Below are 144179 nucleotides of genomic sequence, written 5' to 3'. Positions count from 1 at the left end.
GTCTGTTGAAAAGATACCTTGGAGACTTTTGGCTTTACTTTGCATTCTTACAGAAAGAAATCATTCAGAAGAAAAAAAAGGAAAAGAAAAAAGAAACTTTACTGCCCTGCTGAGAGTTACTTTACCTATTTTTCCCCGGACCAGGCCTCCTGTTGGAAGAGCATTGCAATGGATACCTGGACTTCAATGTCATCACAAGCAGAAAATAGATTTTGATATTTCTTGTCAGAGCCCTGTTTTTTTTTTTCTTTTGCCACCTTCTGCTAATGCCACAATAGAAAGATCCCATGCTCAGAACCTTTGGACACAGAGAGGTCTGTGAAGGGCTTTCTCATTTAATTGAGGTCATTCTGCTAGGGAAAACATGGAATTGGCACCAGGTTAATATGGAAGTCCCAGCAGATTGAAATGATCCAGAGCTCAAATCCTTGAAGCTCCAGAGCTACCTTGGAGAGGCACAGGTCTGTGCAGCCCTGTAAAGTGTGATGTCACATACCTCTGTACCACCAGCCCCCCCTCCACAGGGAAAAGAGTAACTGCTTGATTTCCTACCTGAACTTACTGAGTAACTTCTCCACGAGCAACCATCATCTTCATGTTTTGCTTAATTTGCTATTTCATATAACCCTGGGACATCTGCCAGCTTTACCTCTCTCTCCCTTTCCTTCAGACACCTTTGGAAGGCCACCAACTTGGACCAAGAATTGTATAATGACTAATCTGAAAAGCAATGGGGAGCAGCAAATTTCCAGTTTCTTGCACCATATTATGGGACTGTCCTCAGGAGGAGCAATATTGTCCACAAGTTTTATACCTTTTTATCTGTAAGATCCTAATTGCTTTATTTTGGTGAGTATCATCATTAGTATGAGGATTGTAGGACCTCAGAATGCCAAGTTTTTAAGTGATTTGCTTAAAAAGAAGTCTGGAAAAGTCAGGGTTTTCCCCTTGGTCTAATAGTTGTGCTTCATGCACGTGCCTCCTACCTGCTGTTATTTAATACCCTAGAGAACAAGCCTGCCCCAAATCTGCTGATTTTGATGGAATTTTTCTCTATTAACATCACTGGGTACTGGATAAGACTCAGAGTGGGTGTGGAGACAGGACTGCTATGAAGCAGAAAAAGCAGAAAGTTAAAGAATTTGGGAATGCACTATTTTTGAATGAAATATGAAATGTAGGAAATATTAGTTAAGAAAGAGAGCAGAAAAGGAAAAAGAAAAGAAACATGAAGAAATGTCCTGAAGTTAATCAAATAATTACAAAATTACTGAATTCTGAGAAGTAAAAAAACTGATGAAGAGACATATATTCCTAATGTCCTAATTGCCTTAAATGATTTCATTAAGAAATATAGCTACAGACTATGAACTCTCCATGGTTGCTGGGAGGAGAGGCTGATTTTCCCCAGATGAATAGATGAACTGGGCTTGCCATCTGTCAGGTAAGAATGAGCATCAAAGCCCAGTCCAGTCATTATTTATAAATGTTTTGGGATGTTTTTGTATTAATTCTATGACCTTCCTACGGAAAATGGATTGAGTTTTGCAAAATATGTAGGTCTCTATTTTGCTGACTTTTATATGGAAAACTCAGACAGCTGCATCCCAATATTTGGCATCTCCATCTCTTTCCCTCATCTACACTTCAGTGGTTTGGCTCACATGGAAGCAAGTCAGCCAAGGATATGCTCAATGGAGCCCTGAGCTGGAGTTAGTTTTCATGCTGACTCTAAGAAAGGATTTCCCAACTGCACCCACAAGTAAAACAACTGATGAACTAGGTTAATTCCCCTCACTACCCTTCATTTTGTCCTCCCTTATTTTTAAGCTCCTTACTTTCCTCCTTTGCCTCCCTCTAGGCTCAAGTGTTTCATTCTTTTGTTTTCAAAAAGGCTTTTCTCTCCCTCAAGTGCAGAGATCTCCTTGTTAATGTGGGTGATCAGTTAAGTTCCACAGGTCGGGCTAATTCTGGATGTATTGGCTGAGGCACTCACACTGAAGCTGGGAACAGGATCAGTACTCACTTCACTGGGGGAAGCATTAAATCCAGGGACAGCTATAGAGGATTTCCATATCTAAAATTTTCCAGTTACTTTGAAACTTAAAATGAGGTTTGGATAACCAAAACATTCACAGTAAGATATAAAAATACTTTATCCATTCCATCCTCCCCCCCCAGATTACTTGAGTAGAAGTACTCTGAGAAAAATGTCAGCTTGGGTAAAGTTAAAATCTTAAAAGGACAAAGAACAAAATAGGTTGTGAAAAATTTTGCTTGAAAACCTTGCAACCTGCAGCTTAAAACCACTGGTCTTTAAAGCAGACTGTTCTGGGTTTTTGAAACCATATGGGAAAAAAATGGAAATTAATATTAAAAATAAAATATTTTTCCCAATCACTGCATATTACTGAAACAATGTTAATCATGGTTTTGCTGTTGGAATTGTTAAAAATTAGCAGCTGTTATAAAATGGGATACTTTGAAGCTAATTCAATTTTAAGTCATAGAATAATATCGTAGAATCACATAATGGTTTGGGTTGGAAGGGATCTTAAAAATCATCTATTTCCAATCCTACTACAACAGCTTCATCAAGGTCATGCTACTTGAAATGCAGGTTCTTTAATTTCACAGAAAAAATTTCTCTTGTATGAAATCAAGCATTGGCATTTTTAAAAGCCACCAAATATTCAAGCCATCACATGCTTTGTGTGAGAAAAAAGCATATTTTTGCTTGCAGAAAAAAACCCCAAACCACAATGATTTTGGGCTCTGCTCAATGCAGAATCAAAACTGAGCTGAGAGAATAAAACCAAGCCAATGATCAAAGTGCACAACATTATAATTTAAAAATCCCTTCAACAAAAGAACATTTATGGGAAATCATTTCTCTTGTTCCTGGGATTCCTAGGCAGCTGGGCAGCCAGGGCACTCTCCCCTCTGGGGCAATGGAAATGCTCAGGTGGATCTTGTTCTGGATCATTGTATATGTGTAAACAATTCCACACAGCATTGGTGACTTAACCCATTCTTCTAGATCTGGGGAGATGCAGGCAGGTGACCAATGTCTCTGCCCTCAAACCTAGCCCAGGTTTGCCACTCTGGGCCTCATATTCCATCATATTATAACAAAGACAAGCAAAATATGATGTGGGTTTTTTATATGACATTTAAATGCAGAGAAATTATCTAAAGTACAAGAGATATGAGTACACTTTGAAGTAGAATTGTGACACTTATCTCAATATAGGGAGGGCTTTGATTCAGTAAATCAACTGAACCTAACCCACAAACCTTGTATTGTTACATTGAGTGTGTGTTCTAGGACTAGAAATGTGTATTCTCCAGTGGCTTCTCTTTGTCTCCAAGGGCAAGTTTGTCTTGTTCAGTGATGAAACATGGCATGTTTACTAAACAAAAGGCATCTTTCCAGTAGAGTGAACTGTTGAAATCCAGACAGGTATTTCAGGTTTTGCCTGCACTGCTTTCTTCCCTGACAGTTTTGTCTCTTCTAATTGTTTCTTTGACATATTCAAAGCTTCCTTTCTAGGTACTGCAGACCAAGATGAACCAAGAAGGGCTCTAATTGGCAAAATCTGACAGTAAGAAAAATCTCCCTAAATTCATCAACAGGTGTTATAGCAGATTAACACTCCTGCTAGTGGGTTGCTCAATTAAACTGTGGATCTTTGAAGCCTGTGAACCTTGTCAACTTTTCACCCAGACCACAGTACAGAAATATCTGGATGAAATGGCATTGAGCTTACTCACTATGAAAATACACAGTTGAACACTGACATACCTTAACCTCTCAGGGAAGCTGTTTTCCATTCCTTCTGCTAGACAGGCTCCTTACTGATTGATGGCATGTTTCTCCATTCATATTTAACATGTTCATAAGTGCTTTGACACCTTGTTTCCAAAGATTTTAATAAAAAGAGTATGCAGAGAACCCATGAGATGAGCTTCTCCACCTTCCTTAATTATAAGTAATAATTGGAATGTTCCTGAAAAATCACTGGATCAAAGCAGCACAGAACTTGCCCTGCTGCTCAGCCTCAGCTGTCAGCTGCCCCCTGCTCCTCTGATCCATCTCTGCCACTGCTGCTCACAACACCATTTATTGTAACAGTGGCTGTGATATTGTGATCTCTTGTTCCATGGATGATGAAGATTTTTCTATTTCATAAAATAATGTATTTCCTTGTAATTATTATTATCAACTCAGATAGACCACCAAACAACCAAAATTTAGTTTTGATTCACATTTGCTAATCATACATTAAAAAGTTAATGTGTATATTTTTGTCTCAAGCATTAAGAGCATAAAAATAACTACACATTTTCCTTATAAATTGTTGCTCCATTAAGCCTTTTTACAAGTTATCCATTTAATTGCCAATACAATCCTTATTTACTAAAAAGACATTTTAGTTATTAATTTGCTTGTTACTTTTTAAATGTAAAATTTACATCATTGAGGCTACCAATTTTTAAACAACCTAGCATCTTTCCACTGATTTACTGGAATTAGTGCTATCTCTGCAGTAAATGTTTTAGAGTTTAGTTGACCACTTTTTACCAGTTTGGATGTTTTTAACAAAAATAATTGTCTTATAATGCTACCAGTTTCTTCTGTTCACAAGAAAGGTTTTGTAAGTTTAATTAGATTTTGCATTTTAAACTGTCGCTCTTACATATATGTTAAATGTCCTGAATTATGCTAACAGGAGATGTAATTAAATTACTCAAATGAAAACATTTTAATTCATAAAAATTGAATCAGAGTAGAAAAGCAGGAAAACATATTATGCAGGGAAGAAGGCGTGTTTTGTCAAAAAAAGGAAAAGAAAATAGATCATCTACTCAACAAAAAACTCAATTTGTTTATAAGAAGGTGATATTGCTGAGACAATGTTTGGATGAACAGTATTTGGATGATGAAGTAAACACATTTTTTAATCTTATGCTGTGAAACCCAGAGTGATGAACAGAACAGTTTAAAAATGCCTTGTCAAAAGTGTTTAGCATGATGAACTTCTGTTTCATCTTCCACTAATATGATGAAATAAGCTTCTTAATTTTATTGAAGTCAAAGATATCAGGATCAGAGATTGTATCTTTTTCTGTATCTGTATTGTGCCTACCACAGAGTATTCTAGGAAGCTACAATATTATCTATTACAAAACATATAATTATTAGTTAATAATTTTTATATATACACCATATCGTTGAATTACTTCTGTCAAGGACTAAGGTTTAAAATCAGCTTTATTGAACTTATTAAGATCCCTGCATTCACCTCCAGTTTCATCATTGCTGTTTCTGGAGATAAGGTTAGAATTCCATAGCAACTAATTAAAAAGTTGCATTATTAATATAGTAGATGTCTCTTTTTCTTCTTGTATTTCTCTAGCTTTTCTTTTCCTTTTTATTTTTCTGGTTTGTTCCTGACCTCCTTTCATTTCTTTTTCCAGTTTATAAATTTTTCCTCTCTTCTTGGCAAGTGGAACAAACTTGTGGCCTGGAGACTTTAAATCATACTCTGTAGCCATGGATTTCACATACCTACCCTCTGTCTGCACCGCATTTCAACTGAAAAACTACACTGAAGGAAATATTTCTGGAAATTTTTATGAACTAAAAGAACTTTACAGCCATTTCTAATTGCCTGGCACTGGTACTGAAGGATGAATGGGTGTCAGCAGGCAGGACACACCAACAAACCTCTGCCAGCCCTGTTAACACCTGTATGAGCCACTGCAGAGGTTCAGGAGCAGAGCAATCAGGCAAAAAGAAACAGATCAGAGCACAGCTCTGCTTTGCTTTACTATCCACCCTTTTTTTATATGACTGTGGAACAGAGGGAGGGAAAGCAGCCTGAAAGAAAATGCTTTCCCTTTCATTAAACAAACCATTGAATGGCCATTCCTTCCTTCCTTCCTTCCTTCCTTCCTTCCTTCCTTCCTTCCTTCCTTCCTTCCTTCCTTCCTTCCTTCCTTCCTTCCTTCCTTCCTTCCTTCCTTCCTTCCTTCCTTCCTTCCTTCCTTCCTTCCTTCCTTCCTTCCTTCCTTCCTTCCTTCCTTCCTTCCTTCCTTCCTTCCTTCCTTCCTTCCTTCCTTCCTTCCTTCCTTCCTTCCTTCCTTCCTTCCTTCCTTCCTTCCTTCCTTCCTTCCTTCCTTCCTTCCTTCCTTCCTTCCTTCCTTCCTTCCTTCCTTCCTTCCTTCCTTCCTTCCTTCCCAGCATGCTGGTGCTACACCACAGATCACCCACCAGTAGGAGCTGCAGTTGCTTCACATCATCCATTAGTGGATCTGGAGTTCCACATTTCTGTAAAAGAAATCTACATCCAGGTGATGGCTGCATCCCTATGGATTGAGTAATGAATTACTATTTCATTGTGACACTGCAGTGGTAAGAAAAGCAGTCCCTGACAATCTGATTTGATATATAGGGTATGATTTTCCATTTTTAGATTTTATGACCCCCATCTACACTTTAGAATTCCTAATTTCTTCCAACAAAACTGCCACAGGATGTCCAGTACAGTACTTGTCATGATCAAAGATCTTCAACCGAATCCTGCCTATTAGAGATGTACGAAGACATCAAATTACTGTCCTGCTAATATTTATTTGGAGATTTCCTCCTTTCTTTGGCTTTCATATTAGATTTCATGACAATCTAGGCACTAAACAGCCAGTCACCTGAAATTCACAGTGAGACCCTTGTTCTGCAGGTTTTGAAGCATTGTTCACACATCACCACAGAGGTTTTAGATATTTGTATTTTGCAGGACTAGTCAAGACACCTCCACAATGTGGCAGAAGGATACAATTATATTGCAAATGCCCATGAGTACAGATGTAAATGAATACTAATGCAGGGTGCTCCAGAAGCAGGAGGTAATATTAATGTCAGTAATGAAGTCATTTACTACACAATCAGGAATACTTTCAATCTACTTCCTCAGCTGTATGGACTCAGAAGATAATGGCTGATCACACTTCCTGAACATTACAAAGTTTATATCCACTAATAATCTAGAAAACTTAACATTCATATTTGCTTACTATTTGCTTTAATTTACATCTTTGTGCAAACTAACTCATTAAACAAATGGGATGATGCCTAAATTCAGAAGAATCTTACTGCATGTTCCTCTGCAGAAATGTTGAGGTTGTGTTGTTCCAAGTGAGATTGTCAGTCTGTTGGGATATCAGTTTCTTTCAAGGCTAGAAGAAGTAGTTTAATTTCACAGACCCAGCATTATGTACCAGATCAGGGGGCTATCACCTCTCCAGTCCTTTCACCTTGGTAAATTCCTCCAGTGCTCTCTCCAGCTTTGTCAGAAGCAGCAATTTGAGGTTAGAAACATTGCCCTGTTCTTGTCACACCACCTCTACAACTGAACTAATAAAAGAAGCAGCTGGGTTGTATTTTTTCCCTGGTAGCCACACCACCCTCTTTGCTCCCCAGCTGAACAAGCTGCAGTGCTGTATGGTACACAGTGTCAGCTTGAGCCCTGCCCAGAACAGCTGCTTCCCCTCCCAATGGGGCAGGACCACTTTTATTCCAGGACATCCTGCATCCCTCCTAAATCTCTTCTTTGAAAGAAGGCTAAAAACTCATCTCAAATTTTACCCACAGATTTCTCTACCTTCTTTTTGTTCCTGGTAACTTTCACAGAGCCAACAAGTGCCATGCTAACTTCAGTGAATAGCTCCACTGAGTTTATTTTCAACTTAGAAGTACATGCATCATATGTTAACAAGGAAAAAGAATGAGAGGGGGAAAATGTTAGTAGAATTCATATTCATGTTTCATTTCCACTTAAGAGAAAACAGAGGGAGTCTGCCCTGGAAGCCTTTTAGGACCAAAACAGAAACATGGGAAGAGGGCATGAACTGTGTTAAAGCACTCTCCATGAGCATGCCCCTGAATTTGATTTAGAAAAAACGGTATGCTGATCTAAATAGGCTTTTTCTCCTATAGGGAAATCAGTAAGAAAGCCTGGATAGAATTTAGAGAAACACAGGAAAAGGCCTAGAGATAATTGACAAGAAATATTGAAAGTATTAAATTATTTGAGCTTGGCTAAAGAATGACACAATTATATTTTCAGTTCACAAGCATTTTTAAACTTTATTTTTAAATGCTGTTTTCACGATGAGGTGAAGCTAATATGTGGACCACTCCTTTTAATACAGTATCTCCCTGGCAACCAGAGCAGCAAAAACAGAAAAGAGATTAAATGACCAATCATTCCTTCCATCTCTCATGTGTTCGATTTCTTTGCTGGATGGCTGATAAAGCGCTGGGACTCTGTGGCTCCTGTGGGTGAAACCCAGTGCAGTGTTTCCTTTGGCAGGACTCAGTGTGTGCAGTTAGATGTTATGCTGTGCTGCTATCACATGGCTGTCTGAAAGAGAAAAAACCTCTCTGGAGTGCCAGCAATAAAGGCTTGGCTATCACAGGGCCAACATTGCAGTATTTCCCTACAAGTATTTTTAAGCCCTAAGTTGCAAAAACATCAAGGAGATTTTGGGAAGATCAGACAACTGGTCCAGGAACTATGGAAGGGAACAGTTCCCTGGAAGGGCATCTAGCTTGCCAGCCCAAAATGAGTTACAGCAATACAGGAACTCAGAACAGATGATGGAGAATGTGCAAATGTGTTACTGACTGAGAAAAATGACAGATCCTCAAAATCATATATCTGAACTGAAATGTATAGTCTTCAAAATTATTCCAGCTAAAAGAAGGAACACCTTCTGCCAGGCATGTCCCTGATGCAACCCTCTTTGTGTGTACTCAGCATCCCTGCCCTTCTCAGTCTGAGACAGAGGGACTGTCAGACACTCTCCAGATCCCTCACAGTCTGCAGGGATCCCTCTGCCTCTGCAGGGAATGTGTTGATCTTGCACTTCTCTGTCTTTTCTGGCTACTCACTTGCTCTATGAGCAGAAGCTAGTTTTAACCTTAAAAACTGAAATTATAGGAATTACTTCTGAGACTGCCTTATACCCACAGTGCAAAGGAACAACAGAGACTATAAAAACTGCTCAATCTACGAGGGTCAGGTTTATTTGTATTTCATTTATTTCCCTCACCTCACATTCTCAGAAGTTTAGAGTTTCTAATTCAGAGCTCTCCTAGTTCAAAAGCCTCTGGAGCTGCTCATTCTCAGGACAAGTTCTTTCTTATTCAGTTATGACCAAAGAAAACATGACTAAAGCATGCTGGAAAATAAAATTAAAACTATAAAGCATGTTCTCAGTACTTATGGTCAGATTATTTAGCATTTGGCAGAGACCAATGAGGATATGGGAAACAGGCACAAAGAACAGCCCTAAATTTGGTAACAATAATTACTTGAAAATGTTTGGAACTCTCAATTAGCTGAATTAGGATCTCATCAGCCATATCCCTTTATGTCACACATGCTCTGAAAAATGGCTATTCTTTAGTGAAGGAAATCCCACTCAGCTGAACTAATTTTCTGATTGCAGAACACCCATTTTAGTACCATTAGGTTCTTCAGTCTGTCAGCATTTTTTCCTGCCTGTGCTCACACAGATAAGTCTTATTCTCAAAAGCAGTCCTTGAGGGAATCCTTTAACAGCTGTTTCATCCAGGAATGTTCCACATGTATCTCTTACTGAAGCTCTTGAAGGAGAAATTAGGTGACACATTCCTCAAGGACCTTGTTGGCCCTCTGAAATTGGTTTCACTCAGTGAATAAAGAAAGGAAAACTTCCCTGATTCTGTTTGTCCATTATGATCTCACCTGGTAAAATGGGCCCATCTTAGATCCTCAATAATGTTAATCTGGTAATTTCAGAACAAAACATACATTTTGGGTTAAGAATTTTTAAAATCTATATAAATAAACAAATATAGACTATTTCATTTCTTTTGTAAATAACTATTAATGACCTTTTCCTGGCACAAATGTCATCCCTTTGGTTTCCCACAGAGTAGAAATTGTCACTACAGAAAGGGGGTACCTGTTCCTGAATATAAACACCTACTGCCATGCTGAACAGGAGCAGGCCTTCATACCAAAACAGCACCTAGCCTCAGGTTCCTTGTATAAAAACACCATTTTGGAGGGCTGTACCATAGCCCTTAAGTGACTTCAAGCACTTTGTTCACTCATCCCACTATTACCCAAATAATAATGCTTTATGGCCATAAGGGGACAGAGAATTCCAGGGGCATAAAAATCAAAAGCTAGTTAGTGTGTGCAGAGTATCTGCTCTAAAGAAGGACAGCTCTAACCACTGGGGACATGAGCCATTCCTACCTACTGTTCACACTATTTGTGCTATCTCTAACAGGACAGATACCATGTTTTGGCTTCTTGTCTTTCTTCTAAAAATCGCAGCCTGCACAAAATCACAGCACCTGCCATCTTCTGACTAAAAAGGAGAAAATTTCTTGCCATGCACTAAAGCATTTTGACATTAGGAGCAATTCTAAATGAGCAAATAATCATAGCTTTTTAAAAACATCTATGTTTCCTCCTATATTCCCCAAAGTAACAAAGCCATGTGTAAGAACTTCACCTGCTGATTGTGCTGGAAGTACTCCCAGCAGGCTTTATAACTGAAATAGCCATGGAGGAAAGAAACTTTTTTGGTGGAACATGCATTTAAGAAGAAACTGGAACTTTTCTACTGAATTTCTTTTGAGCATGTAGAACTGACTGACTCAGTGATGCAACTCCCCATCCCCACATAAGTACTCTGGTATTTTCAAAATAATGTTTTGATTTTTAATGCAATGTTATTTCATTCCAAAATTTTCTTCAATTGTATGTAAGATATTTAAAAATAATGCTCTAGACTATTTTACTTTCAACATTTTCCCTCAGATTTCTTATTTGCTAAAGCTGTTCTTTCTTTTATGGATGACACAGAAGGCATATCTCAAAAATGTAAAATCCAAGTCACTGTCATTCGCACAATTCTTACTATTGCAAAACTCACAGTATCATAGCATAACTTCAGCAGAATTGTAGACCATGACACAAAATACTGGGGAAAAAAAAAAAAAAAACCTAGTAGAATTCTTCCATTGGCAAAAGGATAATACATATTTAATCTCATCTCAAAAGCACAACCATGACTAAGTCTGTTGGAATAATTCTGATAATGACATTAAAAATAATTAGAACTTAATCCTACTTTAAATAATGTCCGGGTTAGCAGAAGTAATCACCGAATAAACCAGCTGCTTTCCTGGAATATCTGTCTCAGGTGAAGCAGGATGTCTTTTGAAGAGGGAAGACGCTGGGTGCAGTGCATGCCCTATGGGGAAAATTCACCGGCCTGGTTTATTCAGTGAGGACATCCCCGCCCGTATGGGTCCCAGTGCCAGCAGGACCTTTGGTGTCCCTGTCACAGCACCCAAGACTGGATCACCAGGGCTCGGCTCTGCTGTCCTTCAGCACCAGCAGCGGCAGCGCAGCCCGGGGCCAACGGGGAGCGGGGATGGAGAGGGCTGAGCCTGACACCTTCCCAGGGAGGGCCGGGCCAGGAGGAGAACTTCCCCGCTTACCCCTGCCTTCTCCTGCAAATCCACACCCCCGGCCAGGAGGAGAACCTCCTGTGCTTACCCCTGCCTTCTCCTGCAAATCCACACCCCCGGCCAGGAGGAGAACTTCCCTGCTTATCCCTGCCTTCTCCTGCCAAATCCACACCCCCGGCCAGGAGGAGAACCTCCTGTCCTTATCCGTGCCTTCTCCTGCCAAATCCTCACCCCCAGCCAGGAGGAGAACCTCCTGTGCTTACCCCTGCCTTCTCCTGCCAAATCCACACCCGCACCAAGATGGGTGCTGTGGAATAAGCAACTTAGTCACACCCACACTGTGATAAAACTTGTTACTTGCTCAGTGACAAGGACATTTCCACATGTAGCTCATGTGCAATATTCATAACACCAACAGATGTTAGGAATTTGCAGCTGTCAGCTGCGGCTGGAAAGGGATTGCTAAAAATCAAAACCTGCAATATTTTCTAGAAAAATACTGCCATTTATGAGGTAGACTACCAGAGAGAGCATTATTTATGAAACAATGCAAGACAAGTGCTGAATTATCCACCTTATGTTTGTATCAGTAAAACATGGTAGGACAGAAGGAGAAAGAAAATAATATGATGTTTATGACAATTTTACTCTAAAAATAGCATTGCCTGCCATACACAAAGAATGGAAGATAATTTTGTGGAGCTACATGTTGTGAAGCAGTGAATTTCACAGGCAGCTGTCTTTAAAAAGAGGGATAGCACTATGAATGCTTGAAATTTTGTAATGCTTGATATATATCCTGACACCCATGGACAGTTATAGGATCAACCACCAGAAACCCTCTAATACTTGAACCAGTTTTATTTGTAACTCTGTTTCCAGTCTTTTAGATACAGCTTTTTCCAGCATTTTTTCCAGTGCAGAAAAACCTTTAAGTATATTCTTAATACTGGGATTCTGCTACTGGGCTCTGTTCCTGAATTTACACCTCTCAACAGTGTTCTCCAGCTGTGTTTCCCCACAGAGCAAAGAACAGAGTTTAATTTCTTTACATCTTAAGAGGGATTACTCTTTGCAACAGCTACAGCCAAGGTGGCAACCCAAATATTAACTTACTTAAGTGCAATTCTTTTAAAAAAGCAAATACAGAGAAACTAAAATATTTATTTGAACTTACTAATTTTGTATCATGAATAAATGCTATTCATTGCCAGCTGAGCCAGCATGAAAGCCCTCCACTGATCATTATTTTGCTCTATGAGAAGTAACAAAGGCTACTTTCATATGATAAGGACTGTATGGCACACTTTAAAAGTTATAAGACAAGTACAAACAAAAAGATTCACAGTTAGGAAAATAAACCAGCATCTGAGAACTGGTAGTTCAATGGACTCCAAATTATGCATGGAGGAAGTTAAATATCCAGGAAAATATATTTGGTCCTATTGTACTAAAATGTAGCATAATCTTGTTTTCATAACCGGTATTTCATAAACAAATAGAGTGTTCATAAACAAATACAGCTTTAATAAATCTATTAAACACATGTAAAAGAGGAGGGTTTTTTCCAAATTAAGTATGCTGGCACATATTTTTTTCATTTCTTTGACTTTTTCTGCAGTGGTGAAACCTTATGTGGTGAAACATTTTTTTAGGCACCAGAAGATATTCAAGAGTGGTATGAAGTGATTTCATTGAAAGCTAAGGACACTTTCAGTGACTGTAATGATTACAGGCACTGAAAACCTCTGCAGGTTCACAAACAGTGAAATGGGCAAAACCAAGTCTTGTATGTGCCCTCTGGCTTACAGGCTTGCTTCTGCAAAAGCTACAGAAACAGCCCTGCTTCTTTTCAGCAAATCTTCATGCCTGGCCAAGAGCACTGGTTATTCTGTTCACAAGCAAGGTGCTGTAAAAAGTGACTGCCTAAGTCAGAGATGAAGAAAAGAATCAAGGGGGGAAAAATGACACAAGGAAGGCAAAATGGCCTGTTAGGCAGTGGATGACTTAAATAACCTCAAACTCATACCCAAGCTGCTAATAATGTTTGAACAATCCAATTTTCCCCTTGGCTGGTCATGCTGTTTGTCCCTGAGAAAATGAAGGGCCAGTACACGTCCAGAGATTACGTGTTCCTGCACCAGAGAAGTCTGCTTTCCCCAGAATGCCAGGCTTTCCCAGAAACCCTGCTGTTGCCACTCAGCATCAAGAAAGCAATGGTCACTTTCATCCAAACCAAAACTTCTGTCTTGCCATTTCTGGTGTTGTGCTTTGCTTTGGTATAGAGCTACGGTGGCCTTGTAAATTCATGAGTAGCACTTGTGTCATGTCTTAAACTTAAAAGACATCTTGTTTTCACTAGTGTGTCGACAAGTTTTGTTTACTTTTCAAATATTTTCTCTTTAACAAGCCATAACAGAATCCAGTGTATATTATCTGTCTCCGACAACTAAGGATAAAGAATTTCTGTATCCTAGCAAGGCCCAAGAGGGCCTGCCTTAGGCAGAAGGCAATTCCCGATGAGTAAAACCCATTAACAGATTTAGTCTCCCTTACACTTGGCCTTAAATCTGTCCTGCACTTGCTAAACTAACAGCACAGAGCACTGGAGCTACTTCTACAAAGCATTCCTGAGGCCAGGCCTGTTGGCTCTGTATCCCCTGCGGTTGCATACACGGTGTAGGCACTGAATAGTCTGTGACCACTCACACACACCGAGCTGCACAGAGCAGGGAGGACTCCCTATGCAGCATCTGTTTCCCATCAGCTGATCCACCTGCGCCTCTCCAGTAAAGAGCAGTGCCCGCGACACAAAACTGGAGAGTTCAATGCCCACCAAGCTCAAAACACTTCAAGGCCGGGGCCAGGAGCAGAATAGCCCCGAGAGGCGTTTGGCTTTGGGGTGGCTGGTCCCCAGCGCCAAGCACTGCCCGGCCAGGCTGGCGGTGCCAGAGACCGCGGAGCAGCCGCGGAGCTGCGAGGCAGCACCGAGCCCGCGGCGTGCGGCCCGGGGATGGACACTGCGGGCACAGGGACGGGAAGGGGCCCGTAGGGACCGGCTGAGGGCGGCAGCCCCCCCGGGGGTAGCACTGGGCCAGCCCTACCCCCGGGCAGGGGCCGGCTCCGCTCCCCGCTCCGTGCACCGCCCCCGGCACAGGGGTCGCGCCCGGCGCCGGGCAGGGCAGGGCAGCGGCTCGGCGCCGCCGGGGCAGGTGGCGGAGGGAGCGGGGGGAGCGGAGGGCCCGGCCGGGCTCCAGCTCCCCGCCTCCGGCCCGCGGTGCCCGCCGTGCGGGGGTGGTGGCGGAGGGGGGTCCCCGACCGCCTCTATAAAAGCGGCTGCGATGGCTCTGCCGGCAGAGCCGAGCGGGCGGCGGGCAGGCGGCGGTCTGGACCATGGCGACGGGCGGCGGGCAGCACCTGCCCGTCCTGGTGCTGCCGCTGCTGCTGCTGCTGCTGCTGCTGCTGCTGCTGCTCCGGCCGTGCGAGGCAAGTGCGGGGCGCCCGGCGGGGCCCGCGGCCGGGGGGAACGGGCGGCCGGTCCGGCCCCGTGACCCGGCCCCCGGGGCCGCTGTGTCCCCGCAGGTGAGCGGCCGGGAGCCGGCGTGTCCCCGTCCGTGCGGGCGCTGCCCGGCCGAGCCGCCGCGCTGCGCCCCGGGCGTGCCCGCCGTGCTGGACGGCTGCTCGTGCTGCCTGGTGTGCGCCCGGCAGCGCGGCGAGCCGTGCTCCGCGCTGCTGCCCTGCGACGAGAGCAGCGGCCTCTACTGCGACCGCGGCCCCGAGGACGGCGCGGCCGCCGGCATCTGCATGGGTAGGTGGCGGCGGGGCCGGGACGTCCCCGTCTGTGGCCGGGACACCCTCCCCGGACGCCCGGCCCGCCGCGGGTGTCGCTGCCCCGCGGTTCTGTCCTCCCGGCCGCCCTCCGGCGAAGCGGCCGATCCTCAGCACCACCGGCGCTGCCCCGATGCTGCGGGAGGCGCCCGTGCGGCCGCCCAGGGGCTGGGAGGGCCGGGGACTGCCCCAGCGCCCTCTGCCTCTGCGAAATGCCTCCCCTTTTCCCACTAGTGCTGGAGGGGGACAACTGCGTGTTCGATGGGATGATTTATCGCAATGGGGAGACGTTCCAGCCCAGCTGCAAGTACCAGTGCACCTGCCGCGACGGCCAGATCGGCTGCCTGCCCCGCTGCAACCTGGACCTGCTGCTCCCCGGCCCCGACTGCCCCTTCCCCAGGAAAGTCGAAGTCCCTGGAGAGTGCTGTGAGAAGTGGGTCTGCGACCCTGATGATGAAGTGATTTTGGGAGGTTTTGCTATGGCTGGTGAGGAAACTAAAATTAGTTATTATAGTCATTGTGAGCAGGAGGTGATATCATTGTGAAAATATCCACAGGATTGCCAGATCTAAGGCACATTGCTTGTATGGTCGGGGTTTTTTCTGACATAGAGTGACCAGCATAGCAGTGGTTATGAATAAAGGCAGAGCTCATCAGGTAGTAGAAAGATTCAGAGGATGAATATGCATGGCAGTTTTAAAAGTTAATTAATGTAGTTGCCAATTTTTAAATTCCTGTTTATCTGGTACACATTAGTTCTGTGACCAGAAGAAAACAAGGACAAGGTCCTAATCCTCCAAACATTCCCATACCAAGGGAAAAAAACCCAACAAAATAAAGCTGCAGTCTTTCTAGTTGCTCTGCAAGAATATGTTACAACTTATTTTGTTACAATTTATCACATGTACACTATGACAGTTTAGTCTACAAGAGACTTTCTTCCCACTGAATTCTGCAGCTCTTACAAGTGGTCAGCATGGTAGCTACAATGCCAGTGAATTCCAGCCTGTCTGTGATAGAGTGCTCACAGCATTAAAAACATTACAGAGTACTTGTAGAGGCAGTGGTTATAAACATGGTGAATGGATTTGTAAGAAACCCCAACCCATTCCAAAGTGCAGAACTCAGGCTTTAAAAAAAGCTAGGTAAAATTTTCCCGTTTTTCAGCTTTTCCCTATTTTCATTTTTTTGTACTGAATTATGTCTCTATCCCCTTTTAATTATACTCTAAATTCAACATGGATTTTCATAACTTTCTTCTGAGAGTGGAGGGCACTGCATTCTCTTCCAGTCACTGCTCTTTGTGATCTTGGGCAGTTAGTTATGCCAAAACTCAGCTAATCCATTTTAAAAACAAGTGAGAAAAGATTGAGGAAGAAAAGCTGGAGTAGCTTTTCAGTGTGCTATGAAGTGTTAATTGTAAAGCACATAAGGTATAAACAAAAAGTTTGACACTTTTCTATTACCTTTCCTTTTCTTTGATTTGTCTGATGGTGACAGGCTAATCTGTAAGATGCCTACAGATGAATTGTCTGCATTCTTTCAGCAATGGCCATCCCTCTTGGGAGGCCACCTTTTTTGGATCTTTGCCATTCCAAAGGCAGGAAGGCTGCTGTAGAGGAGCTTAACAGCAAGAGCTGTGACTGACAGCTCGGTTGTATTGTCTCCTCCTGTTTGCTCCCGTGCTAAGCAGCCAACCAAACTATTCAGCAACACTTGCATAGTGCCAGGAGGGCAGGATGGTGGTCAGACGTGACCATGGCTTTAAGTGCCTGTGATAGCTCCTGGAAATGGCTTCCCTCCTGCCTCCTCACCATCACCCTGGCTGCAGGCTGTCAATAATTGACAAGATGGGGTGACTTTATGACTCTCAGGAGTAAAAGGACTTTCATTCCATGCTGTTTATTAGTTTAGATAAAAAATTCAGCCTCTCTCAAGTCATACCTAATATAAATCTTTTTATGACATAGTTTAGGACAGATTTGTGACGTATTTCCATTAGAAAGAACGAAGAATAAAAATATGTTAGGGTTCTAAACTGGTTTAAAAGTTGGCGGTAATTCTTCCAGCTGTGGATTTGAGTGAACAGAATCTAAATTCTTTGCTGATTACATTGATATGCATCTTTCTGGTTTGAGGCTTTTTTTAAGATGTAGGAAATTGCTACTTAGGATTCCTAAAAAGACAGCTTTTAAAATTTCGAAATCCTATTAAAAGCATGGATTTTGAACCTTGTTTTGTCTCACATGTTCCTTCCCAGATATGACAGAGCTCAATTAGATAGTGAGGTTTCATGTGAGTTTCTCTTGTAATAAAGCTCTGTGGGGTTTTGTCTCCAGCCTACAGGCAAGAGGCCACACTCGGGATTGTGTCAGATTCAAGTGCCAATTGTATTGAGCAGACAACAGAATGGAGTGCTTGTTCCACGAGCTGTGGAATGGGCTTTTCCACCCGTGTTACCAACAGGAATCAACAGTGTGAGATGGTGAAGCAGACACGGCTTTGCATGATAAGACCTTGTGAAAATGAAGAGTCATCTGATAAGGTAATCTGCAGAGAGTGAGGCAAGGCAGCTCATCAGCTCTAATTCCAAGGTTGCAATATTAGGGTCTACAATGGTCCAGATGCAGCTGTACATAAATACAGCTTTTAGCATGAGTGCAGCAAGCTGAGTGGGTTTGGTAAAGCATTAGACTCGCTGTGTTTGCTCAGTAGCTTTGTGCTGCACCTCCAGTGGGCCAAGGGAGGTGATTCTGCCCCTCTGCTCCACTCTGGTGACACTCCCCCAGTGCACTGTGTCCAGCTCTGGGGCCCTCAGGAAAGACATGGACTTACTGGAGTTAATCCAGAGGAGGGCCACCAAGGACTGGAGCACCTCCCCTGTGAGGTAAAGCTGAGAGAGTTGGAATTGTTTCATTTGGAGGAGAGGAGGCTTTGGGGAGACCCTACAGCCCCTTGCAGTACTTAAAGGGGACCTATGAGAAGGGTGGGAACAGACTTCTAGTAGGGCCTGTTGTGGTAGGACAAGGACTAAAACAGGTAGATTCAGACTAGATATAAGGGAGAAATTTTGTACCATGAGGGTGGTGAGACACTGTAACAGGTTGCCCAAGGAGGTGGTCAGTGCTGCATTCCCAAATATGTTCAAGGTCAGACTGGACAGTGCTCTCAACAACCTGATATAGTGGAAGATGCCCCTGCTCCTTGCAGGGGGGTTGGATGGGAAAACCTTTAAAGGTCCTTTTCAACCCAAACTGTTCTATGATTCTATGATAATTTAAGTCACCCCAAATGGGTCACATGTATTGCATGTGCAGCTTGACAGTTGACAGTCTAACTTCTCCCACAAATGCAACTGTACTACCTGTACCATGTGCATCAGAGTTGCTTCAGTGATACAGAATGGATATATCAGATTTCTAGTCTGTTGAGCATCTGGAACTGCACAGAAGTGTGTGAAGTGTCTGCTTGATAAATTAAACGTTATCTTAATCCTTATGATGGTTTTTTCCCCCAAAGCAGACCCAATACTGACATTTCTGATGTAAAAAAATTTGTAAATAAGAGAAAATACTTTCATACTTCTACACACTGTGCAAGTGTTTCTATCAGGGAGAATAACATGTACCTAGGTAAGAGCTCCATCAATTTATGTAATGTTCTGAGTGTTAGAAAGCATTTCTAAGGCCTTTGCTGTTTCTAAGGCCTTTGCTGAACAGTCTGCAGTTTTAAATACCATGTTTTGTAAACGAGATGAAACATGTGGGAGGAATTGAGGAGATTACAAGAATGATCAGAAGTCTAGAAAACATGCTCATTTAGGGAAAATCAGATAGAACTGGACTTCTTCTGAATGCAAGGGAAGAGAGAGATTTTTTTCTCATAATCATATTCAGATATTGCGGCCTGTTTTGAGTGCATGGAGGATATAACAAGAAATGGAGAGTTTAGACTGCATAAAATTAAGACATGAGTGAAAATGTACTAGGCAGTAAGAATAATGAACTCTTGGGGTTGTCTGGGGCAGATGTGGAATCTCTGTCATTGAAGACTTCCAAAGATAAGTTAGTGAATCATTTGTTAAAATATAATGTCTAGAGCTGGTTGTGCCTTGAGTCACAGAAATGGGTGATGACTTTTGCAGTTTATTTTGCCCCCTTTTTTCCCCCTGAACCTAGTCCTGTAACTTGCTCATTTGACTTGCTGATTCTCTGATGGAACTACACTAGCCTGAGAAGATTTTCAGTAAAGTTTTTTAATGAATGTAGACTGGGCTTTTCTCAGATGACAAGAGTGGATTTTAATTATTTGGTCCAGTATCATGCTGATGTCGAAGAACAGATCTTCCAGGTGTCACCTGTAGGTAACTACTGTATGGAGGGGCTTGACAGCTGGCCTGCAAGCAAAGCTGAGTTAATAGAAGAAATAACAATTGATGATTTTCGAGTGTATCTATAGCAAGGAAGAAGACAAGGTCATCAGCATAAAAACAGATTAGAAAAGATACATGAAAATTTTTGTAAGCTAGACTAGGTGCATAAGTAGATGTGTATATGTGTCTTTTTAAATTTCTGTTAAACATTTGCCACTAATTGTTTTGCGTCAATGAATATAATAAGTTATTGTGATGTAGTTAATGACCTAAAATCACACTTTTTAAAAATATATAAGCTAGAAAACACGCAGGAAAAAAAACTGTTTTCTTCTTAAACCCTAATCATGTGTGTACATCACGTCTGACCTAACAATGACACTACTGAAGCAGTTTCAGAGTCATCTTGCTGTGGAATGGATAAAGACAGCAAGTTTAAATTGTCAGAGTCGGCCTGTATCTCTGCACATCAGTTGTTAAATGCTGTCTGTCCTATGCAATGATATATCTGCTGTCTCCATCTTTCTCCCAGAAAGGGAAGAGGTGTGTCCGGACGAAGAAGGCCGCGAGAGCCCTTCGCTACGAGTACCGGAACTGCTCGAGCGTGCAGACGTACCGGCCGCGCTTCTGCGGGCTCTGCGGCGACGGGCGCTGCTGCACCCCGCACAGCACCAAAACCATCCACGTCCACTTCCGCTGCCCCCAGGGCACCCTCCTCAAAAAGCCAGTGATGCTCATCAACACCTGCGTCTGTCACAGCAACTGTCCTCAGGGTAACATGGTCTTCTTCCAGCCGTCGGACCCCACGTCTGGTGAAGCAAAATTATGAAAAGCATGAATTAGATAGCACAGAAAGTATAAGCAGTTTATACGAGACTTGACCCACAATCAGGTGAATGTAACAATTGCATATATGAAACTTCTAAAATATTTTTCAGAGTGGTCTTTCAAACTAGGTGCTTTTTTTCCTCCCCCTCATAGTTTATTAAATATCTCATTTTCCATTTGCCCCATCCAAATGTCTTTTATTCACTTGAAGGAAATTTTGTACCTTGGACAGAGCCCTCTTTTTATCTTGATGGTGGCATAAAGATTACAAAGCCAACAGCTAGACTTTCCCCTTGAGTTAAGGGGATCATGCAAGTTTCAGTGGGTGTAAGACTGGGCTTCTTGAGAGCAAATGTATTCCTTGAGGAATACATGATACGGCATCACATAAGCTTCCAGGCTCTTAACTTTACTTTCCATACTGCATATAAACACTCCAGCAGTGTTCTTTTTTCTTTTTAATGAAACTCTGTTTTTTGATGACAGTAAAAATCTTACTGATGGAAGTGTTACATTCTTGTGGCTTATAAAGTTCCTTCTGTCAATACCTCTGGCTCTGAGGATTAAGATTGCACATAGCCCTGGAAATGACATAGGGTAAGATCTCTTATCCTGAAGCACAGCAGGTTGATAGCTGACAGCAGTTACATTTTTCTTTGGTAACTTCACTAGCAGTCTAATCCAAAACCAACTGAAGTCAGTGATGGATAAGAATTTGAGTCTAGTCCATGTGTGTCTGTAGATATAACTATCTGGATGCAAAAGTAATAATATATCTGTAAATTCCTCTAAAATACTAACTGTATCATTTGGTGCTTCATTTCTTAGAAAGGTGTATATGTAAATAGAAACTGTACATACTGTAATATAACTTTACTAAGTAAATAAACTTTATGTGATTCAAAATATTTTTTCCTAAAGTTGTCTTTCTTAAACTACCAGCCTTTAACAGCTAAAAGGAATGGGAAGAAAAAAGGGTCTGCAGACTCCTAAAAACAAAAGATGATTTCTTGTGTTCATGTACCTCATTCTAATCACTGCCTTAAAAGTCATGCAGCGCCTTGCTACAGGGAAGGATGAATCATTTGTGGGGTACATATTAGAAAGGAGGTTTTTTTCAGACTAAGTTAGCCTGGGAGATAGGATGATGTAACTAAGGTTTGTGTGTCCTGAAATATAGTGGTGGTGGTGAGGAATAATTACACGATTCAGAGTTCACATTTGGGTCTGAACGACCAACAAAGTATTTCATTGGGTGATGCAGCACTTCAGCCTCACAAAATCAGCCTGTGACCATGTTTGTGTTAGGTACTCTATGGCAATACCCTCAAGAAGTAAGAGCCTGAGGGTGGCAGTCTCATTCATGTTAAATCATGTATGTAGCAGGATTGTGCCAATAGGTCATAAGTACAATTGTGGAGACATTCACAATTTGACTGTGAGACCCGGTTTAGCCCAGTATGTGTCTGTCAGTGACAGCAGAGTTGTACTTATGCCTCAACTGTTCTATAAGCATGGGGTAGGAAACAACTCTGTCTTGAGAAAAAAAGGCAGAAAGCCAATTCTTAACGTATTTTGGCCTAGTGTTCTACTCCTCTAAAGGAGCTACCAAACTCTGGTTTGGTAATTCCTGAGACACAGGGTGGAATTCAGTTGAAAGTTACTCATTTTAGCCAGTGAAGCCTAAAGTAAAGATAACTATGGGCAAGCATCAACAGCTGGTAGGTTTTTAGTAACTTTTAAGTTATCCTTGAAATTAGGAGGCCCTGGTGCTGATTTAGTTAAGCTTTAGATACATCAGGTCCTCACATGGGGTCTTTGATATCTTTCTCCACTAACTGCACCAATGATTAATTTCTCTGTAGTCATTGCTATTGTTATCAACACATTCCTGCCTGCCTTATGCATTCCAAGCAGCTGGAACAAGACTGTGTTTGTGCATACATACAACACTCCCTGCCTTTGCACAATTTGATTCCTAATCATAGAATCATGGAATAGTTTGGGTTGGAGGGGACCTTTAAGGATCAGCTGGTCCAAACCCTCTCAAAGTGAGCAGGGACATCTTCCAGTGCTTCAGGTTGCTCAGAGTCCTGTAAACTGACACTGAATGTTTCCAGGGATGGGGATCTCCACTTCCCTGGGCAACCTGTTCCAGTGTCTCACTACCCCCATTAAACAAAATTTCTTCATTGTATCTAGTTTGAATCTATCTCTTTTAGCTTAAAACTCCTCTCTCTCAGCCTTTCCTCAGAGGAGAGGTACTCCATCCTTCTGACCAGTTTTGTGGCTCTCCTCTGGACCTGGTCCAAAAGGTCCATATCTTCTAATGTAACACCTTCTGTGCTAGGAATGCCAGGACCTAGACAGGACATGGCCAGAACTCCTCAAAGCAGCTGAGAAGTGATTAAGGAGTAGATCAGAATCCAGGAGAGATGGAAAAAGGGGTTTTTTAAAACCACTTTCACTCCACATCTCCTCCCGCTTCCCCCCTCCACCCCAAAAATCAGGCTGGTTTGTACAATGCTTCTCTAATATAATGCAAACTATCAAGTATTTCTCAGGGTCATCTTGCAAATTACAGGCACCTTGGTTTGCAAGAGATGCATCAACTACTGAGAAATGCAGCAATAATGTCTGGACAAATTTAAACAATTTTTGGATTGAAATAAAATTGTTCACTCACTTCATTTTGACAGTTCCTCTATTCCATCCACACCCAAGTTATTTATACTTGAGCATCAACTCATCACTGCTGCATTGCTTCTCTTCTATCCTTCTGTTTTCTGTTAATGTTATCCAGATTTTTATGTCATTCCTTAAGTTTTACTTTTACTGGATCATACAAACAAAGCCCAGGCACCGGGCAGAAGCAGTTCAATAAGCAGCTTCCACTTTGCAGGCAAGTTAAAAAGCTCATCTGGGATATGAACCCACCACCCTTTGTACATTAAGGTCTAAGGTCATCCACTACTCTTAAGTTTGTGGGTTTTTCCCACTACAAAGACAAGAGTTTTATTTCTGATATTTTTGAAGAGACATAAATGCAGCTTCCTGCTGGGACTCCTCTTGTGGATGGTCCATCCCTTCCTTTGGAAAGGGAACGTGTGCACTATGGTGTATGAGTTCAAGAGCAACTTGAGCAACTCCTTTTGCCTATACTGTTTTCCCAGCACTTTAAACTGCAGTCTGTACTTCAGTAAACCAGTGCCAAAATGCCCCCAGAACCTCTCTTTAACCTTTCTATGTCTTTAACCCATTTTGTGAAAAGGCAATTGCATTGTTATGAGCATTGCAACCTCGACAAAAGAGAAGTGCTATGGTGTTCAAATCCTTTTTAGACATCTTTATGAACACCAGAACAACAGCAATTATCTTTTGGAAGGAACCACAAATGTTTCCTGGACAAAAGGAGCCAAAGATCTGATCCAGTTTTAGTCTCTTTTAGACCATATACAAATACAATACCAATTCAGTGGCTATTTTACCCTAGCTTAATTGATACAGCTTTTCATCTGCTCTCAGTTTGGTTATACATATTTAGATTTGTTTTACTTTAATATGGACAGTTACTACCTCAATCTCTGGGCTAATTTCAGCCTGTTCCTGAAGAAGCCTTTAACACTGAGTTGATTAAGACACAACAGTGGTGTGTCAAACCTGTGAAATTGATATAAGGAAACTCCAATGATAAAAGCCTGAACATTTCTGGTGTAGAACTGTGATTTTCCTAAAGAAGGAAAGTTAAATTACTCAGATTGAGAAAAATTAAAGTAGTTTATTCTCATATCTCCAAGGATTCATATCTGAGCATTTCAGGGAACATCACTCAGAGTTGCAAGGATGGGCCCATACAGCAATGCGTACTGAGTATGTGTTGATGAAACAAGCACAAAATATCTGGTCAGCTTGTTCATCCCAAGTCCTCTGAACAAATGTGTCTTTCCTTTGCTACTGCCAGTGAAGGACTGCCCAAAAATAAGTCACTTCACAGTTTTTGCTGGTAGGCTAAGTACAGCTTCAATAACAAATGTGGATGATACCCAGTGTTACACCCACAGCACATGTACCCTGAGATGTTTATAGCCACTTCCAGGACTCTCTCATCTCCAGGACTTCATCAAAGCAGCATTCTTCTTGCATTTAATCGGCTTTGAATTTCTCTAGTGCAGCAGTAAAGACATTGAAAATATATATTTTTTTTTGCCTTCATGGACTATGTAAGGAGACCAGCTGACAGCCTGCTCGCTGATGCCTGGCATTGGAGTGAAAACCTCAAAATGAGTAGAATTCTACAACTGCTTTCACTAAGATCATGACCTTTCTGTTTTCCAGTATAGCTCCAGGAGCAGGAAAATGCATAATAAAATCTTTAGGAAAATAGAATATTGCTATTTTTTTTTTCTTTCCAGTCCAAGCTATGCTTTTCCTTCACCCTATTTTTAATAATTTCTCAGTGGATGGGGATGGGAAGGTGGATGAAAAATATTTATTTATTGTTTCTAGTCCTACTATTTACATACTATGACAAATGTGAACTTCATGAAATAACATCTCTCGTCTGAGAACTTGCTGCACTGGAATTTATTTTACTTTTTTTTTTAATAATAAAATAATTATTTTGTACCAAAGCTTTCTGTATTGACTCTTGTTCGAAGAAATCATTCTAGTTATATCCACCATGCTAGATTTTGTAATATGAACTGTCTATTGAAGGCACGAAATTTAATGTGACTTGAGGGAAAATTGTGCTCTGATTTTCCCTTTATCAATCCCAGTTTGTGCATTACACCTGTTCTATGACCAGAGATACTACAATGATGTCAGTCAAGAGACTTACCATGCAACTGCAACAGGAAGAGTTCAGTTGCAAATATCTAGTAAATATTTTTAATATTATTTTAAATCCCTGATGTTAACATTTTTATTTCTTTAAATGTGTAAAGTTAGAGCTAGGTCTGTTTCTTTATCATTAGACATGTTTTTAAAATCTCATGTTCTCCATGAACTGTGGAGGGAGCCCAGCAGATTGCCTGCCAGTGACCTTGCTAGAGACCACAAAATTCCTCTCACACTGAGCCTCTCCACTCAGAGAAACAGTACTGAGTAGCCATTGCTGGTCAATTGACTTGTAGGTTAGCAAATAGGCAAAGAAACCCCTATTGGTCAATGATTGTAGGTTAGCAAATAGGCAAAGAAACCCCTATTTATATCCCAAGATGTAGATTTATTCTGCCTTGGACATGCAAATGATCACACTAAAGTAATGAAGAAAAGTACCCCAGTGACCTAAAACTCCTCCATGTCCATGGATATTAGTTTGGTTGCTGTTATTCTCTGTGTCAGAATAAAGTATTTCCCCCAAAGTACTGCATTTCAGTTCATACAGGGACACCTGGATCTCTGGTTTCATGTTGTTTCTCCTCTTCTGTAGCCTCTCATGCTGTCACCATGTGCTGAGACTGTTTTCCACCTTCTTCCATGTTTTTTCTTTGCTTTCCTTATCCCACTCCTTATTTTTCACTTCACTGTGCCCTCAAGTGGTAAATGAAGCATGCACATGCACATCCCATTGCCAGAGGCCTTCCCTGTGTTCCCACCCACCCATCCTGCCTTCTCTCTTTCTCCATGAGACTTGAGCCTTCAGGACACACTGTGTCCATTGCAGCCCATTTGCTTGGAGCTAATTAGAGCTTAAGCATGTAAATATTTTTTTTTTCTGCTGGTAAAATATAAAGGATATTTAGAAGGATATAATAAATTATTTTCTAAAGAGAATAAAGTGTGTTAACTGAGGGAGATTTGCTCTCCTGTGCCTCTGGGTCTGGCTCAGTTAAGACCCAGACTCAGCACTTCATGTTGTTTGATTCACAGAAATTCAGAAAGAATCCATCCATTAGGCCAAACAGAGGCTGGAGGCTACACATACCCAGGACAGAAGAGTAATAATGTTAGACCCTGTGGGAGGTTAGACCTTATTTGGGTAGTTTTGGCATTTTTCCTTCTCTGTTTTTAATTAAAGAATTGCACTTTAATATAAAGTTGGGAGTTTGTGCCAAGTGGGAAGCCCAGAAATCTTTACATTGATTGAGACAGAATTAAGTTCTTTGAATTGCCTTTGTATACAAGTAAAATCATTAAAATGCTTGGAAAGTTGGACCCTCACTACCTTGCAAACACTGTATTTTCAGCCTGTAACATGTTGTGCTGCCTACCTCAGCAATAAAATGCACCTCTTTTGGGAAAAGGATCCGAATTTTAATACAATGAAAGTATTCTGCATAAAGTATTTAGCTTTCTGCAGCTTATGTTCCTTCTCTGTGGGCTGTGAGTTTGCAATTGTACATGAAACTCTGTCATTGTCATAACAGGACCGTGCTAAGGGCTGCCTTGGTCATTGCTGCATTGCTTAGAGGAAAGGTCCAAGAGCCCATCACCTGGGGCCAGGATTACAAGCAGTATTTCACTTCAGATTTTCAATGAAAGATGTGTTTCAGCGGCCTGGCTCAGTTCTCCTGCAAACCCTGGAGAAGGGGGACACCTTGTGGCTGCGGCTCTTTTGGATTTATCAAGGACAACCCTCGGGTGTGTGGCTGAAAGCTGGGAGGCATCCCCAAGGATGAGGCCAGCTGGTGTTGCTGATGAAAACTGCCACTGGTTAGGGAGTCAACAACAGCGGGGGAGGCCAGAAGCCCAATTTTTAAATGTATCTAAATTTTTATTAGCATTATGGTGGAGCCCAGCCTCCTCCAGGATCTTCTCTGCTTGAGTAGATTTGAAAGTTTCTTGTCCCAGGCTTTCCAGTGAAGTGAGAAAGACACAAAGGATGAAGGGAGGCCCTTTTCTCTAGTCAGCACACAAGGCACTAAAAGCTCAGACTGTATGAGCAGCTTCCTCTCCACCACACACAATTTGTGGTAAGCCCAGGAAATGAGCCAAAATTTCTCTTAAGTCACCCTCTACAACCTGAACCACAAAGGCTCTCCTCCTGCTCCTCCTCCTGCTCCTCTCAGCTTCACCCTTTCAAGTCCACTCCCTTCAGAGGAAATGGAGCAAAATGCTTTTCAGAGAATGGGAGGGGTCTCAGGCCCCACGAAAGAGAGGCTTTTAGAGAATAGAAGGACAATGAGCCCAGGGAAGTGATGGTCTCAGGAATGATGATTATTTGCTCACAGAGAAGAATTTGCTCTCTGTGTATGATGCAGATGTACTTAGGAGAGTCCTGCTTCACCTGATTACAAACCACCTTGGTTTGGGTTATGGAATGCCTGGTGGAACATGGCTTTGCATCTCATCCTTCACCTGCACTAACCATTATTCAGTGTCACTGCCAAATCTTTCCTCTTTCAAGCTGTAGTGAACATTTTATTTTCCATATCAGAGTGAAAAAAAGCACAAAGGGATCAGTGTTTGCAGCTCATGCAGAATGACAGTATTCTAACTCCATCAAGAGACAAGGAAGACCAGGAGCCCCAGGGCTTGGCAGTGAGTCCATGCCCTGCCTCCCAGGCCCTTGGAACAGAAAAAGAAAAAGAAAAAGAAAAAGAAAAAGAAAAAGAAAAAGAAAAAGAAAAAGAAAAAGAAAAAGAAAAAGAAAAAGAAAAAGAAAAAGAAAAAGAAAAAGAAAAAGAAAAAGAAAAAGAAAAAGAAAAAGAAAAAGAAAAAGAAAAAGGTTTCTGCTGCAACCTTCAGGCCTGTCAGAAGTGGAAAGGTGGAAAGGGAGAGGGAAGGGGCAGAAATTGTTTTGAGAAGCAGGAAAAGCCTCAAGGCAGCTGTGCAGCTGTTACACAAAGTTCTTTGAGGTTACCTGTGTTCTTCTATTTAAGCTTATTTGTGCTTTTTGTTCATGGAAAGAACTAGTATGTTCTTGCTTTAATTCACATTTGATCAGCATTTTAAATCCTCTCCCCAACTAAAAAAGAAAAAAACATCTCTTGAAATGCAAGTGCTGAACTTTACCCAGCTTTTCGCCATTTCCATGAAAAGAGGTTTTCTAGAGGTTTTCCAGATTTACCACGAGGGGGAGGCAGCTGAAAAATTATGAGTCATCTGTTCTTAGAACTCATTTTTTAATGAAAAAAACTGGGACATCCACAAAAAGAGTGCAAGCAAATCTGTTTTCAACCTTAAGGAAAATATTAACTTTTTAATGTCTATTATCAATTCATATACTTCTAAGTAAAGTGGGGTTTTAAAATCTTATTAACTGCAGTTAAGATAAAATTCAGCATTTCCCAGAGGAATGATATGTGCAAATGGAAATGATGCTTTTGCTTTTATATAGAAAGTGAAAGAATAGAAATTACTTCTCCAGAACTTAAATGATCCCACAAACACATGCTGCATAATTTATATGAAGTGGATACAAAAATCTTTCTAAATTTCACATCTTACACTTCACATTGAATTACACAATTCATACTTGTGCTGAAAAAGAAGCTGTTTTCTCTTTCTAATAGAATATTCTACACACTCCAAATCCTTTCCTCAAACTAATTAATTCCTGTGTGTTTTAAACAGGGTTTTTAAGGACATATCTATCAAAAGCTAAGAACATGAAAAGTCTTAAAGTGATAACTAAGGTCATCAAAAAGCCTTCCACTGCACACAGCATGATCAGACAAGGCAGAGAAGAAAGCCAGATGAGGCACAGAAAGGTCAGGTCTCCAGCAGATCAGTGGCAGACCTGAAATACAAGGGACTAGTGATGTGTCTCTTGGATGACTTTTCTTGTTGAAGTGATGAAAATAAAAGGAGGTTTCTCCCTCAGTTTCTCTGATGACTGTACTTCAACAGCCATGAAGAATTTGATGTCCAAGGTCAACATGAGCCAAGAGCTATGAAAAGCAGCTGGGGAACCCTTTGGGAACACTAATTATGAGCCTGTGAGAAATGGGTCTTTTCCCCTGTGTGAGTCATGAATCTATCAAAGATTGGTATTCAATAGCAAGCCTTCAGAATAGGCCACCTTTGAAAGCTATAATGAATAACCTCGAAAGAAGCCCTTATAAAATCTTAAACATGCACAAGATACTAGCCAAGGGCTTAATAAAATACACAAGCCCCACATGCAAAAAAACAGGCAAAACAAACAGAAAGCTATGGCAACTCCAAACATAACAAGATGGACCTCATAAGGGGGAATTAACAGCAAATCTCTCAATAACTTGCCTTTTGTGGCCAGAGGTCTGCTATCTCCCCAGGGTACAGAGCACAGAGAAACCAAATTAAACTGTGGTTATCTGATGTCTCTAGTGAGATTCACTTCGTCGCACGTCAGAGCTCAGTGGGTTGCTGAAGTCCAGGACTGGGAGTCAGAAAGTCTGTGTTTGGTTCCCAGCTCTGCCACAGGCTTGCTGTGTAGCACTGCTCTACTTAGCCTTTGTTTGCCTCAGTTTCCATGGCAGAAAGAGCCAAGGATTGCAACAGGGCTGCTGCACAGAGCAATGCTGCAAAGCCCAGAGCAGGGCTGCTCACATACCACCATGTCAAGGGGGGTAACCACTGTCAAAATGCTAGTTTCTAGATGTTCAGCATCACATATTTTTGAGTTGCTAGGATTCCTGGCAAGGAAGGATGTCTTTCAGCCCAGCCTCTCTCTATGGACAGTGGATTAAGTGATTGCTAGAAGATGTGGCATTTCTTAATTGCAGAAGGTTAGTGTGCCCAGATGTGGTGAGGGGAGACCACACAGCAGTGCCATGTCCCAGGAGCCCGAGGCCACATTGCACAGCACAGCACTAACAGGGCTGGAGAGGGGCTGTGGTCCCTCAGAACCCTGCTGAGCTGCTGCCCTCTGCTTTTCCAGATATTAGTGACCATGAGTTGCTCAAGATGTAGCTGTAGGAGCACTCTGCTGAACCACAGAGAACTGGGACCATATCATCTGGCAGTGATGATAGAGACCAACTGTGCAACCTTTGTAAAATGCCAGCACTGAAAAGGTGTCCTCATCCCCACGGTCACAGGACACCATCTGCAGCAGAGCCAACCCCAGACTATGCACATTTTTGGCCTCCTGTGATCCCTGCAGTTTACACATGGTGTCTTATGGCCTGGGGCAAACTCAATTTCATAGAAAACAAACCTTGGAAGAAATTCTGAGATCCTGGTGCAGATCTCTAGTGCTACTTGCAAGGTCTCATCCCATCATGCACAGTCATCTCCCATGTTACCATGAAACAACCCTTCTGCATCCTGGGTTCTGATGGAGGTGTACCTGACCACAGAGAGGGAAATTTGCAGGAAGCCTGTGGGAAAAGAGAGCTGTAGCCAAAGGCAATGGGAATGCACTTGGCATTTGGGAACATGGGATAACAGTGAGCTAGATCCTGGCACAACACTGGGATTTAGCCCAATGCACATTCACTACACAGGGAAGAAAGTCAACAGAGCCTCTCCAATGCCAGGAGATAGGCAACCAGCCTGCAAAAATGACTGCCATGAAAGGAAATATCTGAATTAAAAACTAAATCCATTTAAAAGAGAAAATTTAACATTTTTGCAAATTCAATCCTTCCCAGCCTAGAAATGTCACCAATAAAGCTGTCTGTGTGAGGTGTGATTCAAACATATTCCCTTATCAGACTCACTGTTTATCTGCTTAAGAGTTGAATCATTATCATCATAAAAAGGTTTGTGTTTGGTTTTAAAGATCATCTGGCTCTAACAACCTTCCATTAGAAGGTGTCTTGATATCATGAATTATGAATTATATTATTAACCTCGTTGTTCCAATCCCCACAGAAGAAAGTAACCAGGACATCACATGTCACCTGGGATCTGTGGTCAAAGCAAGTGCTGTGTAACCCAAGAGCCCACCTCTGAAGAGGATGGGTGCACTGGGTACAGCAGTTGGAGGAGGCTCCATGATGGCAAACAAAAATGACAGGGCCAAGGCAATGGGAGCTGATTTCCCCTTGCAGACAGACAGGGAACTAAAATGTATGAGCCAAACAATCTATGCTTAGTCTGAAATAAGATGAAATCAGCCAGGCAGGAGTGGAATGGCTCTAGTGGAGATTTGCTTCTTCTCTTCAGACCACATATGGAAAAGTCAGTGGGTGCTACAGCTTGGAGCATCACAGGAACACCAACCTCTAGGCATTTCTCTCTGCCAGATCCACAGTTTGCACCTCCAATGTCTTGATTTCCTACTAACCCTTGGAGGAAAGGCTAAAAGAAGCCAGTGAGTAACTAACTCATTTACAAAGTTCTTTTCATTATCCTCAACACAACATCCTTGAACACAGACCTTACCTGGTTCAAAGCACTTCTAGTTTATACAGCTTTGAGACTTGTGTCCTCTCATGGGAGTATAAATTAGGGCTTGAATTTGTCCCTTTGGGAAAAAAAAATGAATGAGTGAAGTAACTTCAGGCAGTTCACTTGCATTTAAATAGCCAAAATTACTTTCAATGATTAATAATCATTAAAATAGGCAGTGGTTATGTGGACTGCAATCCACCAACTTGTGTCACAGGAACTGCTTTCTTTTTATTTGTAACATCAGCCATGTATTAGCTTCTATGATCCCTCAGACCCTCTTTTTACTCTCTTGTTTTGGACATGAGCTCTCATAGAAGCTGCCTGGAGCCTTTGCTTTCACAAAGTCATTTTTAGCTGTTTCTATATTTCAGATAAAAATGTCATTTACACTTCACTTCTAGGAAAAGAACCAAGTATCAGAGTACAATAAGACAAGATAATACAATAAGACAATAGAAATACAATAATACAAGATTAGGAGACCGGGAAGCCAGAAGTGATAGAAATTTATTAGTAAGTTATCTGTGTCATGACACAGCAGAAAAGATCCCAAATATCATGGAAATCTTCATAAATTGTTCTGTATGCATAATGGAGCTCTGCACAGGGGACAATTCTCATAAATGACTTTGGCAGCTGACATACAGGCAGTAAGGACCAGTCCTCCAGCCTCCAGGCTTTTCTCTGTTTTCTGTCATTTGCAGGTCTCTGTTCCACTGTTTGAAGGTTTTGAAGTTGTTTCAAATTTGCATCCAGAAAATCATTACAGGATAATTGTATCAAGATGTGTTTTAATGGACTTTATTTTTCCAGGCAGTCCTTCTATCCACCTCCTAAGTCCCAGAATTGTACTGAATACACAAATAGGAATCAGGATTGTGAAATCACCTCCACTGTGATGCAGCCCAGGCCAAGGCTCAAAAGACTGTGTTGTTCAGTCTGACCTACATCAGAAGGAAATGTAAAACCTGATTCCTGATGCCCTCACTGTACTGTGGCAGTGAGCCAATCTGAGCACAATCCTGTCGCTGCCTCTTACAATCCCTCTGCAGAGTGGTACAGCTTTTGATCTGCTTCCTGTAGGTCTTGAGAGCTCTGAATAAAAGTCAATTTTACAAAAAAAAAAAAAAAAAAGACTGAAAATCTCACTATTTTAATTGTGATAAAGACAATAGCATGAAAAAATCTGTGTTCTCTTAAATTATACCTGTAATACATAGCCAAAAAAAGTTGCACAGCATCTCACAGGCTGCAATGACATTGCCACCAGAAGAAAATTGCCCCTAACAAGACCATGTTGCAGACACTTCTGAAGTTTGAACAATTTTGGCTCTGAGTTATTCTGTTTCAGTTCTGAATTTTACTGTTTCAGGTAGAGAGTCAAGAAGTATCAGGTGGCACACACAAAACAGGTGTTTACCTAAAACAGAAATTGTAAGGCTTAGAGCAAATGGTTTCTGACTAAGAGAAAGGTAAAAATCTCAGCATAAACTTTTTCCAGGTGTTTATAAAATACTTATATCACCACTTGGAAAGCAACCTGATTGCATGTGCTTAGCAGGATGGTGCTTGCACTTATAGCTCTGGTGCATTATAGATCGTGATGAAATATAATAAAAATAGATCCAGTGTGGAATTAGCCTCCACACAAACACCCAGCTCTCTTGTAACTGGAATAGCACTCCTGCCTAGCAAACAGCAGCTGAGACTGTCCAGTGTCCCAGAGGTTGGAAGTTGCAAAGCCATTCAGATTCAGCAAGAAAACCACTGTGTTTGGGTCAACCAAAGAGCATTCTGTTTTGGGGCAAATTAAAATAAGGTCTTGGCTTGCATGGGGAGTCCATACAAAGTGTGTTCATACAGCCTTGCTTTACTGTCCCTAAATGCTAGGACATGCCACTGTTTTTCTTGCAGGAAGTGCAGATGCTCAGTGAGCCTGGCCCTGGCTTGCATAGCACAGGGGGAGCCTCAGACACACCAGTCCTGATCAGCCCACAGGGAGAGCAAAGCAGAACCAAGGGAGACTTGGGTTGCCTGGGCACTGGAGGAGCAGAAACAGGCTGAAACTTTATGGTCTGTGATGCAAAGCTATGCATCTTGGGGGTCAAGGGTATATGACAGAAACATGATATTGTGATTTGAGAACACCAGAAGAGGAAAATGACTGTCATATATTGCAGCTACAGTGAGTCAGCCAGGCATACACGTGGAATACAGAAGGATAAACATCTCTGTGGGTACAAAATAAAACTGATATTCCAGGTTTTAATCAGTACTGGTAAAGGATTTTTGTTTGGAGGAACATGATTTTATATGCATTTTTTCTTACAAATCCATTTTCATTAAGGATGATTTTACAGCTAGAGGAGCTAAGAAGGAAACAGGCAACAGGAATGCCTGCCTTACAAGACAATATGAGAAGCATCTGTCTTAGCCTGGAGCAAACACTCATGGAGAAAAAGCTATGATTACTCTCTATAAACACAAAGAGGTAGAAAAACTCATTCAAGAGCATGTGGGCACAGGCTGGCAATGAAGTTTAGGCTGAAAGTTTACAAAAGAGTTCCTAATGGAGAAAGCAGTATATTCCAGTAGGAAGGGGAAAAGCGCCAAACCAAACTTGTTTCTAGGACAGTGCTTGTTAAAGACCTCTGAACCTTCTGTTTTACTGCAGTGCCAAGTTGCACAGCATTTAAATTGAATTTAAAGTTGGGTTACTTTACAGACCTAGGCATTGGAGTGTCCTGGCTGTGCACAGTCTTATCAAAGGAAGCAGCTGGAGACTTCACTGATACCCAAAATTAACTGGGATGCCAAAACTGGGATTTGCACCTCCTAAACTATTTCAGAGGCGCCAGTTTTGGTGTGGGACCACCAGACAGCCCATTCTGACACCTCTACACACACAGTAACAATTCTGCTTTCCTTCAGGGGACAAGGGTTGGGGTGCTGCTCTCTCATGTGTTTTATCTTAGCAACAAAAACATTTGTCTGGGGAGCACAATATCAGCACCTGTTGGGAACTCACCCTGTTCCATGTTCAGTGGGGAATAAGTAAAGCAAGAGGAGGTCAGAAGTCTCTGGACAGATGGAACCATCCCTGCTGCTCCTGCTCCTGTCCCTGCTCTGTCATGTTACCAGGCATTGGATGAAATATGAGGACAGCTCTAAAGTAAAGAGGAGAGTCCTGGCCACTTCCTTGCCAGCTAGATGCCCTCTGCCCTGAACTGAAAGAACACTGTTTGTGTTCTTCCTCTCCTGCAAGGAATGCTGCAGTTTGCCTGCAGTTTTCCCAAGAACAATGCAGTTTTCACAGTCCAGAGCAGTCTAGAGCTGGTCCCTAAAAAGCTGCAGTTGAGGGAGCCATGGTTTTGAATGACAGAATGACAGATGTTGTAATCATGAAGGTATGGGAAGAGAGCCAGCCCTATACCCTGCATCTGCCCAACTCCCACTTAACCGAACAAAATATGAAAAATATCCCTCTTCTTTTCCTCCCAAAATGCTACAGGGTTTTGGACAAAAACTTCTGATATGTTAATACAGTAGTGCATATGAAATGATGAGCTAAATAAATCATAAACTGGGAAGACAAGACCACGAAGAAACATTTGTAATACTTCAAAATACTCTTATTTTTAAAACTGACAAGCATAGCAGGCAACACAGCCCCCAACACATGAAAGGAAGAGACATGCTGTAGCATTTAACTTCAAACAACATAACACAAATGGACTGTTGATCTTCATAATTGTTTAAGCCAGTGTTTTCCAACTTTCAGAGTAATGGGACCACCATTAATGCTTAGACCCTTTTGTGGACCACCATGTACCCTGCATCATCAAACTTTTAATTGAAAACACAACTGAAAGCTGTTCAGCTTGGTTCTGCAGCCCATCTGTGGACCACTTACCATAAGATTGTGGACCACCAGTGGTCTGCAAACCACAATTTTGTAATTATCAGTCCAACTGACTCAAGACCAGGCATGTGCCAGAAAAAGCAATGGAGGGGTACTAATGTCATTACAAAGATACTATGCATAAGTAACCATATGGATGCAGAACTCTTTATACCACCCGCAGCTTTCCATGTGGGAACACTCTTCCAGTTCCTGATTGTCTTCTTGCTAATGTCTCCCATACAGTGTATTTTTTGCAGGATATCCTGGGATTTGTTTATATGTATGAGCTTTGTGCCACAGCCAGTAGCTACAATTAAGGCATAATTATAAGTGGTAGGGAAGGGAGGAGAACTTGGCTACCAGTAAATTTCACAATCAATGGTTCTGCTGCTACTCATAAAAAAAGTTTAATTGCTCCCTTTCTTGTTTGCTTCATTATTTAACTAGTTATGGGCCAGGCTGGTTTTTTAAAGTCTCTGAATCTTGTGAGTCTGTATTTAAAGTCCTGGTTCTTGTCCTCACTGACAGGAGGTGGAGCAGTGCAAACCAGAGATCTCTAGCCACAAATGACTACTCTGAGTCTTGCCCAAATACAGTTTTCTTATATGTTTTGGGCATCCTTGAACTCTTGGTTTATGTTTCCAGGTTCATCCAAACTCTAATTACACACTGAATAGCAGATACTTGTTTAACCTGCTGTAATACATGTACACGCACGTCCTCACATACACAGAGGGTTTATCTGCAGGACACAGTGAGGTGCTGTGCAGAAATGCCTTAACTATCTATAGATGACCTTGCTGAGGGCTACAAAGCACTGCACAGAGCTATGCTCAGAAGCCCAGTGCACCTTAAAAGCCAACATTTTCGTTCAAGGTGTAGGTGGATACCACAAGGTAGAGAAGCCCAAGTTGTCTCTAAACAAGTTTACTCAGTTAGTACAAATAGTGTAGCCATGATCCCATGAAGCAGTGTAGGCATATTGTAAGGGACATATTCTTTAGTACTAACACACTTCAGGTTTCCATGGTGCCCTTGCAAAGGAAAATTCTCATTCTGTCCTTACTCTCTAGTGGACAGGTAAATAAATGCCAGGAAAGTCCTCAAGGCGGCAACAGGCTTAGAACATGTAAAGATCAAAGAGGCAAGAAAGCAGGATTCTAGCTGCCAGAAGGAGTAAGTGGGCCACTTTGGGACTTCTTGACCATCCCTAAGGTGAACCCTTGCAAATGCATTTAGAAGTTCAGAAGAAATTGCATGTGAAATTAATCTTTGGCACTTTCCAATTTGGAAAGGCCCTTTGGACAGCATTTGTAGCTGATTGGGAAGCAAACAGCATGTTATTGTTTGGATACAGAAAGGTTGGGTCAGTTGCTCTAAATTGCACAGAAAATCAGTGGCAGGGCCAAAAACCAAGGCAAGGAGTGATGATTACATGTTCTGTTCCCTTGACCCTACGCCTCCATCCCAGTGCTGCAAAAGGCAGCTCACTTAGGCAAATGCAGAGAGGGAGGGAGCAAGGAAGAGTAAGATTAAAAACTCTGGAAAAGAGATTGCAGAGAGGAAGATGTTGCATACCACCCCTAAAAAACTGACACATGGAACAGCAGCAGCACTCCCAGGCCAAGCCTGTGGAGACAAATGTATCTCTTGTGCAACATTAGTGAAGGGAAAAGACTAAGTTATTTCAAGAATGGATTTGAGCCAATAAACCAATGCAAATTTGCTGTATTGTAGCATAATTTTTTCTTATTCTTATCTTTGACCTTTTATTGGGAAAAAAAATAGAGCTGAGCGAAGCTGTACTCTGGTAAGAAAAATATACCAGTAGCACATGGCTTCATGAAATAGAAGAGCCATGGATGTGTTTTATTCAAGGAAGATCATGTAGATATTCTTGGTTTACACAAACACTAAGCTAATGCTAATGCTTGCCCATGGCGCTCCCCACAATGTGCTGTTCCAACACTGCCCAGTCTCTGTGAGAAATGAATGGGAAATCTGATTAAAGAGCCCTAAGTCTGTTGTTATAGAGCTCGACACAGCACAAAGCACCACGACTCCATCAGAAGGGTGCAAGAGAGATTTACTATAGCCACATGTTGCTTTTATACTTTTTCAAGATATTTACATTCACTCAACATACACATTCACTGCCCATTGGTTGTAAGAGAGAAACAAAGTTCTCCGTGGGTGACCAAGGAGCCACATCGTTCTGTGAGCCAGCTAGAGTCCTTATCTCTAGATAAGGATCTCTATCTCTAGAGTCCGTATCTCTTAACTTTATCTCCTTCATCACGTCTCCATGGTGACAACCTTGGTGTCTTCCTCAGGAGAGGTGGGGTTTTCCTTTATCTTCAGGAGGCCTTTGCTGGCTCACAAGAACAGCACAAAATGTCTTTCCTACATAAGGCCCTCCAGGGGAAAAGACAAAAAAACTCTCTTCTTTTGCTTCCAGTGCTTCAAAGCACACGTGAGCCCAGTGATGCCAGAGGCACTCACAGCCCCCTCCCATGCTCAGGGCCAGCCTGCAGGAAGCTGCGGGGCAGACACTGAGCTCCCTTACACACATGGCATGCACAGGAGTGTGTTCCTCAATGGGCACAGGAGTGTGTTCCTCACTGCTCGCCTCAATGGGCACAGGAGTGTGTTCCTCACTGCACACCTCCCCTGGCACAGGAGTGTGTTCCTCACTGCTCACCCCCACAGGCACAGGAGTGTGTTCCTCAATGGGCACAGGAGTGTGTTCCTCAATGGGCACAGGAGTGTGTTCCTCACTGCACACCTCAATGGGCACAGGAGTGTGTTCCTCACTGCTCACCTCCCCTGGCACAGGAGTGTGTTCCTCACTGCACACCTCAATGGGCACAGGAGTGTGTTCCTCACTGCTCACAGCAGCTCCCACAGCTGGGCTGGCACATCAGGAGGCAATGGCTCCGTGTCCTTCTGCAGCCTTGAAGCTCTCTGAGAGGAAGGAGCCAGCTTTTATGTTCTTGACAGGGCTGTGTGTGTGCACAAGCATTTATATGTTTTTAAAAAAATCTTTTTCACAGATTGGTTTTGGAATCTGGGAGCTTATGTGTCTGAAATACCATGAAGTCTGTTTCGCTCATGATACCTCAGGTCCTGCTTGGAGGAAGTACAGAAAGAAGACCGGACCTAACCTAATTTTATTTCATCTTGGAAGCTCTTGAGAAATTCAGAAAAACCAAAAATAGAGAAAGAAAAGAGAAAAACATGGAAGCAAAGAAATCCAGCTTTATTTGGGTTGCCCCTAAACACATTTGTCAACTGCACTGTTTACTGATGATATTTCCTCAGGTATCTTAGGACTCACTGAGCTACATAAATCAGTCTCTAGGACCCTAAGTGGCTCATATTTAGTTCAACTCTATCTCCTTGCATTCTTCTCCTTATTTACTCTTCCCAACCTCCTTCCATCTCTGACTATGCCCATCATGACCCCCCATATAAGCAGACTTACAAACTAGTTTTTGTGCTGTTTCAGGGCAGGTTTTGGGTGCATGTTTCTTTCTTCCAACTTGTCCCAGCAGCTGATTTGGTGTTTGGTGGGATCTCCCCACACTTTCTCCCCCACAAACAGTTCCTCTGAGGCCTGCCACAAATTTTTATAATAGAAGCAATGGAATGAACTCCCAAGCTCCATTTAGTTTTCACTCACCAGAGACCTTAAAGGGAATTCTTGTTTTAAAGTGCTTCTGAGGGACTTACTGTCCACATCAATGTAGGCAGGATCTTCAGGTAGATCTCCTGTCCCTGACTCTGGGAGGTTAAAACACTTTGCTGAGGTATTACCATGCTTACACCGAGCTCCTCCTGTGTCTTAAACTGCATAAATAACCTTGAACCCCAAGAGGTGCTGCAGCTGAAGGACCACCCCAGGGGGCCAACATCTCTGGGGCTGAGCCCACCAAACAAAGCTGTGGGCAGCAGCCCCAGGGCACTGGATCCACCCCATCCCTCTTGCTTGTCCTCCCCTCCAGTGTGAGGCAGTCCAAGGCAGCAGGGAGGACCTTGACCCAGCATTCCACGTCTTTCCCAGAAATAGCAATGGTGGCCTGCCTCTCCATGCCAGGAGAAAAGTTCAGCAGCATTGATACTGCCAAGGTGGCTTGGTCAGCAGTTGGGGACTCAAGAGCCACAATTCAACCCCTGCAGCTGCTGTGGTTAAACCATCTTCTTACTTACACAGGAAAATGTGCTTGAAATCGTGGGTTTCATTGGCTCAGTTCACCCTGCCTGAAACCAGAGCAAATGGGCAAAAGAAATTCATAGTTCAGAGCCAATTTTGCCTACCTGCACCAGCCCTATCAGGATGTGGGGACACCTGGGGACTGGGAACCAAGGGTTTTTCCTGAAACAGAGAGAGTCATAACCAAGACTGATTTTTTTCACAGTTTGTTGTGGTTCATTTTAGTTGTTTAGTTGGGGTTTTTTTACCCCACTTTCTAAGAAGCTATGCCACTTATATCAGTGTTTAGCAAGCACTGAAGGTTTCTCTATCATATGCACAAATGATTTTGCTAAATTTGTCATGGGGAGCTGCATTCAGAAATTTGGAATCAAGAACAAACTTCAAGAGAGATCAGCTTGCAACTCTAACAACAATTGCCCTTGCTGTGCAATGATGTTTAAACCATACAAAATAATATTTGGAAATGTAGGATACATAGTTTCAGCAGCTGTGCTTTTGAAGATATTGTAGACTTTGTACTGCAAGATGAGTGAAAATTACTTTCATCATACTGTGTGGAAAAAATAGACAAACCTCAGGGATTACTGATAAAGTGTAAATAAACCAAAGTGAGCATTCTGGGGAAGGAGTAAACAGCAGCAGTGCTTGAGATCCAAAATTGTGACCCAGGTAACAATACTGATCAATGCCTTCCCAGAGAGGGAAAATTAGAGAGTGTAGAACTAGAGACACCATACAGTAGAGCCTTAAGCCAAACAGAAGGAAACATCCTGATAAGGTTGTAAAGGGGCTTTTTGCCCACCCTGTGCCATGCCTCCTTTCATTGTGCAAGGCTGTTAGAAACTTTCATTAGTAACTCTTCTGGAATAAAATTTTTCTCCCATGAAACATGCAGATTTTATGGCTCAAATTAAGATTAATTAATTAAAATCCTGGATGCTTGACAGTGAAATATGACTGAGGAAAGAAGTCTGAAAGCACACAAGAAACAATCAAGTCCCTTGGCAAAAAGAAAAAGCAAATAGATACTTTGTAGCTGGATAAATGTTATGCTGTGCTAGCTTTCAGGAATATCACAGGCATAAGCTCACAACAGACCCAGGAGAGCAAATTTAAATTCTCTTCTAACTCAGAGGCAACCACATGGAGCTCTAGATTGGGGTTTCTTCTTTAAAAACATGTCAATTTATTTTACTGAAGCACTCACTACATCTGGAACCCAAGACACGTAGACACCACTACTAAGCTGTGGAATGCTTATTGCTTCCTGTCACTGTAGGAATCCTGTAGGATTTCCATAGGATTCCTGCAGAGGGTACCAACATCATCAGGAGTACAGGAGACGTTCCAGGCTGGTCTGCTCATACCATGAGAGCTGTTGGATGTGCCTGGAGAGAGGCACAGAGGAATAGCAGACCTCCTCAAATGGAAGAGTGAACTGAATGTGGGTCTTTTTGACATCTACAGCTATCTCCACCCCCAGTTCACAGGGACAGGCTCCCATACTGACCCCTTTCCTGCCTCCTGCTGGGTCTGTCCTTCCAGACCACACATCCTGTGGTTCTTCTTTGTGATCAAGAGGAAGAAAATCAAAATCAAACCAGGTTAATGCATTAAAGCACCGTGATAATAATCACCTTGGTGAGTCTCAAGGCAGGTCCTGCTCTCCTGCACCAAAAGGCTGAGAAAAGCTGGAGCTCTCTTTTGAAAAGCAACAAGTCACAGTTTCACAGTTTTTCCTCTACTTTGTCCACAATTAGGCAAGGAGAAACACTGAATTTGTGATGCTTGTATCCCAGTCATCTGCTCTGTTTATGTTGGATATTAAGTTCTACACTTTTAAGACTGGTTCTGAGAGCAAAGGGAGGAGAAGAAGCTCAGAGTTTGTTTGTTTTCAGAAACTTCACTTGCTCCCCTGCATCGTCCTCCCAAACTGTGTTGTCTGCAGCACTGACAGACAGCAGGAGAAAGCTCTCCTTTCCTTTTTAGTCAGTTTTTTTTAATCTAGCTGAGGCAGAGCAGTTCCCCAGACTGTAGCTTTTCTTCTTCTTGGAGCTGATTGGCCTTGCTCTGGACTGAAAACACAAAAACCACTGGGAGCTCACACCTGTGGCCCACCGAGGCCCAGGCCATGGCATTTCCAGCACAGGAGGGATTGGTAAGAGACTGAGTGAGCTGAGCTACACCCCATGAAAAGGAATTTCTGAGTTTGCCATCTCTTCCAAACAGCAAGAGCTTCTATTGTTTAATATTATTCTCTTTTTAATACTTGTGAATACTTTGCTTGTTAAATAAACAGTTTGTTTGCACTTTTCTGCAAGAAAATCTTTTCCCTAACCAGTAGGGGGAGGAGCCTCTTGAATCTGCTTTCTAGAGGGACCACTTTGGAAGTTTGTTCCCAAATTTGCCATAAACCATGACAAATATTAATTTGGCTTTCAACATAGATCTTCCACTCTTCTCTCAGTACTCTTTACTAGTAATGGAAAAAAGGCAGGCCACTCAATTATGGTAGGGAGCATCAAGGAACACCTTCAGCTTGAGAAGCAAGGAAGGGAATCCCCCCAGACAAGAAGGAAAATACAACATGGAGGAGTAGAGAGCACCCAGCTCCTACAGGAACAGACATGGAACAACACCTGCAGAAACTCTTACATAAAAATACAGACCCCGCTGGAGGCAGTACCAGCACTGGGGTTGTCCTGACAGATACAAAGGAAGGAATTGGAGAAGCTGGTTTGCTTTAATTGCATGCAGACAGGATGAAATCCACACCAGCAAGTCTATGTACTTAGTGCTTTCAAGAAGTCAAATTACACAAAGCTGAAAACAATTATGTGCCAAATTATTGCAGGGAAAGAATTTAAACAGGAAAAATGTGAGTGATAATTGGGAACTATTTAAACACAATTTACTAAGTGCCCCAAAAGGAACATTCTCACATTGCACAAAAGAGGTCAAATGGAGTTAAAAACAAAAGCAAAGCAAAACAAAACAAAAGCACAAGCTGGCTTTGAGAGGAAATTAAATCAGCTTTTATGAAAAACTCCACAAACAATCCCCCTTCACAATTCACCCAGCAACAAAATATTAAACAAACAAACCCCACATATATCATCATTAATGAGGAAGGAACTGCTGATAACAACTGTGTATCAGATACCAGCAAAGGCAGATGAAATGAAACAATGGAATACAAAAGGAGGGGGAGGGAGGGGATTGGCCATTGAAATGATAGCAGGGAGGATAATTTTTTTCCTAAGCATATCAGAAGAAAAAGGCCTCCCAAGAGTTGTAATTATTCACTGTCAGATGGTAAAAAATGGACGAATCATAGTTCTAGGAAGTTTTGGTTTTGATAAAGGTCATAATATTTTCACTGTGTTCTTAAATTTCTATAAGGACATTTTGATTTAGAACTGGAGAATGGGGGGAAAGTAATGTAACAATAGAAATTCAATTTGTTGTACATTAAACATGTTTAGAAATGCTGACCCAAAGGAACACTGCAGTGCCTCTGAGGCAGGCAGCAGGGCCCAGGGGACAGTGCAGGTCAGGGAAGGCCTAAACTGGACCTTTCCTGGCTGCATGCACAGCCCTGTCCAAAGCACAGACCCCAAGTCAGACACAGAGTGCTCCCAGGGTCTCAGAGCACGCATGTGGGGAGGAAAGGGCCACATTGCCAGCTGTGCAAGGTGGTGGAGATGCTCTGTAGGAGATCCCTGTCCCATGTCACAGATTTGCCAGCCTCTATGCACCATACACACAGCAGCACAGACTTAGTTATAAAGCACCTCTGGGCACCTCAGGAGCCCAAAAATCAACACTAGTATGACCTAAGCAAGGCCATATGTGTTGAGCAATGAACACAGGCCTCTGGACTGCAAGCCAGTGCCTGGGTAGCAGTGGATCAGGCAGAGATGGACAGCATACATGGGGCCAGCATGAAGTGCCTTTCACCCTTCATGTCTATCTCCCCAACTTGGCAGGACCTGGGACACCCTTGGGTTTTGCAGGCTTTCTGCCAGTTCATTTTGCCTCTAGTGCAGCCTGATACCCCACCCTTGACAGACCATTGCCAACAGTGCTGCTGCCCTACAAGAGACATCTTTAAAATGACTCCTATGGTAACTTGATCAATGACATTTATGATGATTTCCAAGAAGTCAGGCCATGAGAGCAGAGGTTTCAATTGCTGGGACAGATGCTATGAGCTTGGCTCACAGCTGGTTGAATGTGAATATGTTACATCCATTTGAAAGGATTTGGCTGAACAACTGGGAGAAATGCACCAGTCAGCCTGGTCCTGGCAAACACCTCTGCTGTGCTGTGGATCAGGCAGAGCCATTTGTGGGGAGGGCAGAGGGCAGGTGACATTTTCCCTGAAAATCCTGAGAAAGGGAAAAACCTGTAGGCAGGTATGTGGTGAGCAAAGGGAACATCCTCCTCTGGCAGAGCAGGAGCCCTTCAACAGAGCAGAAGGTGGAGCATGCAGCCAGGTGCTTCCTCCAGGTGCCAAGAGCAGACTGGCAAGGCTGGATGCACCTGGAGAAGCTGGTACAGCATGGCAGGACTAAGCCTAGGCTTGAAGGAAAGGACCTATCCATAAGGACACAATGAGCAGGAGTGAGATTTGTTTACAGACTTTTTAAATTTAATCTGAAATTTCCTTGAAACTTTCATGTCATGATTTATCTTCCAGTAAAGCCTGGCCATGGAGTTCACAAGCTCCTCTGGCATCTGGATGCACTTATTTTCAGAAAAAAGCACAGATCTTCCAAGAGCACTCTATATAATCCACTCTTCTGACAACAGCCAACATCACCTCAAGACAAAGCTCAAAGCCAGACCAAGGCCTTTTCGCCCATTGCTGCAATTCAACCCTCTCCAGGTAAGTTTTTTTTTTGCATTGAATATTACTCATAGATAAAGAAACGAAGAAATTCCATCTGTGAGAAGCCTTAAAATAGTATTTTCCTGGCACATCCTCCTCAGGATCAAAAAACCCCCCAAAAATTAACCACCAAAGGACATTAAGATAGGTGCTGGCTAGAAAAGGAAGAAATGCAACCATAGAAGCATTTCTGCAGAACAGGGTTTTGCTGCCTGTTTCTGCCACACTTAAAGGACAGCCCACAGAGGAAATAGTGGGAAATGACCATTGTGTTTGACACACTGACTTTAAAGGTCTTTTCCAACCTAAATAATTCATTGACTGTATGACCCCACAAAGCTGAGGCTGTATCTGGCTGAGGCCCTTTCCCTGGCCCTTCACTGCCTTCAGCCAATAGCGGCCTGGAACTGTGGATTTCGTACAGGCTGCGTGCAAGGTCCTTTTTACCTTTTGTCTACAAGATGGGTTTCCCAAATTTTGGTAGAGCATCTGTAGAGACAATTGGCAAACATGTACCCAACTCCTCCCTGCCTTTCTGCCCCTCTGGCCCAGGGGCTGCTCCTGCTGCTGCCACCCTTGGAAGGCAGTCGGGCAAACGTCTCAGAGGGGTGTGCAAGCCCTGCAAACACGAGGGTCTGAGTATATAGACCTATTTTTATAAATTTCTACACAGAAATGGAGACTGGAGAGCAAGCTCACTGAGCTTTTATTTGCAGCCACTGTGTTGCTGAAGGAGTCATGCTTCTGGTGGGCTCCACAGCAGGGGCTTCCCTGGCCTCTTGGGATTTTCTTCCTCTTAGGACTGGTCTCTTGTGAGCTCTCTCATCTCAGCCTTGTGGTCTGCTAAGGTGGCTGCAACAACATTTCCCAGAGAAAGACAAAGATATGTGGGAGTAAAATAGTTGGGCACCTCTTTGGAAACTGTTCAGACACACTTCCAGGTTTAAATTCTATCTAGGCCTACAGTTACTTCTCACTCTGAGAATTATTTCAAGGAACAGTACTTATGAAAACTTAGTACTTTAAGATATACCTTGCATTGCTTAATAAAATTTTAGCTGTAAGATTTTTCTACTAAAAATTTTAGAAAAAAATACGGATTTTAATGTCCTCAATTAATTTTCTAAGGTGAGAAACAAAAGGGACTTGATTTGAGCCTCTGCATTAAGAAAAAAAATCCCATGAGCTGTTGCTTGATTTTTCATATTGTGAGGTCATCTTGTTTTCCCAACACATTCTGTTTACTGGTACTCTTGAACACAACAGGACAAAAATAGGCTGAGCTGTACATGCAAAACAGATTAACAGGTATATGAAAGATGTCAGCTTAATATTTATATCTTTGGCCTAGATGCTACTTAACATTTTACAACTTTAATACCTCTTATATATGTATTTTAACTTTTACATCATTGAAAAGAGAGATTTTAATTCAACATTTAAAGATTATTTAAGAACTGTTTTAAGTGTTAAGTGCTTAAAAATCTTCCAAGGTTCAACATGTAAAGTTTCATTTTTACTAAGAAATCAGTTGAGATGAAGGTACCACTTAAAATACAGGGTAAAACCATATTTTGTAAAGCACTTGCCAGTAAAGTGTGTGGGTTTAGAAGAGATAAAGACGTTCTTTAACAAGCTTTGAAATTTGTGAGTTAAACCAGTGCCAGCAAAAACACTACAGGACAGTCAATGTCCCATATAAAGAGAAGAATTAAAATGCCAAAATCTATTTTGCCCCTTTTTGACTCTCCCTCTTATTTTGCAGAAACATTTTTTTCAAACTCTGGGACCTCAGACCAAAGCAGTTTATCTAACCAAAATAAAAGTCCATTTTTATATTATTCAATAATTTGTAATACCAAGGATTCCATCAAGAGACAAAGATTGCTTACTTTGTTTGTTTCTTACTGAAAGCCTACTACCTGGTAGATCCTGAACTACTGAGTTCACTGAACATTAGTCCCTACTACTTTGCAGGCACTCCTAGAGATCCATCTTTGTTTTCTCATTTCCTTTTATATGCTGTTTTGGATAATCATGTATTGCAGGTGAGCATACTTAAAGAACAAAATAAACAAACAAGAAACCCCTAAACTCATGCATTTTGAAATAAGTTAATGGAGCAAAGAATTACTATTCCAGCAAGCAGAAGTTACACAGAAATGCAATGAGCAAGTACCTTTATACGTATAATTCATAGATGACAGACATAATACTTAAGTACAAAGATCAAGGTTATTTTCAACTATACATTACCATTCCTGGAAAATCAATCTACATTATTTTTAGCACAGGTTAGGAACTAGAGTAATGATTAAGTGATTTGCCAAGGACATGGTTAGACAGACTTGGAAAATGGGAAGCAGTGATTTCTTTCCGAAGGGAACATGTAGTTTATAGTCACAGCCGGTGTCGCTGTGCAGAAGAGTTCAGTCTTATAATCCATGGTGTAAGAGATCAAACAGATTTTAATACAAAGCCTCCAATTACCAGAGTAACAGGAATTATCTTAGACTTCAGTCAGGTCTGGGACCTACTTTGAGGCTGTGGTAGGACACAGCAGGCAGCCCAAAAGATACAAAAGGAGTCACAGTTTATAAATACTTTTTCCTACACCCCAGTACATTTCTCCCCCAAAGGAAAACCCAATGTTGGAAAATACTTTGCACATTTTAACACATGATCAAGTGCCCTCAAAAATCAAAGGGATTTAAGTAAAGAGATGTGAGCTAAACACATATTTAAGTATGGATAACACACACACACAAATTTGATATGACTGATTGAACCTACATTCCAATTACTGGAACATGTTGAAAGCCAAGGCTGTTGGTACAACATATCCATTGTGCAATACCCCAGTATTTTGCCAAGGAGTAGTTCTGTGAAGGGTTACATGTCTATAAAAAAGATTTAGGAAAGAGCAGAGATTATGAGAAGGGCTTTCTCCTTTTCTAGCATCCAGCTTTATCTAGAAAAACACTTTTTAATTTCACTATAATTAGAGCTCCTTAAGGTCATGTTTCCTCTATTTTCAGCTGAGAAATTTGTCCAGGCAGCTTCCATACTACAGACTGGTTCTCTGCTGCCCCTCAGCTCTGTCTTTCAGAGGCTCTGGGGGCAGCTCAGGTCCCAGCAGGTGGCAGATGTGCCGTGCTCATCCCCTGACCTGGCATGTCCCGGGTGGTTCGGCTGTTCAGAGTCACCGGGCAGTCCCACTGCACCCATCTTCTCAAACGCCAGGCTAATTCCAGGAGACTTTCCTGGAAATTGGAAGTATCAGATGAATAGCATTACTGGTTCTTCTTTATTCAGCCAGCCTTGGAGGCTTTAGAGTTTGACTAACTGGCCAGGCCAGAAAGAACAAACTGTTATTTAATATGATTCCATCTGTTTTGCTGTCACAGTCAGAGATCATCTATCCTTGCAAAAAAATTATACTGTGACATTAAATACTCATCTTTCCTAGAAAGGTCTGGAGCACTGAAATTCCTTTTGGTTTGAAAGGAACTTCTTGGGACTGTTTTACACTTATAAATGTACTAATTTGTACAGCTTGGGTAACCAGGACAATGCCAAGTTTAAACCACAAGTAGGACCCAGTGTAAAACTAATCTTTTCCCCTCAATACATTTGTTCATAAATGGCTTGACAATGTTCTACCTAGACAGGAAGGACAAAAAAAAATAAGTCACAGTGGAAAGTCATGATCTAGAGATGATTCAGCATAAGACCAGGATGAAAGGCAGGAAGAGATTAAGCACCTTTCAGAGGGAAATACCACATTTTACATTGCAAATAGAGGGCATCAAAGAAAACACAGATGAATCAGATAATAGCAGGAGCTTTTTCATTCAAATGTTAAAAACATTTTGAAGACGATATCCTGCATTCACTGACACTTGCAGTGAAGTGCTGCAAAAATGGCTTCTGTTCTTTCAACCTTGAAAATATACCCACTGAAAAAGCAAAAAAAAAAAATGAACAGAAAAAATGGCATTGACCAAAATGGGCTTGTGAGGATTCAGTGAGAGGCTCTTCAGCTGGAAGCGAGGTGTGAAGTAGCAAAGAAAATGTTTGATGCAGAAACAAAAGTTCCAAGAAGGAGGCCTTTGGGAAAGGGGAACAAACTGCCAGTGAAGTGGTTAAACCAGCTCTTGGCTCAAAGTGAAGTGAGAACTGGGGACATTTGCAAAGGCAAGAATAAGATCATCTAACAAAGATTTTCCCTTAATAGTGTCTCATGTGATGGAAGACGCAGAAACTGCATTTCTATCAAGCCCACATCTCCTCAAGGCTGGTGGTTGTTTCCTTTCACAGAAGTGGCACATATAGGACTTACAAAAACTTAGAGATGTCAATATATACACCCACCATTTGCATCTTCTGCTTTCTCCCGACCAGCAGGTCGATTGATGCATCTGTGCAAGTCCCCTCCAAAAGAGAACACTGGGCAGAACATCACTTCTATTTATTGCACCAGTTGGGCCCAGATTTTTACCCAATGATTATATGAGTTGAAATAAGTCTATGGAGACAAAGGTTGTTGAAGGTAGGAGATCAAACAAATTACACAATCACATCATTGGGTCAGAAATATGTGTCATTCCTGAGAAGAGTGTATTTTTCACACACAGAGCATTGCCAGCAGTTGCATTAAACAAATATCTGGATTTAAGGAGCTGCTGAAATGCTTTGCTGAATAGAGCTGTGCAGTGTCAGGAGATTACTTTCAGGCCTACAAGCAAGTAAGGAATTTTATTGGAGTCCAGAGAAACAGTCAGCACCATTAAAAATCGAGTCATGTTGTTAATTGAGCAATTAGGTATTTAGGCCACTGCCTTAAAATTATTATTTCAACACATGCAAAGTCCTCTTGCTTTGGACTGAAGCTCTCTTAAGCAAGAGTTAGAATCACAGAATCATAGAATCCTTTAATAGACTCAGCTGCCTCATAGCAGCACAGGGCAAGCCTGCACCAATATGGGTGACTGAATTCCTTTGAAGCATTACTAAAGGTAATCTAAAACAATCAGGCTTCTTTGTGACTTAAACAGATAAAGTCTGTGAAGGATCACCTCAACTAATTCCATCTGTCTCAAATGAAAATATCTTTAGTCCTCACTAGATCATCTCAGTCACTCTATCACTAATTGCCGCTCTTTTTTGTTTTCTAACCAGGCATATTCTGTGTTACTTCCTAACCCATTTCCAAGTAAATGAGCCACAGGAGTAGAACTCTAGCTTTTTAACCCTTTAGTGAAATAAACTGCTCCTCCTCCTCCTGGAATGGGTTAGAGGGAAGCCATTCTGCAGGCACTGAGGAAACAATAACCCTTGCCAGGAGAGGAGACAATGCCTTCTTCAGCCAGCTCAGTGCAGCTGAGAGCCTGTGTCCAAAGCCCAGGAATGTCACAGGATCTGCCTCTGCCACACCAAGAAATTGAACCTTGGGCTGGAGATGGTGGCTTGTTAAACCACTCTAGGACTGTATCCTTAGGCAAAAACTAACACTAAATTATGTGGAGATGGACTCAGTAGCTGCTGAAGAATTATTATCTTTGTGCACACTTTATTTGCTAGTGTACATTTAATTATGAGAGTGGAAAATACAGTCCTCTCTATGGCATCCATATTATGAAACTAGAATTAAGCAAGACATAAATGTAGGCATTTGCTCACATAAATGTAAATCTGTAAGATAAATACAAATATTAATTGAGCCTCTTTTTCAGGAATCACTTGCAACAGCTTCTTTTCTTATTCAGAAGAAAAGTGCTTGCAGGTTAAAGAAAAAAACCAAAACAACCCAAAAATCAAAAAAAAACCCCAACCAACTAAAAAAAATATTTTGGAAAGGAGTGGGTGGATTATTTAAATACCAGTGAGGAAGGCGAGCTTGTTAGGATAAGAATGATGTTGACACAAAAGGGATAAGAAGGATAAGAAGATATAATCTGACCATGAACACATTAAGACTTGCCATTTTTTATCATTACAGTTCTGGATTTAGCTTTCACTTAGAGCAGAGAGGTCAACAGCTTAACCCCAACTGCTTATTGCAGCTCTTACTGGAGGTTTCCTAGACCTTCTGTGATCTCAAAAACTCACTACACTTTTGAGTGAAATTCACAAATGCAACCTCTAAGACTATGGAGTTTAGGATAGTTATTTTTCTGTCAGGTAATGCTTATGATAAAAACAAAGCTCAAAAAGCCCCATCCCTTGGGTGAATTACATAGTGCATACTTGATGCTGAAATTTTGGGTGGGATTTTCCATGAACATCTGTATCTTCAAATGTTGTAACAGTAGTGCAGCCTAGAAACTTCAAATCCTTTTGAAGCCCCTGTGGTATGTGCTGTGTTATCTTACAAATGACAAGCCTTGAAGTATTTACCCTCATGAATATCCAACTGCCTTTACAAATTCCTGGCCAGAGAGGGAAGAGCTGAGGCTCTCAGCCCTTCTCTGTCAGTCACTCTGGGTAGCAAATCCAGCATCTCCAGTGGACCACGCTGGGATCTTCAATGCAGCCCAGGAGCAGCCACGGTGAATGGTGTGAGATAGCACAGCTGGGGTGCTCCCCTTTAGTTACACAGCAGGAAAGAAACACTCAGCGTTTGCCTCACTACAGACAAAAGCAAAGGGGCCATTTCTCCTCCTACCCTTCCTCATTTTTACCTCACTCTTTCCTACTCCCTCATAAACCTGCTCAAGATTGCTGACACCTTTTCTTCTCATGCACAATGAAATGCTGTTGAAAAAGAAGCAATTTCCCACATGGAAACAGAATTTTCCTGAGGGGCTCTACAAAGGCCAAAAAATGAAGGAAATGTAAAACCTTTTCTACAACTTCAGCTCAACGTTAAAAATGAGCGCACCAAAGCCCTCAGAATCACATACTTCTCCAGCAAGGAAGACAGTAAACTTGAAATTTGTGTTGATGACATTATTTAATGCACAGTTGGAGGGTTCTGAGACAGACTGATGATGAGAGCCTGATTAGATCAAACCAGAAATGGAGAAGTCCACAAAGGACAGCAAACAGGGAGAAGGAATATGGAGGGAAGAAAGATGAAGTAATGGGCAGATTGTCAGGCAATACCTCAACCTTGGAAAAGAGATGTGGACAGCATGAGATAATGGCCAAGGGGAGTGAGATGGAATGAGATTGACCCACGCAAAAGCTCAAGAAACTATCTAAACTTTTTTCTTCCTTAACTGATTGAAGCTTTCTTAATGAATATTCCAAAGATAAAGTTTAAAATGGAATTGACTGCATCAGATTTTGGGTTACAACTGGAAGAATAGCTCATGATTTTGACCACAGGAGGGCTCCAAGGTTTCATGAATGCATATGGAAGCCTTTTGAGAAAGGCTAGAACTAGATGTGGCACAGAAAGTGAAAGCCATGGAGGTGCACTCTTAGTTCCATGTGGAGGTCTACAAGCCCAGCTGAGCATGCTGCATATAACGTGTTTGTTTTTTTTTTTTTTAACAAAGGAGAGAAACAAAAAGAACAATTTTTCTGCAAACTTCTTTTTTCTCTACTGCTTTAAGAGGATCATCATAAAGATGTCAGTTGTTAGATCCTCAAACATCAGTGTTTATTCTGGTGTTACCAGTAAGGAGAATCTTAGAATTATTTTTTTTTCCCCCAGACAAAAATGTTTGGGGATTCAATGTTTATCACATGGGAAAAGACTGATTACATCTGCCCCAGCTCTGCAGCCACACAGGTTAGATACAGCCCAGGAGAAGGTATCACATCATCTGTGACCTGCTTCCTACTGTCTTTGTCTCTAGACTCTGCAGAGGTATGCACTAAGTGTACTACAATCCTGAGTACAGCAAGGGGCCTGTGGCCATGGGGAACCAGGGACAACTGTTCATGTGGCACTACAATGGAGGAGGAAGAGGAGGATGTAGTTACTGTCAGTCAACTCAGAAGACCGTGACTATGCACCCAAAACACATCCCAAAAGCCAACTAGAAACATGGAAAAGACTACAAGTACAAATGACAACGTGCATCCAGCAGAGAGCAGGTGAAACCACAGCCATCAGCCATGTCCTAGAGATGTGTTGGGTGAAAACAGGCCAATGAACAGAGGTGATCTGTCACAGTCAATAGAACCTGAACTCTGGCTCATCTGGATTGGGTCTGAACTTTCTAGCCCCAGAAATGAAACACTGACATTAGGAACAGCTAATTTTCTCTGTTGTTAGCAATAGTCTAGCTGGTCATGGCCTGTGAGGAGAAGTTCTGGTTGATTCATCAGAGCTTTGGCATTCTACCCTCAGGGACATTAAATGCCTTCAGACAAAGACACCTACCTGGGTAAAGGCCACCAGATTAAATACTCTGAAGAGGGTTTTTATCTGAAAACCTGGCCCTGGGTTTTAACTGCATTGGAAAAGAAAATGGGAATATACCAGGATCTTCCACATCCTCTTCAGATTAAGTGTGTAAAACTTGACAGAGCTAAAAGCTGGTAGGCTAACACTAAAGATATTTGCAGATGATTAACAGATCAAAGCTAAAATAAAACAGGGAGGTCAGCAGAAAAAAAATTGCTGTGTAAGGAGATAAGAGAAGTTTCCCATTTCAGGAGACAGAAGAGGTTGAACAGGTTGAAGGTCCAGGAGATGCTGTCAGAAGGGGATTGGGGCTGGAGATTTATTTGGGGGGTGTGCAAAGTTCCTGTTCTCTCTTATCCAGCCTCTTCTGATATATCAGTCCTCCCTGTAGAAAAGAAGAAATAATTCCCTATTTGCTGCACTCAGCCAGGAAAAAATACATTGATGAAAATATCCCCTGAAAAGGATTTAATCCTTTTCTGTTGAGGGTTTATGATGTCAAATAATCCCACCTCTTTTCTAGTAAATTCCAGTTTTAGGGTCAATCAGTTACAGCTGTGCTAATCCACAGTTACTAACTTCTTTGCCTGCTGGTGTCTCCATGGTGAAACCTGCAGATGAAGCCTGGGTGACCTCCCTCTGCCTTTCCCTCCTGTGTTTAGAAAACAACAGATAAGGTAATGCAGTAAGGTAAGGCTCCACAACAACTGTGCACATACCAGGGATGCTGTAAGCAAGGCAGGGATTTTCCTTTGGGAGGGCAGATCTGGATAAATTACGTCCCAAACTTTTGATTTGTAAAGGGAAAGAAACTGGTGGGTTTTTTTACTGCAGCTGACTGTTAAAGCAATGCTGCTTTTTATGTCAACATACATTTTAGTAAATGTTAGTTTGTACTCTGTAGTGACAGGCTGTTTGCAGTAACCTTGGGAATACTGCTCTTATCTTGTATTTACACAACAAGTGCAAAGAAACGAGATTAGGTATTTTTCCACAATGTTTAAAAAACCTTTTTTCTCCTCTCTTGAACAAGGGCTGAACTTTAAACATTTCAAACACATTTCCTTCATTTGGAAGATGTACAGTTAACGTGGTATTAATCATTTACTGGCAGGTCTATCCTGGTCAGGCTATACTTATATTTTCATGACTGTACCACGTCTCTTAGGTCAAGTGCAACAGTGGTCTGAGACTGCAGTAAGGGAAATTGAAACTAGTCAAAAACTGATCTCGACTAGGACCATATACAGGATAGACAGACAGGTACTGTGGCATCTCTCTGGGATACAGAAGGACTCTGGTAAGGAACCAGGCCTCCAAAAGCATTTTGATGCATAGGATTGATAGAAAACCAATTCAGCGTTATTTATTGCCCTCAAAGAAAGGGAGTTTTCCTTCTCTTGCCCTGTATTCAAATTTTATTTCAACCACATGATTCTGAAGCTTTTGCTTTACAAAACATACCTTGTGCTCTCCTGTCAGTGATAGCACTACCAAAAATTATTTCAAAATGTCACATACTAAGCCCTGTAGAGGAGTGCTGTGACCAGCTTTACAGGCCATACTATATGCATGCTCTTAAACAGACTATCCAACCTCTCCATGCCACAGTTTCATCCATGCCTGTGGTAACAACAGCCTCCCAGATGTGTTTTGAAGTTTCATTTGTCTCTCTGTGCCAAACCAGCAGAAAAAAACCCGGCTGCCCTAAGTGCCAAACTCATTGGAAGAGCACCGTACTGGAGCAGAGAGGAAGCGGCAGCTCTGCAACACCTACACCCTCTCCTGCTCTGGGAAAGCCCAGCTGTATCACTCTCTCACAAGGCAGAACAAGTGAATTTGCCCCTCTGTTGGTAGGGCCTTGCAGGCTTTCTAAAAAATAATATATTAAGGGGGAATTTTCTCGATTGCACTGCAAGCAGTATCTCCTCTGTCTCCTGCAGAAAGGAGCCAAGGTAATCTGCACAGAAGTGTAATACAAATTTAAAGGTAGTTAAAGATGTTTGATGTGGATGTGAGACTGAAGGGAGGGATTGCTGGAACATCAGTTCCTGCTGGTAGAAATTTTTTTCCTTCAGTCAGGTCCTGCACTCTGTCCTCACTCTCCAAGACGGACACTGCCCGAGTTCCTGTTCTCTCCTGCAACTAGCAACACCTTCAGAGGGAACCTCCTTCAGCTTTCCAGAAAAGGTTTTTGCTTCCTGGCTGTGTGCAGGAATTAGAGAGCTATTTCACCTCTTGTACCTTACAGAGTGATGGATAGGAGGAAACCAAATGCAAGGGAAACAGGGACTTCATAAACCTGCCATGTGTGTGTATTTTATTTGGTGATGTCTCAGAATCTTCACACGTTCAGCTGACCAACTGTTTGCATACAAAGCACTGAGAAGCAAGGGATCATGGCAGGGCTGCTATGGAGCAGCCTCCAGGGACACAGCAAGATTGGCCTAATTACACATGGTTATTACTCACACTAAATCCATGTGAATTCTGGAAAATCCTTCACAAGGTGGCACAGACCTGACAATTAAATATTTTCATTTTCTTGCTCATCTAGAGATGAAATTGATTTATAACACAATGCAAATTGATGTGCTGTTAGCAAACCAGAACCAACATTCAAAAAAGTGCAGAAACTGTTGAATATTGTACCTAAATCCATAAAAGAGGCTAAAGGCTGGACATGGAGAAGAGGGAAACAGCAAGTAGAAAGTCTCTAATCAAGCTGTTAGCTGACCAGGACAGAACATAATCAGAAGTCATTATGTACTCTGGTACTGTCAGAACAGGATGGGGACTTTTGCTATAATTTCTCCATCATGACCATTCTGTTGGTCAGGTTACTTGACCTGCTTTCAGTACTCATCTGTTAAGGATATGTGACTGTGAAAAAAGGGGTTAAAAAAAGTAACAGTTTCCTGTAGCAGGGTTATTCTAGTTGCACAACTACATCTGAAGGATTTTTCCCAGAGCAAAAGAACTTTGCCAGGTGTGCAGGACACCACAGCTTTTGTCATTGTGGCAGTTGCTCAACTGAACTGCCTCTAACCCATTGAACATGCCTCAAATTTACATCACCAAGTGCAAACAATTATTACCCAAATCCTCAAAAATAGTGTTTGCTCCACAGAAAAATTCAGTGCTTGTTCTCCTCAATGGACCTCTTGCTGAAGCCAGAGAAATATCAAGAAAAGGCAATATGTAACAGAAACAAGAGGTATTTAATCCTTTCAAAATGGTCTGACAGGATTGGAAGGCAGAAGGGTTCCTTCCCTCTGCCCTAAGCTAACATTCACCCTGAAGACTACTGGAGGCAAATTACAAGTTTCCTTTAAAATACCTGTTGTTCCTGCAGAGCTCATGTTGCTCAGAGGGATTTACAGGGCCTTAGCTTTGCATTAGAGCTTTTGTGTTGATAAGGCATCTTTCAATGGGAAAAGTACTTCATGCCATGTGCAGAAGTCACCACAAATATTTCTCAGCAGAGTTATTTCTGCTAATGCAGTAAAATAAAACAGCAATACCATGCAGGAAAGTGGAATCAAAGGCTGAAGAGAAGTAGGTAGGACAGAAGTAAATTACTAGTATTTATGGTCACAGTAACAAAGTCAAAAAAATTGTTTCCCTATACACTAATCACCACTGTTTAGTGAAACCAAGAGTTAAATTGTCTCTCCCAACCATTTTCAATCACTAATGACATTTCAGAAGCAAACTTCTTTGAACACAATATTATTTTTCAGAGCTCAAATGTTCCTTTGGTATAAATTTCATGTTATTTTGGGAGAAAATAAAAGAATTACAGAATTTGTTCAATTTGATTAAAAACCCTAACAAACAGAGCAACAAATTAATGTCAAAGCAAAACAGCAAAACAGTAATGGTCTTTAGTTTAGTTTATGAACCACCACATTAAATCATCACTAAAGTTCATGTTGAAGGAATTAGGTCTTAAGAGAAAGTTCTTTTAAATCCAATGGAAATACCCTTTGTAGTACATGTAAGAACATTAGGTTTATCATGGCAAGAAGCCCTGCTGAAAGCTTACAGGAAAATATTTCTGTGCTACCAGACAACCACAAGAGACAATTTTTAAGTTGCAAGAATAGGATGTTTCCCATAGCTTTGTGCAGTTATTAGAATTTCCATCCTAATATTTTGGAGTTATTATAAGGTATTCAAGCTTTGTGCTTTACTAAATTAAACAGAATTAGGCAGACAGAATAATAAATTTTTGTCTGGTCACAAGAGCTTTATTATCTATGTTAACATGATTAATTCCAGTTTACTACTTTCTCTTAGATGGATATACTACAGGGATGCAAGTTGATGTTCTGCTAGAATAATTTTACTTAGGAGACCCTGGCTACTCATCTGTGTACATGGCTGAGATGCTTTCCAGCCCTTCCCTCTTCCCTTCAGCAGTTGCAATCCTCAAGGAGAAAATAGACACAACTTTTATAGAGATAGGGAAATGTGTAAGCCCAAATAAAGGCTTTACAATAGTGTCATTAGTGGGTTCAGCCTCAAAGGCATTCAAAATAATAATTCCTCTTTTCCATCATCTAGGTACACTAACACTTATGCTCCATAACATGTCTTCCTTAAAAAAATCCTTTCCACAGTTCTGGAGCAGGGCCAAGTGGCATCAGGCATGGGGTATCCCTGTTAGCTCATGACAGCAAGCATCCTCCCATCCCAGCTCTCACCCTATGGCAAAACCTAACCAGTAATGACTGCTCTGGGTGTCTATTTTTTGGTCTCATTGCTGAGTGTGAGGGCAGGGCATCTGGGCCCCTGGCAGTCCTCTTACCAGCAAACCTAAGCTCTTGAGAAGGGCTCTACCCAGTAAGAGATCTGTCAGCACTCAGCTATCCACAAGCCCCTCTGAACATCCCTATGAAAGGAAATCAAAACACATTAAAAAAACTGAATGTGTGGTTTATTATATTTAAGATGCTATTTGTCTATAGTGTTTAAATATCTCTGTCACACAGTTATCAGTAAATGAGTGTAATTTTACATGTTCAGTATTTTGATACACAGTACAGGACTACAAGTGTGGTAAAGGAGCATGAGAAATTAATATTTCCTTGATGCACGCATCAAACCTTGCAGCACCACTTAAAAGCTCAGAGTAAGGACTCAAAATGCAGTATTACAAGCACTACTAAATCAACCAAGAGACATACCTATATTAAACATTAGAGAAACAAAACAAATGACACAAAGGTTTAATGTTTAAGATTTGATACAGGATTAAAATACTAATATTTTTAATGTCCTGGCTTCAAATTAATAAATATAAAAACAATATAAAAATATACACCAGTTGATAAAAGGATGCACTGAGTAAGGTTAGAAAGCTAAATTTCACTTTCAAACGTATGCAGGTATGTCTTTAGGGAGAGGATTTCTGTGTAGGAGCGACTGGTCTTTCGGAAGAAGTCCAAGCTAGTGAGCTGCTCGATGTCACGGACACGCGCAGTGTGCATCTTAAGAAGATCTTCAACCCACTTTGACTCATCCTCTGAGCTCTGGGGGGAAAACATATATATATATTTTTATCACAAGTCTTGTCAAAAATCATCTCCAAAAGCAAATGCAACTTGTCTACATATTTGTTCCAGATTTGAAGAAGGATCTCTGTGCTTTATTCAAGAGTGAATAAGGTAAATGAATTCCAAGAAAATAAATTTGACACTTAAGATGTAAGATGAATCCTGCAGTTTTATTTCAGTACCCATTTTATGATGGGGTTGACACAATGACCATAATCATCCAGAAAAAGCTAGCCTCAAGCTGCAAGTGTTTCAGAACAGCTATAGGTTTTTGGAAGATCCACTGATCACTCCATATTTTTCTATCTCACAGAAAGAACTCCATATTAATCGCTTTTGATTTACCAAAGGCCAAACTCTAGGCTGTTTGGCTTTGAATTCTACACCTACACATTATTCTCAATTGACCATCACATCATCTAACACAGTAATATTTTAATATTTCCATTTTAGTTTTTAGGGGACCTTTACAATTCATTACACAGTTGGGACAATGGTTTATGTAGGTACCTAAAAACTCTTGTGATTGGAACATGCATATTATTCACTGATAGATAAAAGATTTAACCAAGCATTTCCTGATACAAAGAAAAAAAAATAATCAGGAAGGTTATGCTGCCAGAGTGTTTGGGGTCAGGTTGTGTTCTCTTAGGAGATAGCTGCTACCTCATGCCTTGTGCCAGCACCAGCACATGTTGGAGTCATCCACAAACTAAGGTAACTCATAAACACATCAGAAAATCAGCCCTGCAAAACATTGCTGTTTGTGTGCCTTAACCAGCCCAGCAGCATGTGCCACGAGCATTGCACCCAGGCCTAGGGACAGCACAACGGGGCCCAGACATGGGAAAAGGACAAAGCAAACAGGACTTTTCCCCCTTTGGCCCCTCTGGCTGGTACCTGTACACTGCTGCTAGGGAAGTGGGTTATATCTCAGGTATTTAGACTTCATGTGTGTGGCTGTTCCTGGAAATGAACCCTTTCCTGACTGCCTCAGTCAGCAATGTCCTCCTACCAAATGATCCTCTCATGGATCAAGACTAAACTCCAGCAATGCCAGGACCTATCCAGTGCAGTAGCTGAGCCACAGACTAGGAAGTGGGTCACCCAACAAGAGGCAGGAGGGTGAGGTGATCGTTTGCACAGAGAGGACACGAAGTCCCAGACAGATCACAGCTGGCTGCTCTAAAGCAAACGTCCATGACCCAGTCAACACCTGTTTGGTTCAAAGCTCTCAGCCCCAAGACAGCTTTCCTGTCCTACCACTAACAACCTGAGGACCAAAATCAGGTCTGGAACAAGAAAAGAGAGATGCAAATTAAGAGGGAAGAGGAGGGAGTGTGTCCTGCTAACTCCCCTTAGCCTGCAGTGCCGTGCTCCAGGGATGCTCCTGGCAGCACGTGGCCGCAGGAAGCCCCTGCTCAGCCTTCAGCCACAACCAGGGGTCTGCAAACAGGCCTCAGCAGGGCTGCCAGTGCAAAGGCAGCCACTGTGACATTTTTGCTTTCTTCAAGCCTTTCTTCTGAGCAGGAAATCTGTAGAGCTCAAAAAGAAGTTATGAGCGAGCTACAAACCTCACTTTTCTTGAATACAAGCAGTTTGCAAAAGATCTGCAACATGCATAAATCACAGGATGGGGAGGCCTGTTTAACCTAGTCCAGCAAGACAGCATTTGCATGACTCCAGAAAATCAATCAACTGATCTATGTTTTATTTTTTCCAGTCCACAACTGGCCCATGAAGCCTCAGGCCCAGCAGCAAGGATTTTAAATAGTGATCAACTAATACAATATTACCATGTAACAATGAATGAAGTGTATACATTTAAAATGACAGTTTTCTCCAGCTTTAGTGCTTAGTTCCACCTCAAAAATAAGGAAAATTTTAGAAGGAAAAAGTAACAATTGAAAACATGGAGATAAATAGGAAGAGGTGATCAATTAGGAGGCTAGCACAAAACCCAGTGTAAAAAATACCAGATATTCTGCAGAAGAATCTCTCTGGATATCAATTGGAAAGCTGAACATGATGCATATAGACAGGTGGGTGAGGAACTGACTTAAGAAAAGAAATTTAAATGTTTTGCTGAAAGAGAAAACAGTGGCCTGGAGGAATTTTCTAGTAGTCTCTAGGGTTCCTTCAGCTTTGGTCTTAGAAAGGATTTTTTGTAATGTTTTCACACTCGCTTCTTGTGCCAAGGTCATTAGTTGCTAGCAAAACCCCCAACAGTTGAGAACTCCTGTCAGTGCAGAGGAAGGTGGAATAGCACAGTGGAGGATGCAGATGCAGGAGCTCCCAGGACAGAATGAAATTGGGTTATCCAAATTGACAGGCAGAAGAGAAGGACCTGAGCTGTGCACGGGTGTGAACCACCATTATAACACAGCTATGGAAAAAGCAAATTATAGGCAGTATCAGAGGAGTTGTGTCCAGTGGAAAGAAAAACATTTCCATTTTGAGATCTAAGCTGCAGTACTTAATCTCATTCTTGATCCAGGTGAAAAAAAGATTGGACTGGATAAGATGCATTGGAAGTCTATTCTATCAACAGTCTCATCCTCTCTTAAAAGAGCAAAAAAGATCCTGGGTCATCCATGAATAGAGAGAAGTTATTTGCCTTGAGAATCATCATAAATCATCTCAAGGGTAAAACCCAGAGAAGGCTATTTAAGACGCAGAAAAATGTTGACACAAGAATAAATGGGCATAACCTCACCATGAATAAACACACTTTAGAAAAGGAACAAATTCAGATGAGAAGAGTGGTGGTGTTCTTCAACAGCTGTGTGAAGAGAATGTGTGTACAGCTAGAGCAGAGCAGAGGGAAAGCTAATATTTCTTCAAATCTTGAAAGAAAACAGTGGAGAGGTTAAGGCAAAATTCCTACATTATCCCATGCATTTCATCCATGAAGTATGGTGAGGTTTTATGCAATCACTTCTTTGAATAAATAAGTGTGCAAAAGTAAGGCTGAATCCAATCAATGATGAATTTCAGTGGCAAAAATTTGCCTAACTGTATTTTCATTCAAGAGCAACATTTAAATATTTTGGAGTCGTTCTTTGCTATATAAAAGGCATGGACCAATATCTGCTAATGACCTTGCAGAAGCACTGAATATTCTTTCAAACTGTAAATACATACACCATATGCATTAACAAGTAGCATGATCTACAGAGAAAAGAAGCCTGGTTTGAAATGTAAGAAATCAAGGATTAAAAGAGACCATTATTGTAAAGAGCTCATTAAAAATATTTCAGCAGTTTAAGAGAGCTATGACACACAATATAAGGAGGAAAAAATAAGTTACTTTGTCATAAAATTACATATTGGCAGAGTTAAAGGGCAGAGATAATAACTATCTAAATAATAACTAATAACTACCAAAATAGTAATTTCCAGATCACTAACTGGATCTTGATTCAGAGAAAAGCAGTCCAGGGAAAAGCCACAATGCAATATATGTAGGACTTCCAGAGACTTCTGGTGAAAGACATCTCTGCCCAAAACAGTTGAGATCCAAATAGGGCCAGACCTGCTCAAGAGAGAGGGATACTGCTCCAAAAGCATGGGCCCTGAAAGCAAGCAATGTTTGATGAATGAAAAAGAAACAGTGTTCAAGGTGAATTGTGCTCCGAGTTGGAATGACTATTTCTGCTTGTAGCTGGAATAGGAGTCTTAGCTTTTCTTGCCAGTACAAAATTTATAACATTAATGCATTCATTCAGGAAACGGTTGTTTGATGAGTGAGAAAGAAACAGTGTTCCAGGTGAATTGTGTACAGAGTTGAAATGACTATTTCTGCCTGTAGCTGGAATAGGAGTCTTAACTTTTTTGCCAATACAAAATTCATAACATTAATGCGTTCATTCAGGAAACAGTCTCCTGGCAGCCCATAGTGAAGTGTCTGTGTGCAGGAATCCACCCAGCTGTGTAATGGGAGAACAAGTTCAGGCGGAAGGACAAGGCTAAATACAGCTGCCTGGGAGCTCTGCTGTCCTCACGGGGTGCCAGAGCCCACGGGGGACCCAACACCCTCCTGCCACTCAATCAGATGCCAAGTGTGCACTTTCTGCAGTGCTGGCCAGACCAAAGCCTTCATTAAGATTCTTACAGTAAAGGATCTTGCATCCTAATGGAAGATAGAAAAGAAACCAGGAGGGTATTTAGCCATCTCTGTAATAAGAAGCCAAACTTTTCTCTTGAATCAAGGTGTTCTGGAAGCAGCAAGAATTGGCACTCTACCCTTGGCAGGTTACAGCATATACTTTTAACACTGTCTGGGTTGGATGTAATCATGCTGACTGATGCACCCAGACTTCTATAGCAGACAGATTGCACTGTATCTGCAAATGGAAACTGACCTCCATAAAAACATCAGGCTGGGTGCCAGCACAGTATGTTTATGCATACAGCCTCCCCCGAGTCTGCTCTGACAAAATATAGAATCCTATAGGCAAAAAACAATACTGCCAAATTTCTGTATGTCAGTTCTTCCAGACAATTTTAGGTGCAGTAATAGTTCCTTACTTCTGCTGCTATCATGGAGGAGTGCTTTTGTCTAATGAGCTAATGACACTTCAACAGAGGCACAACTGTTCTCTCATCCAAGACATTAGTGAACACTTGCTTCTAATAGTAATGGGCTTTCACATGTCTCAGGGACACATTTACCACAGGGCTGCAGCAGTGCAGCTGAACTTACATTGCAGCTCTCGTCGTTGTCAGGCCGATGGGGAAGGATGTATGAGAGAACAGAGAGTGGTCCATCACACTTGTCAGCTGGCTGAGTGAAATCTAAGCAGCTGGTTATGATGGCATAGTAATGCGTTGGAACAGGGATTGCACTGCCTTCCACAAACCTGGAGAAATAAAGCAAATATTTATCCACAAAGGATGAACTTGTTTGGAAGAAGGTTACACAAACAACATGGTCTTTCCTCTCCTACGTGTGAGGACACTCATACATTGTTGAAATGTGTTTGATTCCTGAACACTATTGAAATGTGTTTGATTCCTGAACACTGTTTGATTCCTGAACACTATTTGATTCCATAACACTATTGAAGGTGAGCATCCAATTAGCTCACACTGTGCTACTGACATACCTCATGCGGTGCTGAAAGGCTTCTTCAGTTCAGAGACACAGAGAGAATGCATTGCTGAATTAACAAAGACTTGAGTATGTACCTCAATAGCACAGCTCTTAAGTGCTCCTTAAGTAAGGAGAATTTTAGAGACAATAGATTATGTGGAACCAAATTGAACTTCGTCTGGAGGATGAAAACAATTTCAAAGTCAAGGTGAATAGTTAAGTGCTGAATTGTCATTTGCTTGTTTTAACCACTGTCCTACCTACATGGGCATTCAGTCCCAATAACTTTAGAAAGAGCTAGAAAATTATGTCTCCTCACAAAAAATTAAATAATGTGCAGTTAATTAATTGTTTAAGATAAAGCCATCATTAAGAGAAGCAACGGCAAAGCAATTCAAAGACAAACACTTACTGTTTTATTTTGTCCGGTGTGTCATGTAAACCATCATAGTCATAGTCAAAGATTGGTCCACTTATAACATTGACTCCATTTCGTTCAGTGGCATATCTCTTCACCAAAACCCTTTGGAAATAGTTCCATACCTCTGTGGGGAAAAAAAACCAACCAAAACCAACCAATCAACCAAAATAAATTAAAAAACCCCAAAACCCAAAACAAACAGAAAAAACCCAACCAAACAAAAACCCCACAACACACCAACATTTGGATAAGTCAAAATATGGCAAGATTATAAAGTTTTTTCTTCCTCAAGATAAAAATCTAGAGGATATTATTCACATGACAGTAGGGGAAATGAAAGACTAAGCATTACACAGTTACTGCAGCTTCATTCAGTTTTGTCAATAAAGTCTATTCAGAATTTGTTCTCTGTTATTTTTTCCCCCAACCAGTGATGAAGGAAATACATGCTACCACTCCCAGGACAGCATTGCCATAAGCCTTGCACAGAGATTCTGCTGCTCCTTCACCAAGCTGTAGAAACAGCTATTCACAGGTTTTTGATGTCTCTTTAAACTCTGCCTTTGCCTTTGTTATCTGCTTACAGGGAACACTGCTGGGGTGGTTTGTTTAGGGTGTTTTTATTAATCTTAAAAAGGATACAGTACCGTAATTAAAAGCTAAAACCAAACATTTTAAAAGCAAGAGAAATACAAATTCATTCAGTAAAATATTCCTTTGATACAAAATGTTTAACTTTTAAACTAGGTGCCATCAAGGGTGACCAAAGTCATGTCCTTGCAGCAACATTTGGGAAGAGCATGATACACTTTCTCCCTCCATGTCCTCCTCAAAAAGTTAAGATTCTTGCAGAGATGGGAAACACACTGGAACCTCCAATGATATAATTCTTTTCTTCTTTTCCTTTTTATTTTAACAAACAGAAGAGTGGGTAAACAAAACTTCTCAGACTTGCAAGAGTTTAACTCTTGTCTTGCCAGCTCAGACCATTAAGTCCATGGTCCCCTGGAGCTGGTGGCAATGACAGCCTTAGAAAGCCCCCTTGAACACCTTGTTCTAACACTGCTCAGTGCCACATGCAGTCCCAGCTGGGGCTGATGCCCAAGGCCCCACCTGTAGTTGTCTAACAAGAACCTCAGTCTAATCACTTGGCAATATCACTCCTGCAGCTGCTCACTCCTCCTTTGCATGTGCTTTATCAAGAAAAACAGTCCAAAAATGAAAGACTCTCCCTTGTCCAAATGCCTCGAGTTTTGTATCTAAATAAGATGGCAGCTCCACTTCCCACTGCAACCACATACAGAGCAATGCCAGGGCAATGAGGGGGCAGCCCAGGGTATCATTTTTGGAGCTCCAGCAAAGCAGGAACTGCTTAAGCCAGTCTCATTATGGAAAAAGTGGACACAGAATTATTGCCAGTGGGAATGGGATGGGACAGTGAATTATAAACACAAAGCAGAGGAGGTGGCCTCTGCAGGCAGCACTACCACCATAGCCAGCACAGCATAGCACTGCCACCTCCTATTTGACCTGTCATGGAAAAAGATCCATATAATGAGCTTATACTTGGCTCTCAGCACTGCAACCTGTACACATGGAGTGGTTTGTAATTTCCCAGCAATGACATTAGTACCAGAATTTTTCTGTAAGGAATCTGTGACCCACATGTGAGGAAGAAGGCCACTAGATAAAATGAGCTGCTAGAGGTGGGCTGTTCTCCTGTGATTAGCATTTCAGCCAAATACTTAGATTAACATTAACATTAAGAGCATTTTTATGAAGTGATTCAGGAGTGGGAAATCCCCAATAATTTTTCACTCTTTAATCAGTCAAGTGCTTTTGCTCAGATTTCCAGCAAACATCACCACTTGGTCCTACACAGAGGTTTTTCAGTTAAAAACACTATTTTCTGGTTAAAAAGGAGAAGTCTCCATAGGCTTTGATGTTTATCCAAACCTCTCTTGCCTAAAATCTGAATTGGAAATCTCACAACAGGCTCTTGAGATTCTTCCAACGCTTGTCAATCCCTGCCAAGCCAAAAATGCCACCAGAATAGCCTGATGGTTTTCCTACCTCTTGGCAAGACTAGAGAGAAAAGGGATGTGCAGACAAAAGAAATGTTAGTAATATAACCCTGCAGCACTGAAAGTCTCAGACAGGTTTAAATCATCCCTTATTTTCCATAAATTGGTTTTCTCTTCTTTTTTTTTTTTTTTAATAGGTAATAAATATGTTCAGTCTCCCTCCAAGGGTATGGATAGAAAAATGAAATGTAATCACTTGTCCCTGAACTACAAAATACCAAGGGCACACTCCCAGGCTTGTGCACACTCTCAGGCTCCAGTTGTTGCCTAAGTATGTTCTGCACTAGCTTGGGCTACAGACAAGAAAATCTGAATTGTCTTACAGGAAGTGAATTACTGTGGCACAAAGCACAGCTGCAGACCTACAGCATGGCTGTGCCCTTACTTTAACCCAGCACCAAGGAAAATAAACCTTTCTTAAAACTTAAGTCTTTCTTGTGGTATTTTGCCTGCCCATATCAAGCACTATACAGGTGTCCACAGGTACTAGCTGCTGGCTACAGGTAACTGAATTTAATGTACTAAACTTGTCCTATCAATTCATTCCATAATCCAACACAAAGTTAGAAAAAAAAGCTTGCTGGTAAAGAGAAGTATAGTCATGGAAAGAGCACTTACTTTTGAAGGCAGGATACATTGGAATGATATTTGTTATTAGAAAAGCGTCGTATTTTGCTTCTGCAGAGGAACTTAATTCTGAAAACAGGGAAACAGAAAAATATTAATAAGATGAAAGATAAGGATTTCAGAGAATATAGAAATCTTTTGAAAATGGCTTCAGATATTAACCAAAGGAAATACCATAATCTAAACAGCAATCTGAGTGTTATATTCAGAAGTGCACACTACATACACAAAATTTGTCTTTAATGTGACAGCTGAACATGGAAAGGAAGAATTTTATCTTTACTTCAACTGTCAATCAGTTCAAAATATTTTCATATAGCTTATCTATTTTTGCTATCTTAAAATGCAGAGAGCTCTGCAGCCTTTTATAAAAGACACCAAGAATTTCTTGGGAGAGGAGTGTGGGATTATCTTCTAGTTCTGAGCAAGCCTCTGCACCTGTAATTCCATTTCAGAAATCAAGCATAAAATATCGCAGCCACTGAGCGAGGAAGACAGAGCAATGAAGTTCAAAACTGTGAGACAGTTGTGCCCCTTCAACATTTACTAATCCCAGAAGATCATGGATCCAATACTGAAGCAAAGCAAGCACATCAGGAGAATTGAGGATGCTTGTTTTACAGAGGTTTTCTACTATCACTGTTTCTGTAGGATAGTAGAAACTTTTACAGTATGCAAGAGACTAATTCAGATTTATAAATTAAAAATATGTTTATCTTACTGGTATCAAAATTAGTCTGTTTATATCTGGTGGGGTTTGCCAGAAGTTATGTTCACACCAAAGGTTTTCCCTACAAAACAAGAAAACTACAAAATCCCTAGGTACTAAAAATCTATGTAAACTTACGAGGAGGAAAAAGGAATCCATAGGAGAGCTGTTTGTCACCTCTGTAGGCGGCGCAGCTCTGGCTGTTTCCTGGAGAAATGCGGAGGTCAGGCCTCACACAGCTGGCCAGGTGCTCTGGGACACCTGACACCTCTGCCTGCATTGAGGAACATGGACACAACAAAAAATGTACTTTCAGCTTTTATAGATAAAAGGAAACTAGGTCATACTGTTGACAGACTACACAGAAGGCCTTGCGTGCAGTAAAATAAAGCGCTTGGCTGTACCACCCAATCCTGCTCCTGCATTGCTGCACAGCCCCTTCTTCAGGGAGCAGAAATCCCCACGGGAGAAAATTCAAATGAAGTCACTCATAAAAAAACAAACCCCTGTTGAACAAAACTTAAAAATAAAACAGGAGAAGAAATACACAACCCTTCCCCTTAAAACTGTTCTCTCATTAAGGAAATAAAAGAATTTGGGCATGGTTTACAATGGTACTTTGATGTAATTTCTGGTAGGAAGATTTCCCATCAGAAAAATTTCCTGGGGAAGGGAAATTTTAGGACTTCAAGAACAAAGATACCAAAGAAATTTTTTCCAAGATTTTTAAAGCACATTTTAAGAGTAGAGAGAACACTAACCTGTTTGGAAATAGTGTAGGATGTCCACAGAGGCATCAGGAATGTCTCACTGTAGCCACTTTCAAAGTCGTGGTGATGCAAGATATTGTATTTTGTGCGGTACAGTACAGCAGGGCGTCCATATAAAAGATGCTTCTCTAAAAATCAAAAGAAATTACGTTTATGTTTATTACTGAAAATCTTAAGGATTAAAAAAAAAAAGGGGGGTGGCTTTCCATCAGATGTTGAATTTTTCAGTGATCATTAATGGGATACTGACCCCAAGTAACTACTAAGGAAATCTTTTGACAGAGAGAGAACAAGAAGTCTTAAGCTGTTCTGGTGAACCCCACTCCAGGTTCACAAACACCCTTAGGGATTAAAAGTCCCTTCTACACTTCAAAGCTTGTTTGTGTCACAGGGTGGAGAGAGGAAGTTTTTTCCTAAAACTGGAGACTCTTTAACGATCTTTGTGCCCACCTGTCAGTCACACATGAGGTGATAAGGACTTTCTTTTCATCACTTAAAATCAGTCCCAGCCTATCAGTCCTGCCACTCTTCAGTGGACTTTCTCTCCTTCCTATGTTTGGTTTTTATTTTTTTTTTTGGTCTCAAAAGTGGGGCAAAAGTGGTCACTCACTCAAAGAGTAGTTTTTTCCCACTTGGCTGATACAGATTTGTTCTGAAGACTGATGTGCTGGTTTTTGTCCATAATATCAAAGAAACAAACTAAAAAAAACCCTTTTTCTAACTTTGGCTACAAAAAGACACCTCCAGCTCTGTAAAAACAGCCCTTCTTTCTTGGTAATATGTTATGGTTAAATGTCCTTAGATAACTCTGACAAGCTTGCTTACAAAAAGAAAAAAAAATTGAAAGGGATAGAAGAAAAATAAATTTCCTGGATAATCTTGCATTGTCCTGCACAGTCCATTGAATTTGATAACCTTTTGGCAAACACACTTGGCATGCTTTTGGAAATGAAAACATAGAAACAAGGAAAGTGGCCTAACACAGTTCCCAGATAGGCATTTAACCTGAAAGAAAAGGGCATGTTTTATTAGTGCTTGAGTAGAAACAGAAGATGTTTTTATAGGGCACAAGGAAAAAAATAGGAAATGCCTAGTCTAAGGACAAAGATGGTAAACTTGCTTTATTCAAGAGAAGCTGAAGTCATCTTTTTCTTCTGCCTGTGAATATCAACATGGCACACCACGATGTAAAGTGCACCATGAAGGAAAGCAAATCTTGCATGAAGCAGAACTGCTTGTTTAAATAAGGACACATCATGCCGTTTAACAGAGAATTGACAAATGAGCAAATGCAACTGGTTTAAATGCTTATATCTTAAAATAGACCAAAAATACTATTTTTATATTACTGCAGCGAAGAAGGATGAAAACCAGAAACAAAAATAAAGATGTTGAGATTCGAATTACAACAGTGAGGGTGTTTTTTCCAGATGCCATAAATTGCCACAGTGAGGAGTAGCTCTTCATTAATTGGGAAAAACAGTATAACAAGACGAAAGCAGCAGAAAGGCAATTTAACTCACAAAGAAAAAGACTATGGTCACCTTTTGAAACTAAAGGAAGGCTGCATTGCCCTTTTACAACAGAGAAATTGAAAATACCTTCATAAGGGAATTAAAACAAATCTCCTTATCATCCTAACAATGTCATTTGAGGGACCTTGTCGCAGACATCTTTTATGAAAAATCCTTTCTTAGGATTTTTCTTTGTGAGAAGCTGCAGTTTCAGCAACTAAAGTAAACAATGGTTATCTGCTGCTGTAGAATGCAACAGGTAGACCTGTGATTGGTTTCTTGTGAGTGTTTAGATTTACTGACTACTCATGGCAGAGCTAGCTCTTGCTCTGTCTGAGACAATGATCTTTGTTATTCATTCTTGTCTATTCTTAGCTTAGCTAGCTGCTGAAGAAACCTTTTCCTTTCTATTACTTTTAGTATAGTCTTAATGTAACATATATCATAAAATAATAAATCAAGCCTTCTGATCATAGAGTCAACATTCTCGTCTCTTCTTCATCCTGAAAACCCTTGTAACCACAGTCACAGGACCTCAAAAAATCTATGCCTAAACTGAAGCTTCAGAATTTGCTAATTTGGACAATTGTTATGGTAAGGGAAATGCTGTGAATTGTTATGCTGTACTCGACCACCACTGTGGGAAGGAAAACTCAGCTTTGGGGAGCCTTTCAGTCAGTAGAGTTGCTCAGAAAAGCAGGTCCCATCCTCTTTCCTCTGCTCCTCTTGCCCCACTTAAACCTGGACCACAGCCCTGATGCAGCTGAGAGGGCAGCCACACAGAAGTCAGTGCTGGCACAGAGCAGGAACTAGTGGCCAGGAGAGCTGGGAATGCTTTCTCCTGGGAGTAACATTGACTTGAACACTGAAGAGAACAGAATTGCACTGAGCAGCCTGAACTAGCAGAGCACTTCTTTCACTGTGTAACCTGCACCCTAAGAGCCAAGCAATAAGACTCACTCAGGGATAGTCAAAGCAGCTGTAGCATCCTTTCTAGGTGAAACCTAAGCCTGGATAACTATGGTAAAACCCAGCCCACAAACACAGTCTGGTTTCTTCCCCATTTACAGCCTGTAGTTGAACAGAGTACTGCCTCATGCACCCTCTCCTTTCCTCTTGTCTCTGCCTTCACATATGGGTGTAAAACTTCTCGAGGTGATGGAATGGAAACTTGCATTGCTTTGAACAATACTTCAGCCCTGGTTCAGCAAAAGCTACTGTGTACCTTCTCAAGTGAGCAGCACTTCACCTTGCCCACGAATCTCACTTGTGTCTGTGGGCTACCTTGGCAAGTACTTGAAAAGACAGTTTACTACACATTAGCTAAACCACATCAGGAGGTGCTCTGGTATTAATGATGCAAAGTAATTTACAAAAGAAAATTAAATCAGCTTTCATTAACTGAGGCACCAGGCTCTTACCTTCTGTTCCCTTGATATGAAAGCGCTTGTTGAGCTCATCCAGCTTGTTCTTCTCAAGAACAGAAAAAAAGGAATGAGATTAGGACCACTGGAGCACTCCAACATCTTGTTTTACTAGCATCTAACAAAACAAAACTAGTGCTATAAGACAGTGAGGGTTTTCCTGTCTCTGCTTTTACAAAAACCAGTAATTTTTCCAAGGGGGCATAAAGACTTCACAGGGGGACCTGGGAAATTCTTACAGATCAAACCCTCTCAAAATAAATAAAGTGGCTACAACTTTACCAAAACTACTACTAATAGTGGAGGCTTCCACAGATCCTACACACCTACCTTATCATCACATGTACATCCTATATCGAAATCTGATGCAGAAGGTATAGCCACAGGATACAGTGGTTTAGCAACTTCATCTGGCACAGTTGGTTTATAAACATTGGCTCTCAGCAGGTGATTTAAACTTCCGTGGGTGCCATTATTGGGAGCAGGCTTTAATCCAAGCAGATCTATGAAAATACCAAGGAAAAATGAATGGTGGTTACACTACAAACATATATTCAAGCAGCAACTCTATTGAGCCAACACGTTTCTTAGTAATACTGTTTACATTCCACAGCATGTTAGTGAAAGCTTTAAATGTAATAAAAACACTGATTTTTTTTGTCTAAATCATAAAATTGTAAATGTCGCACTAATAGTATCTTTGGCTTTATGACAAAATGTTAATTTGCATCAAGACACTGGAAAAGTTTAAACTGTAAAAAGTTATTATATACTATTTTATTATAACTACTCCTTCAGCTTCCAGTGCAAGCCTACAGTCTCCATGTGCTGACCTTGTTCTAAACATTGCAACACAGTGATTTCTAAATAAGGGCTAACTACCCCTTAGGTAGTTAAACTTTTCATGTTTGGGGAAAAAAGGTGAATTACATCTTTGAAACATTTTAAAGTTTCATTGTGAATTACACCTTGAAAGTTTCACTGTTCTAGAAAATCAATACTAAAGAAAAGACCCTAATGAACATCTGTCTACATCATCAGATTCTTCTTCACAGCTTCAGTACAAATTCAGGAAACATAATCATACAAGGAAATGCCATAGAAAACTAAGTGATCAACCTGAACTGCTGCATGAGACCTGCAGATGCAGAAGCAGTCTCTAAACAGAAATCTCCTTCCTAGACAGCTGAGATGTGGATACCACACATTGTAGAGGTGTCCATTTGATCTCTGACAAGCTGCAAACATCAAAACTATAGTAACCCCCTTTATTGACCAGCTAGCTCCAGAGCAAACTGAGACCCCTGAGAAGGGCCTTCAGCCCTCCTGGCAAGTGCTTGGGAAAGGGGGACTAGGAAAAAAAAACACTGAGAAGAAGTCAGGGAATGAGCCCATGGGTGCCTAAATGAAACCCTATTAAAATAAGTTGCTGCTTTTGCAATTTCTCAAGCAGGCAGCTTACCACACATGACGTTGTAAAGTTCTATGTTTTCAAAAGGAGGCACTTTGGTCTTGTACTTGAAGGTAGGGCCATAACCTATAAAGACAGTCTTAAAAAAAAGAAAAAAAATAATATGAAAGAAGAGCATTAAAATTTAGGGGGTTTTCACTGAATATTTACATTTCAGAGACCTTCAATGACTCTCCCAGACATTGCTCATACCTGCATGCTGTTTATCTTGTTGTCATAGCCGTGGTCTCCATGAAAGAAACATTTTCCTGTTGGTTTCTTGTAAACATCCATGGCTTTCCTAAATTGAAAAAGTATTAGAAATTTTCTTCAAAGGTGGCTGACGTGACAATATTCTTCTGGGCAGGTAGGATAAGGTTACAGGGCAATGCATTGTAATATCTTTCATGAGCAGCAGTAGTAGGGACTTGTAGGCTTATACAGCATCCCCAGGGTTTCTCCCTCTACTCTCCCTCTAAGAAACAACTCTTATTATTGATAAAACATCAGTATCTATTATTTTCTCATATTTCCTCATATCACATAATCTCCTGCAGCCTGGAGGTGCTGGACCTCCAGTCCAACAGAGGCTGCTCAGAAAGCACTTCTGTGATGTTACAATGCTGCAAATGTCATACAATGATATAAAGTGCTTTCACCTGTTTGCCTTCAGCCCAATAAACAAAAATGGGTAGCAGAAAAAAGAAAGATCTTCAGGAAGACAAATAGCTGGGATAATAAGTCCTATACCACAGGAATGCTAATTATCAGCTTGTTATTGAGATGGGGTTTTTTACAAAATATGTGGGAAAATAAGTATTGTGTCACAGGAATTATAATCACCAGCTTATTCCAGAGTACTTCTATACAGTTTTATAGGGCCACGTGCAGATAATACATGCAGAGGACCACATTATCCTACAAATTAATTTCTTCATCTGCAATAAAATAATGCTCAGTAAAAGTTTGATTTCGGCCTTATAAATTACTAGAGTTGCAGCAATTAGGGCTGTAACTACCACTTTCCTGTAACTACCAATTATAGTTACACTAATGAATGAATTACTGGAAATTAATAAATAAGCCAAAGAAAGACTGATGTAATTAATAAGAAATTACTAAATGTAAATCAACCTGGGCAGTTGATCCCATCCATTCCATTAAGCTTTTATAGACCTAAAATTCAGAGTGTGATTCTTTGAAATATACACAACCCCAACCACGGGGCAGCCTGCCAGCAGCCAGTGGAGTTATACAAGAAAGCAAACGGGGTTTCTCATTCACTGCTTCGGCAGAGTGATCCTTGCATAATTCATGGAAAGATAAGCACAGATGTCAAAAGGCACTTATAACACACTTTGTGTTTGCCGGGCAGCTATATGGGCAAAGAATCCTACCAATAATCTAAAGCTCATAACAGTCTACCATGAGCCAAAAGCTGTGTCATCTTCCAAGAAGCACTGAGTCAGATTCATGCAAAAAGTGCCCACCATTCTCATACTGTAACACACAACACGTGGCAAAGCATATTCAAATAGAAAGCTGTGCACCACCCATAAACAAAGGCTACTCCTCTCCTGTTCACTCTATATGTGTATGTGCCAACTGGTTTTTCCTCATTCAATTTTTAGCTAACTAATAAACATTGCCCATATTCTATAACCAAAAATTCAGAGTCATGTGGCTAAGGGCAACCCAAACCAGAGTTTTTGCCTGAGCTAAACCATCCTGTCTTTCTGTGGATTTCTTTTTAAATGCAATACACTGCCAGCACAGCACATTGATGGCCACCCTGTGACATCCTTCCACATGTTCTCAGACATTCACCCACTCTGCCAATATCTCCATTTTCTTTCCATTCACCTACTGCATCCACTCAAACTCTTGTCCCCTAACATTCCTTCACCACATAAGCCTACCCCTTCCTCCCATATTCCCTGCTCCCCTGTTGGACTAAGCTTGCACCTCATTAGAAAAATTTATCAGCTTCCACATTTGAGCTAATCAGTCAAAGCCACCAAGCTGCTTGAGCAAATCAGTCTGGGTTTCTACTTTTTATCCATCAACTGCTTTTCCCACACTTAAAAATATTTTGTGTTCCCAAAACTCCTCTTTCTCACAGGGTAGAGGAGCAGGATGTTATCAGACAGGGCAATCCTAAGTGTCCTATTTCCTCAGAAGAAGACTGGAACTCAGGATGGCAGTAAATGCAAGGGTTTACCTTGCCACATGCCATTTGCGATCCACCAGTAAATGGACATCCTCAATTCTTCGGTTGTTAGCATAGTGCAAGCGTTTAGGCAGGTGCTGTTTCAGGTAAGGCTTGAAGTGCTGGTCAGGCTTTCTACACTGAAAAATAAATGGTTACAAATAGCACGCTGTCAGTTAGCTTAAGATGCACACAAAAGCTTTGACTACAGAAATCAAGCTGTTAAGGTCATCACTGATGGTGTCTGGAAAACAAAGGGTACACCTAGAGTATTTAGTCCAGTCATTTCTGTGCAGTATTTACATGCAGCCAAGGCCCAGGAGCCATTCGAATATATATTTGGAAAGTTTCATTCTCGTGACAGTCTTTATGAAACTATCAAACAAAATATTACACATACTTAATTCACAGATGAATAATTTTATTAGAACTGGACCAAAGTTTAAGTTCCAGCGGAAACCTGAATGCTCAAAAATACACCTCATCTGCAGATATATTTAAAGCCATCTGGTTACAAAACTTGGGGGATTCTGTTTTTTTGGTTTTTTAATTTTAAACATTTTCAATTTTTCTTCCATTAATGGCAAGATTAGAATTGAAGGCTATCAAAAGCACTTTTTCACCATCTTCAAAGTGCTAGTAAAATGTTTACCCTAAAAGATTACTTTCCAATTCTGAAGCAATGAATAAATAGACTCAATTCAGGCAGTAAAGACAGTCCAGGAGATTCTGTCTCTGTACTGCCCAGAAAGGTTATAAAAGCTACTAGAGCAGCAAACAGCGGAAAACATGACTAACATTAATCTGTGCTCATGAAGGGCAGCATTTAACATTCTTTATTTTTAATAATGGTTGGTTGATTTTTCTGTCAAAGAGTGAGAAAAAAACCTGAATAATACCACAAATCAAGAAGTGAACAGTGAAGTACAGATAGATAACTCTCAGTCCTAAATACTTACTGTAAGGTTGGCAACAATCATTTTAGGATCATCTGCAAACAAAGGTAAAAAAAATAATAGAAAATATTAAAAATTTCCGAAAGAAAACACAAGGTTTACGTAAGCATACTTCCTAATATTTCCCTGACCTTTACTAAAAGTGCTTTCTATTTATCATAGAATCACAGAATGATTTGGGTTGAAAAAGACCTTTAAGATCAAGTCCATCACTGCCAAGTCTATCACTAAACCATGTTGACAAGTGCTCCATCTTTTAAACACCTCCAGGGATGGTGACTCCACCACTTCCCTGGGTGGCCTATTCCAGTGCTTGACCATCTTTTTCATAAAGAAACTTTTCCTAATACCCAATCTGAACTTCTCCTGGTGCAAGGACTTTTCCTCTTGTCCTGTCTTTTGTTACCTGGGGGAAGAGACCGACCCCCATCTGGCTACAGCCTCCTTTCAGGGAGCTGTAGAGAGTGACAGGGTCTTCCCTGAGCCTCCTTTTCTTGAGGAGACAAACACCCCCAGCTCCCTCACCTGTTCCTCTCAGACTTGTGCTCCAGACCCTTCCCCAGCTCTGTTGCCCTTCTCTGGACAAACCCCACCCCCTCAATGTCCTTTTTTGAGTGAGGGGCCCAACATGAACCCAAGATTTGAGGTGCGGCCTCACCAGTGACAAATACAGACAATTACAGGACCAGGACAGTCACTGTCCTGGTCCTGCTGGCCACACTGTTTCTGATCCAGGCCAGGATGCCATTGGCCTTCTTGGCCACCTGGGCACACACTGGCTCATGTTCAGTCACTGCTGACCAGCACCCCCAGGTCCTTTCCCAAGGGCAGCTCTCCAGCCACTGTTCCCCAGCCTGCAGAGCTGCATGGGGTTGTTGTGACCCAAGTGCAGGACCCAGCACTTGGCCTTGTTGAACCTCACACCACTGGCCTTGGCCGCTGATCCAGCCTGTCCAGATCCCTCTGCAGAGCTCTCCTACCCTCCAGTAGATCAACACTCATGCCCAGCTTGGTGTTGTCTGCTAACTGATTCAGGGTGTCCTTGATCCTCTCATTCAGAACAATAAAGTTACTAAACACAACTGGGCCTGATACAGAGCCCAGGAACACTGGGCTCAGCCATCTAGAGAGTTTTTACCCACTGAAGGGTGCACCAGTCCAAGCCACAGTTTCTCCAAGAGAATGATGTAGGAGACAATATCAAAGACTCTACAAAACTCTAGATAAACATTATCCACAGAAGCAGGTCACCTTGCCATAGGGGACCATGTTGGTCAAGCAGGACCTGACTTTCCTAAACCCATGCTGGATGGGCCTGATTCCCTGGCTGTCCTGCATGTGATGTGTGATGGCTTGCTGACATGTACTTGCTTAGGTAGTGTTCTCACTGTTTTATAATCTGGGCCTTAGATAATACTCATTTTGTTTTCTGCAAACACATACTTTCAAAACTTTTGTCTGTTTTAATTTACTTTAGAATAAAACATTATCCCCAAACACAATGACTTTCCTTCAAAAAATTTTGAAAGCATACTTGAATGCAACAGTGCAGTCTGTTAGAAGGAGTAAGATAAATATATAGCATTTTTTGATCACTTTTAACATTTGACCAGTTTCACAGGCTACTGCTGAGAAAGTGAAAAGAAACAGTAAAATATTCTGGATTTGATTTTGAGCTATTAAAGGGACATGCAAGAGGTAGAAAGCCCAAACCCAGTAACAGTCCATACTAACTGTGCTCTTCTGGGGGTTGGGGGAAACATTTTCCAGTTATGAGAGGAAAAATAGGCTAAAACAACATTTTGGGAAGTGAAAATCTCTTGTTCAAATACTATCATTTTGGTTGCTTAAGGCATGATCTTGCTGAGCTTGAAATGGGCTCTATTGCATCTCAAAACACAAACTGCATGTTTTTGCATTGCAAAGGTGTGTTTGCAGTATTGAGACAGTATTATGGAACAATAAAGAATAAAGAATTTGGTAATTTGCCATTTAAGGAGGTAAACCCCAGTTCTAAAGGTAGGAAACATGCTTCTTTGTTCTACATTCAAACATTCAAACTGCTGATTTATAAGCAATTGCAAATATTCAAACTAGGAAGCTACACACAGAGGCCAAAAGAGGAAAATGTTATTGTGGGAAAACCAGTGGTATGACTCAGAGGTCACACAGACAAGCTGATCTTTTTGAAACATATTGCCATTCATTCTCTAAGGAAAACTTATTTTTCTCAGCAATTTGGAAAGACAAGGATTGAAAGATCTTTAAAAAAAAAAAGACTTCTCAGAACTGAAATTTGTTCTCAGTAGACTGTGTAGTGTAGGAATTCAGTCTCATGCTAGTCTACAAAATTTGAATAACATGTGCACTATTTTCAACAAATCTTTACACACTCATCATATATTCCTTGAGCATAAATACCCAAATACTGATTTGTATATGCATTTATTTTGCTATAAACTTATTTTTACCTGGCAAAAAATTTATAGTAAAAAAAGGAAAAAACAGTATTATGGATGTTTTACCACATTCTTAAGATTTTTGCTATTATTCTGGAAGTATTTAATCTTCAAAGATGGATCTTTCTATGAAATTTGTCCTCACCCAGAGCATATTTGAAGTGTTGTGAGGGAAAATTTGGCTATCCCAGATGTCAGATCTTCCCCTCTATCAAAAGTTGTCACTCTTGGAAACATATGGTGCAAAAACCACAGGTACTTATGGGTTATTTATGAGTTACACAGTTTGCATGGTAGCTAGGTAGCATGGTAAACTGCTGGCAAAGCCAGGTTTGCCCTTGTACGCTGAACCAGAGTAGTCAGGGTGCTGGCACAAAGCCCTGTCCCTCCTTGCCTGGAGGCAAAAGGAGGGCAGCTGGTCTGAAATGCTTGAAATTACAGAGTTAGTTTCACCAGAGAACTCCTGCCTGAGCCCTGAGCCTATTGTCAAAGATAAGTTAATCTCAAACACTAAGTCAGGGTAAACTTCTAAAAGCATGGTTCAAAATAACAACAAGTTTTACTGACAACATTGGCCCTGGATGCATGTGCTAATCTTCCTTATATCCTTCAACATCTCCAGTCTGTTGCTGTTTAGAAACCCACATGATCCTCATCTATGCCAAAAGTATGATAAAACTACTGAATTCAAAATTAACAAGTCATTTATTTCCTATTAACTCATAAAATGTACCAGATGCTTTTCTTTTTTTACATCCAAGCTGTGCAGTGCTGAGATCACCCAAATACAGCTTTAGTTGGAGGAAAACAGGAGGAGAAAAGTGCATGAATAAACTCACAATGACACGTAAGCTGGCATGTGAAACTGGCTTGGAGCTCCCATTCCTCCATGATATAAAAGAGTGGTGTTTAACCCAAAACTTTCAAGCACTCCCCAGAACAGTTCTACCACTGTGGGGTCTGTGAAGTACAAAATGGAAAGGGAGCGAGCAGCTGTCTTCAGTGGGATTCCCTCTGAACTTCCTGCCAACATCCCTGCAAATTTATACTCTGTGGACAGCATCATTTCAAGGAAGGAATAGAGTCTAGTTCTCAGGATGTAAAAGGGACAATTAAACTAACTTACACTTTAGGTTATTGCTAGACCTAGGGCGAATTCGCCCTAAAGATCCAGGCAGCAAAATTATATCATCCACATTAGTCAGATAGTTGCTTAAAAATTCAGTTCTTTCACAAGTTGTGTCTTCCATCCCTGCAGAAAGGAAATGCAAAATTAATCCACCCTGAAAATAAACACATTTTCCAGAACAGCAAAAAGAGGAGACCCCAAACACCCTATGTATTATTTCCTTCTGGACGACTAAACTTGTTCTTTACAGCCATCTAATTGCAACATAATACACTGGTGGGACTCCAACTAGAAGTGCCTATGCAAGAGAAATACCAGCCTAGGCATTGTAGGAGCAGTTACCACATACAACATGTGTGCACTGACTCAACTCCAAACTAAACTCATGGAAAAATCAAAGTCTGTTTCTAGTTTAATGTTCTGCTTTGGGGATTATTTCTTTTTAAACAAATTATTTTAAGAGGAATAGCATACAAAAGGTATTGTCTGTTGGTGGTCTGTTCTAAGGCAGCCGCAGATAAACAATTTTCTCTTGCAGATATTTGTGGTGGGGAGGAATGTACTGCCAGCCACAGGAGGTTCTCAGCACAGAACTGCCACCCCTGGAAATCCTTCCTGACCCTTATCCTCCTCTACCCACATCCAGAAACGAGGCATATGCCATTTTATTGTTGATGTAGCAGTTCATGTGAGACTGTCAGGAATAAAGACCTAAAAAGAAGAGACCTTTGGTGGCATCACTAAAAAAGTTATGCAAACCCAGGTTTTCCTTTAATAAAACTTTCTTTATCTTTGCTAATATTTACTATTTCATATATTGCAAAGTCTATTCTAATGTTTGAAGGAATAAGACCAACCAAATAGCATCTGTGCTTTTACGTGATGACATCTGACCATGAAATATCTTTTTACCTTCTTCCTCCATTATTTTGATTACTTTTCAATCTAAGTGGGGCACAGTCTTATATTCTACAGATATAAGAAAGATATTCCAATCTTTCTTCTAATAGGATAATTTGACCTACTAATTGCCATGGAAGTACCCCAATCTAAAGTCCTATTCTTATAATGTACAGGAGAACAAGGCTACTAAATTTTTTATTCCATAAAAACTGACAAGAAGATTACTCTAGGCAAATTATAACCCTCCAATACATGCATGAGGAGCTACACTTGGATGTGATATCAGAAACACCAAGATTTGAAAAGCTCTGAGTAAAGAAGTAAATACCCAGATCACTGTTATGAAAGACAAGTGTCTCTCAATGACAATTAACAGGTGAGCTGAGTGGCCCATCCACACCAACTGGCTTTTTTGGGTAGAGTTAACCTACCAGAAAACAATATCAGTGCAAAAATATCTTAAATGGAACTTTGATTTAGGTTACCTATTATATTTACAGCTACATTGCTTAAGCATTTATCTTCTCATAAATATTATGGTTTAAAATTTACCATGATCACCAACAAATATGACATTGACACATCGATGTAGTTTCAACTGTTTCAGTCCATCCATTAGTTGTCCTACTGTCTTGTCAATGTCTCTCAGGGGATTCACCATCATCTGTATAAATATTCAGATGGAAAAAAAATTAATTCTGTCATTGTAATGTTTCTACTTCTACAAATGGGGCTCCTTTGGCAAAACTCTGATGGGAAAATCATCCAGGTCAAGAGGCAAAGCCTTGGCTGAGCTGTTACTCCTACTATTATTTTACCATTTCCTTTTGTATATCCACACTATGATTTCATTGTGAGAAAGCCTTGCTGAGATGCTGACAAGACAGCAAAGGGTCTTTATGGCTGATCCTAGGCCTCCCATGAACATGTGTACAGTTGGTAAAACAATGTGCAGATAGCAGAAAAACACATGTGACTTTGGGGTTCAGTTTGTTTCTTGTAGATAGAAAGCAGTGCTTTTAAAAGAAAACAGTATTTCATGTGAATAGTTTAGTCAAAAAATAAGCATGAAATGAAGCTTTAGACTTGGGATTCACATGCCAAGGCACTTAATGAAGTTCACTTCAAAGGACATCTGACACCAGGATGACAAGATGCATGTCACTTGAGTAGCACATGGGGCTCAGAGTGAGTGTTCTTCATCTTCAAAGCCAAGAGTTTCCAACAGCTCAAATGACAGTCCTGGCAAAATTGTCAGCAGGCCCCAGAGGACAGAAACTGAACTGTGATTTCTTCATTAACAGTTTCTTTTTTATATTAAAAAAAAAAAGAAAGAAACAAAACAAACAAAAAAACCAACCCAAAGCCCCCCAAAAAACTGAAAAAAGCAAGACACAGGACTATGTTTTCAGCCTTAAGAAAATGAAAAATTTTTTACCACATGACACAGAGAGAGGAAAAGTAAGATTTTAGGCAGAAGACTCATTTTGTTTTGATTTTGAGAATAAAACATTTGTTGTCACTATATGGCAACTTCTTCCTCACTTGTCTGTTTGATTTGGCTGGTTCAAGTATCCACAATAAAAAATCCTTCCAATGACAAAGAGAATGATAAATTCTGGATGAGAAAAAAAAAATAGATTTCAGCAGAATTTTCTAAAATAAACACCATGTTAGTGTGACCCAGAAAGAGATGGTTCAGAATTCTCCCTCTGCCTGAATCATTAAGGGAGAGATGCTAAATGAGTCTGCTAGGTTACGAGACAGGAAACATCAACTCCCATGTGGCACTATAAATACAGAGAAGAGACTTACAGGAGAAGGAATCACAGTGGGGAGCAGGAGGAACAATTTCTGCAACATATGGAAGTGGTTCAGACAAGGGGTGAAATTTTGAAATATTTTAATTCAGGAAAGCCTAAGTAGTCATTAAAGTTAAAACTTTGAAACCTTCAAGTTCAGAAAAAAAGAAAATTTTCTGTTTCAGCATTCTTTCACTCTCCAATACAAGGAGTTTCTTCTACAAATGGAAATTCCATTTTTGTGAAAGTCTATTTATATTGTGTCAATCATATAAGGAAATACAACTTTTACTCAGAATCCAAAATGTACTCAAGAAAGCTGGAAATCCAGATAGATTTCCCAGTAATGTTTTCTTTTGTCAGCGAGCTTGAGTCTTCTTTTCAAAATTAATAATGATGATAAACAGCAACAATAATTCAAAGATTTCAAGTGATAATTCTGTTTAGCTACCCTCTTCAGCAATCTGAACTCCTCTTACAGCTCCTCCCAGATGTAGATTTCAAAGATTTACTGGCTAACAAAGCTGTTGCATAAATCTTTCTTCACCTATTATCAAGACTGTGGAAGACTGTACAGAACCATTTTATCTTTAAAGATACATGGATTTCTAGGATGGTGCTACAGCAAAGAGTTTTGTAGCATTGTGAAAGTGCTGGGTGTGGTACCTGAAACATAAAAAATCCAGCTGGATTCTCTCACAAGTTTTCCCATAGAGAAAGTCTGATCAGAAGGAAAAAAGAAAGAAAGAAAGAATCTTACTTTTATTTTTTTAAAATAATTGATAGGATCCATTCTGTATGGCATTTCATTGCTGTCAAACAGCACCAAAAGATTAACTTGCAGATATGATGGCCACTACTACATAATAGTAGGGAGTTTTTTTCTGAAATAATGGTGTCAAATTTTCACAGCTGACTTTTAAGAAAAAGTTCTTAAGAAAAAGGGGTAAGTTTGGATGACCTTTTCATTCAGAGAAAGAAAGGCAAAAAAAGAGCAACACATGTTCACGTCACTAGGAATATTATTTCTACTCTATTTCATGTCAGAAGGGTATCACTTGGAATGGCAAATTAGTGAGTAATAGCAACATCATCCATAGTAGTTATTAGTTCTCCTCTCAAACAAACCTTAAAATTTTAAAAGTTCTCTGGAAAATTCCTGGGGTTCTATGTGATTTTTTTTTTTGCATGTCCCTGTCTGCCATGTTTTTACACTTAAATAATGTGTCTCAAAATAACTCTTTAAAGTTGAATTGTGCAACAAGTCGAAAAGCATTCCCACAAAAAATCTCTTGAGAAGAATGTTTATAGCCTCTTGTAGGATACTGTGGAGTGTAAAGGCTTTTGTTTCTAGCTTAAAGGAGAAATATGTAGATTGTTAGTGCCAGGTGGATAAAGACAGTACACTAAGGAATACTCTTTTCATCCACTTGCACTTTTTCCTAATAAAGCAATTTCTATTTGATGTTTTCCTTGTGAAAACAGACTTACACACCACCTCTTGCAAATACACCATTCAGAAATCCTGCAAGAAAAATTCCTTACCCTCCGAAGTCACAAAATGACTTTAAAATGTGTATTTTTAAAACAAATGTTCTTTTCCTTTCAGCTTTTATTAGTCATATTTTCAGGATATTTCCACAACCATGATGTTGTGGAAACATAACTAGACACAAAACCTCAAATAATCACCACGCTCCCATGAGCTGGGAGTTAGGGAGGCTACAACATATTGCAGAACTCGTAATAGTTCAGAAAGTTTAGCAGCAGTACTAGTGTCTTCCCAGATTTTTCTGACATTGCCTCCAGCTGATGGCTGGGTTTTAAAAAATAGAGATTATAAAGATAACTTTCCCTAATGCAAACAGTCTGAAACAAGAAAAACTCAGCTCCCAGAAGGCTTGGTCTGGTTTGGCTGCTCTCCTTTGGGTCCTTCAGTGAAATTATAAAAGTTTTGGCTGCAAAATCCCAACCTGAAGCATGGAGAAAACTCCCAAATTGAAAAAAATAAAGACAGCTTAGTGCCTAAAAAGAGGCACTTCCATCATAAATTTTTGGAACTTACTTTCTTCCGACGAGTTTCCGTAGAATATTGATCCACTCTATGTACTTTTCTTCTTTTCTTTGGAGCTGCAACTGGTCTTTCCTGTCTCCTCTTAGGAGGAAGCTTTCTCTTAGGTCTCTTAGGCGGAGTAAGAGGGGAGCCATAACTACTCTCCTGTACTGGCAGGGAGAGATGTCTGGACTCAGAAAAAAAGCCTGTCTCAACTCACATCAGATAGTAAAGCTACCTGTGCCAGATAATCCTGAAGCATAAATGCTATGGCCTTATCAAATGTTTAGGCTTTTGGACAATTTATGATCTACCTCTTTTTAAGGAGGAATTCACCAAATTGTACTGAAAGCAGAACAGCGGTTACAAGAGCAGACAGCATAAAAGCAAATTAAATTGATGTTTCTAAAGATAGGTGGGGCTTCTGTGTTTGAAAAGACATAGGGGGTATTAGTTATCAAATATTAATCCATTACTGAGATTTAAGTTAATTTCAATTACAGCAAAATTCACTGCACAAAACTTAACGAGTGTCCAGGGTTGAGTACTGATGGAAATACAACATTTCACTTGAACAACAGTTCAAGTGTGAGTATTAGAGGCTGTCCAGTCTCAATGACTTCTGCAAGGTTTCCCACACCAATATTTTGGCTGAATTAGTGAAATCAAGTACTCTTCATCCATAGCACTAGCAGGTACCACTACTGTGTGCCACACCCTGCACCTGACTGAAATCACCAGAACCCCATTTGCCACTATTTGGGGTCTGCAGATCAGAGCTATGCAGGTGAGACTCAATTAACATGGAGCTTCAAATTAGCTGGGTGGGGCAGATTACTTGCAGTGTATGAGAAATCTGTGCTGCTACCTCCCTTATTACCAGCTTTATGTGCATTTTGAGAATTTAATTTCCTAGCTGTTTCAGAGTGGCATCTGATTGGGTAATGGTTTCCTAAATGCACAGTTACCTAGGACAGACTTATGGGAGGAAAAATAAAAAACATAGAAGGAAAAAACTAAGACCTAGCTAGAATAAACTACTCTCCCATTAATCAACTTGCTTGTAATCTAAACTGTCCCACTCTTGCTGACACAACTCGCAGGCTCTTGGCACTGCTCGAGATGGTGTGAGAAGAGCTGACAGGTGACACCTACAAGGAGATAAACCACAATCTGCAATGGAGCATGCTGAGTGGGCTGGGGAGAGTTGGAGATTTATGATGCTATTTAAGTTCTATGTACTTAGGCAGCTTCTCCCAGTTGTTGGGTTACAGAGCTCCATAAACAGGGAAGGGGAAGAAGGGGATGTTACCATCTGCCATGCTGTTTCAGTGCTTCCAACGCAAGCAGCTGGAAAGGAGATTCTAGTCCAGTCTCATTCGTCTTTCTCCAGAAAGGCATTTTAATAAAGCAGCACCAGAGTTTTCTGTTTCTAAAACACTTCAAGCTTTGTGCAGTCCTGATGAGAGGAGCGGCAGGGAAAGAAAGGACTCTCATTTCACTGTCTCTGAATTGGCTCAGAGAGAGCTCCACAATGCCAGAAACACGCGAGCGCGGGAGACCGCGGTCTCAACACTGAGGTGACTGTCTCAAGACAGCATGTTAGAGGAGCAGCAGAAATGGCTTAGCACTGCCAGATTTTGATGTATTTCAGAGCTCTTATGGTAGTATATTTCCAGAATATTTTGTGTAAAAAAAAAAATTAGCTAGGAAAAAAATAAAAAAAGCCAAGTTCTTATTAACCAGCCAATTCTTAGTCTTGCTTGAGAAGAGTCAGAACAGAGTTATGGAGGAGGGAACTGAATCCCTCCCCGCTTACAGAAGGAAACTGTAACATCACAAGGGTAACCAGCCAGCCAAAGCTTTGCTTCTTGACCTGGATGGACCAACCTACCAGAGTTCAACTGCAGAAGCACAGAGGGAAAGAAAAAAAAAAGGCAGAAGTAAATCAAAAGCAAGCATATTATTTTATAACTCCCACAACTGCTCCTGAAAATGTAATAGAACCCACGGAAATACCCCCTAAATTATTTTTAAAGAAAAAAACCCGTAAAATGCTCCCACCCCAAAGCAAAAAAACCAAACCAAAACAAAAAAAAAACCCCACCAAACCCCACAACCCAGACAACCAACCCATTTACGCTGAAATTCATGTTAGTGGATATGCAAAGTTACACTTGTGGAGACTGGTTATAATATCAATTCCATTTATATAAAAAACACTGGCTATTCACCAATAAATTTTAAGTGTATCTAAGTCCCTTTGCTTCTTGCTTTAAGACACTCTGCACATAGGCTGCTGTGCATGTGCTGGGAAGATCTAAGAGCCATCTGGATGCCATTAAACCTCTAAGATTTAAATTTATTTAAAATAAATTTGAAACATTATTTGGTATAATAAGCTCAAATAAAAATTCCCTTCATTCTAATAAAGATTTGGTGGTTTTCAAGGTAAATAACTAAATAACTATTCCTCAAACTACTAATTGCAGTAAGAAAAATCAGCATGAAATATTCAAAAGAAGAATTAAGAAGCCCATTGTAAATATAACACAGAGTTGTTACAAGCTTGTTTTCAAACTTTATTGTTTGGTTGATCTGCCTTTGCATGAAGAAAAAAAATGGTCAGTAATGCTCCAAATGTCTAACTGCTGCCAGTCATGTACAAGAAAAAAACGATTTCACAGGGAAGTCATGCTCTTGGTATCAAGGAATTAGCTAGAGGGGATCCTTTTGAGGACTTTCTTCCAGATGATGTAAATTTCATAGCTTCTAAATACTGAAACCAGTGTTAAGAGAAACAATATAAAATGCTTCCTCTAGCTCTTCTATCCCAAAACCAGGCCCCTAGCAAAGCTCAGCATCTGTGTACTTACACAGCTGTATTCATTTACTCAAGTTTCCATTCACAAAGTTTGGTCCACTGTTTGAACTGCAAACCCATACATGCTCTTCTGCTAACTCATCTGTTCTGAATTTGCTAAAAATCAATTTCATGGTCTTCTTGTGTTTAATACAAATGACATGAAACTATCTATTTGCAAAACTTTCATAAGCTATTAATTCACACTTATTAAGAGCTGAAGCTTTGCCTTGCAATTAGAGATCAACCTTCAGATAACGATCCACGAGAGCCCCCCTACAGGAAGAGCCTTTGGCGGCTTTTTGCTTTTATAATGACTTTTCTATGATGAACACTTTGCTACACTTCACTTTTTAGACTCTTATAATTAACCTGAAACTAGATTGCCACATTGGACGCTAAGCAGATTTGTTAAACACCACCAACTGTAAGAACATTTACAATGCCATCATCTTAATATTCCCCTTTTAAGTCCATGGAAAAAGCTCCATCACTCTGTTCGAAGTGGCTGTATCCAGATAAATAAAATTAGTTTTCAATCATAAGGCACATATAGTAATTGCAACATTTCACTAAGAGGAACTATAAAGCATTATTAAGAACTACATCATTAAATCAGAGAGTTCTCATTACCAGTACCTTGCCTGACTGAATCAAACACAACTCCTGAGCCAAAGGACAACATGGACACATATCCATGTCTGTCAATTTAGAAAGTGTTGGTAGATCTTAACCCCTGCTTATCCAGAAAAAGGACTGCTTCTGTCTATCCAACATGGTGCTCCAGTGCTGATTTGGAATAATTCCTCACACCCACTGCTTTAGGACCATGGCTCAAACTGCTCCAACAGGGCTGCTACTCACAGCAACTTCATAACCTCTGCAAACTGTTTAAACAGCCCAAATAACTCAACTATACTACAAAATATTAATGCTGCTTCTCTTTGCTCTCTTCTACTGTCAAGAACAGCCAGCAGATGTTGCCAAACAAATAAGAAACTACTGCTGGGTACCTGGCTGCTCAAGGAGATTGGCATTGCCTTCCAGAGGGTAGGCATCTGATACACTCCTCACTTTTTGAAGATGGCACACATTTGTTTACCCTTTGAAAATCTTATATATAAACTCCTGCAGTCTTGTGTTGGGTATCTGCAGGCATGCATTTGCACTGAAACCAGGGGACTTTTGCAAGATGTCAGACATCATTGGAAGTGCCAGATCCCAGCCACTCAAAGCAGGATATTTGGGTAGAGCATTTACTTTCCCTCCCTACATATCCCAGACAAGTACATTATCTCTAAGTCCTTGTCACCTGAACAGTGTTGTCAGGGGAAACAATGCCCATCAGTCCCAGCCAGCTACACAAAGTCAAAGAAGAGGTTAAACTACTGCAGAATGTTGCACGTAATTTTTCATTAAAATGCCTTATGGTGGTTTAAAAGTTTTTCCAAACTCAACAGTATGGTCCTGAGGGAACATTATTGGAAAAGCTTTCTGAACCCCTGTGGGGCCTATATGAAACTGGAACTAGCAGCTTTTTATATTTCCTGACAGACTGGAATTATTACTTTGGCTAGTGCTGGCTGTCAGCTTTAAAGAAAGCTTTTTTCTTCTCTACATTTTATCTCAATATTTTCTGTATTATATTTTAATTACTTTTCAGAAGGATAAACTGTTAGAGGAAAGTTAAATTATGTTGTTGCACACAAATATACTCCTGTCTTCACCAAATAAATCTTTCCATTTGCAATATTATATCACATCAAGAAATATCCTCCTGAAAGGCAGAGGCAGTTCTTCTCCCAGAAGTGAATTTAAATGATAAATCCTTTAGAAGACAACTTTGTTTTCTCTGGCAGAGGGGAAGCATACTGCAGAAACAGGTGAAAACAAACTCACTAAAAATGTTACTCCTGAGCAGCATCAATATTTTGGGGAGGGGAAAAAAAAGTATTAGAGACACCTTCTTTTTCTGTAGAAAAAAAAATCTGTGCTAACCTCTGAGTTGAAAGGACCATATCTGTGGCCAGCAGCATCTGGTTGCTCAGAGTAGAAGGCATAAACATAAGGCCTGAAAGAAAGAAAGGTCTTGTTCAGGTTAGCTTTCCTTTGACAACACCACAAAAACACAGGCTAGCCAGGTCAAGTCAAACCGAGTCAGCTTTCCAATGAGATTTAGCTCTATGGAAAAGGAACTGTTTCTCAGTCACAGAATCCTACAATTATTTAGCAGTTTTCTGTTTCCATGGCATGATTAGTTGTTTTGCAAGAACACATGCAAGGAGGCACATGGGGTACCATCTGAGGACACATGCTCATTCTAAATCTTGGAGGAGAAATCCCAACAGCAGCTTGCCTAAGCCTTGCAGCAGCATGTGGGAACTTGTGCAGTAAAACCCACTCATAATTAAAATCTTAACATTTTCCTAGAGCTTGGTGTCCAGTTCTACAACTGCCATTGCCTGTAAGGTTTTAAAACCATATTAGGCTCAGTAGGATAAGAACAATGCAAGTTAATCCATGTAATTGCATGCTTCTTGATAAGAAATAAATTCATATCATACATTTATTTGGAAGAATCAAACTGCTGATGGTTAAAAGCTGATATGAAAAAACCCCAAAAAACCCAAACCAACAAACAAAAAACCCCCAAATCCCAAAGAACTCACACTAAGCACAAAAGCCAAACAAATCCTTAAATCAGTGATGGCTTGTAACAGACAAACATAAATTTCAGAATTAAATTTTTGCTTGCTCTTCCAGTTACTTATAAAGAGAAGGCAAACTAGCAGTTATCCAACAGCAGATAACAAGTGACTTACCTTTCATTGTCTGGAAGGGTTAACCACTGAAGTATTGTTAATATTCTGCGCTCATGGGGGATGACACTGGACCACAAAATACAAAGATATACCTTGTTATCATAGAATACAAAAAGCATCAACAAAATGCTTGCTATGAACTGAATTTAATATTAATATAATGTATCATAACGGCATAATTTGCTTCTTTGTTGCTTAATACTGATTCTTAATTTGCAAGCAGAATCACATCAGATCTCCTGAATGTTTGCATACTCCAAAAGAAAGATGAATAAAAGTCTTCAAATGTAGTCAGAACTCAAAGCAGTAAATCTACCTCTTCAAGCAGGAGTGAATAAAAGATCCACTCTGGTGGCTTTAACCCAGATGAACCTTTATGTATGCTGCCATTGGATAGCTGGCATGGGTAAAATCTACTATATTGCTCACATCAGTACAGGTTTAAAAAACCACCCTGCTCTGGTAGTACTCCTTTTTCCTGTTTACAGACACTGGAAAAATTTCATTGCCTTAACAGTAGCCACTGAGGGCTAGGCTGGTGTGAATCAGAACAGAGCCATCTGAATCACCAGGCCAGCAGCACGGGGACTTGGACCCTGACAGCTCCTCACTCTGCAGAACAGACCCATCTCACTTTACTGTTTGTACAGTGCTTGCCATTCTCACTTGGCTGCTGAGGCCAAGTTCATGCTATGAGAATGACTAACCCTAGAAACTGTTAAAGTTCCAAATATCTCATCTTAGGAAAGCTCTGCAGGTCAGTGACCACATAGTCATTTTAATAGAATGGCACAGTCAGTCCAGAATCCCTTAGCTCAGGAGCAGAATCCCAAGGCAGGAATCAGACACCACCATCAGTCACCATAATGAACTGAATTCAGCACTATTTGGAAACCTCTGGCAAGAGAAATAGAGATGGCAGCAGCCATTTGCAAATGCCTTCATTTTTAATGCCGTGTAGACAAACAGTAGTCCTCAGTCTCCAACTGCATGGAGAACTTCGGGTTGTAAAAAACCATAAAAATAAGAATTTATTCTAAAATTTGCAAATAAGGCAAAAATCTTAAACTGAATAATGATTTTGGATACTGTCCAACTTTTATGTTCTTATTACTTGTGCAGTATGAAAAAAAGAAAATCCATTAGTTCAATTAACTCATTTCTGACTAAAATGTTTTGAAAATTCTGTTTTCCTGAAAAAGTCTGCCTGAAAATTCTCCCAAAAATATTCTGTGCACCGAATGAAATAATACAGCTTTAAGACATATATATTTCAATCATACATAAATTGGCTGCCTCACTCCCTTCCTAGTACCATTCATACCTATCCTTAGCCACCTTTTTTACATTTTGTATCCCAAAGCATGCATTGGCCAGGGTGCTTATGTAGACTATTTAGCTATAGTTTAGTTTGTAGAGCACCAGAGTGGAACTCTGTCAGATTTCATCTTGCAAGCCTAAACCTATCATCAGCTTGTGGTGTATTTTATTATTCCCTCCACATGCTTTATGATATTTAGAAGAGTAAACCATACTATTTCTAAAGGAATCACAAAGGAAAAATAGTCAAATCCCCTTATTACTTCAGTCTTGTAGCTTACACATTGTCTTTGCTCCTGCAATCCTGCCAGAAGCTGTAATAGCTGATCTACATGAATTCCTCAAAAATTATCAAAATTCATTCATTTTTGGTTGTAAAGATATATTTTAGTGGGAATAAGGGAAAATAAGTTGACATCATTGAACAAGAGAACAAACAGCAGAGATCCTCAAGGCTGCCTCTTAGGAAAGGGAAATTGGGTATCTTGCTCAAAGGACCAGACTGTATTGTAAAATGTATGAATCCGACCTTTAAATAAATTAGACTGGTGATGTCAAAAACATAAGAGGACAACAAGAGTCTTCCACACTCAGAGGACTAAGAAACATTGCTAGCAATACTGAGGAAGCAAAAAACCACACTTTGAAATGAAAGACAGCAATTTTTCACATAGGCACACATCTTTTCTTTATGCAACTCTTAAAAGTCAGTGCATGAATCTAAAGCAGCAAACAGTAGCATCAGCTTTGGTTATCAGAAACATTGCCCAAATAGAGGGTTACAAATAAAGTCTCCAACCTACCGAATTATTAGAGAAAGGAAAACAACTTAATAAATACTTATATTGAATTAATTCTGAATTATTAGTTTAAACAGAAGGTACTTACATAGACCAGAAGAACGTGCCAGCTTTCACCCCTTGCTTGGCTGCAGTAATCCAAATCTAATGAGGAAAATATAAGAGGATTAGAATGTGTTCAGATCTCTAATGACTTTCTGAAATCAAAAGAAAATGTTTTCAGGACACATTCTTCTACCCTGAGCCTAGAAGTGAAAATTGCAGTTTTCAGCTCAGCCCTAATTTGAAAACAAGGAGTGACAAACCTATGCAAACTCTGCAGCAGTGGGTTAGCTGCTGTGCTGTGGACTTTCACCCCTAAATCTCTATGTTGCTCTAATTAAAAGCACTAAGTTTCATGGTCAGGAATTCCTCCAGTATTTAATTTTGTTTTCAAAACCCAGCACTACTCATCTGACCCTTTTAGCATTCAGGTTTTGGAGGATACTCAGTTAGAAAGGAACATACCTTAACACTAATCAGCGTCTGCATAAATGTCCCTCTTCTCAGTATCCTACAATCAGTAACCATCAGCAGAAGACGTGTTAGAAGAGAGCACACAAAAAAGGCCACAGAGAGTGACACAGAGGTGTTAAGACTGCAGGGAGGGACACCTTCCTACACAGATGTTGAAGAACTTCTTGAGCTCACCCGATGGGGTGATTGCTGGGAATGGCCAAAAAATCTCCATGAAATTTTCAAACCCTTTTTCCAATCCTTCAAGTCCCTTGCATTTTTCTAGCTATAAATCAGTTTGCAGTAGAAAGTTCTGCAATGTAGTCACACACTCCGTGAGTGCATTTTTAATTTTGCTTGGTTTAAAACCTGCTGGTTTTCAATGGGGTTAGGGTACCATTCTCATACTCCAAAACAGGTAATTAATCTTTTCTCTTCCACTTCTATACAACATTCATGATATTCCTCTCTATTCATTCCTTTTTAAACACAGGTTTGTTTGATCTTTCTCTAATGAAAGCTATACCACATACTCCTGGTTATCCTTACCACCCTCTTTCTCTCTTTTATCCTATGACTCTACACAAGGCAGGGGAATGAGAATGTTAGAAAATCAGAAAGATTCACAATCAAGGAAAGCAAGATATTTTTATAAATATCTTGGAAAGCAATATAAATATAAATATCAAGGAAAGCAAGATACGTTTATAGCTCTACAGAACTAAATTTCTCTTGCAAGGAACTATCCAAATTATCTCAAAACTCATTTCAAAAGTGGCAGTGTGTATAGAGCTAGATTATTTCCTCCCATTACTTATGCATACTGCAATGTATACACTTAATGAAGCTTTAAGACAAAATGTAGCTCACTTATGTAATAATTGCAGGTTTTTGTTTACTTTAAATCAACTCTTTAAAAATACAAAGTCCCTGTACCTTGCTCAAAGAGGCACTTATAAACTGTCATCTGGACATGCATCATTCAAATGTCATGCTTGAATTATTCACACATCAGTCTTAATTGAAATTGATTTGGCACAGTAATGAAAGATCATTTGCACAATGAGGCTATAGTTAAAAGCAATTAGATTTGGATATTGTAATGTTATTTATGGGAAAATTGGTCATATTTGCATTTCCATTGCCCTGGACACAACCTTTACCTCTCATCTTCTACTCCACCAAATCTGACTGGACTCAGTCCAATTAAATCAAGATTACATCTATAAAAGGTCATTTGTTTTCATTTTGTTCTAACTTTTTAGTAGTGCTAGAAACCTCTTTTCCAGTGAAAACTACATCCAGAGTAACACTATAGAAAGGATGTTTTACTAAATACGTGCAGCAAGATCAGAAGCAGAATGGCCACGGGTTTGGAGCCCACTCTTTGTTTTCAGGTGCTTCTCCTGAAGGATCTGACTTCAGGCTCGGTTCATATTTACAAACACTCAAAAGCTGCCACCAAACAGCAAGTCCCCAAAACATCTCCCCCAGCCTCTGCAGCCCCAGCCTTGCACCAGCAGCACATGTTGCATAGTGACAATGATCAGAAAATGATGTGGCTGCACAGTAACTGCCAAAAAAAAATGTTTTGAATTTATACTGGAATTTGGGGGTTATAGTTGAATATGGTTTTCAGTATCTCAGGATACTGAAGTTTGAATATCACAGGATACTAGCTCTGATGGGATGGGACAGAAGGATGTAAGTGAACAGGAAAGGAAGCGTGCCTACAACCCAGTGGCCATGTCACTCAGCCCACACACTGCAGTCAGAAGTATGATTGCAATGCAAGGATGCTTGTTTGTGCCACATAAATCAGCACATCAGGGTATATAACCAGCCTAGATACTGTCTAATTAAAGGCAGTTATTCATTACATATTCATTAGTGCCTCATGGTATTCACAGGTGAAAAAGGGCCCACACTTAAAGCAATTTCCTTTGCATTGCAGATTTATTCATAGAGAAAAGCCCAGTCCTGGCAGAGAAAGGTGGTCAAAGACACATTCAGCATGAAATGTGTGCCAGCTCCTACTGTTGTTATGCTCTGTCTTGCTCTACTTGGAGAACCATTTTCCCCACAACAGATTTTTCTTTGAAAATGTTTTTGTTCCTGCACATTCTAAATAATTTTGCAGATATCTTTGGGAAGGTACCAACAAGCTAAGCCCAGAGAATTCTGTGTTTGGATTTTACCATCTGCAAACTCTAGTTTGAATTCCTAGTACTTTGGTCCACACAGGCCCAAACTGTCCAGTCTGCCTGGCTGTCTAAATGAGACCAGCCAGTTTCAACCCTCAGCAGCTGAAGACATCCTGTGCTGCTCCTTACACAGCTGAATTCCCTTCTGACCCTGTGTGTTTTAGGCAGAGATTTTAAACACGTGCCAAAAGACACTCTCCCTCCAGTCAGGCAAGTAAAACACTTGTCATCCTGACAGATGAATAACTGGATCGTTGGTATCTCGCCAAGTAGCCAGCACATGTGTGAGAAAGGTTGCTGTATTTTTATTCTCATTGAGCATAGAGTGTTCTTCATGAACATCACCTGAAAACAGCATGCACTGGGGTAATGCACATAAATGGAGATCGCTCCCAGTTGTGCAGTCCTAAAAGAAATAGGTGCAGCCTAAAGGCATTCAGCCTAAAGGCTTCAGAGAGGGAAGAGCTGCACCTGCCAGTATTTCACCTCAGGAATGCAGCCATTTACATTGGCATTAGCAGTTTAGATGAGTACATGTGTCTGCTGCACTTGAAATAAGATGAATAGCTAAGACAAGGATCTGTTGAAGTCAAAGATCAGCAAATCAAAGGGCCCCTATCTGTCTACAACATCTGAGTGAGTCTCAACGGACACCATCCTGACTTTGGCAGGCAGATCCTGATTCAACTCAAACTTACATCAAATCACTACTGGACCTCTGCTCTCCTTTGTTTTTTAAGAGGAAGGGAAAAAAAAACCCCAAAAAACAAACCAGCCAGCCCTTGATTTATTTAAATCCAAATTAAGAAAATACAACACTAGCACCACCGTACCTAAAACTGCTACTCAGCACTATGTTTGTGGATGTCTTTCAGCATGCAGAGAAGCAGCAATATCGAGGTGGAAGAATTTCTATTTGCATTGATCAAGCTCTAAATAAAATACTCGTCATGTTTTGGAGTTGAGACACTGCTGATGCATCTAGCAGTAGCCGTTTCTACTAGAGATACCTTTGTTACCCGGACCCCTTAGTGGATAGGCAAAATTAGACAACGGACTGGAGCAACTGATGGGAGCACACAAGTTTATTTAGTACTTTGGTTACAGGATAATAACTTCAGTAGAATTGTTGGCAGCAAACTCTTACTGTAGTCTTACCACCAGTGAACACCTCTCACTGTCTAAGTTAAATTCATTGTCTTTCAAGGCAGTCTACAAGTTATGCAGGAGGGTGGGATAGAAAAAGGTTGCCAGATGCCCTCTCTACCTTGTCCATTCAAACCAGCTGAAATTAGGAAGTAAATAAGGGTTATTGTTCTGCAAGGTCAGTACCATTTGTGAGCTTATGCAATTCATTTGCCATACATAATTTTGTTGGGTTTAACTGTTAATATGTTAGAATTTTATAGTCAGCTGTTTAACCATGTCAAATGTCCTCTTCTGGCTTGCAGAGGGGACAAGCTTAATTGTATTGCAAACTTTATAAAGGACATACTTCTGAATTAATTTGCTTAAGCAGAGAGAAGGGGAATAAATATTTGAAAAATAATGAGATCAACCACTCTACCTTCCTACCATCAAACCAACAATATCCAGCTTTTCCAATATAGAAAGACCTATTAAAATATGCAATCACAAATTCAAACCTAGTACACTGGCATGTGTCCCAAAAAGTAGTATACGTGCTTTCCTAGATATATAAACATATCCTGTAAGTTGAATTACTTTTATTTTTATATCCTTTGTGTTGAATGACTACAATTCTTCTCCATTACTTATGGATGAAAGTAGACAAGGCTAAGCAATAAGTTAGATGTCATAAGGAACATGGAAGTCCCAGGTTCTCCCTTCTTCTTACTGCTAGACACACTTGCGCACAGGTGTGCAAGCACTTAATCCAGAGTTACTGAAGATAGCTGTGGAATTTTCTTTGAAAACCTGCACAGAAAGTAGGACACCTCCCTGGTTTTAATCTTCCATGAGTAAACAAGAGCCCACAACTTCACAAAGGCTGACACATATTTGATGTGTCAGATGAATCAAAGGCTGATGTAGCAATGAGTAATCCCTCCCAGATCTAGGCAGAGGTGGGAAGGAGGAAATCACAGCATTTCCTAGTACAGAAATGTGTACAAGACTGGTGCAAGCATGTAGAATTAATAACATTCCTGCACCATTTGCAATTTGTTCTGCCAACAAGGTAAAATATGGAGTAGCCCCTTCCACACTTCTTACGTGACAGAAATGTTCTCCCAGACTTGGCAACTAAGCATTGCCTTTTTGCCCAGACAGAAGATTTTTGGTACAAGAAGTCTATTAAATAGACAGAGTCCTGTTGCTTGTTCATGGCTCAAGCTGGATAAAAAGAAGTACTTATAAAACAGAATTACAGACATCTCTCCTTCTGCTTCCTCTACCAATCAACAAAGTGATTGCAAGACCTGTTCAGGATGGAAAGGCATATGACAGCATTCTGAAGCTCTGTCTGTAATTATTAGACAGACAAAACAACAAAATTCCAATAATGGTTTTATTCTAAATACTGATATATAAATTTGGATGAATCAGGAATATCAAGTTAAGATATAGCAGGGTGATGATAGCTAATGTCCACAGGCATACCTTGAAAACTACCAAGATAGTTTCACAACATGCTGTCTGATACCTAGGAATGTCATGGCCATGTTTAAGGATTAACATCTCAAGATAGGCCTTTTTTGAGGGTTGTAGTCTTTAAAAGGTTGATAGTGAATTTAAAGCTACATACAAGGCACCCTAAACATCCATCAATACTTTTATAATCATGATATTTCTGAAGTGAAGGACATCTTTTGGACCCAAACTCAAATGCAAGCCTGGTTACCTTGTGAAGGAGCCTCTCCGTCCCTGTTAACCAGCAGTTGTATACCTTGCCTCTTCTGACCTCAGAGAGGCTAATGGGTTATTTCTAAAGATCATGAAAGATCACTTTAAAAAACCCCAATATGTGTAGTGTAAGTTTAAACTCACTACATCAAACCAAGACATGGAAAACTAGTGCTTAACAGAAGCCAAAGACAGCTGGGGCCTAAATTTAGTGCCTAAAGTTACTTGGGATGAAAACAAGAATGTCAGTGTCATGAAAAATGAGCAGTAAACTTAGTTTCCCCCATGGGCCCTGATGCTCACCATTTCTGTGAGATGCTGTTGCAGTATGAGGAGTGGTTTTATGGCTGTTTCCTATGAAACACTTTTGTTTTGAAAACAAGGTTGTTTTAAGCTTATATAATAAATCAACATTGTATACTAAATCAGGAAGTCCCATAACCAGCTAGAGTACCCTGAAACACTTCCAAGCTACTTTCTCCCCCTTCTCCCTTTCCTAATGCTATTAATTTCTCATAATTCATGGAGTAAAAGCATCCAGATATTCATCTGCCAAATCCCACTGATGTCTGGGGAAATCTGGCTGTTTTTCAGCAAAAGACTGAGTATTAGAACAACTAAAGAAAGAAAGAAGGAAAGAAGGAAAGACCACCAAACCCCTCTATATTTTCATAGAGCCATACAGTAGGCCAGTTTCCAGGAGCAAGAAAATATTTCAGAAATTATCAACGTTAAATTACATTCTCTTCTAGGCATTTTAGCCATAATACAAAGCTAGGAATCGCAGACACTTTTTCTGCCTTTTTGCACAGAAAAATAGTAATTTCTTATCCTGTGCAAACCATATTCCACTCTGCAGGTTTTGAATACTTCAGTTTGAGACCCAGGACATAAAAAGAGCCAGCTGAATATGTGATATGACAGACAGGATTCCTTTGATACATAGACCAGGCATCCCTTTCTACCCCCTTAATTGAACTGTCTCATCTTTCAATGCCCAGCTATTTTGGGCAGTCTATGTCAATGTCATATTTAAAGAAAACTATAAAAAGGTATTAGAAGCTGACTGTATCTAACCAATATATAGACAGAGATAACTTCCTCTCTTATAAAAATCTGCAGTTCTCTTATCAAATGTGCAATTCTTGCACATGCAGAGAGAGTATAATTTATACCATATTTCTGCAAGAGATGTATCACCTCCTTATCCAGCTATTGTGGCCACTATATCAGATTTGCCCAATTTATGTGTTTCCCTCATATTATTGTGTATGGGGATTGAATTATAGTCCTTCCTCTGTGCATTTGCTTCCAATTTTCCTAAGACATGTCCAGTTTATTGCATGATTTGTGTGTTTCCTTTTTAACAATTTTTCAGAACAACTGGTTTATTTTATTATCCCTCCTTGGGTATGCAACACCCCCACACACACACGCCCCATCCTCTGAGGATTTCATCCAGCATAAGGTCACCCACTATTGCATAACTTTCTTGAACTCTTCTCAGATGAAATTTTTCATCCAGAAAATCTTTTATTCCCTGGAGTAGCATAGGTGTGGGAATTAACAATGTTCCTCACACAACAAAGGAGGTGATGAAGTCTTCATAGACTTATATTGTACTTCTAAAATATCATATTTTAAAAGTACACACATTTGTACAAGCCCCAACAATTAATTCTCCACTAACTCCTACCTAACCATGATTAAGGTAAGATGCAGAATTAAATTTGCAATGCAAAATTAAATTCCAACTGCTTAATGAGTTGTCACACAGCAGTTGAGCCACAGGATTATCTATGAGCTCAACTCCAGACTGGAGCAGGTTTTAACAGTGTGGCTCTGGCTGTAGCCGAGATAAAGAGGTTACACACTGCTGCTCTTTTGCTGCTCCTAGTTTTGATCCTGATTCCTTGCTTCCATCTGGAAAGGTAATAGCTATGTTCCTCAGCCTGTCTTCTCCTCACCACCCATGCCAAAAGCTAACCCAGGTCATAGCTAGCCAAGGGAGTGCCTACACTCACTGACAGGCTTTACAACAGCACAAATACCTCATTCTGCCTCAGCTAGAGCCAGACACATCTGCCTGTTGCTCTAAATTGCCTTGTCTCACATTTTTTGAGGACCAAATGACCTGCAGACAGCACAGACACTTGCTAAGCCTACAACTGTCAGAATAACTCCCTTTAGCCTCTTGGGATACTTCTGTTTTAAGAGATTTGAGGGATGATATCGATCAATTCAGCAAACAGAAATGACAGATTATGGTGTTCTCAAACCCCTTCTGATTTCCTCACCTTTACCATCTCATTCTTTTGTGAGGTTAATTCATCAGAGAGCATTTCGAACCATAGTTCCCTAAGCAATCAGTGCAATGAAATGTGCATGCACCTTGGCTTCCTGCACTTAAAACTTACTGATTTGTTTACTTACAAAGCAAGCCACACAGCATGCACCAATGGGGAAAGTGCAGCAGAGGCAAAGGGACTGTCTTTGCTGTAGTAACACAGAATACTTGGAAGGACTCCATCTCCTTGCCTAGAATAAGGGTTCAGACCTAGACAAACCAAGTCCATCACTAATCTAAGAGACTGGACCAGCCTCTGCTGCTGTGCTCAAGGCAGAAATTAATTCTCAAGTTTCCACAGCCTCTGGAACAGTGTAACAGGAATCAGGTAACAGTGATTACTTGTGGACTTTAATAATAATTATGAAATTATGCCATGCTATGCTGACAAAATATTTACACTAAAACTTCTCAAGAACATTACTAGGACAAAAACCTAGGAAACCCATAACGAAAAGGAAACATTATACCATAGTAACAAAATCACAGTGTTATACTGCTGCCTCAAGTGAGGGTTTTGTCCTAGCTATGTCTAATTTATACTTATCAGTGCAAGGACCTTTCCATAGTCAATGGATTTACTATTCTGAAAAGCAAAAGCCAACTCAAAACATTGCATTAAACTGATAGACAGAGGGCCAAGCCAGGGGGGAGGGGGTAGGGATTAGGTACAAATTGTTCACATATGGTTTTTTTAATTATTATTATTGGCTATGTTCCACAGCACAGGGGGAGGGGAGAAAAGGGAGGAAGAAAAAAGTAGGAGGGAATTTGAAACTTACTGGTTGACCTCCCCACCATCTGTGATTGAATTTCTCTCGCCCTCGAAGACTGAAGCTGGCATCAAACACTGGGTCATACATCGAATTGCCAACAATCCCATGTGATTCAGGATAGAGTCCCTTTGTGCAGAAGTAGATTAATTAGTAAAACTCTAATGCACACAAGTGCAGTGCTTCCTAGCTATCTGAAAGTACCACTAAATTATTTTAAAATAAGTATCTTTGTAACTACATAATGGAAAATATTTTTACTTTCAAATAAGTAGATTTAAATCTGGCTGTAGTAATGAAAGCAGTAAGAGATGATTGAATTGTGCTAAAAAAATAAACTCCTGTTACTCAATACTTTCAAGTTTTTCACACTGTTTAAAAGTTAGTTTGAGGTCATCAAAGAAAAAGCATATATGTATAAAAAAAAGATCTGTTTGTACTTTCAGTTCTTCTTTATGAATGCCCTTTCTGGACACAGTAATTCATTCTCTGGTTGCAAGAGTAACACTTAGCATTTCCATTTTATACTATTTTTATCTTCATGACTGCTTCTGTTAGATAAATTATTTCCAAGAAAAAAAAATTGAGGCAGATCACCCAAAGCCATGGCTTTATACCATAATTTGTCCCACAGTAAAAGCAATTCAGAGAGAAGAGCAGAAAATTCCTTTCTCTGGGCCCTCTCCCCTCCCAACCTATTCTTTCTCCATATGCTCCTGTCTCATCCATTTAAACATTTGTGCAGTGGCTGTGCAAAAAAAAAAAAAAAAAAAAAAAAAAAAAAAAAAAAAAAAAAAAAGGGAAAAAAATTTCAGCTGCAGGTGGAGAGTCCCCTATGGCAACTTTTGGAGCACTATTAGTGTCACACAGGTGTGGGGACAGCCTGGCTGCCAGCCCTGCCACCACAGCACAGCGAAGGCTCCTCTCTCTGCAGGGCCAGACACTCAGCAGCTGCACGCTGCCCCCCTGACTCCGACTGCTCCAGCAGAGAAACAACTGCTGGTTGTGTTCAGGGCAGCATTGCAGGGGTGGGTTTTTTCCCCCTAGGAAAACTTTGACCTGTAATTATGCAGCAGTACAAATAACTGCAAAAGCAGACACAAGAAAGCATAGGAAAGCTGTGACAGTTGACAGTGTATAGTGGGGAGATACAATCCATTTCACCACTTCAAAATAAAAGAAAATACTTAAATACTTTTTCTTCAAAATGAAGAAAATACTTAACATAAATAAATACCAAAAAGCATGGACAATGTAACAGTTGCATACATATATATATATATATATATCTTTTTTTTAAACCTTGCTTCCGATAACACATATTTCTACTCCAGTGCAACATTTTATCATAAAAAAATCCTTCCCAGGGACTTACAGTAGCAAGGGTGTACAAGTTGGGGAATGTTTTTGTAGGGTAAACAGGTCGCATATAAGGAGAATGTGTACCACAAGATCCTGAAAAATCAAATGCAAATGTGAGGAAGCAAAGCTCTTAGACATGGAAAACCAAACAAGAGAAAGTGATTTCTGTGACTCAAAATGATGCAGAAACTAGTTAAATTTTAACTAATTTGAATGAACTTTCTGCTGCTTAACAGCAGTCAGCAGTAAGGGCAGTAGTAAATCTATTCATGCACTCTTTGTACTTCACAACTGACAATTGAAATAATGCCTCCAGATGACTACAGAACCAGCTATATTCCCATAGATTGTTTTTTTTCCTGAGATAGTCTCCATCTGGAGTCATTGGAAGTGTCTTTATACTTAAAACAACATGAGACAACACAGGTTTATTTTAAGTAATAAATACACCAAAGCTGCAGTTTCACACTGGGCTTTGTGGCCTCAGCACCCCCCCCCCCCCCCCATCATGGAATCATTTAGGCTGGAAAAGACTTTCAAGATCATTGAACCAACCATAGTTGGCTACACAGGGGAAAAAACCCCAACATATTTCAAGGGTACAGGAACACACAAACCACCATGCTGTACAGAGAGGCTCAAATATTCAGTGCACCCAGTCCTCCACAAACCCAAGGGGATGCCCATTGCCAGGAGGATGAGTGCAGGGCATGTTTTCATCCAGTTACCAGGCATCCAAGTACAGCTTCTGCAGCCACTTATCCATACTTCTGACATTTCTGAACCAAGTGGAAAATTTTGTGGGCACCTACCAACTAGCCTGTAAGCATGTATATGTATCATGTACTAAAGATGAACTTCTTTGCTGACAGAACCACATAAAGGTCACCGATTCTGAGCAGCCTTTCCCAAAGCAGCAGCTGGGGATAATGTGCTGCATTATTCAGGGTGTTTTCAAGTCACCAGTAGATACCACCTAATTTAAAGGGGACTTCTGCCATTTCATCTCCATGCTGACCCTTCTGTTGCTCAACAAACAAAGAAAGCAATTGAGCTGCAGGAGACTGTCTTTCATTTATTGACAGAAAATACAGGTACTCACTCAGTTTTTCAATATTGGGCATGACCTTGTTCCCCTTCTTCATATATGATGCACGGAAACCATCCACAGAAAAGATGATCAAAGGAGGACGAACAAAGCTAAAGACAAAAACAGCAGGAATATAAAGCAGCATTTCAAAATTTTAGTTTTTTTTAATTTCCACTTGCTCACTGAGCCTCTAGGAAATCCAGAAGTTCAGTTATTGTATAAACTATATACCTACAGTCTTTTACACACTTAACAGATCATGAGAAACTGATAATCCTGACACTTAGTAACAGCCAGTGCTCACTCACAGCCAGTGAAAGAGCTGATATCCAACATAAAAGACATCTTCCCTGAGCTGAAAAGATATAACCCATAAAGGCAAATGCTTATAGAAGGTGATGGAAAAGGAAATTTACCATGCACAAGTACTGAGTCCAGCACACAATCTCTAGTTAAAAACCACATGTCTCATAATTGTTGGTCTTCTTTCTCAAACATAAGTCCATGGGGCATTTGGAGCATACTCTGTGAGGCACAGTTCATTCTAACATACTAAAGATGACAGTATTTCTTATCACTTTATTACTTTTTGAATTTACTACTGCTATTGAAAGTCAAGTCCAAGCAGGCAGATACATGCCATGGATGGACACACCTGGACTTTTAATGTCATCTGCTGCAGGGATTAGCAGCTGTCACTGTCACTAGGAGAAGCATCTCCAAACTATCCTCCCAACAGCACAGGCTGAGCTGCAACCCAACACAGCACCAGAGCAGATGCTTTCCTTTGGGGATAATAGTGAGACAAATGGTTTCAAAAGTTACTTACTTTCTCCATATTACTCATATGCTCAAGTTCCTCACTAAGTCTGTACCCTACTGCAGTTTAGAAATCCTTTCATTTAAGGGCATAATGCTAAAAGTACAAAATTATACTTAAAAAAAAAATGAACGGCCTGAACTGTGCTCACGCATGGCTTAACCTGAATTTTACTGAAAGCAGAACAGCCTAGGCCTTTCCACTGACTTCAGAGGAGTCTGGCTACCTTCCCTCTGCACATAAGTGAGGCAGGCAAACCCAGCAGCAGGTGATTGAAGACCAAGAGTTCAATATCATCCACCACTACTCATCCAGCAGCACAAAGGCAAATGCATGACAATATTATGAGCTTAAATAAAGGCAAATACATTACAGTATTATGAGCCTAACTTTAGAAATGGTGAAGCCCAGAAAAGCATCCAACCCACAGTTATTCAGCCTGCATGACAGAGCCAGTGCAGAAATGTGATGGGCAGAGGTCCAAGGCAGAGCTGGGGACCACTGGCTTTGCTGCATTTGCCTTTCCAGATGCAAGCAAAACAAACACTTACCCTGCTGGACATTCAGGAGCCTTTATCTCTTCACAGTCATCATCCACCCAGTGGGTTTCTCCTACCAGAAAATTCACATTGGAGTTTCAAAAAACAAAAAAAATACAAAATTTGTGGATACAGCTACAGGTTTCACAGAAAATATATGTAAAAAAATAAAGTCTAGCTCCAGTTAATGGACTGACTTGTCATACTTCCCATGAGTAATGAGAATGTCTTTTCACAAAGCTGAACAAGTGACCTGGTTATATTCTATTCAACAAAAATATCCAAACTAGCACTTCTACAAGAAGCTCTTAAAACTGGAGTTAAAAGTGTCCTTTTGACTGCAGGAGACAGTGGTAATGCTTTAGGCACAGTGGTCATCTATTTAATTTTTTTTTTAATTTTTGATCTGTCAAAACCAGGTAGTGCTGCTTCTGTCTGTGAATTCCCACCCTCCTACCATCAGTTCTCATGGCTCCATGAGCTGATTCAGCTGTCTAAAGGCAGAGAACAAAATTCATTCTGGGGAAGCAAAACAACTCTAAATAGTTTCCAGCTGGCTTAGAGAGGGGATCAGCTCATGGATCAGGTGAGACTCAAGCTAAAAAAAGCATTAAATACTCTTTCAGAGCTACATTAGTTGAAATTACTTTGTGTAATCAACTATTTTCTTAAGGTTTTCACTGATGAATGCTGTCTATAGAGTGGCTCATAGTGGCTCATGACTTGCATTTTTACAGATCAGTTGAAAAAAACCAAATTATTAACTAACAACCCTACTTTCTGAACCTGGCACTTACAGAGGAACTGCAATTCAATTAAAAGAATGAAACAAAAAACATCATAGAAAAGACATGCTGGAAATGTGTGCTGCAGCAATTCCAACTGACCATGACAGGAGGTAGATGGACAATTTCCAAGGGAAAAAAAAAACCCAACACACTATCCTCAGATGTGCAAAGGCACAAATAAAGAGGAAACACTGTTCTCACATAAAGCTTAGTCATGTCAGAGTTCCAGGGTTGATGATATAATTTGTTATTACCCAATTAAATGAAGATTATGTGCATTAAAGCTAGAGACACTAATTCCTCTGTTTTGACCCCTGTGAGAGGAAGCTCACAAAAAAGGCAGGAACTGGAATCTATACCAGTATTCAAGTGGTCTCAGCTTCTGGTTTATTTGGGAAGGGGAAGGACAATCTACAGGGATTTGTTGAAAAATACACACTCCATTTGGATTCCCAACAGCAAAACACAAGTAAACAAAAAGGCCCATTTTCACTGTATGGATGGATCTGGACAATTACAATTTTGTGAACACATGCATTTGTCCAAAAATGTGAAACAATTTCAAACTGTAACCCTTGCCCCTGCAAAGTTAATGAATGAAAAAAAAACTAAGAACTAGGTGAAATACAAAAGCAAAAACCAGTAGAACTCATTACCAAGGACCAGAAGGCCTGCTGTCCATGGCAGACACAATAGACAGGCATCCACGCTCTAAAAGAGCAGAGCAGTGGATGAAAATAAAGTCCTCAAAGCCCATCCACCCGCCAGGCAACGCGGGCTGTTCTGCAGCCATGGTGTGTCATGGTCACCTGAAGCCCAGCAATAGCCCTTGCAACTCCTCTTCCACAAGAAACAGAGCCTGCAGATATTAGGCCAAGTGGTTTGAGCAGGAGCTTTTGTGGTGGGGGTGGAGAGAGGTCTTTGGGACAGAGATAACATATCTAGGAATGCTCCGTTCCTTCTCGGATCATTAGATACCCCTGCACTCCCTGTGATGCAGAAAAACGAATCTGAACACTTTAGAGCTTTGCTTTAAACTCTTCTTCACCCACCTCCACCTCTTCTCTTCCTACCATTACCTCTACAGGCAAAGATAACATCCTTCAACCTATTATTTACCTCTGCTAGTGCCCAGAAATTTAAAAATGCGATTCCCCACTTCCCCCACCTCCTAAAAAAAAAAAAAATCAAAGCAAAACAAGGAGAGTTCCTCTTTTAGATGAAAACTCTTTACCCTGCCTTCTATTGGGCTTGGAAAGATAAGAGGTAGAAAGACCAAAGACCTACCTTTGCAAACGACTTGGTAATTAGTACAACAATCTCCTCTACTTAAGCAGTCTTCAGAGCAGTGACAAGCATTGTCATCATTCCTGGTCTCTCCACAGCGATCTTTGGTACACTCCCAGCCCCGAGCTAAAATATTCAGTGTAAGCAAGAATGAGAGATTGCAATCAAAACAAAAAGTATTCATTCACGCTATAAGGAAAACACTCTAGTCGTTAAGGTAGGTACGTCAACCAGAAACTAAAAGGACCTTCATCACTTGCAAGTGCAGGAGGGCTCCTCCACAAACACGTGTGTGAGTGTTTCTGCTACCCTCAGGTGTTGTACTCCAGGATTTGTACAATCTGAATGCCAGAAAAAATGTGGAAAGGAAAAGACAAAAAAGGATCTTCACAGATAGATGGTGGAACCTAAAGCACAAACTAAGAATTCCAGTGTTTCTTGGGTAACATTTGCTTTTCCTCACAATTACTACAGTCCCCTGTTCAATCCCTAGGAAATAAGAAAGTAGAAAAGAGACTACATCGATGCAAAGTGATGCCTTACTCCCACCATTAGTTCCTCACCCATAGGGCAGATCCAGCACCAACCTCAAGGATATGAAAAAGCAAGTGCTGTTCTTCAAGGAAAAGCATGGCATGGCTGCTGTGAGAACTCCATCTTCTCTTCTCTTGCAAATGAATTTAAGATCTGGCCTGTGTAAAATAGATGCTCTCTCAAGGGTAGTACATTGCTTTGGAACAGGGCCTATGGTTTTAAACATATGGTTTTCCACAATAAGGCCTACACAAGATACTATAAAAATCACTTTAGACAACATGCACCCAGTAAAAAAACACACATCAGAGTAACGTCTTTTATCCCCTTTTCTGCTTCATTTGGGGCTTTTTTCCTATAAGTGTGTAATATTTACAGATCACACATGTGATAGTTGCCTGAATAAATGCCTGTGGGAATATATGATTGCTAGCACAACAGCCCCAGGGGCCATACAGTATCCATATGCATATGTGAACATATGTGTCAGCTGTGGACAGGAGGGTAAGGAACTGAAATTCTGCCCTTTGGTAGCAGATATCGTGCTGAAAGTCCTCAAAAAGAGCCTCTTATTCTGCAGCCATTTACAGCAGGGGCAGAAGAGCATCAGCCTAAAATTCAGAAATTTTTGGCCTGGAACCAAAATTGGTTTTCATACTAGATTAGCTCACTCTTTCTTGGTACCAATCTATGAAAATTATATAATCATAAACAGAACTAAGGAAGTCAGGACTTTCAAGCATGGCACATCCATGGGCACTGATATTTTTAATCATTACACTTTTCTTCTGGCTGCTTATTAAGTATATTACTTCAATAAAGCAAGAACAATTTCAATGGCAAAAATAAAAGGCACCTGTGTCAACTCTGACCACTGTGCAAACACTGAAGGAGATGGATACAACTAATAATTTAAATGCACTATGCTAAGAAGTAAAATACAACTCATGTCCCTCTTTGAAGTTTTCCTTGCCTATGACTCATGGAAAAAAAAAAAAAAAAGCCCAAACCAGAAAATGAACCTATTGCTATATTTCCATCCCCCAGGGTCCAACGAATTGAAGTCAAATGTTTCCACCAGCACAGTAATATGCATCCTAACACCTGGAAATCAGGATCTGGGGCATGGGTAGCAAAACCTGACTGTCCCCTGCTCCAAGAGGACCTGTACCCCTTCAACGATCCCAGCTTCCAAGGCACTCTCTCAAGTGAGCTGGAATTGCTCCACTATTAAGTTAGCTTCCGGGATGAAAAAGGATGGCTGACACAAAATGACCAATATCCAGTTTTTACCACGGCTTTTGATTGTAAACTAGAGGTCAGATGGGTGCCTGAACACTGATTATTGCTTTTAATTTTGTGTCAGAAGATCTACTTTTCAGCGTGGTATGAAGAGTACCATGCTTTTTCTGCTCCTCACAGTAAGGAGCAATAGGTGCACAGTCCTGCTGCTCCTTGCAAGGAAACCTGGGCTGCATTTTGGGCTGAGCTGAGCCTGCCCAACCAAAGCAAGGTGAGGAAGCGATGCAGGTTATGCCAAGGAGTGCTGGTTTATCAAGCAGGTCCTGACCACTGGCAGAACCCAGGTGTCAGCAGGGCCCGGCAGTGCAGGGCAGGAGACCCATCATACCTGTCTTTAAGCACAGCTCATCAAAGTCGAAGCAGCAGCTGTTGTAGCTCTTGCACAGGTTGTCACAGCGGCAGCCAGGAGGCTCTGCCTCTTGAAGTTCAAAGCATCTGTTTTTGCAGGAGCCAGAGGTATTGATCCAGGGGGAATCTGACAGGACTGTGCGGAACAAGAAACAGGGCAACATCTGTCAGGCTGGCAAGCGATGGGACAAGCAGCTCAGGCCTGAGCCACTCAAATGAGCAAGACCTCGGATGCTTGCTCTGGGAAAGGGAGGGGAGTGCAGAAGAATTGCTCAAAGAAACGAAACAAAAAAAGAACAAATTCAAAAAAAGTTGTTCTTTTGGGGAAAATAAGAGGAAGCAGCATGCTGTGATAACATCCTGCAAAGAAACAGCCCTGGCTTTACCTCTGTAACAATCAAGAGATCATTAGCAGAAATGTATTGAAGTCTCCAAGGCCCAGTTCCAGGAGCTGTAGCTATTCCACAGAAGCAAGCCTTTGTTTTCAGAAACCAAGTGACATTTTCATGGCTGGCTGGACAGTTTACATAGGAAAGGACTCCAATTAATCTACATGCAGACAGCAGGACTTGGTCTGCTACACTGGAAGGTGTCAAATCAATGTGAAGCGTGAAAGAAAACTTTAAAATGCTTTATAAATTAATGGAGAAATAAAGTAAGACTTCTTGATGGGCTTTTGCAAAGCACTAAATTATAAAAACTTTTAAAAATACAGAAGTATTTAAGAAATCAATAACTATTACATATATAAGTAAATGGAGGGCTGCCAGTCTGCAAACCATGAATAATGTATTAGACTTCAATAATCTATTTATTAGTAAGGGCCCTTAATGTCAAAGCTGATATATGTCGGCTCTTTTCTCAAAACTTACTATTTTATACACTTAATATATTTTAAAAGTTTTTCTTGTAGGAGAATCCTACATAACAGCTTATATGAAGCAGGAAAATTGTGTTCTATTCTCTAGGCTTAATTGTATTTTATGAAATAAAGTAAGGAATGTATGTTTTCCTTTAAATATAGAGGTGTTCCAAGGAAAATTTCACAATGCCTTTTGTTCCTTGAGAGACCTATTAAAATTAAGTATTTGAAATTGTCTTCTGTTTTGTTTCCTTTTAGGCCATAGTTTGGTTTTGGGTTTGGCAAACCTCACCATGATTAAGAGTATGACTTTTAGAGGACTGACGCAATGGCACTTTTGGGAAATGCTCTGATATTTTCTTATGTATTTTTCCCCCTACACTTTTACATAGCTGAGAGTTTAGTTTCCACATAAACTGAAGGGAAATCTCTTCCCAAATAAGATGGCATTAAGTGAACACTGTGAAAATGGATGGAAAAGATGATGAAGGGGGTGTTTGGAGGTGACACTGTCGCCGCTGATGTGTCACCAGCTCTCATCCCATGCACTACTGCTCCACCATTTGCCTTGGAGTGGCACTGACTGGACATTAGCACAAACCACCTCAGGGAGTAAACCTGTCAGAAAATCAGTGCTGCAGCAAGATCATAGGTAAGAAACCCAAATGTACCATGGTTGCAGTTGTGGCTCATAACAGGTTCAAGGCACACTCCTATAACTGCTGGAAAAGGTAGTAGCAGACAATTCCATCTTTCTGGTTTTGTGGGGTTTTATTTCAATCACGTCAGCAGTGCTCAGGGTGAGAAACATCATACACACAGTGAAGTTTCAGTCTACAGGTACATACCCTGCAGGCATGCTCTTAGTGAGCCATTAGGATTCTGGCCATCTGAAATTCCAAGGAGATAGAGTGTGCATCTATGCTGGCAATACACAGATCAGTATTTTCTTTGCTTACATAAGTAGGTCACAAATCTATGCTAGAAATCAATCACATGAGAATTGTTTCAAATCATGTTAACACTCAAATTTTCAGAGTTATGAAGCTGCAGTCCTTATTTTTGATGACAGCTCTTTCCTATCAAATGCTTCTGAAAATCTACTATCAAAAAATATTTTCATGTTATTGAATCTCTTCCACTACTTTCTTTTTTGGAAGGTAGGTAATATCTAATCACAGATCCAGTAAGCTGCAAATCAAAGGTATTAGAAACTTGAAGGTACTACATACCAGCATATAAACCAAACCTTTACCTGGACATTATCCTTTTCATTTCAAAGAGCAGAGAGGAAGACCTTTTCAAAGGGCCAAAAAAACCCCCAAAACCAACACATCAACATGTGTTTAGGAAAGAGAAGGTGTAAATCTGACTGCAGATTATGTAAGAGACAATTAACTGCATTCTAGGAATGCCTACCTGTTGTAAAGAACAGCTCATTTGCGCCAAAAACCACCCACAGAGAAGCTGTGCAATCTCAGAGCTTGAAGATTTTGAAGAAGGGCTAGGGATCTAGAAGATCTGTCAGAAGTACTTCTGTAACAACTGACCAGGTCTTGGGATATGGAGGTCTACACAGCTGTTCAGAATCCCTTCTAGCTCCATCTCCTATAACTGCAAGAAGGGTTTCCATATAATGTAAGAAAGGTTTAGCCTACCTACCTTGTCTAATTTTTTCACATCTCTTGACAACCACCTCATTAGTGATGTAGCGAATTATCCCAAATCACTTCGCAAATTCAAGTCACGCGTCCTAAGTCAATGTAGGACACTTTCCATATGGCAGCATGAAAGAGAGCTTGCTGAATTTCTCCAAATACATTAAGATCACTCCTTTGTTTCTCATGCTTGACCTTGCCTTTGCAGGCAGACCATGATTTTCAGGTCATGCACAAAGCCATGGCACAGGTACTGGTGCATGCAGAATAGTTTGAAAATATGTCATCAGGAGCTCTCTCCGTGGTGAGCACTTTCAAACTAACAAAAACCCTTGTATAGAACAAACTCAGACAGTTTAAAAATCCTTTTCAAAATTCCTGCATCCCTCCACAGCTCCTGCAGTCAGACGGTGCAGCAGGCACTGGGACCTCAGCCTGAAGATCCTTCCTTCAGTATTTCATACATAAAGATTTTCACACTGTTTTCCATCCATTCCTTTTATTGCCACTAAGTTCAAAACAGCCATCTAATTGTCTTCTATGTCATAGGTTAGAGAGCAAAGCTAAATAGGGCAATAGTGCCTTTGTGATTCAGTTCAAGGAAGCTGTTACATTTCCATTTTAAAGGTGTTATATTTATCTTAGAAAGTGCCATATCGAACTATTTCTTTTGATTCTGATTAAAAGGTTTAAAAATAATGAAATCAATTTATTTGCAGTAGTGTTTAAAACATGATTACACAATATAGACATGCTTACAGAGTCATTATAAAAAGGAGACTACCTAGTAAAAACTTGCCATTTTGGATCCCATATGGAACAACCAAATACTTAACAAAACATCTGGAGTGCTAGTTCTGCTAGATGATACACCTATTGTGAACTTGCTTTTCATCTTTACAATGAGTTAAATCCAAATGGAAAGTCAGGTAAGGGAAAAATACAAGTGTTCCAACAGAAGAAAAGCATTACTCCATTCTTAATTGCATGCTTAAAACTACAGTGAGAAGAGAGAAAATCGACAATGTTTCTCCTTCTAAAGCATTAAGTTATCCTACTGTGATCAAGAACCATGCTTCAAGAGATTACTAAGGCCATTTTCCCTGAATTGCTTTAAAAGATGGCTAAGAAAATTCATAAAGCAAGTAACTTACAAAGGCAAAGTTAAGGAAAAGTGTGAGCTTTGGTTCTTTACTGTATCTTAAAATTTTGAGTAAAAAATTTATTTTGAGTAAAAAATTTAATGAAAATTAAATAATTTGTTGGGTACAAACATTCAACATGTTAAGTGTATAAAGACATACATCTGTACACTGTAAAAAGAGAACAAGAAGGCGTGGTTTAGCCACTGTGGTGGTACTTTGGAGTGAATTTGCAAGGGACTAGGAAAAAACCATAAAAATTTTGGCTCACAGCAGAGTTCCAAGCTAGATAAAAATGAAAATTTGCTTACAATCATGGCATACCTCTAGAGAAATAACAAACTGATTTCTACAATAATATTTGCTAAAGAAAGTGTTTTGCCAACATAAAATAATTAATTCTCAACGTCAAGACTCTTGGGAGCAAATAAGCTAAAGAATAGTGATGTTGAAAAAGAATTTATACTAATTTTTTTTCTGGATATTTCACTGGACTTCTCTTCTAATGAAGTATAACTGGAAGTCATGCAGTTAAGAGTGACTAAGGTTCTTTGATCACAGTGCTTTCAGTTTGCTAAAACCCTGTACATCTCCAGTGTAACTTTTTACTGTTTATATTTTACTGTGACTATACACCTTTATGTTTTGCTATAATTTATTTCTCCTGCAATAAAAGTAACCAAGCTATATAAATACAGAATGGACAAAATCCTCCATTATTTTGTCTCTCATTATTGCACCCTTGACTGGACGACTTCAATGCCAGGTGCTGGGTCAGTCCCACGTGTAAACAAATTTTCAATATATTTCCAAAAGTATCCGATCTCCCGCCCTTTTCAAGAGATCCTGTGTTTCTTCCTACTTTTCTGGAATGCTGAGCTAATCCTCCTGCTATTGGAAGGAGCACACAGCTACTGTTCCCAGCCCTGGAGGTGTTGAACACTGCTGGCTGGCTCAGCAGGGTTGGCACCGATCAGCTGCCATGGGACCCCAATATCAGACCTCTGGGTCTTTAGGAAAAACCAGCTGAGCTCTACCCTAGACAGTCACCAGTGAAAGCAAAGCAACTGCCACTCAGGTATTGAGCACTTGAAATGCAAATCCTTCCCATCCCTATTACAGACACTACACATCTGTTCTACAGTTAACATCCTAGAAGATTTTTAGAAATTATTTTTCAAGCAATTTTTCTTTTACTGCTAAATAGATCAAAAGCAACAGCCACTATCTTCTTGATTACCTAAAATCCTAAAATGCCTCTACTCAGTGACCAGCAGCCCTGACAGTGGCTGTGATTAGACACCAATTCCTCAAAGAGGGAGGACAGGAGGACACAGATACATTACCAGGAACACAAGAAACTCTGGCCACAGCAAGCAATTTTATAATTAAACTTCACATGCTATCATTACAGACAGGCACTGCAAATGAAACCCTTTCACTTCAGTTACATTAACCAGCTCTAAGTCAATGACCGCGAGTGTCCCTTCTCCTGCCAAAGGAACAGAGACACAACTCAAGCCTTTTTTTTCTTGAATAAAAAAAGACTAGTTGTCTGGTTTATACATTTTTCCATTGGGACTATGCTTGAGCTCACAGAACCCTATACTGCCCCACAACACAATTAACAGCTTCTCCTGCGGCATGTTCTTGCTGTCTTCCAAAGAGTAAAAGTAGCAGGCGTAAGAAAAGCAGAGGACTCGGTGACAGCACATCTGCACGAACACCTGCTCTCCTCTCCCAGCCTTCTCTGCCGTCAGATGTCTGCCGTCTACTGTTCACAAACCAGCATGACCTCAGGAGCCACAGAAATCCCAAAAGCTTTTCTCACCAGTGCCTCTTGAAAGCACTAATCAAGTTTCTAGAAACCGCTTCAGTGCTACCAAAATAAATCCACCACCCTTAAAGCCATCAGGGAGTTTCTCTTAGCGCTAGAAAGAAGCCGTGCAGAGTACAAAACACAGCAAACACTTCACGAGCCGAGGAGACCAGTCTCTGTGAGACTGACAGTGCTTAGTCCTAAAATAAGCTAAATTTTCCATAGTCACATGCACACAGAGCAAAAGTTTAAGTAAATAGGAGACCTATAGGTGAGTCCCAAAGGTCAACTGACTCGGGCTCAGTGAGTTATTTATTCTTCTCTATATCCTACAGGGAAAAGGAACAAGCAAACTACTGTTACAGAGTAGGAATGGTTTCTAACCGCAGTCTATAACATAAGGGTATATGGTGATGTACAATTTATGTCTGTTACTGTACCTGAGACCGGGCCCTCATCCCATTCTTCAGATCTCCTAAATCGATTTGCTGTAAATCCCATGCAGACATTTACTCCAAAGGCAAAAGCAAATAAGGATATAACCTGCAAAAGTAAAACAGCAAAGTAAGCAAACCGTGCAAGAAGCAGGACTTTTGCACTAAGAGCATTATGCATAAAGGGCGGAGATGGTCCTCAGTACATTGGAGCTCCCTAGCACTGCAGTTCCCATCACTGGAGCAGCAGCTGACAGCGTCACCGTTGGAGAGTAACACAGACCAGAAGGGGTTTATGAATAAAACATCTCTTTCTGGAGCTGAAACGCTCCTTTTTGTAGGAACTTATTCGGAATGAGGACGGGCTACTCCTCCTCTAAAAGCAAACACGCTCCGCTCCTCTCCTCTCCTACCTGGTGCGAGTGGACGCAGCCCTGCTTAGCCATACCAGGGAATTCTTGAAAAGCCTACGCCGCACTGTCGCCTTTTTTTATAGTGAGCGCAGAGCTCTGTTTGCTCGGGGAGTTGAGGCTATTAGCTACGAGTAATCCCACCTGGTGAGGTTGACAGGCTCGTGTGATTTGTCCAGGGGGTGATTTCATCATGTTTCACTCACAAATCGCAGCTCCGAGTGCAAGAAGCTCCAGGCATCATCGCTCGCTACGCCCTCCCCCCAAACGCACACCCGCGCGCTTTTATGTGGTTTCCTCTGGCAGAGCAGGGCTCGCTTGTGCCGCTGCGGCCAAGAGCTGTTCCTGCTCGTTTTATTCTCCTCACAAAAGTAACATGCTTAAAAGAGAAACCAAATGCGGCTCCATCTGGCTCAGAGAAGAAGAGGGGGGAAGCTCGCTGGGGGCTGCGCACTGCAGATCTGCCGCTGCCACCCCCAAAAGTGGCCCGGCCGGTGTCAGGTGTGGCAGCCCCAGGGGCTCGACCCGGGGCGCGCCCGCCCCGCTGCCCTGGCACGGCCGGGCGGGTTTGGGGCTCGTTCTCCGCGGCTGCTCCCCGAGTTCCGCTCTGCGCTGCCGAGCAGGGGCCTCTCGAAACTGGAGACACCTTCAGAGCGGGGGGCAGGGGGTGTTCGCCCGGGCTGCTGTGGCAGGGCAAGGCTCGTATCGATGGAAACACAAGCAGTTTCATCTGAATAGCTGGAAACCCCAGACTTCCAGAAAGGAAGGGAAGTGACACGTTCCCTCTGCCCCACATTTCCCCATTTTCATCAACAACAGAAAACTTGGCTGTTTGGATAAGCACTTTTATTTACAAAGCAAATGATAATGCTGAACAGAATTACAGTTCAAATCAGTGGATTAAATGTTATTTGCCAAGGCAAATTATTTACCACTGTAGTTTGCCACTTTTTTTTTCTCTGATGAAAGCTTCTTTCATGAAAGTGTTTACTAACAATTACATTTAAAGGGACAGAGTCAAGGTTTGTAAGCCCTCGGGTGGACTGAGCTTCCCTTGGGACCTGTCCCATATTCTATACTGGCATTGAAAGACACAGTACAGTTTTCTTTAAAATATTTTGCAGTATTAAACACATACAATTTTGAACTTTGTTTAGAGGCAACTTTTACCTGCTGAAATAACTCCCCCACTGTGTAGCTTTACAAGACAGAGTCTAAAAATCCCTTCTCTTTGCTGCCCAAGTGTCAGCCTGCTAGCCTTTGCTAGGACCTGATCCTTTTTTATGCAGTCTCTTAACCGAAAGTGGCTCCATTGTGCAGCTGCAACTTTGCATTGCAAGTCTCAAGGCAATGTAATTAGCTTGAAAATTCCTACACAAGGACATTGTATTCGTTTTCCTTGCACAAACTGAGACTATGTATTCAAGACCCATCTTCTAATGTTCACTTTATCACTATCTGGGCTGAAAAAAAAAGAAAAAAAGTTGCAATAGGCACTATTTTTTCTAGCAAAAAGCTGTTGTGTTGAGGTCTAAAGAAAAGTAATCATCAAAGGTTTTACTATAAAATTCTTTGCCCTTAGCCTCTGGATATCCTGTGGTCAAACAACCTCATGCCCAAACACTAGGTTAAGTGCAGCAGTGTGTGCGCAGCAGAAGGGAAACCTGAAGTGTCACAAATGAAACTGCTAACAGTGTTGCCTATGTATCTTAACTAACGGAGTTCATGGTTTCAGAGCAAAATACGGGAATCAGCAGCTCCAAGCTCTCCTCCAGGCTAGGACCTTCGGATCACCAAGGGACTCAGGCAAAACACAATGGACTTTTCAAATCAGGTGGCCAATTTTGTGTGCTCAAACCAATACATGAAGTCTCTGAGATGCTCTCAATTTCACAGCCTTTGTCGTTCCTGCACATCTTCCTAACACACAGGTCCTCAATTTTTTTGGAAAGTTCCTACATATGTTAAAAATGGCCATTCAGAAAAAAACCCTTAACAAAGAAAACCAAAAAATACAGCTTTATGAATGACTTATACCAATTGAAATATACATATTTCATTCTTCCATTCATGTAACATCTCTGGAGCTTGTAAACTTCACAACGTGACATAAATGGAAGAGCTTATTTTATGTTTCCTAGTCCATGCTGCAAGTATATTAAATTAATTAAGCTCGTTTGTAATGTCCTTTAGAACTATAGATGATGACTCTGAAATGGCTAATCTCTTTCATCTGTGTTATGTAAGACATTTTCTAGTAGCTCTGAACTGAACACAGTCAGATGCACAATGTCCTTTTTGTCACAAGGATTGTGCCTGAAGCTATCCCACAGATTCAAAAGGAACTTATTAGCATAAACAAGGTCTAATGATTTTGTTCAGGAAAAATTTCACTGTTGGGATTACTGGCAACTAATTTTTCAGCAACTAATTGCCATTTTACTAATCAGAAAAGAAAGGACTAAATCTGAAATAATGTATTCCTGGCCCACAAATTCAGCAATTCAGTGGAAGTTTTAAGGCTTAAATGAAACACTTTAAAAAGGAATTTTAACAAGATCATCAGAATATGTAATGCCTCTTCCTCACTTTTTGTGTATAAAAATTGTCCTTTGGCTTTTCAGGCTTGTATGATTACAAGCCTGGTTGTTTAACACGGGTTGCAAAGCTTACAAGGAGGCACCAGATGGCGCCTCACAGGAGAGGTTCGTGCTGTTCCATTTCCAGTTACAAACATTCACAGAGTCGCAGAAACATTTAGGTTGGAAAAAAGCATTAAGATCAGAGTCCAAACCCATGTCCACCACTAAACCACGTCCTTAAGTGCCACACCTAAACGTCTTTTAAATACCTCCAGGGATAGTGACTCCACCAGCTTCCCTAGGCAGTTTGACAACAATTTCTGTGAAGAAATTTTTCCTAATATCCAGTCTAAACCTCCCTTGCTACAACCCGAGGCCATTTTGTCTCATCCTGTTACGTTTGCTTGGAAGAAGAGAACAAACTCCACCTGGCTGCAGCCTCCTCTCAGGCAGCTGTAAATAGTGATAAGGTCTTCCCTGAGACTCCTTTTCTTCAGGCTAAACAGCTCCAGCTCCCTCAGTTTCTCCTCATCATGTGCTCCAAACCCTCCTCCAGCTCTGTTTCCCTCCTCTGGACATGCTCCAGCTCCTCAATGTCCTTTTTAAAGTGAGTGGCTCCAAAGCGAACCCAGGATTCAAGGTGCAGCCTCCCCAGTGCCAGGTCACTGCCCTGCTGGCCACACTGTTTCTGATCCAGGCCAGGGTGCCGTTGGCTGCCTTGGCCACCTGGGCACACACTGGCTCATGTTCAGCCACTGCTGATGAGCTCTCCCAGCTCCTTTTCTGCTGGGCAACAAACTGACTGAGGGTGCCCTCAACTCCCTTGTCCAGGTCATCATTAAAGATATTAAACATAACTGACCCCACTACTGAGCCTTGGAGACTGGACACCAACTGGATTTAACTCCATAGAGTTAATATAAGCAAAGCAGTACTTACAGTCTTACATAAACTCATTTTTCTTTTGCAGTTTTTCTAATGAGAAAAGGAATGCAGAGAAATCAAGTATGCTGGCTGAGTCAGAGGTTGGGGATGGAGTGGACTGCAATAAAATGAGCCTTTTTAGCTACTTGTGTCAACTTTGCACTGGATGCTGGATGTATGGGGTGACTGGGGGACCAGGTGAAAGCCTCCAGTAGGGTTGACAGCAACATGAAAGACAGAAAGGTGAAGGACTTCTTTATTGTGCCTCAGAACTCTCATCCTCCTAAACACAGCATCCACGTATAGTCGTGGCCAAGAAAAACAGTCAGTTGAGTGCACAAAATGGCAATTTCAAGGAACAAAATCTTTGGACAAACCATAGAAATTCAAGTTGTATCCACATCAGTTGTACTCAGGTATAAGTGCTGGGAAACCAAATGAACTTCCAACAGTCAGAGTGACCATGGGAAGAGTTGAGTACCTTGCTGAAGACACCCTGAGTCTTAACAAAGTCAGAGAGGCACAATATATCAAATAGAGCTGATTCCTGTGTATAAAGAACTTTAAACCACGTTTTAATTACAGACTCAGAGAATGGTTAAAGTTGGAAGGGACCACTGGAGGTCATCTAGTCCAACCTCCCCAATCAAACAGGATTCCCTAGGGCAGACTTCTAAGGATGGTGAATATATCCAGAGAAGGAGACTCCACAGCCGCTCTGAGCAGCTTGTTCCAGCTTGCTCCAGTCACTCTCACAGTAAATAAGTTCTTCCTCACATTCAGATGGAACTTCCGAAGGCACAGGACTGACTGCTGAGGAGCTATGCCCTCTGCTACCCCATGAGCCTGGGGAGACCCACAAACCAGGCTGTGCTCACATGAAAGTACACCCTCCTCACCGCAGTTTCTCAAAACACCACCAGTCTTCAATTATCTGTCTGCTCATCACTGCCCCGAGGGGAATGGTATGCAAATCATAGTGCCTGGTGCCCTGGAGGGCTGTGCTGAGGATGACTTTCTTGGCCAAAAAGACCCATAAAGCAGTGCCAGACCCTCAGGGACAATCATGGACAAATTAAAGTCTTCAAAATTGCAGTTTGCTGCAGCCCAGCCCCTGAAGCACCAAGTGCCTTAGGCACATATAGGCCCATCAGCATTTCTGAGCATTCTATATAATGCCTGCAGGGTTCATAGGGCTGGAGGGAGAGCACTCAGATACAGCCAAAACTCACTGAGTACCACCAGCACAGCACGTTGCACCCCTCCTCACCTCACCTCACCCTCATGTAAGTGTCCTGCTCAAAACACAGGGACAGTGAGTTCATGCCTGGCTGAATCTGGGTTCTGCCTAGCCAGAGACAGAAGAGGAACCACTGGCCAGAGGAGGACCTGAGTCCCTGTCTCTGCTTTACTTATGTAAATTGTTTGTATACTCACTGGGATGACTGAAATGCTGGTGAGCAGGCTGGTGAGATAAAGGAGGACATAATGCAGTAGAGAAATAAATTTTCTCACACCCCAGATCAGATACAACAGCTTCAGTGGTTCAGTGAGGGTTGTGGATTTGGTGACAGCACTGCAGCTCCAGAAGCTGCCTGTGGAGAGGTCTCAGCCCAAGTGCCCCCTCCACACACAATCACCATTTGTGGTGGCACAAGCAGAACAAGGTTTATATGCCAGGTTATGTCTTTTAGCAGGAGAGCTAGGTCAGCTGGAAAGAGAAGAGGAGTTTTCTGTGACCTGGAGAAAGCATTGGGTACTTGTCTCTCTCCCAGCAGTACCACAGCTAATACACCACCCACTGCAAGGCAGGGTATTTCACCTCTCACTGAGAGCCACACACGACAGTAGCAGCGTTAACAGCAGTTCCATATCTGTGCCTTCCTCATCTTTAAAGAAACTAACATATGCCCAATTCAGTTTCTGGACAATAACACTATTATGAAGCAGCTCAAGCACTTCACTAAAATGCACTTAGAATTGTATTTCTTAAGATAGTCATATATAAAAATTCTAGCAACTGCAGAATAAAAGCTGTTCAGTGATGAAAAATCTTCAGGGAGAATATGAAGGAGTGAAACATGGAGCCACAGGGCCCATATGTGTTTTTAGCACAGCCCATAAAAGCTGTGTATTCAAGTCCTCACTCTTGTTTTCCAGTGCTTGCTATGGGTGTCACAGGTGCCCATTAACAGCTTTACATCGGTCTTTTTCAAAGAGCTGTAGATTTCAGTGGTGTGAAATCCACCCACCTACCCCCCAGACAGCAGTCTGGAGCTTTCAAGGGCCTGGCATGGTACCTTGCATATGCCACACACAATTGTTGTTAATTTATTTGAATTTTACAAGTGATACAACCTATTACATCCCACAAAAACCATAGGCTCTTTAAAATAATGAATTAAAGCTAAATGAGGAAAAAATCCAACCAAAACAAAAACAAACAGTGAAAAAAGCTAAACAGATACCAAAAAAAACCCCACAAGGATGGGAAAGCTACTTAAAGATGTAAAAAAGCAGGTTTTCTAGACTTCAAATAATCTTTCCAGTTTCTTTTTCTAATTTCTATGTACATCCTTTACCATTTTCAAACCTTTCTCAGTAGAATACTAGCTTTGAATCTCCTGGGTATATAAAACTTCTTGTGAGGACTTCTACAATAACCCTGTAACATATCTCTCTGACTCTGATTACATTTACCCTCAGCTCAAACTCCATTTTGGCACATTTTCAAGGTCAAGGTTTGGATATGATTAAAAATTTCCAAGTGCTAGTCTCTCCCCTACAAGTAAAATGTGGATATAATTAATACTGTTTACTTTGTTTTCTTTGCAAACAAGAGTTTCTGTTTGTTTGAAATACTTTTTTTCATGTTTTCAGCACTTGGATCAAAAAAGAAATATTTTAATTAATAGCTTTCTACTAGTTAATAAAAAAAAACCCTGATATTTTCAAAACAGCAGAATCCTATTTGATTTCAGTTTAAAGAGATATGTCACTAGGAATATTGTTCTTGACTTGCTTGCAGCTGAGACTTTTTTTGCAGCATCAGGACTTCAGAAAGATCAAAGTGGGGTCAGGCTGGAAACAGAGGATTCCCACACAAATGGAGACATGCCTTCAGATGGGCACATTTTCCTCCTGGTTCTATGCATAAGAGGCATCTGAGGCTGAAGAATTGGCTGCTGTTATGGTGATGTGTGTTTCCACCTAAAGCTTTTTTTTGGCATGGAAAATAAATGCATGAACATAGAACAGACCTTGGCAGTGCTGCAGTTAAGACAATAATAATTAAAAAAAAAAAAAAGAAAAAAGAAAAAAAAGCTGTGGGCCTTCTGGGGCTTGAACCTACTCCACATGAGCATCAGCCTGACTCAAGCAAATCTATTTTATTTGCATAAGAACTGCAGGTCTACACCACTAAATGCAATCAGTCCAACATAAAGAGAAGGAAATCCTGAAGAAATTAGGACAGCTGATGAAGAAGAGGTGTCCTCTTAAAGAGAAAAACAATTATTAAATGCTGCCTAAACAGCCTGATCTGATTCACTGGCCACATGAATATTTATGTGGCAGAAGATACAACAGGAACTGTCCAGGCTTTTGTTCATGGAAAATTGCATAAAATGGGGACACAGCTAACATGTTAATAAACTTAATCCCATCTGCAGCCCTTTTTTGGATGTACTCATTTATTTATCTCATTTATCTCATAGTTGAAAGACACATCTTTTAAAGCTTCCCTATCTGTTGAGAGGGGTGAGATATTTCCACACCTTGGAAATAACTGTCCTTTCTGGCCTTTTCCTTCAGAATAGAAATAAACACAGCAAATAGAATCCAGATACCTAATGTCTACCACCAGGCCTAGCAGACTGGCAAATCCTTGCTGTCTCTTCCATCCTCTCACCCCAACCATTTCTAGAGATACACCGCAAATCAAAACAGGTTAAAAACCTCCCTTCCTTTGACAGGTTTTACAGTTGGATGAGTTTCCTGCCCTGGTCCTCAGCCCTGGCAGCAGTGAGACACAGTGAGCTGCAAAACTGCTGCTACTGCTGCCAGTAAGTGAGGAGCATCCGTGGGCAGGGGAGTGGGGAGGGGGCAGGGACGAGCTCTGCTGTCCCCCATTCCCTCTGCTCCCAGGGGAGCGCTGTCACCTCAGCATTCACTAAACACCCTGCATTTCTTACTAGGCATCTGCTGCTGCCCGCTGTAATGGCAAAGCACAAAAGGGTAAAACAATCACATCTGGCTTCTGGGTCATTTCGGACAGATGGGCCACTTTCCAAGCATCACAAATTTTCCTAAGTTGAAACATGTCACCGCAAGTTCAGTTGAAGGTCACATTTTTTTTTTCTGATTTCAGCTGAGTGCAAAGATGACAAATGTAAGTACAAAGGGAAAAACATCCTGTTGGAACAGTACTCCCTGTTTTCTATGGGTGAGAAAAGTATAGGCAACATTTCAACAACTAAACAATGTGATCCATTGCTGAATGATTCTTTTAAAAACCCATATCATAATGTGTAATTGAAAAAATGTCAAAGTCTGCAGGAATGCAATATAAAAATAATGAAGAAAAATGCTAGTAATCAAAAATATGCTACTCTGCATTGGTTTGCATAAGGATTATCAGGGGGTTTTAGGCAAATACTTTTTTCACTTTCTCAGCATAAAACTTTGGAAAGGAGTAAAGTATTTTTTCTAACGGATTAAACAAATAAACTGCAGGGAAACTCAGGTCACTTAAATATTAATAGATTTCTTCATTATTTTAAAGCAAATAATCTTACTGAGTTAAGCTTTGTTTAACTCATATTTTGGCTTTTTATTTAGCAAAACAAAACTTTCAGAAAGACACAATTCATTGGTTTAGTGATTGCTGACTGCTGTAGACCAACAGCAGCTCTGCTCTGCTCAACCTTCAGAGAAGGCTCCCCGCCCTGGTAAATGTCCTTTTCACAGCAGACAAGACTGAAACCAGCTTAAAATTATAGTTGTTGAAGATTTCCATGGTAGAGACAGATGTTCCTGGGCATCCACAGAGAGCCTGCAAAACTATTTTATTTATTATTTTTTCACTGTCCATGGCTAACCCTTCTCCAAGACACTGAAACCAAACAACTTTGATGGCAACACCATCAAAGTGTTCTAAACCATGTAAAAAAGACTTGAGTAAACTACTCCTGTGGTGAAGAAAGCAGGGACATCTCCTTCACCAGCTGCAGGGAGGGCCTCCAGTGCCTGCTGTCCCTGCTCAGATGTGCAAGCTCAACATTTCAGTCTTTTGGGAGAGGAGGAATACTATTATTAAATCACCTTTAAAACAAACAAACAAAAAATCCCAATACACTTTGGGCAAAGAAGCCAGGATGGATGATGGAAAGAGGCAAGGAGCAGCAATATGTTCAGGTGACAGCTGAAATCATCAGAGGAGGAGCACCCCTACCCCTGTGTTAACTGAGTTCCCCTTGCACTGATACAGAGCAGAAGCACAAACTGCCTCTCTGGCAGCTTAAGCTGTAAAAGTTGGTTTGAAAATGGGTATGGGACTATAACCTCATGTTCATACTCCTGCTTGCTGGGAGTCTAAGCCTGCTGAAGCATCTGCTTGATTCTGCAGATAATCCCAGCATAGTTTTGGAAGGTACTGAAGTAAAAATAAAGCAACACTAGGAAAAGTTTTGTTGCTTCCTACTCTGATGCATTATGAGTAAATCAAATAAGGCAAACTCCAAACTCCATTGTGTAAGTGCAGGTGGAAGTACAGTCAGACTGCAGGACAGAAGGCACAGGGGAAAGGCACAGGAAACTTTTGGAGAAGTGGCAGATTCAACACACAAACCAGGCTCAATGTTGCCAACAGCAACTGCTAGGACAGCACAGTAAATGAAGGGTACCCAATAACCCACGACTGTCACAGCCAGCTCCTGCCATCTGTGGGGAATGCTGGGCTGGCTTGGCAGGGCAATTGGAGGGCAGAAAAAAACATCTTAGTGTTGAGGGTGAAAGGAGATGAAATATATTAGGAGAACAGAGTTTTGGAGACTCCAAAAGGGAATCTCCTTCTTGTTCCTGCTCTTGTGAGGATTGGAAGGAGGAAAACATCCTTGTGATCTCTGCCCTGTTGCTAATGCTCTTTCAGTTGTACTCTACTGCACAAGTCCATTATATTTTAGAGAATGTCAAAGCAGTGGAGTGTCTTTAGGTGCACTGAATTTATGTAGTCAAGCACAAATGGCCTGGGCCAGTGCTTTTGGACTTGCAGCCAGCTGAGGCTGGGACCCTTCAGGTTGTTTCCTGTAAGCAGAGACTTAGATTCTCTGGTACAATCCTGTCATTTACAAGGAATATACAAAGAAATACTGTTCCCCTGAGCAGGAAAAGGAATCCTGTTATTCTGGAGATCCCAAAAGCACTTAAGGGCTTCTTACATTTCTTCCAGATGAAGGGTCATCAACTCCAAGGGAAATTCACCCCATCTTGCAGCATGCCCTCTCTCCAAGCTGGAGGGGTGACCTTTCCTGGGGTTTGCCTACTGTCTTCACTGCCATTTTAGCTGCTCAGCCTCAGCATGGAAAGAAATAAAAACAGGAATTTATGGGTGATGGCAACTTAATTATTTACAAAATATTGTTTCATCAGTACATTTTCTCTTACCCCATAATTACCATATTTTCATCCCCTGGATATCCAGTTTATAGACATGTTTATGTTCATGTTCATGTTTATGGATGTTGATGATTGTCCCAGCCAAAAATAATTGTGGGTGTGCAAAGAGCCTTTGAAGAATGCCTGAAACGACTGAGGAAGCCGACTGAGGAAGTGTCACCTGGTGCAGGTACCAGATTGCAGCCACAAACTCATACTCCTCTTTCTCCAAAGATGGCTGAACCAATCAATATTTTCTCTTTATACAGCCTGTAAAGTCTTTAAGTATTGCACTGACCATCCTTCAGTGGTCCTGATACAGATGAGTGCCAGTTCCCACCATCCCACTCACACCTGAGACCAAGGCTGACACACCAAACCGTGGGCTGGTGCAGCTGGAGGGGCACTCAACTGTTACAGTCCTTGCAGTTGCAATCACAGTTTCCCTGTCCCCTTTGGTAGCTCCAACATTTAATTTGGTGCAGGGCTGGTCCCCCTTTGCTGCTGCCACAACACAGGTTCCTCACCACCATCCTGTTGCAGCTCCAAAAACCCTTGTTCTATTCTCCCTTTCTCCTGTCACTGGCCAGAAAAGGTCTTCAAGCTGTGACATTCATCAACAGCACCAGGGACATAAAGCTAATGCTACTTAAAATATTTTTCAGCAGGGTAAGATACACAGCAATAGGCTCAAATCCACAAATGTCCTGTGGATAGCAAATCCTATCTGGAATTCACTTCAGTGTCTTTGCCGTTTTTACTGCTATTTGTCATGGGTGCTGGTGCATCCTGCTGCACCAAAATCTCCTGCCTCAAGGACTAAATTAGACAATCTGGGGCAATTCTGCAGACCCCAGTTGCTGTAGTCAACTAATTGAAAATTCAGGGTGTGGGATGAGGTGTCCCTGGGCCGTATTCCTACCCTCTGCTTTGTTATGCTGTTTGCAAAACAGGTGAGGAAAGTGTTCCAATCCTGTCCCAGGTTTGCACAGGGCTCTCTGTAAAACTCTATAAAACATCAGGGAGTGATTCCCTGATGGATGTGTCTGGGAACCAGTGGGCTGGTGCTGGCTGAGTGCATGTGTGGCCTGGCAGCCTCAGCAGCTCATCCTGCCATGTCCCAGCAGCCACCTCCACTGCCACATGTGCCAATATAGAGCTTGAAACTTGGCATAGATCAAGAAGCCTGCATGAACAAAGCATTATTACCCAGGACAATCCATATATCCCAAGTTCTTTGAGCACCACAGGTATGAGAGGCAGGGCCTCAGCTGAACACGCCATTTACAGCAAGCAGCAGGGAACAGAAATCTGTGAAGGGAATAAAATGTGATATTTCAGTGAGGGGGATGGGAGGTGGGTGCTGTGGAAGGGAGGACTTCAGGAACAACCCTGGCCATGTCCCAACAGTGGTGCTTCTGCAGATTTCTACATCAGATGACATGGGAAGAAAAACTTAGGTTATGGACAAGGATGGTGAAGAGCCAAGTGACAGCAAAGCCCAGAGAGGTCTTCAAAACTAGAAGGCTTTCAGGTTAAAGTCTTTAACTAACCTAAAAAATACATGGAAACAGAACAACAGAGGGTGAGAATGCAGAAACATGTGCAGTAGTGCATTATGTGGAGAGGCTGGGGCTGCCATGGAGCAGACACAGCCTGTCCCACCACAGGCCGGGCTCAGGCCCTCACCAGCCCCTCACGAGGCCAAGATGGCGGCGCCTCGGGAAGAACAAAAGAGAAGGGGGTAAAAAGCGCTGTGCAGGTAGTGCTGAGTGAGAGGAAAGTAAGAGAAACAGCTCTGCAGGCACCAAGGTCACTGAGGAAGGAGGGGAGGAGGCGCTCCAGACCAGAGCAGGGATTCCCCTGCAGCCATCAGAAAATACCTTAGAGAAGCAGGTTTGTCCTGATGACCCTGGCCCATGGAAAGGCCCCAGAGCAGGGCAGGGAGATGTGTGAGCAGGAGGGAGCAGCAGAGGAGGGCTCTTGTGGACTGGTCATCCCCCCAGTGCTGCCTGGGATGGTGGGGAGAGGTGGAGGAACCAGGAATGAACCACTGGGAAAAGGGGAAAGAAAGGTGCTGTTTCAATTTTTTAATTTGCTTCCCACCTTAATCTATTTTAGATGGCAACAAATTGAATTCATTTTTACCAAGTTGAGTCTGTTTTGCCCAAGACACTAACTGGGTAAGTGATCTCCCTGTCTTTATCTCAGTCCACGTGCTTTTTCCATCCTATTTTCTCCCCCTGCCCTGTTGAGGAGGGGGAATGAGAGAGGGCATCTGGCAGCCGGACAAGGCCAACCCAAAACAGCTTCCTAGTAAAAAAACTCTACAATAAATGACAAAGTTAGATAAACAAAGGGGAAAGCTTTTGGACAAGACTTCTGAGTTACTTCAGAAGAAAAACAGTATGGAAGGAGGGCATGAAGCCCCACAAAGAAATGAAAAGAAAACGGCTGGCTAAGGGCTGGAGAAGAGCAGGTGTCTGGACACAATCTCCCAGTCATGGATGCAATCCAGCTGCAATAGGAGAAAAGTTCTGTCTGGCTTAGGGCAAGAGGACAGAAGCTGAGCATACCTGCTATTATCTTGTATTTTTAATCTCTTTTTATCCAATTTTTCACATACAGCACTATCCACTAGAACTTCTAAACAATTCATTACTTCAGTGTTGTGAAACATGAAGCCTTCTAAGACAAAAGACCATTTACCATGAATCTCATGGAATTTAAACAACTGTACACAATAGGAAAATATTTCACCAAAAGTGATAGAGCCAATATGTATTTATTTCTATATTTATGGGGTTTTTTGTGTACCAAGGCAACAGTTCTCTTTTATTCTAACTATGTGGAGCACACAGAGTTTCCTGGGTTTTGAGACAAAGAAAGCCTGTGAGATCATTTGGTCTGGCTCCCTACAAACACAGTTGTCATCTCTCCCGGTGGTGAGCACAGGGGAGGGTGCATCCCAGCTGGGCTGGTGTGGGTGGCACGGGGAGACCTGTGCTGGGAGGCTCAAAACCCCTCATCCAGCAAGGTGTGGCATAGGTCAAGGATGCTGTCAGATTTGTAAGCACCTGAAAAACAGTTTGTGTTACTGGTGTGTCAGCAATATGAGGTTTGATGTGTTTCCATAAGTGGTCCATTAATCTGGGGAAGTGCCATAAATGGGCACAAATAGCGCACGGGCATTTGGACGAGCTGCTGCTAGCCCCAGCACTGCCAGGAGCAGTCTCATGCACCACTTCATTCATCTCTCACAAATATTCATTACCTCCACTTCCAGTTCACCTAATGTCAAAGGATTCATTTGGCATCCATTGGTAAAGGCTGCAGTGCAGGCACCGCTATGAACAGCTCCAGCTTCCAAGAATGAAGCTAACATATCTTCAGCTGTCTGGCATTCAAACTCAGCTGGCATCTTTGATGAATAATTGGAAACCTCCTTGCCACAGTGACATTAAACTTATAGTTTAACCTTCATATTACAACCTCTGAAATAAGCTAAGATTTTGTAGAATAAATATTACTACACAAATGGAGCACTATTTTGTTTTCTTAACATCTTATACAGGCCAGCCTCCTAGGAGGAAACATTTCCCCGCCTTGCGCTTCATGAGAAGCTCTTAATCTACAAATGTTTCTATCTGTCCCTAAACAGGTACAACAGGTCTTCTGTGGGCAGCCAATCTTAGCGGCACAGTCACCTTGGCTTTTTTTTAGGCACAGACACCCCCCCCGGTATCTCTCCCTATCCACCTTTTTTTTTTGCTTTTTTTTAGGCACAGCCACTGCTCTCTGCCAGCTCCTACCCACCTCCCCACAGGTCCAGTGGGGAGCTGGAGCATTCCTGTGAACTTCAGGTAGAACCGACACCCTTGAAATGCCCTAATTCCCTGTTTTGTTTTTCATGGACAAGTCAGTGTCCCAATTCCACTTGCAGAGTTTCCATCACAGATGTGGTGGCAATAAGGAACAGTGTGCACAGCACTGACACATGCTGACAGGAAGCTTGCATAGACCAACAGAAATTAGAAGCAAATCACAATCAAAATGTAAGCAAATCAGAAGCAAATAACCTTGAAAGAAGGACCCAAGACTAATCCTTCAAAATCAGAATAATCAAAATCATAATGAGTCCATTATGAGTAGAAGAACTATGAGGCATGCAGTGTTTCATTGCTCCTTATCCAATTTGTCTCTCTAATCAGCACTTTACAGTTGTGGCACAGGGAGTTATGGGAAAAAAATACAGATACCTGAAGTGTTACTACCCTGCTTAAAGGAATCCATATAGTTCCCCTGGAGAAAAAGGCTTAAGGAGAGGTACCCATACAGGAACTTTGTTGAGAAAGATTGCCTTCACGACCAGAACTTTACCAGTGAAGCTCCAGACACTGGAAATTTTAATATAAATCAAAAGCCAAGTGATGTAGGAGTTCTAAACTCATATTTATGTACTTGCATAATATTAATACTGTAGGAGGCAAATATAAACAAAACACAAGATACTTTGCTCATGTCTGTGCTGGATGCCAATTTTGATATTGCTATAAGGTAAGAATATATAAGAATATATATGAAAAGCAGTTTATATTAAATAGGTTAAGAGAGGAGATCTCTTCAGGAGGCAAAACAAGCTATACAAGCTTGTTGTGGTTTCCAAAATACATTTTCTTCTCTGTGCATTAAATAATATTTTCTCTTTTATTATGAACCAGGGGACTTTCAACATCACCCCTGAATGCATTTTGGAAGGATTCCTACTTGCCAAATCCCAATCCGAGTTACATTCTGCAAAACCACATTCATGCTACTTCATTAGCTGACTTTGCTTGTAATGATATTTATTTAAGGCTACTTTGGCAAGCCAGGAAAACACGCAGGGCCGAAGGGGAGTGCAGATGCTCCTACCGTACCAGCGGGTCTTTTCTCTCCATGTCAGAAGCTCGGCGTGGAAGCTGCGCTCGGCGCTGGCTCCGGAGCGGCTCCGGCAGACGCGCGGGGCCCGGAGTGTCCCGGGGAGGTCGCGGCTGCCCCGGGCCAGGCCGGCTCCGGGGGTGCCCCGCGCCCCGGCCCCGCTGCGGCGGGGCTGAAGTCAGGGTGCCAGCTGCCCCGGCAGGACAATGGCTCCATTGGGAGATAGCTGGGGGACAAAGGCGCTGCTTTCAGGAATGATTTTATATGCGTACATGTGACCTTTGCCTGAAATGGTTCTTTGGAAAGTGTCCTTGTCCTGAAGCTCTGCTTTCAAATGCAGAACTCTCGGGCTCTTGCTTAATCTGTCCTTCTTTTTTCCTATTTTATTTTGTGCCACGGATGCCTCAGAAGAGGTCATGTGCAGATAACAAGGTGGTGCTGAGCTTTTTCTCATCATTTAATAGAGCTATTCAGCAACGGATAAGATTCCTTTCTTCACTTTGCAAAGTCCTTCACCAGGATCTGCTACCTGGAGCTCCTTTTCTGCTTTTAGAAATTTAACTATAGAGTACCCCAAAAGCAGAACACCCCAATTTCCAATCCCATGCCTTGAGCCAGCCTCCACTGACTAGCACTTCCAAACACATCCAAGCTCAGGCCACCTTTGCTAGAGTACATATAATTTTAAATTTGTGCATCCAGATAACAACAACAGGGCCTTGGGTTTTTAATGTATTGGAGTGGCTTTTATTAAATCAAATTTATTAAATTTTATTAAATAAATTTATTGTGAATAAATGTATTTAAAAATTGTTTAATTTAACTATGATTTTTAAGTATTTTGAAGGCTTCTTACTTGAATGGGTATGAAATAGTGGCTGTCAATACACAGTATGCATGAAGTCCAACTATCGTGCCAGCTGGGCTGGAGGTGTAGGCATGAAGACAGAATTTATCACCTTTACCTTGGGATATGGCAGTGAATGCTGCAGGTGAAGTGATGGGCCCTCAGAGTGATTATTTATCAGGTTACAGGGAAAGTAAATAGCACTGTGACTCTCAGGTTAGCCAAATTTTCCTTTATAGGACCTTGATTTTTGCTGTTTATTGCTCTGACAAATTTATATTTGCACTGATATTTTGTGCTGAAAGGAGTTGGGAGTTTTTAATCTATTTTTAGTTTGCAGCAAAATACACTGAACATTTTTGAGATTAAAACAAAGAATGTGTTCTTTTCTATACAAATGTTAACCAAAATTATCTGTCCTGTCCATAAACAGATCTCAGGCTTACATACCCTGGAGCAACAGACCAGATTTTGGGGACCAGGGAAGAATGGCCTTTGTCAAATGAATACATTCATTCATTGCTACCAAATTCCATACAAATTTTGTCAAGTTAACAGATCTTTAAGAGATTTATGTGTATGCTGAGCACTGTGTGCAACTTGCTCACACTCAATGGTTGAGCTCTCTGGAGAGCATCTTCTCTGGGTGACTTTGAGGCCCTCACTTACCATGGGTCACAATAGAAATTTGTGAATTAAAACAGCAGGTTTATTTCAAAGGAAAGGAGTTTTAAAAGGTGCTCACAGTCCCAGCCAGGTCCAGGAGTGTGGTCATGGCTCTCTTTCATACACCACTCCCTCAGCACAGTTGCACACACAGCCTGCCTCTCTCCATAAAAAGTGTGGTGTTGAGCATGCTGGGAAAGCAAATTTCTTGTGCTGAAATAAATTTCAGCCCACCCCCCAAAAAACTCCAAACCCCACTGTGAATTCTCCCCAACTATCCTCCCTGTTCCCTACAGCCCCTTCCTTCAACATAAGTCTTTCAAGAGAGGGAACATTGAGAAGGAGGATAAAAATCAAAGCTTTGAGGAGCTATTGCATAGGTCCTGTCATAAATAAAACAGGGTGTCTGTTGGAAAGACAGCACAGAGCACCTGATAATGCACAGAGAACACAGAAACAGACGGATTTCAAGTTTTTGAGGAATATTAAAATTTCAAAGAATTTTAGATACAAATCCAGTTAGAGTACTACAAGTAATGAATGCAAGGAAATTAACATATACATATATTCTGCAATATCTAAACACAAAATATCTGAGCAAAGGGAGCAAAAAAGTACCAGAGAAGAAGAAACAAACTAGCAAATACACAGATCTCCTCCTCATACATAGCAGGCTGTTCCCAACACTGTGCTCCCTATACTTGCTTGAATTCCATGGGAAAAAAGATGCATCTCACTTGCCTTAGAAGCTAATGTGCAGCCTGCCATGCCATTGACAGCCTTTTAACCCCATGTCACTTAAATATAGTTTTCCTTTTTTTTTCTTTGACTTTAGATTATCACCTTTCATTATTTGTTACACCATGAAAACGAATCTATTCTACAGCAGAGGGGCTTAAACTTACTGTTACAAGTGTTCTGTTAAATAAAGACATGTCTACATTATAAACTAAATTATTTCTCCACATTGACAGAGTTAATATATACCTGTATTTGGAGACAAGCACAAGCTTCCCTACTTGGTCTCAATTCAGCATGGCTTGCAGGAACTGGCAAGATTTAGCATTTCCCAATATATTCATTGCACTCTAAAGATATTTTGGTCAATCTTGACATCAGTTTAACACCACAACATTCTCGGTCATACAGCTACTCACTTTTGAGTCATACTCAATTAAAATAAATCTTAGGCAACTCTCACTCTGTATAAACACATTCAGGCTATTTAGCAAAACAGATGCTGCTGTCCCTCGGTGTCATGGGGAGCAGTGGGTATTGCTTTAGGTTCTGCTTCCTCAGGATTAACTACCTCAGTTCAAGCAGGAGCAGTGACCTGGGGCAGAGGGACACACACTGATGGAAGCGGAAGCCATTGCCTGTCCTGAAGGGCTTTGAGAATGGATTTCTACCCAAACCCACATAATTTTGAAATGTATATGTATAAGGAGTTATTTAGCATCCCTAAAAGGCGATCTGTGCAGTGCCACCACCACTCTTTTACAGGCTGTGGCCATCACTTCATTTTCACAGAATCATAGAATGGTTTAGGTCAGAAGGGACTTTAAAACTCACCTAATGAGAAATTCCTTCCTAATATCCAATCTGCACCTGCCCTCTTTCAGTTTGAAGCCATTTCTCCTTGCCCTATCACTACATGCCCTTGTGATAATATCAAAGAGCCTCTCCCTGCAGCATACCCTCAGTGAGCTGTGATCAGAGACATTGGATCTGCTTTCTGGACTTGGCTTTAGGCAGCAGCAAGGCACAAGTTGCTTAGATCAGGGCAGGGCTGCACTTGCACAGGTATAGCTACAAGTAAAACATTTCAGACACCAAGGTCCTATTTTGATCATGCAAAACATCCAAAGTAATGAAAACAGAAGTGGTAACTTCCCCGGTACACTGGGTTCGGATATCAGTATTCAGGAATATGATTTTACAACAAATGCATTGAGGAGAGTACTCACTATAAGGGGCATAGGCTCATGCTTTCATGTGTAGCTAAGGTTTAATGAAATGGATAAAAAATATTAATGAATTATTTTTCAATATTCAGAACACATAGGAGAAAAGATTGTGCAAGCTCAGCTTTAAAGCAGCTGTTCTCCTCAGAATCAGAAATCTGAACATCTCTTGATCTCATGCAATCAGAGGGAGTAGCTATATAATTAAATCAGGCCACACATTGAGCAACTATATATGGATATATATGGAGCTAACATTAAGATCCTATTTTTAAAAGCTGTGTTTACAGATAAGCCAGACAGAAACAAAGACCTTTTAAACATAACTTCTTTTAATCTCTGCACTTACTGCACTCATTTTAAACAGTATTAATGCAAATAAATTCATCAGAAAATTATATTGGCAGCTTGATATGCCATGGGTATTACAGCACTAAAATCAACCATAAAAACCAGTGCTTCAAAAAATTTGCACTGCAGATAGTCATGAATAAAAGAAGATTGTGACTTACAAGAAATATACAACCCCTCCTCCTGTTAATCTGTTCCATATTTGATCACTGAGCTTGCGTTGCAGTTGAAAAATATCCCGGGGGACTACTTAGTGTGCTGCCTAATCCAGCCATCCACCCCCTGCAAAGCACAACCTCATGCGATTTTGTTTCATTATGAGTTTCTCTGCAGCTCCAATGACCCGGCTCAGTTTCACCTCCAGCAAGCAGATCTGAGCATGAAGAAATAGCTTATGTGGCCAGAACTATACAGAAATATGTAATCCTGTACCAGCATAATAGTGTGAGCTGAGCTAATGGAAAAAACATACTTTGTCCAGTTACCTTCTAGGCATGGCTGGAGTTACTCCCTCTGCAATCTGAATGGATTATGTGGTCTTGTATCTCTGACTTTGCTTTGGCATATTTTCTTGTTCTTAACCCTTCATTTGCAGTACTACAGCTACATAAAAGCTTTGTTCAAACTCCAAAGCTTTACCACTTCTGTTAAACAATGTTTCTCCTGCCATTAAATGTTTTTTATTTCCAGTAGACTTTGCCCACAGTGGGAATGTTACAGTATCCTTTATCCTCAGTTAAAACAAAAACATGTCTTCCCTCTGAAAAGTCATCAGACCCAGAGCTTCTAAAAATCATCTGTCAAAATATTAATCCTCTTGTCCTGGGCTCTGTTAACCACAGTATACCAAGCCACAAGCAGTTATAAAATATCACAGCTTTACAAACCTGCACCAGCAGGATCCACCTCTGTGAGGGTGTCTGCCATGGGGAATTTAGAATGGAAAAGAAATGGCCATAAACTGTAGCCAGGGATAAATATGTATGAGGAGAAAAAGTTTGGATGTGTGAAGAATCATAAAGATTGTAAACTAAGGCTTAGTTCTCCCTGATCAACATGAGAAGACTCTGCATGGGCTGCAGCTCTCCTCTGAGAGAGTGAGCTAGAACTAGCTGAGATAGCTCACAGCTTTATCACTTTGGCCATCATGCAGGGCACTCCAAGCCCTGGATAAGGCCAGCAAAGAGCCACAGGGAAGAACAGAGCATTAGCAGCATCAGCCAAGATCCTGTTCCCTGGCTTGAGGGCTGACACCATGGCTCCTTATCTACCTGTCTTATCACTAAGACATTGCTCTCTACACCTTTCAATCCTTCTCTTCTACTGGTTTTCTTGTTCCAAAGACAATCCCTTATGCCCTATCCCAAACAACATCTCTTAAATCTAACACAATTACAGCTCCACCTAATTTTGAAGTTCCTTGTCTTGCACAATATATACAAGTGAAGTCAAAGTCTACATCCTGAACAAGATGTACAAATTTCTTAAATCAAACAGTAACTCACAAATTTTAACTAGGGACAAAGTTAGTAAAATCCATAGAGAAGGGAACATGATAAATTTCAAGGCTGCTCTTACCTGCTACAGAAAATCCAGTGTTGAAACCTGACTATAAAGGCCTGACAAGAGATGCTGCATTAGGAATGAGGGTTATGAAGATTAAATAAAAAATAATAATATGATTACACACTCCCAGATGTTAACACCAATCCATAGGTGACAGTAGCCAACAAATACAAGCAACAAACACAGTCAACAGAGAGAGGCTTACCCTAGAGAACAGAGGCTTACCCTAGAGAACAAGGCTTACAGACCGATGACTTCCAAGGGTCCCACTGCAGGGCAGGGGTTGAATATACACATGGATTTGCAGGTGATACACCAAGATCAGCCTTTGAAGCACAGTCAGGAATTTTGACTACCCACCATATACTGTGCCAGCAAGAAGCTGTTGGTCCAAGCTGTGACATGACCTGGGTTGTAGATGCAGCATTTGTAATTCAAGATCAGGGGGTTGGCCACCATTGCTATAGCGCTTGGATTTTCATCTTCCTGAAAAGAAAGTTGAATCTCCAGAGAGAATAAACATCTCAGTCTTTTTGGGGCAGGGGAAATTGGATAAATTTTTAAGAAGTAAAAAATAATAATAATAATGATAATAAAATTTTCTTATTTCTTATCATCTACAGATGGGGTCTAAAAGCTATTTCACATGATTTAGCAACTTGTCCTTGTTGTGTGAAAATCCATTGTGAGAAGAAACTACAAGCCCAACTGCAACATGGATTAGGGCCTAACAAGTGCTAGACTGAGCAGGTATCAATCACAGTGACAGCTCCTCCTGCACTGAAATGTACTCGATTCTGGGAAAAAAAAACCCAAGAGTGAACTGGCTTATTTACCTTTGGATACTGCAGAGAGGAATGACTGCAGTGAAGGTTTTTGGGTTGCACAAATCAATTTTACATGCAACTACTTGAGAATTCTAAAAGGACTTGTTTGTTCACAAAGCTTAGTTTATATTTCTGCTTACAATTTATACTTCTGTTTTTGATTTCTCACAACATTTGTGTCCTTTTTCTGGACCCCCCTGCAAGTCTTTATTCACTAAAGCTTTCAGAGTTTTGTTTTTGTTCTAATGTTTTTGCCTTCTAAGTTGTTTTTATTATGATGTACCACACTGAGTGCTATAACAGCCTGTGAGGGATAGTTTCTAAGAAGAATAAATTATGGGCATTAATACAACAAAGCACAGAGCTTTTGAACATTTGGTTTCAACGTGGAAAGATTCTCTTTCATATGAGACTCATGTTGAGGATTTATTTCTAGGGGACTTTTTTCTGCTTTTAAGATCTAACGAAGGAGTATTCTACTGAAGGGCTTGATTTTTTCCTTGCACATTCAGTCATGGTTATTGCAGAGCACTTCTGCTGTTTCTCATTTCACTGCAAGGTAGCTATGTGCATATGAAAGGTACACTGTGCAGGGCTTGCTTTCAAGTTTTCCATTAAGTGGGGGGGGAAGGAGGGTATGGGGGTTTTGTTTGAGCTTCTTTTGTGAAGAGAGATTAAGGGAAGTATATGGAAACCGGGGCAAAGTAGTTCTTTACATAAATCCAGATCTCCCCTCTGTAAACACATGCCAACCAAATATACAAATCACAGCAAATTGGTTGTCTGTGTTCACAACTGGGCTCATGCTAAAACTAAGAACACTGTAAGCGTGAGTCAGAACATTTATTTGGACCTCCTTGAAAAGTCTTCCTTTCAGTAGGTTCAATCCTGCAACATAAGTAATTCAGCTCTCATGAGTAGTCCCATTGAATAAAAGCTGGGCCTGGATTTACAGGGTCACCTAAACTAACAGAGGAGTTTTGAATGCAACATTTTCCCATAAGTCACTTCCCATTATACACTTTTGCCACCTGGACTCCATCTCCTTAAATCTGCTTTATTGGTCCCATATGCCTTTATTCCATGAAGTGCTCGAGCTTTGATGCAATGGAAGGGACACAAGCAAGCACCAAGCAGCTTTCCTGAGCTGGTGCTGCAGCCGCGCTCCCAATTAATGCCTCCATTCATAGAGCTGCGTCCCCACACTGCACGCAGGGAACAGCCTCCCACTTGTAGTGGCCAAACATGCTGCCTTCCAAATCTGCTCACAAAATCCACTGCGTCATGGCTGCCTCCAGCTTGCAGCTCTGTGCCCGTGGCCTTCACACGATGGAATTGCCTTTTGCTGAGTACTGCTGAGTGCTGGACACCAAGCACTTCAACTCCTGTGGGGTTTGTTCCCTCCTAGTGCCCAAGAACAGGATCTCACCCATAGCCCTGCAAGTCTGGAAGCTGGCAGCCCCCAGCTGGCACCACTGCCCCCTTCTTGTACCATCTATGGTTCCCACTTGGCTCCCAGGGGATTTAGTTTAGTCCTTCAAAAGGCACAAAACACTTTTTTCCCCCCTGATTTTGGCTGGATCTGGTTTCTGGCTGTTTAGCAAACTGACTCACCAGATCCAGCTGAGCCTCTGGGCTGATTCTCAGGAATCCCCAGAAGTGGAGTGGGAGGAGGACAGGACCACCAAATTCAGAAGTCCTGTATTAACTAATTGTAGAATCATACATGAATTAGGGAAGAGAAAGACACAGCTCCATCTATCCTTCTGGCTGCATATCTCTATACATCGTCTCCTTTTTGTCAGCATTTTACAATACACAAAGTGTAAGAAAATATCTTAGTGCAGATTTCCTGAAAACAATGGCAGCTTTTGGACCTGGACAGATTTTTAGCAGCACCTAAATGCATTTCAAAGCTGGCATGTTAGCTGTACGCCTACTTTTAAGGTAAGGATGCAAACAGTTTGATTATATCATACTCCAGGTCAAAATGTGGGGGGTGGGAACTGCAAACTTTGCAATGTTTGACTTGAACTCAAGTGAAAACATCTGAAGGCTTTTGTGGGTGTTTGAACTTTTCAGTGACAGGAATCAAGGTAAAAGCAACTTGATTGTTTCTTTTTATCACTTTCCAGCCTTGGTAAAAAGCCAGGAATTCATTAATTACTTCGGACACCAGTGGGGCTGGATTGGCAGCAGCAAGGAGCTCCGAGCTTTTTCCTTGTAACTGCTCTGCTGAAAAACTCCTGTGTGTTTCCTTCCTCACAACATGTCTCACAAGGAGATTTATGGCTGTGTTTTAACCATGTGTCAGTGAGCCAATGCATCAAGATTTACAGCAGAAAACTTGGAGACTCATCTTCTGCTGAATTTTCCCAGCGATAGCTATTATAATTTATAATAAGTGTTTGCATATTTAATTAGCTGTATGATGAGATTAAATACTACAGAAAAGTGGCCTAGATGAAGGAAGCTAGTCAATGGCACTGTATCCCTTCCCATCCCTGCAAAGGGTAAGCAGGACCTGAGTAATGAGATCAGAGTTTTTAGCTGCAACATTTCTCCAGGGTTGATTGTGCGAGGATGCCAAGGAAGAGGCCTGAGGCAGGTGAGAGCTGAACACCTCTATTTTCTTTACATCTTCTAGCACTGTATTTCTTGACAGCTCTCAGCTGCTTTCATGACATGGATGCCAGGGAATGAACAGCACAGCAAGGAGTCCCTGTAGGTGGCCTAAGCAACACAATTTGCAGTTACAGAGATGTAGTTTTTTCTCAGACCTTTTTTCCGCCAACAAAAGCTCAAATCTAGCTAAGGTGATGTCAGCTACTCCATCTCATTTTCTGGCTTATGCCCAGAGTATAATCTTGCTCCACATTTCAAATATGAAACCTTTCATTAGGGCTTTGAGCATTTCCAGTTTAAATTGTTGCAATCTCTTCCATGTAGCCAGAAGAGCATATAAAACTCAGACACCCCAGCAACTTGCCAAGTTGTGCTCAGCTGAGTTTCTTGCTTCTATTTGGAGTTAGCTGTTATGGATCACAGTATTGAAATAAACATATGTCAGACTGCATTAATGAAGAGCTGTTGAGCTTAGAAAACTCCAAAAAGCTCTTCATCACAGCCTAATTTCAGGTTTCAGATTTTTTTCTTAATCTCAAAGTTCCAGATCCATTATTCTCAGTACCACTGCTGATTTTTATCACTTTTGGCTCAAAAGGTGAAAACACCTCCAGGTTCAGCCTGCTATGCCTCTTGCTATCATCCCACCCCTACATCCATTACCTCAGAGAAAAACATTTAATAGAACAAGCCTAGAGAAGGCTGACAAAAATTAACAGGTGATAGCACCCATCCTTCTTCCACTTTCTCTTCTTGCCTCACAGACAGTAATTTCCACATAATTTTTAGCATATAAACATCTTTCTGCAAAAAACATATTTTACCTTTAACAAGGCATCACTTTCAGAAAATACATAATTACTACTGAAGTAGAATTCTGCTGTTTGAACTGTCAGTCTTCACACATCTTCCAGGGGACCAATAAGAATTTCAAAAGTAAAATTAAGCCCAAATATACTTTAAGAGATGACTTTTTAAGGTGTCTTCCTCCATTTAAAGGGATTAGTAGAGCACAATCCCATTATGTTTCCTTCCCAAGTTACCTGCAAGACATGCAGGAATACTTAATGCACAACAAAAAGCCAATTTAGGTATAAATGCAATACATGCATAGTAGAAATAAAACAAGTTATAATTTTTAAAATTTAATTATTGAAGCATGTACTCTCCAGCAGAGTTTCACCCATCTATTAATTCAGCTCGTACTTTACCAGTAGGTAAAACCAGCAGGATTAATGTGGAACTATGCAAATAAATAACAGCAATAATACAACATCAAGAGGGTTCCAAGAGTGCTGCCTCTCTCTTGCAAAGCACCAGTCTACTCTCTCTGATCCCTTACGCTTTTGCCATTCATCTCAGGTTGGACGTAAGATGAAATTGTTAAATCAGAGGCTGGGGAGGATGCCAGACTTCCAAACCCAGGCTGTGAAAGGCCCCCTCTGTCCATTGCAGAGTTTCACAGGGACTGCAGACAGCAGATCTGAGACAGCCTTTCAGGCCTGTCTTTATCAGTCAAATCTCCTCTTGTGCTCTGGAGGAACCCCTGGAGAGACTTCAGCCCCCTGGCTGTGCTGGCGCGAGGGGGCTTGGCTGTGTGCACCCCCAGCCAGCCAGACCCCGGCTGCCAAACCTTCCCTTTACACAGGCCAGCTCTCAAGCAGCACCAGCCTACCTCTGCTTGCAGGACTTGTGATTCTTGAAAAAGTTTTTTATATAGAGAAAAACAAGATACTTGTCAGGAGGAGAAATTAAGCCTCTTCCAGTTTTATTACATTCCTTCGATTTTATAGGTAGGCTTTTTCTTTTTTGTTTGCTTTGCAAAAGACATTATAATATAATAATCAACCACTGGAAGGAGTTTGCTTTTGATTTGCTTTGGATGAACTGCCTTAGATAGACTGTGTCTGAAGTAGAAAAGATTAGTCCTGTATTTACTAATATGCCACAGGCGCAGGGAGAAAAGGGGGGAGTAATCCCTCAAAAAGGGCTGTTTGTCATAAAACCCACCACAAGTAATCAATATACCCAAAAAGAGCAAAGGCAGGGATGGAGCAAACCCTTAATGTGAACCAGACTGAGTAACACACAACAATCAGCTTGATGGGTGAAGTAGTGATTTGGCAAATGTTCTGACATTTCTTGCCATGGGATTTCCGGACAGTCATGGTGAAAGTAAATAAACATGCCTCATCAGAAAAAACATTAGCAACAGGCCCAACAGTAACACACAGCTGGGCTGTTCATTGAGAACAGGGATTCCTTCCTTTACCTGATACTAAATCTTACCCCCCACATGGGGCCACAGAGCAGCTTGGATATGAATTTTATATAAAAAATTCACTTCCATCAAAATACGTCTGAGCTGGAGGTGCAACAACATGATTGCCAAGTTCACCCTTCATGACAAAACCAAGAAGTTCCCTGAATTAATCCATATCCATTGCAAATGTTTGAGAAAACAATCCAGGAGCTGGCACTTTCTGTCTCCCCAGCTCATGCACTTTCTATTACACAAAGAAATTGTATATTTCAGCAACAGGATTACCCAGGCCTTTCTGAGGAAAGCCAAAACAATTTCCTCACCTAGAAAACAAGAATGAGAGGGTTAAAGTATATTAAAGGTTTAAAACATTGAAAATACTAATTGCTATTCCCATGTAGCAACTGAATCTTGACTTTTTTGTTTGTATTTCATTGAAGGAACTCCTCCCATCCCTGGGGACCATGAACTGTGCAGAATGGAGAGAAGCAGAAAAGGGATGTCTCATTTTGTCAAGAGATGCATTCAGTCACTCAAAAAGGAATATAATATATAAAATCACTTAATAAATCTTCAGCTCAAGAGCCACTAATCAAGGTTTCTTCCAGTATCTACAAACTCAGATGATCTCCTAATGCCCAGCCCTTCTTTCTGAATACCTGCAAAGAGATGTGAGCTTTTTTGGTGACACAAAACTTGGGAGGGAGGGTTTGAGACAGTCCCCTAGACTGGAAATCAACAGCAGCAATTGTATACAAAGTTTGGGACTCTTGGATAAAACATCAGGGCCCATGGGGAACATTCGTGCATTAAAGTCAGTGTTTGATTCCAAAATTTGATATCTCCAAGATGGTAAGAGACATTTAAAGAAAACAAGACCATCACTCAAAGTGTGACAGAGACTATTACAACATCATCTCCAACAGGCACTAACACTGAGTGCTGGGATTTGATGCAGCTCCAGCAAAGTGCTATGCTAAGCTTTGGAGAAGATGTGCTAAATTTGGAATGTTGTCCAAAGAGAAAACCAATTATATTCACCAAAAGTCCATCTAAAGTTTTACAATGACCCTAAACCAGGCGGATTTAACAAGGGATGGCAAGTAGCCACTGACTTGACTCGAAGGTCACCTGTCAAATACAAACAGTGATCAAGTACTGAGAAGCCACACAGTGTTCAACAAGCAGCACAAGGCTGAAGCGAGCTTGAAGTGTGGCTGAGGGAAAACCTCCTGCCTAATGCAGAAGGAGCTCCCAGCTGGTTTTGTGTTTCTCTGCTACCGGGGACCTGATCAAGATGGCAACCAATTCTGTGTTGTAGAAGGCATCCAATGTAGGACCACAATTCTCCTGCACTTTTTAGTATATTCATATCTAGGCAACAGCCAGCTTTAACATGCTCTTAGGGTATCAGCCTTATCACCTAAATTTCAAATACATCACCCAAAATGTACTCTAGGTCACTCAGACTAGGACAGATTTCCACTGCCACTCAGTCTGTCCTGTGGTCAGACACTGATTCATGTCTGTTGCTCTGGCTCATATATGTCCTGTTCAGGTGCTTTCTGTACAGGTCTTGGTGCTGTAGACCCTTGCTTAAGGCAACATCAGCCACAGCAACAAACAGATGTTCTTATACCCTTGCTTCATCTGCTTCCCACATGAACACCACTCAGCAAACACAGGCAGAGAGCTGTTCCAGATCAGAAATGTTGAACCAACTTGCTCTCAGACACATCCATTTAGCAATGCTAAATGCTGCTGAGAAAAAAGGGGCACAGAACACACCCTTGCTGTTCAAATGCTACAGAGCTGTGCATCAGGGCTGTAGGACCAGCTGAATCTTCCAGATGCTGCCAGTGATACCGACAGCAGCATAGCAGCTCAGCACAGTCACTGCATACAAATTCCTGACTTCTTTATTGTGGAGCACCATTCAAAGCTTCTCTATGGACAAGATGATCAAAAAATGTCCTTGCAGTGGTGTCCAAGCAGCTACCAAAGTATCTTGACAGCACTCCTTTCAGGTAAAGGCAGCACCATTGCAAATGAGAGACAGGGACATTAACAAACCATTTCTATTACATTTAGGAGCGTATCTTAAGACTTCAAGAATGCCAATTTCAAGAATGCACAGCTTTATAAAGCACTACTTCCACAGTTTGTAATAGGCACTGCCAGAGACTGGGCTGCACTGGATATGTGCAGCACAGACTTGTTACCTTCACATGAACCCATCAAGACTCAGCAGTTCTCCTAATCAGAGCTGGGCTCTGCTGAGTGCTGAACAGAGAAGTTAAAAGCCAACCTTTTCTAAAAGTTTTCTAAAAGACCTGGCAGCATCTCATAATACTTCTGTCTATGGAGACACAGAAACAGGATCCAGCTCTCCAGAAAAAGATTGAGCTGATCTGAGCATGACCAGATTTCTCCTGCAGCCCCATTCCCCACCCAAGACACTGTGTTGAGATTGTCTCATTGTACTTGAATGCCAAGGTACTGCATAAAGTTGCCCAGATGGTCTTATGCCCATTCAAATGGGCCTTATTCATATTCTCCAAAGAGAGTGCTCTGTGGCTTGTTTTTTTAAAAATTATTTTAAAAGACTGAATTCAAAGTGCAATTCCTAGTGTGCTGGTGATGTGCTGCCTCCTTCATGGTTCAAGAGGAGTACTGGAACATGTCTGGCTTGCATGAGGTAAGAGATTGGCAACCACAGCTGCTGTAGG

The 144179-nt window shown here is 41.1% G+C and overlaps 2 protein-coding genes across 2 annotated transcripts; one reads left to right on the top strand and one right to left on the bottom strand.

Annotated features, from left to right (window-relative positions):
* Positions 1–14932: 14932 nt before the first annotated feature.
* Positions 14933–21473, top strand: CCN3 (cellular communication network factor 3). The gene is made up of 4 exons (XM_036395148.2): positions 14933–15347; positions 15602–15853; positions 17707–17912; positions 20272–21473. The coding sequence occupies exons 1-4, from the start codon at positions 14933–14935 to the stop codon at positions 20566–20568; spliced, it is 1170 nt and encodes a 389-aa protein (XP_036251041.2). The 3' UTR covers positions 20569–21473.
* Positions 21474–58131: 36658 nt separating this feature from the next.
* ENPP2 (ectonucleotide pyrophosphatase/phosphodiesterase 2) lies at positions 58132–130557 on the bottom strand. Its single transcript, XM_036406365.1, is given in 26 exon segments — positions 58132–58748; positions 63478–63634; positions 64280–64412; positions 66991–67068; positions 67847–67982; positions 68470–68606; positions 71414–71465; positions 71747–71919; positions 72879–72966; positions 73080–73167; positions 75088–75215; positions 76035–76066; positions 79617–79742; positions 81075–81186; positions 89239–89311; positions 90063–90128; positions 92271–92326; positions 100876–100995; positions 102242–102321; positions 103331–103428; positions 104690–104750; positions 106753–106878; positions 108917–109072; positions 114858–114960; positions 130341–130467; positions 130469–130557. Coding segments are annotated over 26 exon segments (2766 nt in total). The 3' UTR covers positions 58132–58577.
* Positions 130558–144179: the final 13622 nt, after the last annotated feature.

This window comes from Molothrus ater, chromosome 1 (genome assembly GCF_012460135.2).
Source record: "Molothrus ater isolate BHLD 08-10-18 breed brown headed cowbird chromosome 1, BPBGC_Mater_1.1, whole genome shotgun sequence".
NCBI lineage: Eukaryota > Metazoa > Chordata > Aves > Passeriformes > Icteridae > Molothrus > Molothrus ater.
Note: the sequence above shows the minus strand (reverse complement) of the source record. Positions and strands in the feature narration are given on the sequence as shown.

Coding starts and splice junctions, on each gene's coding strand:
- CCN3 (XM_036395148.2), top strand. CDS start 14,933: ATGGCGACGGGCGGCGGGCAGCACCTGCCCGTCCTGGTGCTGCCGCTG. Junction 15,854..17,706: donor GGGAGGTTTTGCTATGGCTG/GTGAGGAAACTA, acceptor TTTTGTCTCCAG/CCTACAGGCAAGAGGCCACA. Junction 17,913..20,271: donor ATGAAGAGTCATCTGATAAG/GTAATCTGCAGA, acceptor TCTTTCTCCCAG/AAAGGGAAGAGGTGTGTCCG.